The sequence below is a fragment of the Diuraphis noxia genome, unplaced genomic scaffold, assembly GCF_037042655.1.
Source record: "Diuraphis noxia isolate RWA-SAM2 unplaced genomic scaffold, SU_Dnox_SAM2 contig0004, whole genome shotgun sequence".
NCBI lineage: Eukaryota > Metazoa > Arthropoda > Insecta > Hemiptera > Aphididae > Diuraphis > Diuraphis noxia.
This window is the reverse complement of record NW_028301714.1, coordinates 64,816,574-64,960,752: the sequence shown is the minus strand read 5'-3', so window position 1 is coordinate 64,960,752 and position 144,179 is coordinate 64,816,574. Positions and strand designations below refer to the sequence as shown.

The 144,179-nt window shown below is 31.2% G+C and overlaps 3 protein-coding genes and 2 long non-coding RNA genes across 8 annotated transcripts; 3 read left to right on the top strand and 2 right to left on the bottom strand.

Moving 5' to 3' along the window:
• The first annotated feature begins 39,749 nt into the window (after positions 1 to 39,749).
• LOC149056359 (uncharacterized) lies at positions 39,750 to 45,037 on the top strand. The gene is made up of 5 exons (XM_089226447.1): positions 39,750 to 39,965; positions 40,044 to 40,222; positions 40,726 to 41,371; positions 43,195 to 43,351; positions 43,682 to 45,037. Exons 4-5 carry the CDS (start codon positions 43,198 to 43,200, stop codon positions 43,882 to 43,884), a joined length of 357 nt encoding a protein of 118 aa, XP_089082573.1. The 5' UTR covers positions 39,750 to 39,965; positions 40,044 to 40,222; positions 40,726 to 41,371; positions 43,195 to 43,197; the 3' UTR covers positions 43,885 to 45,037.
• Positions 45,038 to 65,807: 20,770 nt separating this feature from the next.
• On the bottom strand, positions 65,808 to 74,238 carry LOC149056358 (uncharacterized). Of its 2 annotated transcripts, XR_016191327.1 has the most exons (4): positions 73,984 to 74,238; positions 72,737 to 73,908; positions 67,276 to 67,384; positions 65,808 to 67,191 (listed from the first exon to the last, which is right to left on the bottom strand). It is a non-coding gene; the product is annotated as an uncharacterized LOC149056358 (long non-coding RNA). The 2 variants fall into 2 exon arrangements; XR_016191328.1 differs by having other exon boundaries at positions 65,998 to 66,675; positions 67,059 to 73,908; positions 73,984 to 74,194.
• Mf (myofilin) lies at positions 69,185 to 76,105 on the top strand. Its single transcript, XM_015521456.2, has 5 exons — positions 69,185 to 69,335; positions 70,985 to 71,236; positions 73,634 to 73,816; positions 75,186 to 75,431; positions 75,668 to 76,105. The coding sequence occupies exons 1-5, from the start codon at positions 69,245 to 69,247 to the stop codon at positions 75,685 to 75,687; spliced, it is 792 nt and encodes a 263-aa protein (XP_015376942.1). The 5' UTR covers positions 69,185 to 69,244; the 3' UTR covers positions 75,688 to 76,105.
• Positions 76,106 to 84,658: 8,553 nt separating this feature from the next.
• Positions 84,659 to 139,489, bottom strand: LOC107163126 ((11Z)-hexadec-11-enoyl-CoA conjugase-like). 2 transcript variants are annotated; one of them, XM_015510382.2, is made up of 6 exons: positions 139,211 to 139,489; positions 95,975 to 96,067; positions 95,581 to 95,777; positions 95,238 to 95,432; positions 91,897 to 92,419; positions 84,659 to 88,628 (listed from the first exon to the last, which is right to left on the bottom strand). In XM_015510382.2, exons 3-6 carry the CDS (start codon positions 95,774 to 95,776, stop codon positions 88,244 to 88,246), a joined length of 1,299 nt encoding a protein of 432 aa, XP_015365868.1. In that variant the 5' UTR covers position 95,777; positions 95,975 to 96,067; positions 139,211 to 139,489; the 3' UTR covers positions 84,659 to 88,243. The 2 variants fall into 2 exon arrangements, with proteins under 2 accessions (XP_015365868.1, XP_089082098.1); XM_089225972.1 differs by lacking the exons at positions 95,975 to 96,067; positions 139,211 to 139,489 and having other exon boundaries at positions 95,581 to 95,788.
• Positions 100,954 to 121,020, top strand: LOC149056357 (uncharacterized). Of its 2 annotated transcripts, none has more exons than XR_016191554.1 (3): positions 100,954 to 101,084; positions 101,145 to 101,379; positions 119,650 to 121,020. It is a non-coding gene; the product is annotated as an uncharacterized LOC149056357 (long non-coding RNA). The 2 variants fall into 2 exon arrangements; XR_016191553.1 differs by having other exon boundaries at positions 101,008 to 101,093.
• Positions 139,490 to 144,179: the final 4,690 nt, after the last annotated feature.

Sequence of the window (144,179 nt, the reverse complement as noted above, 5' to 3'; positions counted from 1 at the left end):
CTCGGCCGCCAATAAAATTAATATTATACAAACCAGATTCGCGAGTATATACATTATACATATACCTATATAGTTATGAAATATAAATATTATATAATGTATATTCGTACGTTTGTATATATAAGAAGGGTTTTGCTCCCCTGCAGCCCACTTCGCCGACCACGGTTTTCGTACTCCACACCTCACCCCCTCTCAGCACTGCGCTAGTGGAGGGCCCAAACCCTTTAGCCGGTCCAGGAAATTGTCGATTATTCAGCGAGTCCGGGCCAATAAATATATCACAAGTTGTTAGACTCCCCTCCAATGCCGTCGCCGCCGCCACCGCCACTGCAGGTCTTTTGTTTCCGGAACGTATTTCCCGTCTGAAGAAATATAATAATAACTGCAATAATAATAATAATATCTCTTTTCTCGTTTCGAGTCTTCATCATCGTATCGTATACTTATATTATATATATATACCTAATACGAGTTATATACTCTAACCGAAATTAAGTCATCGACCGGCACTCGCAATAAAAACGGTTTCGCGGGTGCACTATGTAGCCGCCATCATAATATCGTGACAAAGTGCATGCGAACGTATACAATATATATATATTATATGTACGGCGACGATGGCGGTTAGTTTCTTATAACTATTTTTCTCTTTCTTTTTCGGATTACGCCGTAGTTATGCGCACCGTATATTATTATATCGTAGGTATTTCGTAGATGTGTCGTTTTTTTTCCCCGCTACCATTTTCTGCAGTAATTTATTACGATAACGCGTCTAATACATTTTTAATATTAAAACGCCCTCCGTTTTTATTTCAATAATATTATCATAAAACATCAAAAAGTATAAAACGTGTCGCGCCGATAATTCGCAGAGACGAGTGTTCAGGATCGGCGCCAACTGTCTGCTACTTATACGAATCAAATCATATAAATATTAATATATTATAAAGTCGCTCGTTCGCTCCTGTAGCAGTTACAATAACAATATTATGTCTAAAAATAAAAGTATTAATAAAACCGTGTAAGGCCGTATCGTTCGTATTTAAATTCATGAAATACAATTATATTAAAGATATGAAAAAAAAAAACTGAAGTTACCAGATCCGTGTGAATCATGAACGATAATAATTATGCTTAATTGATTTGAATTAAATCATTCGTGCATGTTCAATTTGAGAAAATTAATATTACTTTTACGCTTATCTTTCTTGAAGGTTTTATTGATTCAAAATAAAAAAACAAAACAAAATTCAAGAACAGGCCCCCAGGGAGGCGTATACGTATACAGATTTATCAACATAAAACTGTATGTAACCTGTTTGCAATAATATATTTATTTTTACTTATAAATTTATATACAAATCACAAATAATTCGAACGCAAATTTTGGCTCCAAAAATCATTACGGAACAGCGAATAATAGAGGCCCGATTGATAAGTGATAACTAATAAGTTATTTTAGTTAAAATGTATCGTTTAATATTCACTATTTCATATTTTGAAATACTCCAATATTGAAAAATTTCAAGTGAAACATATTTTTAATCCAGAACCCTTTTTAGGTGCTTAACAGTGTTATATTATAATACATTATGACGAGTTTCGAATACTATATATTATACAGACTTCATTCGTTTTTATCAAATTACTGCAGTGGACGAGTACCGAGTGCAGGCTATTTGCATGCGTATCGTCGTATACAATCACATAATTGAATAATACCGTATCGCGGCACACGGACGCCGCATCGTATAGTAGATTCGGACGTCCGTTTTCCGGACAACTTGCTCGTCACGGGCCGTTTACTTCGAGGCGTATCGGTCCGCAGATTTCCCGTTCGCTCCGGCGAGCAAACGGCTTCGCGAACCGGCCGCATACACAGTCATATTATTATTCTGTTAGATGATAATATGAACTCACGCACGAGTCTGAAATCACAGCATAGTGCAATCGTAATATTATATTATTTGATAATAATGTGACAACACAATATGTGAACAAATAATGTTACGATTGGTGTCTTATTATATCAGATAGTTTGCAATCAAAATTACGAATAAAGCCGTTGTCTCTAAAAATTAGGCAACATTATTTCAATATCTTCAGAATACAATATAATATAATATAAGATTCATATGGACTCCAGAACATCGCAACATAAACAGAAACGAGGAGGCATATAATAAGCAGCTAGAAATACAATAATTATCAACCACAACATTATTCATAAGATATCCAAAATATAGTAATAGTAGTATAGATCGAGTATTGAGTGAATAGCCGGGGGTCTATGAATATTGTACCCTTCATTAACTTTTTTAGTGTTCTATGCTGTAACAATATTCATAATATTATCATGTTATCATGGCTTATTTAAGTAACCCTCACCCCGCATGTATAACCGGAATACATCACTGAGTCGACTATACTATACTATATACAGGTATTAAAAATGAAATAGCTTGGTTTTTGCTTTTTAATAACATGATTGTTGACAATTTTTAAACTATGTAAGCATAAATAAAAACAAAGCTACTTACAAATTTGTAGTATTGAATATAAATCATATTTACCGTATTCTCAACCATTTAAAACATATATGTATATTTAATGACTTGAAATTTATTGAATTAAGTATTCATAACCTAATAAAATAAATATTTAACTTTAATTTCAGGTGAATTGAAAAGTATTGTAAATACACAAAAATTCGACTATTAGAGTATTGAAATTGACAGTGGAAACTCAAAAACGCAACATCAAACAAAGTTTCTAATAGTTAAAATCGTAAAATTCCAAATCGTATTCACAAAAAAAAAAAAAATGTGTCACAAAGTTGTTGGAAATAACAATTTTAAATACCTACGTCATATCAACTTGATATCTCGTATGTTCGATATTCTCGCAGATAGTGTGTTAATTAATTTATCGGCATAGACGTCGTGATTGGTTATAATTTATTCTTTTGCAAGTTATCTACCAGATAAAAATTCCACGACTATAGCTGAGAAACGACTCGTAATAAAAATTTTTTTTATCGAGAAAAACTAAACACAATGCGCTTATATTAAAAAAAGGGTGTACATAAAAAAAAATATCGGTTTTCAATAAAAAAAAAACGGCGCGAAGCTTATAGGCCTTATAGGCAGCAAAACCTTAGTCTTTCAACCCCCCCCCCCCACTACTACCACCAACTACTACATCCTTCCACCTACGCCCTATACGCGCGGGGTCTTACAGTGACGGGAAAACACATTGCACAGAGCACAATGATCGGTGGCCGGGGTAAATCTTGTCTTTTTATGTATCTAATCTTTTCGTGTTCATAATACGTTTATGTATCTGCGATAAATAAATCGAAATCGATGATGCACGTTTAACACGCCTTTGCCGACGCATCGTAAATTCAACACAGTTCATTCGACACGTTAAAACATATTATTATATTGTAATAAGCAAGAGTCTGCCTCGTACGACAAAGAGAAGTCTGTTGCAATGGTTTTTTCCACACGCCGTCACAATTGAAAACTAATATTTATTTTGTACACTGCAAATAATATAATATGTGTGCATTATAATAACGTACAATATACGTATTATAGTGGTATAGGTGTACCTACTACATAATATGACGTACAGTCACTGTATTGTATTGCGTTTGGTTTGGTTTTTTTTTTTTCGGAAAATACTTACAGTTACATAGTAATAATATTATATAATATTATATTGGATATTTATTGCTACTGCAGCACAGCTGTAATATTATAATATTAAGATTTATATTTACGATCATTAATGAATAATATCGTACATTGATACATTACTGTAACAGTGGCGTAGTTATAATTTTGTTCTGGGAGGGGATATATAATTTATTGGATGTGTATGATAATATGATAGGCGATAGATATAATTTGAGAGCCTATAGATAAGAACGTGCTGGCGGATTAATCCTTGATTATAATTTATAGCATCATATGGGTAATTTAATGATTTTATAATTTTATAATTTTATAATCTTATATCAAGTATATTTCAATGCATTAAACATTTAAAAAAAAAAGGCTCTGGGAGATCTATCTCCATTATCCCCCCCCCCCCAGCAATAACTATGCCACTGACATTAGTACATTACGTAGTGGTGTCGCAGGAAATGAACTCTACGAATTCATTAAATTAGTCGTGAAGAATAATAGAATATATAACATATAAATTTCATCGCTTTAACCTCACTCAAAATTCATAAATTGTAATCATACATCATATTTGTATACAAGGAACAGCAGTTGACCAGGTCACAAATTAGCTCAATAATAATCAGAAATTAGTATTCACAAGGAAATTCACAGCACACGTGCTGAATCAAGGTGTTAGAAATCACTTAGAATCAAAGGATTCGACATGATTTATATAAGGAAGCTCAGAGTATAGCAAAGGCTGCAGAGTGAACCATTGCTACTAACACCTGAACACCTTGACACCACTCATATCAACACTTATTTTACTCTTTATAATTTCGATTAATATAATTAAACTATAAATTGTTTGCTATTGAAAACTGTTTGTCAACTATTATTAAAAAAAAAAAAAAAAACCACTAACATCTGGATCACTAACAGCTCGCATAGTCGCATACAACAGTGGTATCTATTAATAACAGATCTGCTAGGATTGTAATTATAACGATTGTAGTATTAAACATATTTATATAAGGTATTAGTGTATTATTTGATTATGTTTTAACATCGCATATAAGTGCCACCAATTAAAATAACTTACGATAACTAAACTAAGAACATCATGTTATTATAGTTATAATAGTTAACAATATCAGAGCAGCCGTTTTGGGCTATGAGGAGGCACTCGCGCAAACATAGCTTATATTAGGGAGCATTTACAAGCGAAAGCGTCAAAATGTACGTTTATCCAATGACTTTATTATTTTTAAATTCAAATGCACACACGTATATTGAAAAAAAAATATGGCTGGTTAACGATAATAGGTAGATTTTTTAATACGATTCACATTTTTCCACAATAGGTAAATAGAGACACAAATAAATACTAAATTAAACTTACCACCATGTAATATATTTCTTACAAGATTAATGATTTGCAAAATCGTAATTTTATCACTAAAGTTTAATTTTTGAAAAATATATATCACTTTTAATGGACTTCAGCATGATGAATTTGTAAGTCGTTCGTAATTAATTTTTAATCTATTTAAGCTGTGAAAATTAATGTCCTCCGCTGAAATCGATTACCATTATATAATAAGGCACAAGAACATTCTGAAAAGTTTCTCCTAATTATTTGTCTGTCTTTAATAATTGAGTATGTAAGGCTGAGATACTCAAGACAATATTACTATTATATTATAATAAATATAATTATTCAAATATAATTTATATTTCGGGGTGGTCGACAGTCGTAAACGTATAGCGCGCGTAGGTTTAACAATATTTTAATCATAACACGAGTTTCTTCAGTAAAAATGCGACTGTTTGTTGGACCGATAATATCAAATATTATTATTATATTATGACAAAACAACGTTTAAACGGCGCACAAATGGGGCAACAGTTATTTTCCGTTATTCTTTTTTTTTTTTTACGATTTGTTTACCCGGCAGCAAAACGCCTTCCGTACGTACACACATATTATGTAGGTTTACCATGAAAAAATTCATCACTTTTAACCCTAAAACGCGACCAATCGAGGGGGAGTGGATAGAAAAAAAAAACATGTAACTCAATTTCATTTGTATATAATAATATGACCCCGTCCATTTCGCTTATTTTTTTCGCGAAAAAAACTACACATCCCTTTGCCGTAAATCTGCGTTCATTCAGCACAATGAACGTCGTAGGCATGAGTTTTTTATTTTTATTTTTTTAGTCACATGCTCCGATTGGCCTTTTGTTGACGATTTTTTTGTCAGGACAGTTTTTTTCCAGTATTACGGAAACAATGTCGCTACTTTACCCCAGTTTTCCCTAAATTATGTTTGGATTTTATTATTACCATTATTATTATACTCATTGCACGCCGACCCGCTGCAGTCGAATTACTTCCATTCGAAGTGGTATGTCGTCTAGTCGTCGTCTCTAGTATTATCCGAGCTCAATTATTTTTATGTTCGCTTATTGTAGTGCGCTGCGCCAAAAAAATTCACAGATTTCAGTGTTTTATTGTTAATAGTGTTTTATTTGTTTTATTATTCGTAAAATCTGTCCACAAAAACGAAAAACTTGATTATGCCGATAAATACCGAACACGTCCTATAAGAATAAAAAAAAAAAATAAATAAAAAAATATCGACTATATTTTGTAATATAATACAGTAGTACAAAAAAAATTCTTATTCCACATTGCTGAAGAGATCGTAGCGATCCTATTCCAACAAGTGACCTACGTTTAAAGTTTTAAGTCTCTGGGTGATTTTTCGCACACATGCAGTTTTGAACAAAGGAATTACAGTTAAATATATTAATGTATATTATATATTATTATATTATTTATTTCATGTATAGGTATAAAAATAAAGTACATAATAATATTATTTTATTTAAAAAAAAAAAAAAAAAAAATGTTTGATGAAAGAAATGTCTGGCATTTGTTTTTCCCAAGTTTTGAGAAGACGATACTAATAGTTTTTAAAAAACAGCTGTTTTTAAACTTGAATCCTAATTGTTTGTTATTTTTGACAGATATTTGATCTTCAAGTTTTTCAAGCTCGTGTACATTTTGAATATCCATTGCCAGGTTATACCAACAATTAATATGAAGAGATATGGTAAGAGTGATGCAGGTGCATTTTGGTATTTTTGAATACAATATGTTTGCATTGAAAATTCAGAAGTAATCTCATGTGATACTGCAGCAGAATCATTCAGTAATGTTACTATTTTCAGTTCTAAAATAGTTTTATCCAGGTAAAACAAACTTCCACGATCGATTGATATATACCATGATATTATGATTAATTAATTTATCATACGATTGCCATTGACTTTTGCTGTTTTAAAAACGAATTATGTCATTGTAACCTGTTTACTACCTATGTTTGATATAATTTTTTATCGTTAAACGCTTAGCGAACTTAATAATTTAACAATCGCGTGAAAATCTTATAATCACACACGCACAAGAGTATATTATATTAGTTATTTGACCGTTTCTTGAACCGCCTATCATGTTTTCGGATAAACTTATTAAATCGAAATAATTGTTCGCAGTCGGTCAATTTACAAAATGTACGCACACTCACACACACACATAGTGGAACCACAGAGGAGTATTTATATAGGAGTGTGTGTATGTGTGTTATTATTATATATGCTGAAAACGTTTAATCGACTGTCATAAATCGTTTTCACGAATAATCCCCATGGTCGTGTTGGTGTGTTCCTTAGTCCTTACCTCTATACCCACCTTCATATATAATAATAATATAATATAATATATAATATAATGTATTAATGTGATGGTATATATCTGCGTGTTTTTTTTTACCGACTGCTTGCACAATGGTCCAAATCGATTTCGTGTGTATTGAATTTCGGTTTTCAATCGTTCCCGTTTAGCGGATTCTTTTCGCTCCCTGGCACACACCTGGCAGTATCCGGCAGAATATATCAACAGAACACAAGCGTAAACGTAGAAGTAGAAAACGGAGACGAAGGAAGAAGAAGAGAAAAAATAAATAATAGCCACTATAATGCTATAATGCTGCACGGAAAATACGTTCCACGGGCCAACGCTTCGGGCTCATTGTGCGTCCGTCAAAAGGGTTAATTTTCACACCCCGAGACCGAGTTTAGGTAAACACACGTGATGTCGCCACGGGACCCTGACGAAATGCCTCCTCTGACCTACACTCGCTCACTCACTCAATCACTATACGTTTAATGTATTATATATGTGTGTGTGTGTGTGTGTGTTGTGTATACCATTTTGCGTTGTCATTATAATATTGTATTATATATAGGTATCTGCAGTATAGTAATATAATAATATGTATTGTAACGACCGCGTGTGTGGACTGATCGTCGTGCCAAAACAGACGCGCTGAACCTATATAACGTTATAAATTATTATTATTATTATTAAATGGGACACCCGCGGGCACAGCCGTAAACAGTGCCATTCAATTTTTGCCACGGATCACAATGAGTGCGAGATCCATGTGCGGAAAACTAACCTACGGCGCGCGAAGTTATTATTATTATTATTATTATACCCGAGTACCATAATATTATACACAAATATATAATAAAATCGTATATGAAGTGTATAGTTGTAGGTGGTATGACGACGTATGGCCCTGCAACAGAGAGGTCGTACCTACTTTATAGCCATATATATATATATATATATTGGTTATACGTTTATTATAGGTAGGTCGCGGGCCTGATGACGATATAATATAAAATAATATAATGTGTATGAACTGGTTCTATATAGAATATATATATATATACCTATATATATTTATTATGTGCGGGTGTGAGAGGTGTCCGTCTGCCTCGTCACGTGGCTAACGAGCCATGCGAGGGGGTGAAAGCGCGATTTTACCCCACATATTATTGTAATAATAAGAATTACAAAATATTTAATATTATATATAGTGTATTAGGTAGCCATCCGACGTCTGCACCACCCAAACGGAATGATAATAATACATTAATATAATATGTGGTAGCGTATATTTGAGACTCACTGACATATTTGTGTGTATGTACCTAAATATATAGTATCTATCAGTTTCTGATGAATGCAATGATCAATACTTGTTTCGGTTTTTTTATGTCTTATTCTAACTGAAATAGTTATTACATCATTCAACTGTTAAAGCACTAGTTAAAATAAAAAAACAAAAAATGACATTAGAGAAGTAAAAATGTTAAGTGCCAAATAATGATCGAAAACGAAATATAATTCAAATTTTGTATTAAAGAATTATGTCAGGTATTTTTTTTTGCACTAATTATAGCACATATAATACTACTAAATATATAGTTTTACCTACAAATAATATTAAATAGATATTAAAAGTATACCTAATATACAAACTCACAACACTGTTTGTTATACCTACCATCAGTGGCGTGGGGAACGACGTTTACCTAATGCAATTGCTTAGCCCTAGAACAAACATTCAAAATTTGTATACAGAAAATTATACCTTTATGGTGGAGGGGGGAGGGTCATTGTATAAATAATTTGCTTAGGGTTTGAAAGATGTTCGCCATGCCACTGCCTACCATTGATCGTGGCTAGTACACTATAATCTCTATACATTTATAGATTGTACAATAAGTTTTACATGTATTATTTAATACATTTTTTAATCGTTACTGGTTTATTATTAAATATAATATCCAATCTACATGATTTTATTCAGTCTCACGCATCCAATCGCCCAGGTCACTTATCCACCGGTGTTTCAGTTTGAGGCATAACCCTAAAAATAAAAAAACCACCACTGAATATATTCTTTAAATTGATAGCAACATTTACATATTACATTACAGCAAAACATCGAGGTAAATACGTTGATTATTTTTACAGTTATATATAATATATATATATAATTTGACATTTTGTTACTTTGCTACTTTTCTCGAGTTAAAAGCAAATAAAAACGGTTTTATAGTTTGATGGGGCTTATACCTACAGTTTGCTATATTTGAATTTAAATGTAATCAAACATTCAACAGACAACGAGCATAAGACGCTCGTGATAAATGATCAAACAAAAGTGTATAGGTACTTCTACAGTAAGTGAATCGCATCGACATGTGAATCCGTAGCACACGTACGAATATGTCCGTCGGTACTTTTTTTTATATAATAATATCTTGTAAGATGTACAAGTGAAAAAAAAAATTAAAATAAATATTTTTAAATTGGATTTTCGATTGTGTTATTTGCTATGCACTTAAACACATGCATAGGTATATAACGCGCGCCTAGTAGGAGGTATGATACTATAATAACACATAATGGTTTGGGTTTGGGTTTGCATTATTTATTATTTTTATATCAATATATGATATGATACGGTCAGTCAAAAATATATGATTTTATATCATATTATCATACAGCGATGGAAAATTACACGGGGCTCGAGGGGTGGTCGTCACTTGTCGGAGTACGTCGATATATATTGTCTAAAATATACACAGCCAGCGACGAAAATACCTGTACATTATGTACGTACAATGTACCCCCGCCTATATACATGTATAATAATATTTATTTATAATATATTGTGACATGTAGACGGTATCGCTGATGCGGTCGTGTGTGTTCGCATCATACGAATATAGGACGGACGAGAAAAGGACCGCGTGATGTGTGTTGCTCGCGGCGTGAGTATTATTGTGAAAACTCGAAAATGATTTGTTGAGACTCGGGACAAATTGTTGTTGCGATATGGCACACAGAACAGCGCGTCTCGCACCTGTGATATATATTATTATTATTATTATTATTATAGCAAACCCTCTGTGCAGTAGTATAATATGACGATGGGGTAGGTATGTATATATATATAGGTATGTGTAGTATGTCTATACAAAAATACTCGTCGCATATTATAAATGTCTTGTCGAGAGATCGGACCACCGGGATTGTCGAGTATGTGTTGTGTGTGTGTGTGGTGGAGAGGGTGGGGGGGGGTGGTCGAAAGACGAAAATAATTCCAAGTGCCCCCTATATATTACGCGGGGCGGGGGTGACCGAGAGCGATTTTTCGCGGACTCGCAACGGTGCGCCGTGGCGAGTCATAAATCGTTCTACACAATGATATGCGCACGTGAAAACGGAAACGGAATATTTATTATACTTATTATACGATTGTTTAGCCGCAGAAGAAAAACCGTACACATTAGGCATTTATACCTATTATTATAATGGCCATTGCAAGCACACACACACACAAATTGTACAATGAGGCTGTGTTATTTATGGCGGGCACAATAAAACGGTAGCTGTCGAGTTTTGCGGTGATGCGTTTCGTCGAGCTCGCGCGGGGCTTTTGTCCGCCGAAATCGTTTTGTAAAAACAATCGCGGAGGGCACGCGGCGCGACGACGGTGGCGGGGGCGAGCGATATTCGTGTGCGTTTAATAAAGTATAATATTGCAGTGTTATTGTAGTCGTAGGTATATATGTATATATATTACGTGCCTATAAACTGTTTTATATATATATATAGAACGAGAGCAGCGCAGAGACGAGTCTCGTCAGGCGACCGACCGAGCGTCGATGAATGGGAGCCGCGTATATATTATAATCTATATAATACTAACCAACGACGACGACGACGATAATGAAAACACCGGGATGGCGCGAGAGTTAAATGAAAAAAAAAGTCATATATATATATATATATATATAGATTAGGCCACAATATAAAATATAATATATATGGCCTTTTCATTATTTATATAATACAACTACGTTATTCGGCCACCCGGACTATGCTGAATGAACCGTACTCTTATTATATTTATATACAGCTGCAATTAACCGTATTACACACCACACACAATAATATATTATATAGTCGGCGCCCGTATACGTGTGTGTGAGTGGGTGGGCGGGTGTGTGGGTACGACACACTATATACGTGGCGCATCAATCAAAACGGCAGTCTCTGATGACGCCGCCGCCGTTGTGGGCTGTCATCGTTTGTTTCATTGAAAAAGAGAAACAGACTGACGGACCGGGACGCGACGTTTTAAATATTATTCGGGGAAATTAAAAAATAATTGAATACGATTATTATTATTAAATCGTATTTCTCTTTCATACACACATTTCCTGTTACTGCGGCTAATGCCGATTTAAACGGTTCCTTCCGTTCCGCTTTCGGGTTGTTTACCTCCGTTTACCGGCGTTCAATCGGGACCATATAATATACCTGCTACCTAACTACCTTATATATTCGTGTGAAAACGCTAATGAAACGTCGACGCGACGACGGCTCACGGAGGACTGTGTGTGCGAGACGGCATAATAATACAATGATGATCGCGTCATGACAACAGGAGACGGCGATGAGAAATGGTCTCGACCGGACTCTGCAGCGGAGGTTAGCGAGGCTGACGGCGAAATCGTAAAGTCTATGTGTAGATTATAATTATTATTATGACGTGTCGATCGCAGAATGGTGCGAAACCTCAATACTCCCCTCCCCCTCCCCCCTTAGTGGTTATAGGCTTATAGATAATAAATAAATACTGCTCGGTGGTCAGAGATGATGGATATATTTTGATTCGTTCGTAAAATCCAATCGCACAAAATTCAACACGAAAACACGTCACTTATGATTATAATATTATATTTATTTAGTTTTCGACAGACGGTGGCGATGACTATCGTTTGATTTGTCATACCGCGTGCAAATTTCGAACATCAGACTTTTCTCTCTCCCAAGTCGTTTTCCTCGTTCGTTTTGGATTACATATATTTTGCAGGTTTAAAATCACGTCGTCTAAACCGCACCGCCGGCAGAGAGATGCGTACGGCCTAATAGTTGCATGCGCACGCGTGTAAAGAACATATTTAGCTTTTTCTTTTTAAACATTATATCTTGACAAACTTGTGAACGATATGGGCGTACGAGCATTTTCAATATTAGTTTACTTGGTCGTTGTAAACCTGCCGCGAGTTGTCCGCATTCAAATTCGATATTCTACGTATACACATATAAGTCCATAATCATTATTCAGTTGCTGTTTGACAAGACTTCAAAGGGCGTTGTAACAGGGCGAATTAAGTACTGCAATGATTAAAGAAAAAAATACGCACAAAACATTATTTTCGTATTTTTACTAAAGGCTGCCGTGACGTATGGGACATGCTCAATCACGTTTCACTTTTGTTATATTTAAAACTTTTCTATAATGTTTACTTTTAATATATCCAACCATAAATAAAATTGTTCGTATATATACATATTAAGAGGACCAAAGAATTAACCAAGTACCAATGAACCCTTCCCGCCCAGTGCTTCCCCCTCAAAACCGTCATGCTTATTATTTAGTCGTTACTTAAACCTCCATAGTATTATACATTTTTACGGTTGTATTTTTCATGGTGGGGATGTTTAAATTTTATACACAAATATCACTTGTTTGAGGGGGAGGGTTCACACCCTCGCCATTGTAGTAATTAATCTCCATAATGATAAAATTAAATATAAAATAAAACCATTTGACAACATTTTATAATGTATTTGAAGCATATAATATAATATATCAATTATATATTGTTTGCATATAAACGGCTATCCGCAGACCGCGGGGTTGTTACGAATCCCAACACATAACATATATTATATTTATATTTATAAAATCAATGAAATAAAATGTTATTTAATATATTGAAAGCTATAATTGCAATAGTAAACTATATATGTAGTTACTATAAAATAAAGTAGAGTGTAAAATCATAATAACATAATATTGTAGAATAATTTTTTTCTTTTGAAGCAGAAACTATATTTACTAGAACGTGAAAATTCGGAAATATTTGTTTCAGAATTGTATTTATCTGGAACTGTATTGACTTGGGAATATATTTTGACGGAAATGTGTTTGTTGGGAAACTTATTTTGTTTGAAAGATATTTATTCGAAAACGTATGCGTCTGGAATTTAAGTCGATGGCAAATATTTATGATCAGTAATATATTTTGTTCGGAACCTTAAATCATGAGTGAATAATACATTTATACCAAAATATTGCCCAAAAAATAATTTTCTGAGCAAATACGATTATGTCAACAAAATTAAACACAATTTCGAAAAAACGGTTCTCAATAAATAATTTTCCAACTTTTCATGCGGTCTTAGCACGTAATAAACCACATAATATTACATTCTAATTCGTCCCGCAGATCATTGCCTATATATATGTATATTATTATTCCATATCATTATTGTAAAATAATTAATAATCGTAAACGAGATATTTAGGTGATAGTGTTGTTGTACATATAATATATGGTATTATGATATCGACATCAAGTCAAACGGAATAACGACGAAGGGGTGAAACGTTGCCAAAATAGAGAATAAGATAAAAGACAGAGAGAGAGAGAGAGGGAGGTTATGTGTGCGACTTAACGTATGATAATAAATTGTTATTAATAATGAAAAACATATTTTATACACAAGCGGTATAATCCGTTTAAATGTACGCAATCGAATGGGGTCGGTAACAGCGTAATAATATTCATACACATGTATATTATTATTATTATACGCCCCAGTCAAAGTTCTGCAATCGCACGTGATGGTGTGCCACCGCCGCGGAATATCACGCCGCGACAAAGGGGTTTAAAGTCCCACGCCCGATTTGTTTTCATTACTCGCGGCGGCATCGCGAATACGCATTCGGTCCTCCACCCCGCGGAAGGCGGATGACGGGAGGGGGGTAGATCAGTGGCGACGACGCCGATACGCCCATTTACAGACACGAGGCTGCCCGGAGTGCGCGTCGTCAAACCACCCCGTTTTGTTTTTATATTAAAATATTCACACACACACGATCGTAAATATATAAATATATATATGTGTGTGTGTGTGTGTGTGCGTGCGTGTGTGTGTAATCATCAAACTGCTACTTTACTACACCACTCCCTGTGGTCTGCACATTATACGCAGCTTTGTTTCAATAACGATTTTCGCCGACGACGTATATATTATATTACATCACCCGCCGAGGGGATACGCGTGTTACATCTCAATATGTGTGTGTGTATGTATATATTATTATTGACCGAGTGAACACGCCTATTCGCACCACTGTTACGTATATATATAGTGCATAATATACATACATACACGATTGTATATTATGTTATGCGTACCATAAAAGTCGTTTAAATCCGCGAAACGATATCCGTCGGATAAACCGCCCTTGTACGCGCATATTATTGTATATATTACACGAGGTACACTGTTAAGTCGTTTAAATCTCTATGTCTGTCTCTCCCTCGTTCGTTTCTCTCACTCTCCCCCGCCCCGTGTGTTAATATAATATATTATTAACTGAAATCACGTTATAAGCCTACGAGACTATTGCTTCTCTGCAGTTTAAATCACTCGGACACGGGACGGCGGCTAATCGAGCTTATTCGAAAAATTATTAAACGCCAAATCGGTTATTAGGACCCGACGCGATACTACGCGACAGAATAATAATACTTCGGTTCCAAACGATTTGTTTGTATAAGGTGTACCATGCATTTACCTATATATATTCTGATGGCATAATACTGCGAATGAAAATAATTATTATGATGTCTGAAGTTATTGTGATTATCGTAAACATAATATTTTATCAGCGTCTATTAGTCACTGTCATCATTTTTTTTGTATATAATATCTACATTCTATAAGAAATATTATATTTTTAGTTAAACGTAATTAGCGGTATATTATCAACATAATTCGCACCGTCGTCGATTTGAATCCCGGCCACGGACGACACCTTTTTATTGGCAGGCGACTGTCTGGAGAGAATGACCGTCATGCCCAAACCGGACATGGCAGAAACCTACGGGTGCCTAATAAAAGTTCTGCCAAAACCCTTTATTACCACACACACGTGTACAAAACCTATCCAATCTAAAAACCTACAGTACCCTCCCCGCACACAATGGACTATATGTTGCCGTGAGTTAATCAATAATAATAATAATAATAATAAAATTAACATTATATTACCATGGTAGGTATATATATATATATATATATATATATATATATATATATATATGCATATCTATACATATAATAATAATTATTATTATGGTTAGGTTACCTATATAATATAACAATATTGTTGAAAATTGAAAATTATTTTCATTTAATTTTAATATTGTCGGTTCTAAAAAAAAGTCATTCAGTTGTTGATTTCGTCGTGTCGAGAGTTATACGCATAATAGTTATATATTTTCGTTTGATGTTAATCACGAAAATTTTAAATACTTATATGGCCTTGTTAATATTATATAGCTACCGCCTACTGGTTCGACATTTTTTTGTACTACTTCAAAAGTGAGCTGTTAGTCCGAAGATCTGCTATTACGTTTCGTCAGTAAACACGTCGATAATTGCCACCGAAGTCAATATCGCGAAACGCCACCAACCCGTCTCGTTGCAGCCTCTGCATTTTTAGCCGGAAAACGGGGAAGTGCATCAATCGAGCCGCGATCCGCCGAGACTCCGTTCTACAGTTCGAAGCCAACCATCGCACTATCTGCTGCACAGCGCAGTTAACTTCGGATGACATCGCGAGTACGTTGCAGCAAACTCGCGTGCAATACTGTTGTCACAACGAGTTTGAAAACGGCCAAACTAAACCTTGCGCGCAAACAGAAGTGTATCACGCGAGTTTTCTGCGGAATGAGCCTGTAAACCACTATAGTGTGATGGAACAAACCAGGTAACCGTTCCGGTTAAAACCAAGCTCCGCTCAATGCATGGAAACGAACGTATATATAGCGTTTCGTTCCGTTCGCTTATCTTGTTGCGCTTGATGTTAGGTATGTTGGTTTGTTTGGTATGTGTTGCGGTATGTTAGGTTGATAGGCGTATCAATACAAAAAGTCAGAGACCTTACCCAATTGGGCATCACCGAATCGAATCGCAGCTGTCGCGTCTAAAAGCTGCTTGAAATAAAAAAAAATATGCCTGGATCGTAAGATATTGGTTTACTGCAAATCCTATTACGATTTACACAAAACAAACCTTTAATTTAATTGATTTTTATTTGTAATTATTGTAAAATTATAGATTATTATTAATGAACGCGTCAACATACGCGTTATAAGAAAAATTAATTTGTGCAGCTCGTAAAAATCTTGATCCGTGGACTATATTGTACTGGTATACATTTTTTTTAACCGGTGTAAAGATCTCATTTTTTTTATCGACAGTAAAAGAAAGAAATTCGAAGAAATAGTCAAATGTCTAAAAATAACTCAAAGAGATTTTAAAATTTTTATCGTTTAATTCCCTGACATAAATATTCGTTGAAAATTCCAAGTATCCATATGGTCATTAGTTTTTGAGATACACGATGAGCATGGTCGGTACACGTCATTATCCTGTATAATATATTACGTAATATAGAGGATCGCGTTCCGGTCACTGTTGGTCTTTTTATCCGACACACATACACACAGCCATGCGTGAGCCGAAATTCCGAGATGAAAATAAAAAAGAAATAAAACTTCAGTCACATCCGAACGGGCCGGAAACCGAATGCGAGCCGCGCGTTTCCGGGCGTCCGATATTCGGACGCTTTGTTGCGTATGCTTAAACATAATATAATATAAATTTATCGCGTGTGTGTGTGCGTATACAACTTTAGGAGCAATAAAATCACATACGGTGACTGCAAGACTTGTATCATGGATAGTGTTTGTGTGTGTGTGTATGCATACGCCGACAGTCGAGTTGATTCGCTTCCGGCCGCGCGTTCTTGTCCATTGTCCGCTGCCCGAAGCTGCGGCACCACTCCCCTCCACCGCCACACTCCGTTGTTGTCGAATTAACGTTGTAGTATTTTTACAATCGAAGGATACGTCTATTTTTTTTCTGCTGCACTTCCCTCGGCAAGTTAATCTCGAACAAAAAGCTTCCGCAGTAAACTGGAAAAAAAACTGCTACCCAATCGATGCATGTACATACAACATTGCTATTATATTATTATTATCATTATCTGAAAATACTTTCAACTTTGATCGGCAAAAGTTCAGTCTCGGTGACGACTCAGCTCGATCCCATCAACGCCGAAGACCACCAGTATAAATGATATAGTATATGATATAATTATTATACAAAATGGTTCATTTCATAAGTATCACTCACATAATTTTAAAGTTATAACATGTGTTTACCTAAAATTAATTCATTAATACAGAAACATTATTGATATATATTTTTACAATTGTTACAGTTAAAATTAAGTTCTTTATATTTTTAATGACAATATTCATTTTTAATTTCATAAAACGTGTAAGAATGATTATCGGAGTATTTTAATATACAAAAAAGTATTGAACATAATTTTTAAGTTCAGGGCACAGAGAATGCTTAGCCAAATCTTGGCCCATTACTCTGATCATCTAAGCTTTGAATAGATATTGTTATTATATTTTTCACTCGTAATTTGGTAGTCGTTTGAAATCAAACGTTTTGCTTAGGTACTCCGAAGTATATTCTGTTCCAGAACATTAAAAAAAAATGTCACCAATATTTATCATTCAAAAAAGTCAGAAATTTAATTAATGATAAGGATGGACAAATTGTGGTACCTATACCTATTTTGCAATGAATTACATTTATGTTGAATATAAATTTTCAAAAGAGTTAAAACTTTTCGAAATAATGAAATGGAACACATTTTATGTAATACAACGTAATGCGGTTGTTCAAATTGTAGACGTCTCGATCAATACTTTTTTAAATTAAGCTATTGAAACTTGAATGTTATTAATGTTTCTTCGCAAGTATCGTAGTATATACATAATAATTTATTATTTTCATACTCAAAAGGCGATGATAAACAAATTCCCCGGATAAAATGTATACTCACCACTTGTTACTATTATATTCGAACAATTTATACTTAAAATAAACTTTGGTTTATAACGATAGTTGTATCGATTTATCACAACATAATAGCGGTCTACTTAAAAACACTGCAGATATACTCATTCGTTATAAATTTTACGCGATGCCAGTTTAATTTCACTGATATTATTTTATCATAGTATCACAGTAAATCTCGACAATATTTTCGTATAAGTACTAGTTTTTTATCTGAAAAAATGTGTTTTTAATTGAACAGTTACACTGTTTGTAGAAAATACGAAGAATTGTAACATCTCATCGATTCCCTATAATATATTTGGGTATAATTTAGATAATTTTCAAGGATATTTTTGGATATTTTAAGCCCGTATTTGAATTGTAAGTTAAATAATGTATACTGATCTTACCTACTAATTAAGAAAAAAAAATATTATCATTATAATTAAAAAATATTATTAAGAAGTGATCTAAGCAAATGCTTTTACTATATAGTTAACTCACAAGTATATTATAATGGGCCTTGAGGTTTCTTATAAGGCGTTTTTAATTACTCCGGATAATTTCAGCCTTATGAAGATGCTTCCGTTTTCACTAAATTATAATATTTGTTTAAAGAGCCTCTTTGAATTTTTTCCGGTGGACTCTTTGAAAAGTTCAGAAAAAATAATATTACGTATAAGGTCGAGCAACTAATATATTACAAAATACAATTAATATTATTATACTATATTATATGCGGTTGTGTGTCGGTATTTTAAGGTTTTTTTTTACATCAGAGATAATAATTACCATGTACACTAGGCAGCATATACGTATAGGCTTGTAAAAATACTAAAATAATTGCTAAACGACCGGAGTTTTACAATAGGTATATGTCTTGTGCTTAAGTATTGGAAATCGTTAATCGATTAGCGGTTATAAATTTATGATATAATCTTAAATTGTATTATAATAATTTATGACGTACCTACACTTATTACTATCTATTTACTATTTGCTCTCCTATACCAAGTTGTTTACATTACGATTCTACGACCATTCCTATAAGTGTAAAATATCATAAACTGCAATGTATAAGTCGAGGTATACGTAGGTACACGGTAACCTCTCTCTCACGCACGCGCGCCCACACACACACACACACACACACACACACACACACACACACACACACACACACACACTTATGATAAAAAGTAAAAATATATTCAAACACAAAAACAATAATCGTACCGCTTGGCGCCTAATATAGTATACAGTTTTCAACAATCACCTGCAATAGATGAACATATTACGATATAAAAATATGTAAAATGAAATTCATACAATGCTAAAAGGCAAGTTGCTTATACATAACTTTTGTAAAGTGTGCGGGGAAGTTTAAAGGTCAGATGTGTTGATAAACACCTCTAGGTAACCTATATAATTTATGAAAGAAACAAAGGTGATTTTACCACATTTCCTTTTGTATACGACTCTGCAGGTTAAGCTGTCGCAATGTACGTCTCTGCGCCCTTCGCAGAGATGAACTAGATACTTGAAAAACGGTTTACACAATGTATGCGATGGCATTTACAAAAATACGGTAATGCCTACTCTATAGGTATAGGTACTTATTGAAAGTTATGTCTTCAGCAGGTATCTCTGGTCAAACCGCTAGCAATATCTGTTGACATCACATCTACAATGCTTAATATTGTTAATTATATTATTTCCTCGGCGTGCCACTCGGGTTAACGACTATAACTCGTCGTCTGAATTATTGAACAAGCGACTATTCGACAGCACAACAATATACAACTTTCACGACGCCGACGCCAAAGTTTCCGCGATGAATCGCCAAATTCTATATAATATTGTAATCATTAATCCTTCGCTCCCCTGAAGAGACGATATGAAAATTTTGGAGGAAGTCGGGTGGCGTAAACCACACAGAAATATAATATAATATTCATGATCCGTCTGTACAATATCGTATTATTATTATTATTATTTGAATATTCTCTCAAAATTTTTAATTTTTTTTTTTTTTTCGAAAATTTGTCCGCGCCGGTCCGGAACAGGCTAATGTAAAATCGGTGTCTCGATGATGGGACGATATAACAATGACGGGGTTGTTCCGAAGCGCATTTCGCGCCCGGTCGAGTCGGCCCACGGTCGTGTGGCGTGCGGTGTTGGCGCGGTGTATTTAGGTACACGCCGCACGCAAACCGGAACCGGAAGTGAGAAGGCAACCCATCAGCCCGCTCTGCACTGCAGTTTACGCGTATACCATCATCACCACCTGACTAAAAAGTATTGTTATTACTATCATTATTATTGTTATTATAACGGCGGCGGCGTCGACGACGACTATGGTGATGATGATGACGACGACGATAATCGCAGAGCTTCAGTAAAGTGGTGTGTATATATAATACTGTATCGACTCTAATGGATAACCCCTTCGTCGCCCACGCGACACCTCGACGATAACAATATATAATATATACATATTCTGTACAATATACTCTGAGCGGCGGTGTTCGATGACTGCCACGATATAATATATAACATATACTTACCGACGGCGGGCGGTCACGTGCCTCCTGAAAAAAAAAATAATAACAATAATGAAATAAAAAAAAAAGCTATCCCGCGTCCATTAACAACGAATCCGGAGTTGTTATACCGTATGATATGTATATATTGTATATTATTTATGAAAAATAAAAAATAGACAATTGACTTATATATTAGTCGGCACACGCGATTCAATTATATAGGAAGGTACCTACCGCACATTGTTCGGTCGCCGATGTATAATAATATTGTTATTATCCGAACGTACTTACACTAATACATTATAATAGTCCACTATAGTTGTTAAATATTTTTTTTGCAAAAATACTAATTTCTATATTTTAATTTTATATTAAAAAATACTAAATATGTATACGAAGTACATTTGACTAGTATTTAAATGGTTTGTGGTATTTTGGTTCAGCGACCTTTTTTAACGTCAAGGACCAAAAAATAAATACAAATTTTTACCGGGTAAAATTTATCTCAATTTATTTTAAACAGAAATGTAATATCAAATTTAGTTTATTTAAGTTCATAACCGCTATGTAGATAAATTGACTAAACAAAGAATTAAAAAAAAAAAATTTAACAGTCGTTTCTTGTCCATACTATTTTAGTTCATGCTTAATTATAAATTTACTCGCGGACCACAAAAATTGTCATGAGGCTGTGGGTAGACTTTATATAAGTACATAGTGTATTGTGCATAATAATTGTGTATGAGACAAAGAGAGAGGAAAATCATTTATTTATTTTCAGTTACGTGATTAAGAAGCCACCCTAGTGACATTGTGTATGGAATTTACATTACTATGCCTAAAAAGTTTTATTACAGATTGTATTCATTGTTGCTTACTCTAATAAAAAAGAGGTCGAAAAAAATTATCTTATTATAATATGCTGTATTAAATAACATGCAAATTATAAGTGTGACTAAAATAACACAGTAACTAAGTATATAATATATGAACTATCAAGTATAATTTTAATGAAATATTATTTTTTATGAGTTAGAAGAATTATTTATTTGACAGGTTTTACTTTATCATTTTAAGAATAATATATGTTACAATATGAAAAAACTAGAAGTACATAACTATAAGTTAAAAAAATAAATTATTAATTTGATAAATAATATATAGGGTAAAACTATGATACGCACTGATGCACTGATCACAGAAACAATAAAGCGGAATGTCCTGACTCCGAAAATTCTTCGTTATACCAAACACATTAAAATATAACTTAACGAGTTTAATATGTGTGAGATTAATATTTTTTTATATAGATGATAATATGTTTATTTCTACGTATTCATATTGCAATATTGTGCATAAAATAACTATTATTATAGGACTACAGGTATTTTATGGGGAACAGAATTTTTCAAGCCGAATGAAATGAGATCGTGTTCTATGCGTATATAACATGTGAAAATAAACATTCTTTTTTTATTATTATTATTATAAATTAGATGCGTAACGTTAACAAATGTTTTTTTTTTAACACAAAGCTCATCGCTGGTTTAGGTTATATAAACATGAATGATTATGGGAAATACTCTTAAACCTCGCAAAAAATAATGTCGACGTATAAAATAAATGGTATGACATGAAAGCGTTGAAACTGTTGACCCAAATTTATTTTCTTTAAACGAAGGAAAACGTAAAAAAGGTAGGCTACGGCCTTACGGTTTATGTTTTTAAAATTAAAATTAATTGTTTAACATAATTAAGAGGTTTTTCTTATTAAAACTGAAATTAAAAAAAAAAAACACTTAACAATGGATTTCTTTAATAAAAATTTACTTCCCCTAAGTTTCACTTTTGTTTGACTGCAGTTCCTCTTTGTAAGGGACCTAATTAAAAATGTCGGTGGGAACACTTAATTTGTAACAATAAACGTAGATTGTGTTTTATAAAATTTTTCATTTAAGTGTTAAAGTTATTACTTATTATGATAATAAAATCCAATCCAAACGTATAAAACGCGTATGGTATAAATCATAAACAAAATTCTCACAAACTCATTTTATTGATACAAATGATACAATATAACAATTATTATGCATGTTTTGAATTTTATTTTCATCAAATTCAATTATTGTTCACACTCATCGTTTATATAATATTAATTGACATTTTCTACTGACGTCCGAAGTGCTCACAATAAAAATATGTGTTTGTTACAATGCAAAAACTGTATAGTTTCTATTTTAACAAATTATACGTAAAATGTGAAAATCATGTCCACAGTAAATATCAGCGCAGTATAAATTTTATAGATTTTTGTTGAAATATTTGATATGATTTATTCGTTGCGGTACCTACTCCCATATATGATAATAAATGTACCTACCTACGATACTGACGGTAATCTATATATACGATTATTAAAAAAAAATCAGCTGTCGGCTATAGGTTTCCATAATATTATAATAAAATACACAAATATATTATAATGCACGGACATCGTACACTCGTATAAATATAATATGTGTATGTTTAATTTTTTCGCCGAGTTGAAGAAAAAAGGCATATACGACGAACAATAACGCCGACACCAAGATTTATTGTTGTATTGTATAGCTGCGATCTGAGCTAATAACATTAATAACATAATAGTTGTACATTTTCAGTCAATATCGAAAACGTTATTAGAAATAAAGCCGATGAATTGAATAACCCCGTACGGAGTCACATTTAGCGTCTAAGGGTGATTGGTGTGTGTGTGTGTGTGTGTCAACCTACCTCTTCCACCCCTCCATCAAGACAGATGTACATATATACTATTACGAGTACGTAGATCCGTTTACGCACCCCATGTCCCTATTACATGTATATACATAGGTAACTATAAAAACATTTATTATATTATTGTGTAGGTACCATGTGATATGCGCGGTGCGCAGTTAAATCATTAATTGACACTGACGACTGCTGCACGAGCACTTTTGACCTTATGCGATTAACCTTCCTCTAAGGCCCATCTACTCCGTGTCCGTACACGTTACTTAAACTCATGTTTATACGACGTACACGAATATAAAATGTGAATTACGGTCATTGGTGCAAATAGGGTTGCTTGAAAAATGGGAGACTTGGACACATCACCACGAAAGTACCTATAGACCACAATCAATGACTTAGTAGTAATTGATAGTATGTAATATTTTTTCTTTAAAAATTATTGAAAATTTCGTATTTCTTGTGGTGCAGTATTTCAGACACCTATTGGTGATATAAACAAAGATTATGATTACCTACGCTTATACAACACAATAAGTTTCTCAGCGACTCCGTTTCCATAATATACACACATTTTATATATATATATATATATATATAAAATTATGCGCTTCATTGACGCAAATAATAATGCACTTATATTTATCGAGAACTACATCGAGTGCACATTGCATTTGATATTTGATGATCGGTAAAGTAGAACAAAAATAAGCCATGGGACCAGATAAATATCTACTTTTAGAAACTTACATATTACTCTGCTACACAAAACAAGCCCCATGTTCAACACAGAAAGTTTGACGAACACCTGTATACTATACTAGGTACCTATATTTATTATATTTAAAAAAATAATAATTCAAAGATAACCAGATCTATATACATTGTTGAACAATGATTGTTCAGACTCCGGATACTTCATAATTCATAATAATATGTAGTGTTGAAATGGGCATCAAGATTTGTGATGTTGAGATTTGATGTTAATTAAGTTTATAATCTGAGTTACACCAAAATATAGTATGTTATAACAATAATAATAACAATCGTATATTGGCTTTCCTATTTATGCTAATCGGTTCACTTAGTAATGATCACGCCACGCCACATAATTGAGTATTGACATATGGGGTATATTCTGTTATATCTAAAATATAGTAGCTATGTTATCATTATGTTGATTACGTCAATAAAATTTGTTTTGATAATTAACGTCGATACAGTAGTTAATAAAACCCACAATCAAAATACGCTATCTGGGTGAATACTTATATTAATAATTAGCTATTTGTATCTTACTCATAAGTCAATGTTTCACAAATAATTGTACTTGGATCCATAAGTAACATTTAATGCCTAAACTAGTTTAGTTATCCATTCTAGAAAATATCTGACAACCTGCCGCTTAAGAAGATATATTGACATAAAACCAAAAATGTTATGCTACTAAGTACAGTAAAAAATGTCTTAAGATTGAATCATTGAAATATACTAATGCCGTCAGCCAGATTACTCGTATTCCTATGACATTTTCACGGTATCACCTATTTAATAATAAAATAACACAAATATATAATAATACTATCTAAATAATATTCACAAATGAATTATAACTGGGTAGGTATACAATACGCGTTTCTATAAGGAGGAAGCGTCGTCAAAGTATAGGTACCATATTTATTAAGTAGCCGGTATTGTACATAATAATATACATTATTATCACAGCTCTAACGGTGACGTCGTGCTGCAGGATGATGAGACGACGACGATCAATCTCAATCTACAAAATAGGAGACGCAGCGCGGGGAAATTAATAACGACGTGAAATATATTGAAATACGTATATACACATTTATATATTATGTGTATTTACGAGGAGACTGCGATTCGCGTTTCCAAGCTCCCGACAACAAGACCATCGTTCGGCGGCTGTATTATAATGTAACAATGCTCCTCGCCATGTGTGTGTGTGTGTGTGTGTGTGTGTGTGCGTTCGCAATAAAGTCTACGCACAAGACTATTATGCGGAAGGTGGCGGGTGGGTCGGTAAGGGTGGTGGAAGGTTCAGGTCCTATTATGTATACCCGCGGGTCTAATAAAACGTGTAATGATCCTGTCGCCGACGACGTCGTTTCAAAAGTCATAAAATACGCGAACACTCCCCGCCGGCTCGTCGCCCCCGACGACGAAACGCCTCCGTCGCGCGTCCGACGTGCAGTGCGTTATTAGCATGGCGCTCCTGTTTCGTGCCATCAAGCCACCGTCCGTATAGTTCCGAAACAGCTTCTCTATTTGTTCTTCGGCGTTGGCAGCGCTGGTACACAGATATTAGATATATTAAGACGTATACCGCGGTGTAATATATTATGTTAAACTCGAAAAGAATTATTTCCGAATTCGAGAACTCCAAGACCACGTAAAAAACACTATCCAAAAACGTTCGTGGATCACTGATGGGCAACCAAATAACTTTTTTTCGGAAAAAGATTCGACATGACTTAATACTAATGTCTATAATCACTTATGGATTTGGCCTTTAAGCTGGCCAGAAAAATGTCTAACAATGGAATTTAATATTTCAATAGCAATGATATCATAGAATATACTTAGTTAGTAAGTACTTAATATACTGGTCTGTCAGAAAACGTCTCCGTTTAGAATCATTTTTCGTACCTATATATAACAATTTTATATCATTTAACTCAAATGTAACACGCATCCATACCCGTTTGTCCACCACTCTTTTGTACCGTAAGTACTTTTAGTAGCCCTATATATTCAAATTTACTTTAACAAATTTGGACAACAAGTAACCACGATGGGACGAGATACGGGTATGCTATGTGCAAATCTTAAAACGAAAAATGTATTCAAGTGCCGTAGCTAACCTAACCTAACCTAACTATATAAGCTGAAAATTATGGAACCGTTCATCGCTCAACTACCTACGAAATGACGACAAGTATGATATAAATTTATTCGTGATAATATTGTAGCCATTTGGCTTTTGAGTTTTTCGATTCCTGCTACAAAATCATGTACACTTCAAAACACAATAACTATTTCACATTTTTATTTTAACATTGCCATTTTTTGAATGACAACTTAATACGTTTTTAATTCTTAACTCCGAAACAAGATATTTTTTTTTAAATTTCATTTTATAAAAACGAACCCATTTACATCAATCTATATGGTACGATGTTATTGACTTATAGGTTAAAACTGCTATTATAACAACTACTAAAGACGATTGTATCAAATTTTCAAGAGCTTTTACCCAAAACCCAAAATTTTTAATAACATTTGTAGAAAAAACAAAAAAAAATTAATTTAAAATGTCTATAAATAACTCAAAACGAGTCGAAAAATTTTGAAAATGGTTGAACATTTTATCAAGTAGTTATAAAGAATTATGAAATAAACATTTAGTGAAAAGTGAAATACTTAGTGTTTTTCGATTTTAAAATGTAACAAAAGAAAAAAATGGTTAGATATGAATTTGATAATTTATAGGTAAATATACGAGTATATAATGTCGAAAAATTTGATCTACTAAGAATCTTAAAAAAAAAATAATTTAACTATCCGGTAAACTTTTTCCTGAAGTTAACAACATTTATGGGAAATCTTGTACTTGTATTACAATTTTAAATCTTTTTTTTTTTTATTTTAAGTCGTAATATACAATCTATATCAGATGACATAATAAGCATATATGATAACGATAGGTACAGATAACATGAGTATACAAATACAAAAGTGAGTAAAGAAGCCACCCAATGATGACACTTTAATTTTGATGTTATATATGAAAAAGTAAATGAATTATTGTATATTTAATTTTAATTTTTTTTTTCTTTTCTATATTGGAATTTGTAACAGGTCTCTGCACTATTTACGTTTTAGTCGTCTAGGAGGACTGCCAGGGATTGAGAGGGAGGAAAGGTTTTTAATTAAAGGATTTGAGTGGGAGGAAAGACGGTTGTGGAATCTTTTGTAAGAGTGTTTGGCTTCCTCGTAGATAGTTTTTAATTTTAGGTCTGTATGGAGAGTATGGTTAGATATGTATGGAGGAGCATTTATTAATTTTCTAATCGCAATGTTTTGAAAACATTGAATTTTATTTAAATTTGTCTTTTTTGCACTTTCCCATACCTGTATCCCGTACGTCCAGATTGGTTTCAGTAGTGTTTTGTAGATGAGGAGTTTGACATGAAGGGAGCTGTGTTTATTAGAGACTAGAGGTTTGAGGATACGAAAGCGATTGTTCAGTGAAAGTCTTTTTTCTCTAATATGATGTGCCCAAGTTAGTCTTTTATTTAATGTAAGACCAAGGTATTTAACTGAAGGAGAGGGTGGGATTGGAGCACCGTAAAGAGTTACCTCAGGGGTAAGAGCTGGTCTAAGTGTAAAGGTGGTGTGTATAGACTTGCTATGGTTTAATTTAAATCTCCATTTGGTATACCAATTATCCATAAGGTCTAGGTGAGTTTGAAGGTTTGCGGAGGCTATGAATGGATTGTCATTCATAGATATAACAATTTTAAATCTTAGATATAAATAGACGATTTTTTTTTGAATTTTTAACTCAAATTAAAGTTGGCAATCTTGTGAAAATTCCAACATCCAACGGTCCTTTTACCTTTATGTATATATTTTACTATGATGGATTGACGATTAATTTTTTTTTAATTTCTAACAATAAAAACTTATGAGGAACCTTGTGTTATTTACCTATTACTTTTCCAAGTTTTCTGACAGAGTGGAAATTTTTCGTCGACAATAGTTAAAAAAAAAGTAATAAAAATGTTCTTAAATGTACTAGCAAATAGCTCAGAAAAAATAAAATCATTTCGAAAATTGAATGGTGTATAAAAAAAAGAAGTTAATTCGGACATTCAATGAAAAGATCATGTTTATCTATGGTTATAGGTTATACTAGATTATACTTACCAGAAAAGATGCTGAAATTGAAATTCAAAGCATTTTCACTATTTCAAAAGGCGATATCAGACAAAATTGATGTTTAAAAAAAAAAGTTCACCGCAGAATCTAAAATTTGTTTGTTTACTATGACAAGTGCAGGACATTCCTTTAATTTGGTATAAAAATTCTAAAAATGTTAAAATATTATGGTCTTTTTAATAACTATATTTTATTATACTATTTCAAAAATCAAAATTTGAATAATTCATTATTTAAGTGAAATTAGGGCAGAATCACTCTGTATAATGTATTATGTTAGAAACATGTCTGGTCGATTGTTTTTAGATTTTACAACCGAACAAGAGACGGGTAAATTTTTATTTTTACTACCTACACGTGCGGTTATTCGACTGTAAACATGTGCTCGTAATCGGACAAATTTAAAGGAATCTACGTAATAATACATTCTTTAAATCAATAGAACATTTAATTTATCGGATTCATATTCCAAATAACATCATTTCACTTTAGATGTTTTTTTCTCATATTTTTATATAATATATTATTATCTTACCGTAGCTCACTAACTCGTAGTAGGTAACATGCAATTCAATATAAATCGTAAGCTACAATAGTTACATGATATTTAATATAGGACGTCATCTCAGAATGAAGAGGTTCTAACGTAATTTTTGCAATTGTTCAGGAGAACGTTTTTAAGTCAGAATTGGAATAATTTTTTTCGCCGTAAATACTGAGTTACCAAAATTTGATGCGGTATCAAGAAAGTTCCAAGGAACACAACTTTACTTGAATTTTGTTTTTATCGCAATTTTTAATCAAGTTAATAATAAAACACTAAAATATTGTTTTTAGAATTAAAATGTTTTACGTGCAGAACTTTTTCATTCTGAAAATAAAAATTATTAGTTTAATTAGAACCTTTTTATTCTGAATAAATATATTATTGATTGAGTTAGAACTTTTTGATACCTACTGATTTAAATAATATATTTTATTCAGTGATACCAACTTTCAAGACGTGTAAATTACCTATGTTAGCTTTTACATCACGTATATTATAAACTTTTTAGTATTTAATATAATATTACATTTTTAAGTTGAGTACCTATATTAGGTATTATATGACTTAATTATATCAGCATATCACATATCTACTACAAGAGATGAGGAAAAATATTAGTTTAGCAACTTATTGATTTTTTTTTCAAAATTAACCACATTATGTCAATAAAATATTTATACCGCATATTACCTTATCACACCAAAAAACAAAAATAGGCGGTAAATACTCGTACGCGCCAGAATTTTATTATGGCACATTAATAATTTGTATTGTATCAGTGGTATAATCTTATTTTAATAGTACCTTTTCATCCTAAGTTATTACATCTTAGATCGTTTGGAACTATTTCATTCTTAATTATTGTTTAGAATGAAAAGGCTGTAACTGATATTTCTCAGTTTCGCTCTTATCATTCATATTTGTTTGAGTTAGAACCTTTTCATTTTCTATATCTCATTGAATAATCAACAGATCGATACGATTTTAATATTCATTTATACAAGGATAAAATATTAAATAATATATGCAAAAAAACCATTTTTCAAAAAAATTGATTTAGAACCTTTTCGTTCTGAGACGACGAGGATATATTTTGAACAGTGCATACCTATTGTCTCTATTTCTCTAAGTAAATTACAGTTTTTGAACACGTTCCGTTCAAGTGTGCTGGTACATTTAAATTCATATATAAACGATTAATAATCGTCATATCATTAGGATGCATAGTTTGACTTTGTACCTAATCGAATAAATCGTAATTGACTGTGGCAATTGTTTTTTTAAATACAATACTACACAACACTGTAGTTGCGTTCAGATATTGACCACTTAGTATTGTATTATTATTATTATTATTATTATTATTCAACCCTTCCAAAACAAATTAGCCAGTTTTCTCGATTAACACAACACACACATACACACCTTTAACAGCTGCCCTAAATCAAATGACTCATTGATTAAACGGTTGTATCGCAGGTGGCTTTTAACAAATTATCATAGTCGGCTTATACGCATAACACTGTTACATTATAATAGGTATCTGGTATATACGTGTTAAGTTTAATCGCATGATTTGTTTTTACATTGATTAAATCGTTCCCGACCGACCATCACGTCGAACCCCATCACCTATATCATAATGAAATAAAAGCCTTTGTAACAGTATAATACAATATGTTGTTATAATTTATATGGATACGTACTACATATAGATATTATATAGTCGAAAATGCATTGGGTGATTAATGATACAGACCAACTCGGTCACCGGACATCAATAATTAACTATAAATACCATTCATGCAAAATATTAATCCACACCGATTGTTATATAATATTATGAACTCAACAAAGTTGTGATTATATTGTATTGGTACCAAAATCGTCAAACCAACGAAGTTTTTATTAAACAAAATTAATGAATTGATTTTATATTTTTAAGTATAAAAACTAGTCATCACTCGATATTATTTTCTATAAATAATTAAAAGTATATTAGGCATACTTCTTATTCACACTTAGTACTGACACTCGAAGTCGTGGAATATAATTATATAATCATAGAAACGTGGAAAAATATTTTAAAAAGATTAATTACTATTATTTTTGTCACAATCAGCAACCTAGATAATATAATACGTATTATTATACGAGTACCGATTTTATACTCCGAAATATTAATCGTAAATCGTTGAATTTTTTATTAATTAGGCGAGATTAATAATTTTTGTTCTCTTAAAACTGTAAGACAATCATTTGTTCTTCTTTCGTATGACACTAAAATTCAATTTATGTTTATTTACCAAATATAAATTATAAATTGCAGAAATAAATCAGAATAATATAATACATTATACTCGGTACCTATACTATTATTATAGTGTCTTTAAATTTATAAATTTAAATTTAAAAAATAAAAAAGTTTCATAAAATGTTAATCAATTTTTTAAATGATATCATATAAAATTATGAACTAAGCAGATATATTTATGTTAAGCAATAATAATTATATTATTCTATCCGATGCAGGATTAACAGCAGTATAATAAATTAATAACACGACGCATACACGTACATATACGTAGAGGCATTGCTAAGGTAATGAACGTGATTGGTACTTTTTTACTCTAAAATTTAAAATTAGCATAAGCTTAATTTTGGCTCATTTTTTTGAACACACATGTGCACACCCTTTTTAGCTCAAAATTACTGATAATTTGAGTACGATTTGTATATAGTCTACCTACTTGAGGATGGATTTTTATTATTAAATTTCACACTCTAACTAAAATTATTTTATTATTAAGAACCCCAAAAAAAAAATTAAAATCCGTTTTTAACGAAATAGATGAAATTGTTATCGATTTAACGAAACTGATTGGGACGTTTAATGGACGCAAAATGTAACACAAGCCACTTTGTAAATAAAAAACTAATTACGGCGCGTGTGACGTGTACGGTACATCCGATCGTTAGCCGTATGGCCCCCTTGAAAACTCCCAAGAGGTGATCGTGGGTGAGCATTGAAAAAAACGATTCCGGAACCTTGGGATCTCGTTGTATTTTTTCTTCTCTCTTTCTCTTTCCGTATTGCATACACTCAGCTTCCGGTACGCTCGTTTATATTTGTATATACAATATACATTTTATATATACCTACGTAACGTATAAAAACATATTATTTTATGTGAACGAGCGACTCCGTGAAAGGGAAAAACACCGCTTAATAACGAAGGTCTTACACACGAAACGAGGGTTTAATTCTACGATCAACGTCTACGTCGTCGTCGACCTCCTGAATTGAATCTTGCCTAGAACGCAATATATAAACGCAACGGTGACGTTTCCCCCACTTTTCCTCGTCTTTCACATGTATAATATATACCTACAGTAGTTGGATACCTTCCTATCTTTATATATATAAATATATATATATATATAATACGAGTTAAAGACTTTGTTCCTGCGGAGTTTACGTGGAGAACAAACGCACCTATATATATACCGACAAGGGTCGCCAGAAGGCCGTCTCTGACGTCGTCGTCTTGATCTCCGGTATCTCGCTCTCTCTCTCTCTCTCTCTCTCTTTTCACTCACTCTCTCAACCTCTGTCTCACTCTTTCTTAATGTTTCCTCAATCCGCGACTTTGGGGGCTCAGATCCCGAAGACGTGCTTTTCGGTAAATTGTGGAGCGCGGAGGACGAGAGGACGTCTGACTATTTATCACGTAAAGATTGCAGCGCTGTGGCAGAGTAGTCGTATTACGAAGGTGGTGGAGATTGGAGTGGTGGGGAGGGGGCGGTGGAGAGGATCGAATAGAGAGGTGGTAGAGAAAAGTGAACAGAGTGAGAGGAAATGTGCTCTGCGAGCTACCTACTACTATAATACCACTGCAGTATATATACATTTAATATATATGTATATAATTTATCTCCTGGTGCCCGATTGGCGGATATGGTGACGCCGGAAACGCCCCCTACCCGAACGAAAGCTCTAATGATGGCGGCAATAAGGTTTCTACCACCCGCCGCGGCCTTTTCGCAGTGCGCTACACACGCTACACGTGCACACACACGCGTATAAATACACGAGAAAAGCTCGATAAAAGCTCCTTGTCTGATTCCTCGCGGATTACTGCCAACAATATATATATGTGTGTGTGTGTGTGTGTGCACGAGCGTCACATATATAAACTGCTGCTTATACCCGGAATTTCGGAAAAGAGCCGTATACAGTGTGCTCATCTCACGTCACGGAGAACGGGGATGAGACACTAAATAGATTTTTCCTCTTCCTCGGCGCCCATTTCGTAAGCGTACAACAGCTTTCCGCCAATATATATTAATATATATACCGTATACAGACTCAATATAATGTATGCAAAGACATTTTAAACGAAATCCTATTTACCTGTATTATACTATTTATACTGTATACAAGCCGAATTTAAAAGGAATATATGTTATAAAGTTTAACTCACATATAAAACGAAAAAAAAGTTTATCTTTTATTAGGAAAACTATTATTCCTGTACTGATAAATCCACTATAAAGTGTATATAAACTATGCAAATAAAGTACTTAAAATATTTTTAGCATACTAGTATGCTAGAAATTTTTTCTACAATTTGGTATTGTTTCTTTTTTTTTTAAAGTACAATATATGTTATTCTATATAGTTTTCGCAAGGGATGTTATAAAGTATAATGTAGCTACAATGTTAAAAAAATTATTAAAAACACAACGCACATAAATGTTGAAACTAAATCACTGGAATTACCAACAATAATATATATACCTACCTATAATAAAAAACTTACAACGAGGTTTTGTACAATAAGGTGTTGGCACAAACTTTAAGTTTAAACATTTTACCGTGTTATATTTGCTTTGAAATTATAATACAATCTTTTCAGACAACAAAAGCAACTGTAGAAAAAAATAAAACAATGTTAAATAATAAAAACTTGGCTATACAATAAATTTATTGTCTTCATTTTACTTTTTTCCGGTACATAACAATACTGCTGTTATAATCCATTACGCTACAATAGAAATGTGTATAAAAATTGAAGTATCCGAAAAAATGATATCATTCGAACGTTCTTATATACGTTTTAATAGACAGTAGTATTTTCTCATTCTCATTGCATACATTTTACCAAGTACAAGTATAAATAAAAATTAAGTTACTTCATGTTTTCGGACGTTTCAAATTAAAATATAAAGCATTATCTAAAAATGTACAAATTATTCATGTCAATTATTATATTGACACACCCAAAAATAATAATCCAATTAATTTATTATGAAATATATCACTATCGATTGCGCGTACTATATACCTAATAAAATAATATTCATTATTGACTCGCATTTGTGTGCACTTATCGACCGTCACGTATTATTTTGTAATATTGTAAATGAAAATCGTAACTTCAAACGTCTGTCATTGTTTTTTTCATGTATTCGCATTAAACTGACCGTCTGCAGATTTCCTCGCAATTGTACGTGTCTTATGCACACAGAGAACTATTCTCGTCCTGACGACTTGCAAACGATGAATCAGTAGTTATAATATGCACTTGTGAAATAGTTTTACACTTTTACCTATAGGACGCCCTGTAGGCCATAGTAACGACGGGCGTGCGTTTAGTGTGTGTGCGATGAGATTACGTGGAATTAAGTTAATAAGTCAACTGCACAGCTTCACCAAGCGCTCCTATTATTAATATTAAGTATATACCATATTATAAGACTATCATTTGATTTTTATGTTTATCGTCGGGAATATGACGAGCAACAGGTTTCCTAGTCGTTTCCGTTCTTGTATTATTTTTATAACATAAGGTACGCAGTAGAAGAACGTGGCATTAAGCCCCATCCCCGCTACAACCCTACGTTTTTATTCATTTTTTTAATCATATAAATCCAGAAACAATTTTTTTATTTTTAAGTGTCGGAAAAAAACATTAATTCGCTTAACTCGTGTGGATTAATGCTGATTGTATTATATACGTATATAATATAAATTATTTATAAACGTAACTGGCCTACTCGAGCCGGAAAAATATATCAAACTTAGTGTACTTAAATGCATATACAATACATACTTATGGGATTTAAGGGTAGGTCCAACAGTGCAGGGGAGTCATTGTATACATAATAATGTATTATTGTACATATTTATGACGATGACGACGATGACGATAATGATGATGATAATAAAAATAATAAAAATAACAACAATAACACCACGAAATATACATAATACCTATATGACATTATCGTTTGATATTATTTTCTATAAAAGACTTCTATAGAGCCCCCGTGGATTTATGCGGTTCATCTCTTCAAGTGTATACCTATTACAATATGGTAGTAGGTATACGTAGAATGTTTATAATAAAAAAAATATTAAGATTTAACATGACGTAATTTTGTGATCAAACCATCCAACTATCACGCCATGTGGTTGACGAGTGATTTTCAATTCAGTTGTTATTAGATCTGCGCTGAACGAGTGTCTATTGAGGATAATAAATTATAATATTTCTAATACATTTTGTTACCTATTATGCATATATTACGAAACGTAGTTTATCTAAAAAAAATAAAACACCGAAATAATTAATCGTAAAAAATAAATGCATAATACACAATAATATGGAAGTATTTTTCGGGAAGTGTATTTATTATATTATTTTATCGAAATGTATAGAACAAGCGTGAAAAAAAGTTATTATCACAATAGAATTGAATTTAAACGTATAGACCTTTTCCGACTATTTAAACAAACCGTATTTACGTATCTTATCTATTAATTAACAGTTTTATTCGAGATTATAATTTTCAAGAACGCCAAATGGGTAATAATAACAATTAGTCATTACGCAATTGTTTAATATTTCGCATGTGGTTATATCTTGAATTATAAGTCTAAATACTTGAAAATGTACTCGAACTAGAACGAAACGAATTCGATAAGTTGTACATTGATAATGATTCATAAATAATAATTAGTACCTACGGCATTCGGAATCATTGTCGGAGCAATATTTACACGCCATATTTTTCTTGAAAATGTTAATATAATATATAATATGTACCGTATACCACATTATAAGAACTATTCTTATAATACATTATAATATACGCAATAAGTATCGGTATTATTTTCCTATTTACCTCAGTAATATAATAAAAAAAAATCGTTTTATAATAATAATTTTACAAACAAACGACGTTTAATTGTGACAATTTTCCGATTCACATACTATATTTAGGGTAAAAATATCTGGCGGCTGTAACACAATTGCGCCCGTCTTACCTTTTTACATGCAAAAAACGTAACACGATTGCACCCGTTTTACCTTTTTACCCGCAAAAAACGCAACATGATTGCGCACCGTGCAATATAATATGTCTTGCCCTTATAAATATAGGCCTTTGCCCAATACACTTTTTAAAAATACAGTCGAAGTAGTAAACTCAAAGTTGAAGTTAAAATTTTGAGTTATCCAAGTTTGACAGGTTTAACAATTTTTCTTTCTAATTTTATAGGCTTAGGACTAACAACAAAATTACATTTTTGGTTTGGTTAAAATTGTTTCTTATACATTATTTTTATAATTTGTCCAAAATAACTCAATACAATTACGAAAAATACTAATTACATTTTTTTTTTTTTTTTTTTTTTTTTAATAGGTTCTAATATTAAATGATATTATATGTCCAGTATTAGTATACACTAATAATATATATATTATTTTTAAATTATAATATGTCCAAATATGTATAAAAAAAAACATAATAGAATTACAAATTATAATTTTATTGCACAAAATTGTGGTCCCATTGCTTTCAAATATTCCGTGTAGCAAAATTTTCCTGTGTATTAGTTTTTTTACTTGAATAGATATTGAGAAAATATGTTTATGAAAAATAATAATGTCATAACAATGTTTATAATGTCATTTATTAATACAGTCGAACTTGGTTAACTAAATTAAAATTAAACTTTTAACTTCAACTTTGAGTTTACTACTTTTACTGTATTTTTAAAAATTGTATTGGGCAAAGACCAATAATTTATAAGGGCGAGACATATTTTTCATGGACCGTAATTGTGTTGCGTTTTTTGTAGGTAAAACGGGCGCAATCGTGCTAATTTAATTTGCTGGATCGTGTTTCACCGGTATCTGGCAATATCGGATAGGTAATTAAATTAATATTATCAATGTTGTAACAAAATAAGTAGCGAAATCGCATAAGGTATACGTATTGTCATCAACGGAGGTTACACATTGGTCACAGTATACCGACATTCGCAAAATTAATAGAATACAGGGTCATGACCTATATACTCGTCGAATTCAAAAATCGTAATGCTTATCAGATGCGAGCATCGACTAAATTATAGTGCTTGCTCGCAGGTATGTTATCACAGCTGATCACCAATAATAAGGCAATAACCATCCTCTCGAGCATCAAATCTTTCAAAATTTTCTCAGCACATACATTGACGTATTACCGTGGAAATGTCGTACGAAATATATTTTTAATTTTAATTTCAGAGACCCAACAAGATTGTGTCTCTAATAACATTGAGTCTATAGTTGAACGATTATATTATGGATTTTGAACGTGCTATCGTACTCTTTTACTGGAACGCTCGTGGACGGTAATTTTTATATTTATTACCAGTAACCTACTTCTATATACCTAAAGTGCATAATGTAAGTAAAAAATCTATTGGAAACACGTTCGTGATTTCGTGCACGATGAATGATCGTCGTCGTGAATATTATAATGTAATGAATTTTTCCAAAAATATAACATTACTTATTATATTGTGTATAATTCCGTCGCTCTATACGTTATATCCACACATAGGAACGTACAATACAATATATATTATTTATATGCATAGGTATTATATACGCCAAGATCGCATTCGCCCCTACGCTGCAGTTTCCGAGGAGCGCGCGCGCGTGCAAAAGGGAGAGGTCCACGAGAAATCCGCTTGAGAGTCGAAAATAATAATAATATAATATAATAGTAATACACGTGTATCACTCCATTGTCGGGAGGCTCGAAGATTTGTCTCGTTGTAGTCGTCGCCGTAGACGACGTGGTCGATACATCATTGACGGCGAAATTCCGAAATAAAAGCCACGGATAAAGGCACGCCACCGTGGGCAGCGGGCAAGGGAAAAGCGGTTTGGAGGGCTATTACAATAATGTGTACAACTGTAAATGTATTATATAAATTATTATACATATACGGGTAGGTGCCTAATATATATCGTCGCCGTTGTTCGATTACAATGCCGATTATTCACGCGGACACAAAAAATACGACTTGACCACAACACATCCGTTTCGTTTGGTTTTGTATTACACATACATTATTATTGTTGCCGATCGAAGGAGGAGGAAAAAATTGTTTAATCTTCCGGCCTTGCAGTGCGCATAGTTCGGCGATCAAATCACCTGCAGTGGAATTTCGATATAAATCCGCCACTCCTCCTCGCCAATACCTGCAACCAAAGTGCGAATAAATCCGCGGGTTTTCTTCGTTCGATGTTTAAAATATTTATTCGAAAAAAAAAAAAGAAAGAAAGAAAGAAAAAGTACAAAAGAATGACAAATTTGATAAATACTAAGGAATTCAAAAACATAACATCTACTCACGAAAATCGGTGGTGTGTGTGTGAGTGTAGAACATATTTTGAAGAAAAAAAAACGATTTTTTTGTTTAACACCGACTATACAAAAGTCACAATAGTGTAAATTAAAGTTTTCCAAACAAATTACGCATTATATAATATATTGTAAAGTAGCTATGCTGTATAAGGTATACCTATATAATGTTATTTTACTATAAAGTGTATTCAACTTAAAACGCGAGAACTATATCTATAATTGCCCTAATTCCCATAATGCACTGATATTACAATAATAATTACATTACCATGTAAGTAACTCATATGCATACAATTAAATGACATAACAGAGTACAGTGACACATATTATGTATATAGGTACACCAATTGATGAAGGTATTTGTGTGTGTATATTAATAATAATGATATAATATTATTGTGGTTTAGAGAATTATGTACAATTGTATATGTTAACAACTTAACAAAGTTTATTATATTTATTTTTTTCACAAAAACCACTTTGCGATATCATATAATTTCGCCAAGTACATGCTTGTAGGTCCATCGTGACAATGTATAAGAACTGACAACAATAGTGAAGTTACTTTCAGAGTATGTCGTTGAAGTTTTATTGCGTTCGTTGCGCGCCATACCATCAAGGGCCATTCTAATTTCCATAATAAAATCTGTCCTTTTGGAGTAGATATTATAATATAATAATATTAGATATATTCGTGTAGTGTTGTTATTATTATTGCGGTAGTACACTTGATTTTATCTCACGTAGTGGATTACAATTTCAACAGTCACCAAATTTCGATGTTCAACGAACAACTACTTCGAGTACGTATTGTAGTATTACTTTTGTTTTTATTATTCTTGTTCTTATTATTATTACTATTATAATATTGTTCCATACAGGCTACGTAATACGGAAATACGTCTTAGAAAAGTTTGAGTAATTACGTACTCCACTAGGACAAAATTTTATAAATATATATATAATTATGTCATAGCTCATTTGATTTAGACGGAATTTGTTGCGAAAATGTCTGCTATTAATAATGTATCGCCCACAAACGATGACACAGTTAACACTTGTAAGTACACGACGATGAGTTCGCGTCATAATATTATACTTTCCTATAGTGTTCCTATTAATACCCAACATTTAAGCCAGGCACAGTTGTAGACGTCGCGCGTGGCAAAATATAATACAGTGTGATTCATCATCCATGCTCAACCACGTTTGTTTTTCTCGAATGATGAATTAATTCAGATTTCGATCTTTGGAATTTTTAAGTAGATCAAATTGTCGATTGCTTAGACTTTTTTATTTAAGATGAGTCGAATAAGCGATAAAAACCTCTATTTGTTGCTCCTATACCAGCTGTTTACCTATATTCTGTAAATTATTAAAAACAAGATGATTGCTGTGCCTTACTTGTATACACGACGGCAACCGAGAACACCCCAAAATTATATTAAAAACGTATTCTTATTATAAATAAAATTTGTTTAGTTCTTATTCAATTTTATTTTGAGTATTATACGATATATTATGATTAACACAGATACGACACAGACCTTTTTTTTTTCACAGACATTACAATCGGATCTTCGACCGTTTTGGAGATAGTCGAGGGGTGAAATGCAAGAGTGCATCTATGCAGTGAAACTCGGGTAGGGTACTTGTACAATTATTAAAGAATTTAAATTCATGTTAAAAACAAATGACGAAGACGTCCAAAGAATGGTTCCAAGCGGAATTACATCGGCTTACCAAAAACGGTTATATTTGCCGACGTTGTGCGCGTTGCCGTTGTGCCGTGCGGTCTGCAACAATCGACCATGGAGGCTGTTATACCGTGGTACAGGTATACGTGTTGTGCAGGTTTTGGATGATAAATCTACCGTTTTTGTGCTACAGAATATTATAATAACACCGGCCAGGACGACGACGATTATAATACGTTTATAAATAGGCGTGTATTTAGTGCGGCGGCGTTTTCATTCGATTACACGGCATTATACGACCAGATTCTTCTCTCTCCCGTCCGCGACCGATGCAACTTCGAAGTCGGTCGGACGCGTTTCGCACAACACTCGCGTGTCTCCGCTGATTTGGTTCACCACGAAGAAAAGTCCATTTCAACAGCTTTTGTATGTGTAACGACGTTTACCGTCGTGATTTGTGAGCACCACGCAGTAACGACACCGCCTCAGTGCTGTGGTGTTTTGCCCATAAGGTTTTTATAAAATTATTTGCAGTCTTGATGTCTTGACTATGAATATTATAATTATAGTAATAACTGTTTAATATTTAAGTAATTGTTATAAAATAAGAAATCGGATGAGCTAAATAATTGTTATGTCTTTATTATATAGGATTGTATTTCTTATCGACAAGTCGTAACTCTATAATTTTGTCAAATGAAATATGTGTTTTTTTTAACCATTTATTTTGATACAATAGTGATTTTACACGCAGTTTTTAAGTTATGCCTCCTATTTTTAGTGTTTCATATTTAATTTAGAATATTAAAATAATATAAAATAAATGATTTTTTAATGTATTAGTTTTAAAAATTGGTACCTATCACTGCTGAGTGCTGGGTCGTGTAAACACTGATAAGTTTAACGGTTCATTAAAATTTTATAGACCACTTACAACAGATCACTATATTTTGTGTTTAAAGGACCGTTAATTATTTAAGAGGATATTAAACGTTTAATGGACTTTTGAGCAATCCGATATTATTTTATTATTACATCAATCAAAACTTGAATTGCAGTCAATTTAATGACAGTAGTATAATAAATTAAGTTATTAGGCAGAACTTCAAAATCAAATATGAACACTGCAAAATAATATAGTTTTCGATGTAAATACAACCCAATATAATTTAAATTTTGTCACCCAATGGCCTATGTCACCGAGGATATATTTCGTGCAAAAAAAAATAAAAATTATAAAAATGTAAAAATTACTCAACAAGGCGACACCAGTAAATTTCTTTCGACATCAAAATCCATTATTAGGTATTCAAAAAAACAATTAAGGGCCACCCGACGAAGGATTAATAATGACCTATACTTTAAGTTGAACAAAAGCTACCACATTAAACATAAAATCTTATTAAAATCGGTTGAATAGTTTCATTAGCATTGATATTTTTTTATTCTATCATATAAATACATCACTATAGGTAGTAGGTACCCAAAAATATATTATCTGCGTAACAATTAAAATATTCATTTGACAATTTAACGCCTGCAAAGTCCGTTACGTTATTTATATAGTACCTATATTGTTATACACAAAATATAGTAAACGAGTTAATTATTATTGCTTATTGAAAACTACAATTGTCTGGGTTTCAAGATGAAGACAAAATCATTTATAGCACTAGGAGCAATAGCCGGTATATGATTGGTATGGATGAGCAAGCAATTTTTGTACAAAAAAGCAAGAGGACTTTTAAAGGTACACATAATTATGCCGAATATGTCAGCATAATCGAAAAGATAAATTAATTTTTTATAAACGTAGAAGTTAAATACATTTATACACGAAATTAGGTTTTATAAAATATTGTGACTTAGACCTTTAGAACGATCAATATCTAGTAAATGTACAGAGTACTTCAACTGCTCAGCCTGCAATTATAGACGACGGCATATCAACAAATGATAATTATGTAAGATGATTAATTAATATGTCTTTTAAATATTATATACGCAATTAGGTTTTATAAAATATTGTGACTTAAACCTTTAGAACGATCAAGATCTTAATAATTTATTACTGGATAATATGTTAAGACATTTTATTAAAAAAAATTGATAATCTTAAGCATTCATGTGTTAAGAGGACGCCTCATGGACAATTGTTGCCTTCGTCTTACACACATACAAATTTTCAATTACTTAGATATTTTTTATTTTTTAATATATTTTGTTTGAGTTTGATTTTATATTACGAAATATGCTTGTATTGGCAACATAATTAATGTTCATTATTAGACTAGATATAATAGTAAATATTATAACTTATACCCTTTTACTTTAGGTGATGAACCACTTTGAATACAAATTGAAGTACCGACCAGTTCTCTTATTAAATGCAATTTATCCATATATCAACTGCACAGTCAGCGTCATAGCAATTTCTCCGCCAGTGATAATGGTGGGGTGTGTCATCAATGGTCAATCTATTGATGCACAAAGTAATATTTTTGTATTGTAGATATTGACAATTTTAATATAAACTATAACTTAATTTCAATATTATATTTAATTTAAGTTTCACTTAGATGTGACGTATGATTTTTATATGATCACTTTAATATGTACAATAATAATATAAACGATTTTCTGTCGAAAAATTAAATGTCGAGATTATCTTAATCTAAAAAAAAAAAATGTCTAGTTAAGATTAAAAAAAAAGATTATTTACGACAAATATTGGTTGGATTAATAATAGTGTTAAAGTATTGATATTTAAAATTGTTACAACAATAATCACTAATCACTTTTATCGTTGCTTTTTTACGTAGGTTCTTCAAAAAAGGACGCCAAAAATATGCTTGCCATCTGGGTATTGAAACATTTTTGCGAGAACGAAAGTTATAACGGCGCACATACACACGAGCGCGTAAAAAGGTCTTTTTCAAGACCAACAGTGTGTACGAAACCACACGTTGGCAATTTAATTTCACACTTTTGTCAGGGAAACTTGACTGACGACGGTGGCTTGTAAAGAAATAAGTTACAAGAGGCTGATGAGGGAAAAACGCACGCACCAATCAAGTAACCCGCACCACTGCAAAAGTGTGACATTTTCTCGTCACTCTTAATAAACTCAACCAACCAGCACCGGAATTCCCCATAAATGCATTACATATAAGTAAACTAAACTTAAATCAGCCTTCATCCTAACCCTCAACTGCCAAAACATAATAGTACAATTGTACAATCAGGTGTCAGCAGCGGCATACCTGCAGCGTATTCCGATTGTTATATATTATTGTCACCAAGTGACATATATAACGGCCATTTTACATAGACATATAAAACAACTAGATAGCCGACTGTGAATTACATTCCCATAAGAACGCTGAAGTCGGGCCGCCATATGCCAACAGGGCAATGTTTACAATGTTTACATAAAAACTCAATAAATAAGATACCTATATTGATAAGTGATAATAAATAATAATTAAAATAATTAAAAAACGAATTTATTTTCATATTCTATAGTCAAAATGTCAACTACAAATTAAATTACACAAAGTAGTAATAAGTAATTATATACTACAGTACAAATATTTATATTAATCTTGTTATCATTAATAGATATTCTTATCAACCATGCGATTTTGTAAACCTTGCCCTGTTGGCATATGGCGGCTAACTTCAATAGTATCCCGTAGTCGGCTATCTAGTTGTTTTATATGTCTATGCCATTTTACGACCGATCCACTTAATTATTGCAGGCTTGCTGCACGTTATCGTTTCTGATGCCCAACCCCGACGACCGCCAGTTGTCAACCAGTTGCACACCAGCCACACACAACCCTGAAGTCGACTCAATGACCAACCGACAAATACCCCACGCCGATCAGGACTAGTCTCCGTGGAACCAAAATTGTCCTTTTCAGGACAACCTCTATATTGTTTAGGTCACACTTATCCGAATGAGACTCACGGTACGGATGCCACTTTCATAAGCGGTCCCGACGTGATCAGATCTCGTACCCCGCCCAATTTATGTACATACTACGAGCTAGTATTTATTATATATTGAACCACGTTGTTTTCCCATGTTTGTTCAAGGTTTCGAAGACCGCTACGCCATCGCCATCGGTCCCCGATTCCTCATTTTTGTATATAATATTATATTTACACAGAAATAAAAGGATTATTATTTACCAAATACCAACGAGTTCATTTTTACGAGACAGCAGCGCATTTAGCGTGCGTATATCATACTGCCATATCATAGTTTTAAATATATATTATTGATTATGATAAGGTATTAACATCATGTACAATTCAATTTAATTAGATAAAATAGATACTTTGGTGAATGATATAAATGCATGTAACCAGGCTGTGCCGTTAAGATTTGGCGCCCAGGGCAAAATTAAACCGTTAATACGGTAAGTACGGTACATAAAAAAGCTTTTGTTGCACGACGTAATTTTTTATATTGTAACATACTTCTAATAACAACTAATATTTTAATACTTTTTTTCATTCCTTTAAATATTTCATATAATGTAAACTCAGATAAAATGTTTATAAAATAATCAGTTATTATTGGTATTAATTTATACTTTACAGCACCAACAAAAAAAGAGGCAAAGGTAAAAATCAGCATTATGGCCCTAAATTATTTTTATGGGTATGATTATTTACGATATTTATTAATTTCTATCTTTTTCATCAATAAATACACAACATTATTTAATTTCAGCTATGACCATTTCCTTGGAGAACAAGAAGGATTGACATCGCCAAAATTATTAAAGAGAATTCGTTGAAGAACACAAACAATATTAAATTAACCAATTGTTTAATTTCTTTTTACACCTATTATCCGTCATACCTACACAGTGACTTGGGCACTCAGGTAAAAAGAAATGATCGAATTGTTTAGTTAAATGTTTTTATACTTAAATGCTTATTGTTACCGTTTGAAATAATATCAATGAAATATAAAATGTATTACATAAAAGTTATATGTATAGATCATACACATTTTTTTGTCGACAATCCGTAGCATCTATTGCTATTGGACGTAACAAACAATGGCACGACTAGGGGGGAGGGGGGTTATGAGTGTTATAAACCTATAACCGCTCCCAAATCTTGTCTTTTCACCTTGTACATAACAAATTGTCTATAATCATAATTCATATGATAATATTTTTTGAAATTATACATAAATTATTGAATATAAGAAAAAATTGAATATACATAATAATAAACTTTTTTTTATGTAGGTAGGTTTATACTTTATGAGTTAGGATTATATTAATTGTTTTATAAGCTTAATTGTTTCGATAATAATAAAATTAGATCGGTGATGATCATACATATTAGTTTATTGTATTATAATATGAAATAGGTAACTATATAGCTACCTGATAACGTCTATAAAATATGAGAAGATAATATTTTAAACGTAATGGCCTAGAGTAGGATTGAAATATTATTTGAACTGTAAACCGTATCGACAATGCATCTCTGCTGCAGCTGTATGCGTACCTACTAAAATATTATTCAATTCTATATTTTGTTCAGTTTTATATAACACGTGCGTCATCGCGTAGAAGTAACGGCGTGTTATACAGACTACGATATCATCATCGAATGCACGTGGAAACAGTTCAAACATTTTATAGATTTATATATATTAGGTACAGTATATATAGGTGCATGCATTTATGTATTCGCAATCATAATACAATAATTTAAAAAAATTAAAAACAAATACTAGACGCTCTTGGTACAATGTGTACCATAATTTTCCGCCACTTTTTATGACAATATTATATATTATACATGGGATGTTTTATCGAATAGCGCCATACATTCAAAATGTTTACTAATAATTCGATGAAAATCGTACGAAAGTTTCAAATTTGGGTTACAATTATCTAGAAGATATAATATTATGTCATATCTTCCGCCGACTAGAGTATTACTGGTCTAGCTGAGTCGACTAGGAACAGTATATAGGAACTACACAATTACTGCGGTATCATCATTCTATCGTCGACGATTGTAATCGGACATATGACGACGATGATGATTATGATAATAATTTCAATATATAAGGTGATTCACACCGACCATTTTTTTTTATGAGTTAATAAATTTTTGAAATTTTTTAGTGTACCTACCTACTTGAACCATATTTGCAAATGCATGGATTTGTATTATCATTAAAATATAGTTTCCTGTGACGATACAATCATAAAGTAGTTTTGACCCATCTTCGAGGATCCTTATTAGTACATAAAGGTCGAACTTAAATGGGTCAAAAACTACACGTTTGGACTTTAAATTGGAAACATCAAAACTTCAAAAAAAACTGATCAGCTTCACACTTAATAGGAAAAAAATAGTTGATTATCATTAGAAAATACGGTATCACCGTGCAAGACAATAATCCTTATTAAATTATGTAAAAAATTAAAAGTATTTGTATACGGTCCTTGGATATACCTATTTAAAAATAAAAAAAATAGTAAATTTATCTGCAGAATCTTAATAAACTAGGTAGATAATTGGACGATTAGTGCAGCATGTTTGGTGTTATAACCTATAGATATATCACAACATATAGCTTTGTCGGGCCAATTCGCACGCGAATTTCATATCAGTCCGACACTTTCGGCTATTATTACCTATTGTTATCATTGTATCCTGTCACACACACACACACACCCATCTCACTCATTGCCGTTGTCGTGGTCGTCTGCTAATCGTTTTGCCCTCGACCGAACACCACTAGCTCGCAGGCCCATCCCGGGCTCATTGTGTGCACGTAAAATTACACATATTACACGTTACACAATACGAACAACGACGACGTATATACCGTTTGCGCGCGTGTGTGTAAAAAGCAAATACGAGACGCATTATTACACGGGCGAATCCGAATTATTACGGTTCACACCCCCGTACAATGGACGAGCAGGGTCCGGGGGGGGGAGGTTACCCCATCGGCCGGGGCCGGTGCAGTTGTTTTGATGGGCAAATTGAGCGTACGCGAATCGGGTGCGCGGGGTAGGGGGTTAGGTAGGTACGCACACTCACATACGTATTATACATGTATGATGTATAGTTAGATGGGCTGCAGGCACCTATAAAATAATAATAATAATATACAATATTCGGTCGTCGGTGGCGGAAGGACGATGAGCGTGATATAATATGTACATGGAAAGAATATAACATATTATTGTGCATATATATAAAGGCTCGTATTATTATTATTATTATATATACGCATATAATAGCGTTCGTTATTGGGGTATAATATTATATATATATACGCGGACAGCGTTTAACACACCGCACCGAGGCGTTCGATCCGACCAGAATAATCCATTCCCAATCGTCGTCGTGGTTAGATATATATACACGACGCGTCAAATATATTATTATAATACGCACATGACAAATCCGTTTTGCCCATCGTACCGTAAAGTTGCGAGTTTATTATACTCTACTCTCGCGTATTGTACACCCCCAAATGCAAGAAAAAAAATAATAAAAACAGGAAAAATACGTATTTTTTTCCTTATAAGTATACATATTTTCTCCTGTAAGATTACATATTATATAATGTTTCCACGGAGCGGAGCACAACCACTACCAATATTCGTATATATTTCGTATTTTCAATGCCGTGACAATTGCATTATTATTGTGTGCTAGTAACTGGTCTGTTCGTCGTGTAAATCTTTAGAATTCGACAGACTATACATAAATCGCAATAGTTTCTCGGATTTTGTTTACCTACGAAAACGAATTCCTAATTCACGACCGCGATCCGTGTTAAGGTGGAGCGCAGCAGCTTATATATAGTGACACAAACTCTGTTAGCATCGAAGATACAAGAACGTATGTATATAAACCAAGAACGTAATAACTTGTGTACTTAAACTACTTAAACTATATAATATGTACAAAGAGACGTATCTTGCATTCTCACGTTTTTCATTTGTTAGTGAGTTTATTCGAATTCTGATCTTTGAATTTTTTTTTTATACCTATACAATAATTAATAGATAGAATTATTGAATAATTAATTAATAAATAATACGTCTGTGTCTGCCATCTTGTTTTGGGGCAGTAAAAGTGCTTCGATTTTCGACTTCAGTACTTCGTTTGATCAGAAAGTGAATCTAGTTGGTACTTTGGGGGTCGAAAGTAATACATTTTCAATATTTTTCTAAATAATTGGGATAAACAAACTAAAAATTAAGGGAAAAACGAGACATTTTACGCATAATCAATTTTTAACAAAATCGATTTTGGTTTTTGATGTAACTTTAAAACAAATTACCATATACACTTGAAATGTTCACAGAACGTTTATATAAATATAAATTATCCACCATACAATTATCAAAAAATTTCGACTTAAGTTGAACTATTTATAGGTATATGCAATTTTCGATCATAATTAGTCTTTTTTTAAATTAATATCGATAAAAATGTATTTGTTGGGTAGAAAAACTTGACTAAATATCTAAAAAATTACGACAATGTTCAAATTATCTTAGATAGAAATACATAAAAGTTTTTTTTTTAAATCTAAGATTTGAAACTTAACACAAGGCTCCTAACATATTTTTACAATAGCAGTAGAAAAAAAAAAAAAACATAGTCACAATTTTTTTTACAAGCATTCAAAGTTTGAATTTTGACAACATTCGTAAAAATAACGAAAATTCCCAAATTATTTTAAGCTAGAACTTCATAAAAAATGTTCTTTTTAAATCTAAGATTTGAAAATTTTTAATAATCTATAATATATCCTAGACAAATAAACCGTCTTCGCTCAAAATCGTTTTTCGTATACAATGATATAATTAATATCATTGGATCCAAATTAAATTCCATCCATTACAGCAACCCATTTGTAACCTATTGTACAGCAGAGCGACATCCGCGACTTACCCGCTTTTTTAATACTGAAAATTTAATAAAAAACTTACAAATTGATAAAAATGTTTTTGGATAAATTCAAAATAGCCTATTTGTGAATAAGATTATAAGAACAATTTTTACGGTAAAAATATTTATCTAAGTCAAGTAGTTTATTTTTTAGAATTTTTTTAAAATTTAATATTTTTTTTGGGTTAAATTAAATTGGAACGTAATAACTTTTAAAAAAAAAATATTATTTTTAAGAATTTACTAGAACGAGTTTATTTCTTAAATTATTTACTTATCATATAATATTAACAGTTTTTGTCATACGTTTAATTAGCATAATTTTTTTTTTTGTCAGATCTTTCTGAGATTCTCTGTATATTATATACCAGGCGATCCATTTACCAAGCATATTTACACACTATTTAAAAAACTATTTTTAACTAATTACGTTTTATTAAATTTTGACTGCTATTATGAGGTGTCCGCTATTTGGAGAGATACGAATTGAGGAAACATGTCGCTGTTCTCAACAAAACTTCTCCTATTTTTAGGTATATGTTAAGGGAGGTTTCAATTATATTTTTATTGTTTTTATCATATGGTTTTTTTTTTTTTTTAATTACAATATGCATTTTAATTTCTTATTCCAAAACAGAATATTGTTATGGAGTATTTTAATGTATAAAAATCAAATTTTAGGTAGTAATTTATGGGTTTAAAGAGTATAAATATATTAGATAACCGTGGTTATAACGTCTAAGTTTTTAATAATTTGATGAGCAGAGTGAAGTTACCTAACAGGGGTAACCCGCTAATGTTGGTCCACTCCTCTGCTGATCTTAAGTCTAAACTTAGATTCATCTATAAATTATGACTAGGTAGTAAACAACTTGACCGAAATTCAGTTTGTTGGTAGGTATAGACCGAAATACTATAAATATTTTTTTGGTTAGAAATCATAATTAAAAATGTATATTATATAGGTAATGTTCTAATTCAAAATTTGTTCTTGAAAAATAGATTTTTTCGTAACGACTTAAAATTATGTAAAAGAAATATTTTAAAAAAACATTGGTGTTTTCTGAAATTTGAGAGTATATTAAATGAATCACACCGTATATTATATACACTATATATTCTGATTTCATCCTAAGTTGTCAGTATATTATTTTTGTCCAAATAGACAATTATATCATCAAACTCCTAGAACAGTCTAGGCGTCTATAGCTATTATTTTCTATTTTAAATTACAATAATTTGAAGTTGAAATACACACTTCAATAATTAATAAATTCGTTGTATTTGTTTAGTTAGTTTACCTCTTCAACACAATAATCAATATTTTTAATTAATCTTTTTTTCATTTTCAACGAAATTCGTAATAATATTTTTAATGCGTGATTAATATACTCATATTAGATTTTGTAACATGATTTAATTTTGAATAATATTATATGCATTTATTCAAAATAATATCCACATAGAAATTATTTTGCTATGCGTATTAACTATTCTGCACTATTAGCAACCGAAACAATTATTGTTTATGTTTTACATAGCAGCTTTTTTAACGCAATAATAGCAATATTCTTGACTATATTGTAAAACATGTTTCGAACAAAACATTCGATATCGATATAGATATTAGAAAAGTACGTGCTAAACATAATAAATTATAGCCGACAGGCTGACGAAAGAATTTGGCAAAAACATTTTTTAGGTTGAGGTTAAATAATATTAGAGCAAAGACGATGAAAAACACCGTAAAGAAAGTATATATAAATATGAAATAAATATTATATAACATCATATTGTTATTATACAAATGAACAAATGCATTTTTATTGGAGAATCATAAGATAGATCTGTGTAAATCTTTAGAACTGGACCTTGACAACACTAATTATATTACACACTCATAGTTACAATTCTTAAAAATTCAAAATTGTAAAACCTTACACAGGACTATATAATATCAATATTTTTATGGATTTAACAATAAAAAAAAAAATAAAAAAATAAATAAATTGTGCAGATAGATCTCATCAACGATTATTGTACAAGTACCTACAAAAATATTATTCGGTGAATCCATTATCTCATATTCTTTTAAGTGGCCTCATATCATATAATGTTTTAGCTCCATTAGTTCTTGTTATCAGCACCTAAAAAGCTTATTAAATCATTAATTTGTTGCAACGCCATATTGGACTACCAACGGTTTGTCACCATATTATTTGAAACTCACCGTGTGTTCGTAAATAACTCATTTACTTAGGGTTTTTTAACCGAAAAAATAAATTTACTTCAATCTCTGCAGCGCTATGATGATATTATATGAGATATGACATTATGATTAAGTACGCTTTAAATTTATCCCCTCTATAATATTTTATTTCCACGAAAAACTGAACGCTATACTGTAATAAACTTAAAAATTGTCTTCGAATATTAAATAAACATATATATTGTCCAGTCAAAGAGAGAATACACTTTATTACCTATAAGGCTATAACACATGATTAACGGACCGGATGTGAACAAAATAATAATAATAATGCCTTACAACCTGCACACGTAAATAATAATATGAAACTGCGGTGTAGGTATAGCAGGAATGCTTAGGATTTATCCCTTAAAGTAGAATCGTTTCCAAAACCCTATGTGTAATAACTAATAACATTTATGCCACACAATAAATTATCAAAATATCTTTTGAATAAAGATATATGATTAGTATAGGTACACGAACAATGGCGTGAACGGAATATAATATTCTATAATATTATCTACACAAATGTTTGTATCAACTCAATTTGATGGCAAAAAAAAAAACAGTTTTAAAATGTATTTTTATCGATCAATTAAAAAATTATTGTTATATTACTATACATTCTGTAGCAATGAACTTTTTATGGCTACTTTTCAATTTTTCACCATTACCGTTATTCGTCAAATTTATTCACGTTATCCGCTGACGGCTCACTCGCAAAACTAATACTACAAACTCACGACAATTTGTGGTAATAATAATTATGCGGATACCCGTCAGTGGTGTATTGTTAAAAAGTAAGGGTTAACAATAAAAATATATTTTTTTATTTTATTCCGTTAATAATCAATCAACATAGTTACTATCAATAATAAAATCGATAGTTAATGTAAAACAATAGAAGTTAACCGTCAATATTTAAAATATGCCTAATTGGAAAACAATAATATTTTATTCCTCTATTTAATATGTTATAAATTTATAAGTTACATAAGTTAGTATATTTTAATACTGTATAATAAATACATTGCTGATCGTGGTTTTTATGACTAATTTATTTAATTTATTTGACTTCCTATAATATTATCTGTAAGAAACAGTGTCTATTCGGCATTTTGCCTTTTATTGGACTATTAAAATAGTATTGTATAATGGGCAACGCTCAACGTTTTTCGGAATCCATTTTACGGGTTTTAATTTTATTATCTTACATCATAACATAAAACATTCATAATTTTATAGTTTCAAATTTACACTTAAAGTATAAATAGTGTACAATTTTATAGTCAACTTGGAAATATATTGTTTTTATTTCATTTAATCTTTGAAATCAATTAGGTGTATTAATATATACACATTTTTTACACAATAACTATTATTTTTATTTATTTTTTAAGCCTCAACAACTAAGGTTATTGGCTAACATTAACATTAATAAAGATACATTGATACATTGGGATTCTACCTAAAAGTCCTGCGAAAGAAAGTCCGACGAACAAAAGTCCGGTTACAAAAGTCCCACGAAAAAAAGTCCGATGTCATAAAAGTCCCGTGAAAAAAAGTCCGGTTTATTTATTTACGAGGGGTAAACCACTATCGAAAATTATGTACACCAGATTATAAAGAATAAGTTTAAGGTACAACTGCTCTAGTACAGTTCTGCGCTTATATATGACCCGTAAATTGATAAATATGCACTAAAAATAAAAAAAGCACTTAAAAAGGTCATTAAAAAAAGGATTTATTCGTATAAATATAAAAAACATTGTAATTTATTTATAATTATTTGGTACTTAATTAGTAAAAAAGATAATAAAAATAATAATATAAAAATATAACTACATTGTTTTCGATTTATTGGGTATCTTTAAGCCGGACTTTTTTTCGCGGGACTTTTATGACATCGGACTTTTTTCCGTGGGACTTTTGTAACCGGACTTTTTTTCGCCGGACTTTTGTTCGGTATATCGATACATTATATATAACTATTATTATAAGTATTTATAACCATTGAATACTTATAATTTTTCTATATGCTCAATGAATCAAAACGTAGCGTTCTATTTTTATTGGTGTTTGTAAATTAAGAGTTTTTGAAAAATTAATCTTTAAATGCATGTTTTCCGGAACACTTTGCCTTTGCCACTTTTACATTCACGATATTTTTTAATATTTTTTTATTTAAAGAAAGAAACAGTCCAAAGCAGCTGTGGCCATTGGACGCAATATTACTTTTATATTATTATACATACATTACATTAACAGTTGACTAATCGTAAACAAAAAATAAAAAACAGAGACAAGGTTGAGTATTCTGACTAAATTAGCTTATCCAATCCAATTTGCGGGAGGAATGATATTATGCCGCGGGGGACTGGCAAGTTTGGTCCAATAAGGCTCTGAAATATATCTTTAGATAGTTGGTTGCGGTTTCTTGCTTCGCGGTATGTGTGCATTCACAATATTTATCCTTTTTCATAACTTTATGTAAAAAAAAAAAAGTTTTTAATATTATCCATAATAGTTCGTTATATGTCAGTCATTTAACATCTCAATACGATGTATTAACTGTTTTATAATTATCTTTTTACTCGGAGTATTTTACGCTTGACTGGTCGAGACTAATTATTATAAAATTCAATAACAATAAATTACTCAATGTAGTAATAATGGCAATATAGGCAAACGTGATTACGGTAGTGTTCGACATTAGATGGTTAAAAACAACTACTTAAACCGTATACATGCCATCAGTTGATAGAAAGTTAAATAAAACAATTTTGTTCGGTAAATACAGGGAAATAAAACTACGGACAAGTAAACAACCATTATCAGGCTATAATAATGATCAACGGTTATATTGAATGGACATTTTGAGTTTAACACCGGAAATAAAACATTCTAAAATGTACGAAAAATTAATTTTACTACTAGCAGTGTAATGTGTAATAGTTATAAATAAAAGAATGATAATGAATTTTGCCAACAACGATGAACCTTGTTTGTGAAAATGACTAGCGGCCACTTTAACCTCTAAATATAAAAATAAATAAACTGAAATAAATCGTTTTGACGATATTAATAACAAAAATCAGAAATTTAATATGTAACGGATAACCATAGTTAGGTAACTAACTAACTGTGCAAATATTAAACATTATTGCCATTTACGATTTCACATGAATTACGACGCACTCAAAATATAATATAAAATTGTGAAAGAGACTGCAACTTCTTTGCATCTGTTCAGAATCTTCAAAAATAGAAATAACTCAACTTGCTAGTAATACAGATTATTTCATGAATGATATTAAAAAAAAAAAAAAAATAATAAACAATAGCCAATTTTCCGTTACGACAAATTTGCATTGAAGTTTAGTTAAACTAACTTAATATAATACAAGTATTAACTACTAATAACACACATTTGAGTTATAACTTATACAATATTATCATTGATTTACTATCTTAAAAATTACCATAGTATCTTTCTGTATTTATTATTATAGTGTTGACCAACTTTAACGTAGACTTGTGATCGACCTTTGACGTTTTAATCAGTTACCTATCAAATAAAAAATTGATTCGTATTGATGTGCGAATATAATTTACCCGTGTTACACTTATATTTAATTACAAATTATTACTTTCAACATGAAACATGTTAAAAATTATTTAAAAAGTAAAAACATTAATAATAATATATAGGTATTTAATTCAATTATTGTTTTCTATGTTGAATGTTTAAACTATTATAGGCTTATGTTCTACAATTCACCATTGGAGCGTATTTAATTATTTAATGAGATGTTAGATTTGATAGTTTTATCAAATCTGGGGTGTGTGTAGTATGTTTACAAAGATAGTTTTGAGCTACCTTTTTATGCAATCAGTAACTGATTAACTGTTAATCGTGAACTGTGTTTACATTTGGTTTTAATGATTGGTTTAGCTGACCTATATCGATATATCGATCCATAAAGCAAGAATAAACTGAAACGCATTGTCTAAAATTGAGGTATTATTATTCCTTGCTTACCAGTTTCCAAGTTGCCAAGAGTTTTTTTTGGCGGTCTATAGATTCTTTTTATTTGTTTTTTGAAACAAAAATTAAGAAAAGATGAAAGGGTTCGCGATTGACTCAAATTCCTGTTAGCGAGCAACCCCTATCCTAGTATGCATTTATACCACACCCAGATTAAAATTTCTTTTCATCATCATAGATCTCAAACATTTTTTCATCTCATCTCATAAATCATAATTGTTATAGGGTCTAATGTTGCAATTAAGTAAAAACTCACTCCTATAGTCTTTCAATCCTAACTTTGAGTTTTATTCAACATTTCAATCCATTAAATATAATGACTAAGCGACATTTTAAGTTCTGATATTGTCTGTTATCTACTTCACTATGTCTTAAAATACCAACTATTATTACATTGTTGTTGGGTTCTCTTTAATTTTACATTACTATATATAATATATATATATGCAAAAGGTTTATATTTTTGTTTTATTTAACCGTTTATATGCTTTACCCATGTATAATTTAAGTATATTTATCTGTTATATTTGGCTTCTGCCTTTTTGTTCAAATCGATTAATATAATATCATTATTATTATTAAAATATATTATTATACTATATTAAACGCGAGACCGCAATTTGAATCCACATAGTATAATATAACAGTGTAATAAAGTATAATATATTATTAGATACCTATATTTTTCACTACGGTCAACCCTCATGGGAAAATTTTGTTTTTTTGCACATATTCATAAACGTGTAGTGTGTACTTTATCCACACCTATTTGACGGATGATAATAGGTACATACCTACAGCAGGCTCGTTGTTATAATAATAATAATAATATAGGCGGTTAAGCCCGTTATACGATAGCGTAATTTATAATATACGCGTCACAAACCACTGTATAATATAATGGTCGGCGGTGGCAATCGCTTGTACGCATAATAATAATATATACGTAATTTATTACGTCATTGATACGACGACGACGACTTACAATATGATATTATATTATAATGCTCGTCCGGAAACAAGTGCGCGACCGGTGCCCATTGACCGTGTTCATCGGGCCGAACATCCACCCGACGGAGACGACGACTAGCACTTCTACCCCCATACGCAGCGTCGGCGGCGGTATACAACCACACACACACACACACACAGATAGACAAACACACACACACACACATACACACACACCTACGCATATTAAGGTACAGGTACGTCATGTAATGTCTTTTGTGAATAACCCGCCGCGGGTCCACCTGTTTGACTCTGTGTGCATATCGCGCGTGCGTGCGTAATGGTTTTTATCATTCATTCATAAAAAATAAGAAGAAGAAGGAGAAGTAGTAGAAAAAAACGAAACGAAATACTCAAACGACGGCTACCAAATTACGAATATTACAGCGCGCACTTGTTGATGAGGCGGTCGCGGCGGAGGTGACACGTAAAAAAAAATGTCTAAAGAAAGAACGAGAGGAACATAATATATTATTATTATTGTAACCGATTACGCATATAATATTACAATAATATGTGAGCCGCCACCGAGGGCCGCGGTGTGATGCAACGGGGTGACGACTGCACTATCCGCGTCTTTCCGCGTGGGAACTCTTCGTGGTACTATTGTACCTACGCCGGTGCAAATCGTTTCTACATAATATTCCTCATCACACGCGAATTCACTCGTTTTTTATCCGAAATACGTAACGAATCGCACGCCAACGGGCTAAACGCTCGTCAATCGTTCGGCAACGATTCGAGACGGCCGTCTTAAGGTCGTCGTCGTCGTCGTCCAAGTGACAGATAGCCGAATTCCCAGACGGAGTTGACTGAGCGCAGATCGACCCCCCTCCACCCCGTCCCTGTATACGAAGCACGCCACCCCCGCACCATTCGCGCGGTTTTACACGTGCGACTTGCGGATTCACGACCTATTGAAAATTTTTTTAAACCGTCGCCGCGATATGGTCTAGGTCAGGGGTGGTCAATCTTTCAAAACGTTTTCCTAAGAAAAATCGAACGAGATTCGCGATCGACCCGTTGGCCACCCCTGGTCTAGTCGGCAATGACTGCGTGGTATTGTGTTATTAATTTATTAATTTAGTATCATCGCATCGTATTTACCTTCAATAATCGCGCTGATGATATATAGCAATCGCCAATCAGAATAGTTTACGAATTTCTCCCTTCCCAGAAGGAGCCACGCACTCGACTTGGCTTCAACCCATTTTCTCGTATATTTACACGCAGCTCTCACCATCTATATACACAATGATCTGTGCACGTTATCGCGTTACACGGACGCAGACAGAAACTAGAACTGTTTAGAAGGTATACCTACCTACCACGGTTCACGTTATTTGTTTACTTTCGTAAAAGAATTATAAAATTGCACTGTTCTATCGACCATTCGTGGGTGGAAAAATGTATAATTGCTGTGTACAAGGCGGCCAAATTAAATTGATATATTTCTGCATTATAATCATGATAATATATTATAATATACATATTATACAGCTTTAATATTAAATAATATGTTTCCATAAAATTCTATACCTATCTACTACACCTATAACCAACAACAGCCTGCCAATGATTTTAAGTATCTGTCGTGCTATATATTTATTGTTTTATTTACAACCTTGGGGGGGGGGGGAGTACAGTATATGATATTACACTTATCAATTTATGTATCTAATCCTTTTTACAATTAATTATTTTTATTGATGGTATATATAATTCACGATTATTTAATTATAAGGTTAGGTTATATTTAAGTCTTTTTTGTTTTAAAATTGGTAAAATTGGTTAATTAATTTGCAATCATAATTTGCACTTCATCACGCTGTTATAATGAATAACCTTTTAGAATTTAGACACACTTAGTGTGTACTGTGTAACAACACTGGGGTTAAAAGTTAATTTTATCTCTGCATATATTTATTGCACATATTATACTTACTGGTCTCCTCACCATTTTATATATAGCTCAAGCCACTAAATCACGAGCTAAAAAATGTATTTTAAGGTTAGATTTGCAAAACTAGTCGTGACCAAGTATAAATTAGATGCGAATTTCTAACTTTAAATAGCAGCTATCATATGGTGAACACAAACACCGAGTCCTACAAGTATCATTTATTAAATTAAAAATAATTTTAATTGGTGAAACATCGAAGTGTACTTTTCAAGCACAAATGCGCAACAATAATATATCTATTATATTAAAAACAAACATCGCTATTTCCATGTACAAATGTTGTAGGTCTTGTAAAATGTTATTGGATTATATTGATATTTTAAAAAACTAATAACGAATGTATTTAAAATTGAAATTTTGAATCATTCCGACTATTGAAAGAAATGATAAATTTAATGATATTAATAAGTACTACTTCTTTAAGGAAAATGTACACATTTGCATATATCTGCCACCAGTGGCTTATGGCTGTGATTTTGAAGGGGTGGGCGGGTAGCTGAGTGCCGGGTGTGTGAGTACTGCATTTAGTGAGAATTTTTAGCACTAGACTAATTTCATCTGAATATGATATTTAATAAGAACTGTAACTCCATTAATAAGTATCATAATAAGTAGTCAAAGATGTGGTAGGTCATTAAAAAAATGAATTGTCAGATAAAAAATTTCAATCGTCACGCCTCTGACTACTATATATGTATATATATATATATATATATATATCATCTACTCCGAGATGTAGGAATAAATTAAGTTACCTACTGCTTGCGATTCTCGTATAGTCCGATGCAGGTATATATCAAAATATACAATTACGAATAAAAAATATATTATAGCTCCAAACGCGGCCGTCACACAGATATGAGAAATCAATATTCAATAGATTCGTTCGATTCGTTTTAAAATTAATCTCTAACAAGAATTTAACGAAAAAAAGGTCAAATATAAAAGGAAGTATTTTAAATGTCTTGGGTAGATGCCAGAATACAAAATCGTTTTAAACTTGTAACGAGGCGCAAAGATGGGGTTATATTTACCGTCGTTCGAGTTTAAATTTGATATTATTTTAGTCACTTCGATGTTTTCAACTACAGTAATAAAATAAAGTAACGTAAAATGTAATATTTATCGATTTCATAAATAATTACTGATGAGTTATACCATAGTTTGCCTAAATTAGTACATTTAGTTTGACCAATTTACATTTTATAACATTTTCCAATTAGTGGTAGTGGCGGGAAAGTAACCCTCGTGTAATGTTCATACACAAAATTGTCGTTTTCAAAACCTAACGAACAGCCGGTAAACAATACAAATTATATACCAACGTACTATAGAGTTATTTTAAAATGTATTTTTATCAGCCTACGATGAGGCAACGTGTACAATATTTTGTTTGGCGACAAATTCGTATTTGGACGCCGTTATTTATGTTTCTGAAACATATATTATTGGCTCATCGTTTCGTACTCCCGGATCGGTCCCGACTGCTGCAGGTGTCCCAACTGTAAAGCCATAAATGGTAGTATATTTATAAACACGATAAACATTTTATGATAAACAATCGATCCAAAATGGGTAGAAACGAGACGAAAAATAATGTATATAGGTAAACCTAGCTCTGGAACGGTCAATTGTAAAACTGCGCCCAAGTACAGGTAAAAAACAAAATCTCACAATTGTAAACTGGCAACTGCGTCCGGGTTCTTGTCCAGAGTAAAAATATGATGTGTAATTAAGCAACCTGCGGCCCGTCTGTTAACGTCATGCGAAATTGGTACAATAAATGATAATATAAATAAATCATATTATAACGAATGAAAATGACACATATGTTGACTGTCGTGCATGAACACTTTTCATAAATAATGATATAATTAATAAATAAGATAACTTGCATTAAAATTTACAGTATACCTACACGTAATAAATAAATGCATATTAATAATACATTTCTTAACTTAACTTTACTTTCAAAGTAATAGTCTCTATTTTAATTTTAACTGTTCTATAAACACAAAAATATTTGGATGGACTATGAAATTAAATTGGGATTTTATTTAAGACAATTAAATTCACAAAAATCATTAGCTGTCGGATGCCATTATGGCATACCTATACTAATAAAGCAATAAAACTATATTAATTTAAAATGTACAAAATAATATATGTACTTAGGTATGACTTAAAAATAATGAACAAAATGACATAGGACATAAAGGTATATTGTACATAACTGATAATTGAACTTAACGAATATTGAACCTTAAATGTGGGACCAAAACCAATGTTTCTTTTCTTGGCAATATTGTTATTATTTAGGATAACATATGTTATGGAAATTATAGGCAAGTACCTATTACAATATTTATGAATGCTGCAATTTTTTTTTTTTTGTCGATTCGATTGACTACCTCGGTAGTATAGTAAGAACTAAGAACCTACAAAAATAGTAATTAAAAAAAACAATTAATGGTATTATTACTTATCAGCTATCACATATATTACTTGTCAGCGGGCATATTGGTATAGAACTTATATTTTATTACAGCTCTTAATAATGTGTGAATATGAAGTATTTAAATATTCCCTTAAATATTGTAAAAATATGCATTGGAAATTAATACACATTCAATGTGCAAAAAACATGGTTGACTGGTGACTGATCGATGAGTGTCAACTATTATCAGACTGTCTAAGTGTAAGAAAAATACTAAAAACTATAGTAACTTTGTGAATTATTAACAATATTTGTGAGATTTTATTTTCGAAAATAATGTAATTTCAATAAGTAGTGAAATGAAAAAAATCTAAAATGTATGCCAGTTATTCGATGAACTAATGTAATTTAGTCAATTAAAATTATGATAAAAACAAAATGTTTTTGCGTAACAGAAAAAAAATAATGGTCTTTTGTTTTTTTCAAATTTTTGCATAAATTAAATCATTTTTATTAACCAAATAGTGGCTATCAGATCAAATGCTACTCGATCACAGCGAGCTGGAATTTTTTTCAGGGTTACCTATTCGTGATAACGCATTAATAAAGTGAGAAATTAAATAACATTAAATGCATTTTGAAAATGTAATTGAAATGCCGAGAGGTCAAGAAATTGGTTCTCAAGTTATCAAGATTTCATTGTAGTAATATGATGAACATATTCATATTAAAGTCGGGTGATGAAAAAAGTGTAGGTACGCCTAAACGAGGGGAGTAGGTCATAAAGGATCCATGCAGTGCACAATATAATAATAATAATATTATCTCTGGACCAATATGACGGCACGCAAAAGTCCTTGCGACGTGTGAAATTTACGCCGACAGCAATGACCCACAAACCCCTAAAACGGTACGAGACGCCAACGCCATGCTATTTTCAAACGATGAACTGTATAATACTGCGGCGACATAATTATTATTATGATATAATATTATAAATCGTACAAGAATAATGTGTCTACTCATCCGTGCGTGGTCCGCCACTCCGCACCCGATACGCACGTGTCTGTACAAGCGATCCCACGGCTTTTATTTGTAATGCCGAAAAAGATAATTGTGGCGCAATAATCGACCGGTGATTCACTTTCCTAATTTTCACTGATGGTCATAGCACCGCCGACCGCCGTCGAAGGGGCAATAGGCGTTTTATTAGGTACTGAAAATTTCGTTTTTTATGTTTTGAAAGGTAAAAAAAAAATTATAGAGCGTAAACTACGTTTCTCCGACACCCGGTATGTCATTCAGTTTATGAGAGGGGGAGAAGCAACACATTGAATGACCAAGAATAATACTGAAAAAAAATATTTCACTAATAATTACATTACATTACAATATTTACAATACAATTACAATTCCGTTTTTATCTCACACTGCAAATAGCCTTCTTCTATTGTATAAAATTGAATCGTCAATCTATGGCTATAATCAAAAGAATATAATATATTATACTATATCTATAATTCATCTAATATTCAAAAAATTAATTTTACATTCATAAATTAGAAATACGTAACATAAACCCTATAATTATTTACGTATTAACAAGACTGCACGAGCCACGAATCATGGTTAGCTTGTATTTAGCAATGCCATGAATTATGTGCATAGGCGTGAGGCCCAAAACTAATCCAAAAACACCAGTCCATACCGTGGATGGTAGCCCGCCAATGACAAGAGGGAGGGGGCAAATTCCTACCATGCCAACCTCTAAATAAAGCCATTGTTTAACACATATTACACACAGTCGGCAGGTAATATTGATGTTCATCCAGTTCGATATCGACGTAAGTAAAGCCCAAGCTCTAAAATTATGCCTAAATGAATAAATTTAAATGTTCGATCATTACTTATTAGGTACTGAAAATCTGATATCTAGAGCAAAATCAGCTTAAAAGTTTCAAAAACTGGAGTTGTGTCGAACCTTTGAATCGAACAACTATGAATCCGAATTATATTTTGTTATACAAGATCTATTCCAGCCATTATAATATTATATAGGTACCGAGTTCGGAGAACTTAAATTATATTATATTATAAAACACTGCAAAAACAGTATGTAAATGATACATGTATAAAATATGAACACGCCTACGCACTACTGAAAAAGTAAGTATATTGAAGTATTTACACTACTCAATACTTACTCAATAAAATAAATAATATAATAAGAAAATTTCAACGAATAAAAAATGTTATTTCAAAAATCCAATAACAATAATTATATTAGATAGAAATAAAATTGTATAGCTGAATTTTACTTTTATTCCCAAGTGAGAATGTAGGATAGTAATAATCGATGACGTGTGCATACTTTATATTGTGATATATACTGTAATAAAATAATATTATAAATATATTTGTTTGTTTTTTGGTATTAAATATAATATTCCATGATATTCGTGGATTTCGCAACGATAGTAAGTTTTACTATTTCTTTATTTTGTTCAACAAAGAATACAAAAACACAATTCTATTAATATTAGTATTAAACTTCTATTTAATTAATCAAAAAAAAAAAAAAAATTGAACGAAATACTAATATACAATTAAAAATTATAATAGTAAAAATCCTTTACGTTAAAATATAATGCCATGTTAAAAGTACTAACTACTAAGCTACTTAGAAAATAATATAGGTATATATATATAGGTATATATATATAATTATATATATATATAAAGATATTAAACTTAGCTTTTTTTATTTTGCATAATATGACAATAATATTATAATTAGATGTGCCCTCAGGTAATATAATATTATTATTAAACTAATAATAATTAACAAATTATTACCCAATTAAAGACAAAATTAATGTTTCAGAATTATTGTGGTTTAAACATTTTAAAACTTATAATTCAACATTTTTAAATTTTATTTTAAATTTAAGATATTTTAGATATCTTTTTGCTATTATTTTATAATAATTTCCGTATTACTATAGCATTATTAATATTAATTTGTGAAATATTGCTGTATTTGAGTTCCAAAAACTAAAAAACAGAATACTAACAATATAATTACGTCCAAATCAATCAAACAACCTAACTACTAAATATTTTAAAAATATACGTAGTATAATACTTATAAAAATAAAATACATATATTAATTAGTCAGGTAACAAAATAAGAAATATTGTCAGTGGTTTTTTTTTTCTTCAATATTTACAAAGATACAATTATGTTTTCTTAACCGTCTCGATCTCCACATTTGGCTTGATCGACGTATGAACGTCTCGTCGGGGACACATTTATTTATTTTTTATACACTTATTTTTTTTTTTTTTTTTTTTGACGTCCGGATCTATGCTTTTGCAAGTGGCCGCATGTGTGTGCAATTTTAATGGTCAACCCAGGGTCATAGAGATACTTCATAAATGAACATCTTATAATATGAACGTCTTATATGATAAGCCAAAAAAAAAAAAAGTGACCATTTAGTTTTTTTTTAAACAATATTAATACATACACACGCGCTCGAGTATTGTTTGGGGGCCGAGTAGGAGGCGCGTTTCGTCAGATCCGAGCTTTATCTATTTCGAGCGGGACCCCATGACGGCGACCGAAAAACGTACCATCCGTTGTAATTCAGTGGCGCGAAGGGACCGGCTCAAGCAACAAGACGGTTATCAGGTAAATAATACAGTATTTATAATAAAAGTTTTATATATTTTATCCCCATCCTATCATAACGCTTTCCATACGTATTATTATTATTATTAATTAATTTTCGTAGTATTTTTTTTTTTTATTATTCATAACAGTTTTCAATGATTTTTTTTAATTATATTTATATTTAATTATTATTTTATAACACCATATGATACAGCCGATTCTCGATAGCTTGAACCTCAAGAGTTACTTTTTTCTTGCACTTTGAAGTGTTTTTGATTTATTTTAGAGGTTTATAACTCAAAAACCATACAAAACATAAGTAAAAATTATATTTATTCCCATTGTGATTTTAGTTACCTAGATTTAACTGTACAGCGGTCTAAGCTTAAATTTTATCTTTTAGTTAGCAGTTATTGTTTTCAATTAATTTTACTCAATCAGCATTTTTTTTATTTTTTTTTTTTTTTATTTAGTCATGGAAGGAATTAAACTGTTTAACATAAAATTATCAATATTAAATACCGTTATAATAAGATGATGTTAAATTTAATATAAACATACAAATGTAATAAAATAATGATATAACTTTAAAAGTTTAAAATAATAATTTAGAACAAGACGTTATAGTCATAGCCTAGTTAAAAATAATTACAACTTACAATAATTACTTGGAGTAAAAGAACAAATATATTGGTACGCTTATGATCCACATACCTATAATTAATAATTAAATCTCAATAAATAAATAAAACTTAAATACTTGAATATATTAAGCAATTTAATTAGTCGTCAATAAAACAAGAACACGATAAAAAATACAATAAAAATAATAACTTAAACAATGTTCTAAGAAACGTTACGAGTATGGTACAATATAATTCGATTATCGCTTTTATGATTGGTCTAGTCAAAAAATATTTTAAGTTTCGTTGCTTGAATTAGTCTCATAACAACTATTATACCTCTATAAGAGTCGTGGAATTTTTAATTTTTTTTTTTATTATTATTAATATTTTCTTTTAATTTACCATACGCATATACACGCGTAGCCTAGTTGGCGGTCTTACAGTAAAATACAATTCGGGTTTTCCCTTTTTCGGTCAGTGGGCTTTCGATCTGTCTGATTGTGTGTCCGAAATAAGCGAAGTGCAAACGAACGGCGGTTGGCCCGGATTCCTCTGGTTTATTATAAGTCTTGGCCACCATCCATAGTCGGTATACGACGGCGGCAGATTAGTGCTTTGCGGGATGTCTATCTTTAAAGTCTACTAGTTTGCACAATACTGAAGATCGCGAAATGTAAAATAACGAGAGTATTGTCGTGTGATAATTATATGATAATATTTCAATAATATTGATCGTTTTGAGTGCACAGTGCAGGGAGTGTTACTATATCATTAAATCTTGTGGTGAAAAAATCACTGTAATCTATTATCCGTTTTTGATAAGTTGATTTAACTAAATCCCTGAAACACAACATTAGCAAAATAAGATATAATGCAATAAACCGTAAGAAATCTTATCCGAAAAAACAACGTAACAATTAGTTTTATATAATTTTCTTTATTTTCAATAATAATAATACAATAATACAACGCCCAAAAGAGTAATAAATTGTAAAAATAATTGATCATCATTTATTTAAATGATAAAATAGTACCTAACAATATTTTTAAATATGAATATAATAGATTAAAACCTATTCGTGTGAACAATTTATTATTACAAATTCAAACATAACAATTAATGATTGATAGGACTCAATAGATTTCGTCAGGGTGAAATTTTCGGTACGTGTAACAATATTACTATTATAAATCAAATTTTAAATAAATAATATAGGTAATACCCAAACATATATTAGTTATATTGAAGGTTTTTCACTTATACAACGTGTGCGTCATGGAGGCGCACTCCTTAACATTCATGGTCAAACACGAAGAATTTCGCTTTCAGATTTTGTGAAAACATACTCGAGAACCCTAAAAAAAAAACTCATTAGTTAGCCGTCCTTAGACAAAATAATATAAATGGGTCTCGGCTGAACACGGGGCTGTTGGCCTAACCTTTCTCAAGGAAAATACTTGACCCGGTGCCAATGCCCGACGTCTATTTGTACACAAGTCCAAAAAACCATCATTTGGCTTCGAATATACGCATGCATCAGTCAATATCCTGTTGAGTAATTGCATAATCTTAAAAGATGTTCTAATAATAAAAATAAAATTGAATTGCTTTTCCAGACGGTAAAAGTCGTCATCGAAATATTATTATTAGATTTGCATTCTGTACGTTAACTGGTATAATAATCCTATAGCATTATTGGTAGTGATTTGATTATTTATTTTTCTGATACCAAAATTGCCGTCGATGAATTTATAATATTATATTTTAAAATATACGCGTTTGTAAATCATAGAACCTCGACTGATGACTTAAATAATAAAAATATTATTATTATACTAAAGCAACTACTTAAGTAAAAACAGCTTCTTATTATTATTATTGGTATATTTTTATATTCGGATAAAAAACACAAAGTCCTTCTTCCAGTCCGAAACATCTGACGATCTTGGGATTCGCGGGAAAGCGAATAACAACCAGAAAAGAAATCAAAATAATCATAATAATAATAATAATAATAATAATAGAGCAAAATACATCAAGGTCAAATGGCCAATAAACAGACGTCACTTTTAAAGATGCGTGCAAATTATGGTATAATAATAGAGCAGGTTGGGGCGGTGTATGCCAAAAAAAGCCCACGGGAAACTGTCGTGTAGTCCCCAACGGTTTCCAGATGCCAATTCTGCACTTGAGTTACGTGTCTCCCTCCAATCGCTCGCAATATTTATCATAACGAACACTAATTTATAAATACTGTTCGGCCAAAACAATAATACGTGCGTAGTTCGGGAAATGCCGATGATGGTATCGTTTGAATAGGAATCTTCAGTATACTTGAGACTTTCGTGCCGGACTGGTGTGGTACAAAGTGTCTGACTCACTCACAACAGGTAACCGACTTAACATTTGAAACGAAATTATTTTTCTTATCATTCATAATATTTTGCATCATCTCTCGATATCCAAACAAATTCGTATATTGCAGATTAATCATTACCGTTTTATTTTCAATCGACTTTTATGTAAAACGCCTCAATAGTTTACTCAACTAACAATAATAATGAATTAACACCCGACTAATTTAATTTACCGATAAAAAATAATAATTACAATAACATTTTTTTAATACGCTACTGGACCCCGATCGAATTGTTTCGACATTTATAAATAATCTGAAGGATTTTTGTTTTTTAATTAAAAAATTATTAATTTTTATTAATTTCAAATTAAACTTTATATCCTGTATTCGAAGTATTATAGTGACCGCTCTTTCATGACTAGAATGATAACTTCAAAGCGTTTTGTGATAAAACTGATTGATTCAACAGTACTTTTCCTCGTATTTTCATGATCATCGTCATTTATTATGTTCTATATTATTAAAAAATAATTACTATCAAATCTATAACGGTTTACTATTATGGAGCGCTAACAGTGAAAACTTGTTTCGATTTTATGTTAACATTTTATTATTATTTTTTTTAATACTTTGGATTTTATAAACTCCAATATAAACCCGGTATAAAATACGATAGCACTATATTGAACACTCAAACTGACTTCTTAATGCGTTTTCTAAATGTCATCCAAAGAAGTGTACAGTAGTTGTAGACAAAGTGTTTCCACAATTGACCGTTCAAACCCCGCTTAATTCGTTTTAAACTGTAAATCGACTGCTCGCCATACTCCTGTTTCAATGTAATTGTGTGTCGGTCACACGATGGCTAACCCTCGTCACATCCTCCAGATTGAAGAGGGTCACAAACTCACAACACTTACCTACATATGCGTGTGTCCACATGTATACATCTAAACGTAACGGCATGTCTTTTTTTCTTCTGTTTACAGGAAATCTCTCGTTGTTAATTCATTACACCACAGCCGTAAGTCAACCACAATAACGCGAAAATGTTGAAACAGCACCTTGACATGATCGGCAGGAACGAACCCATCCAAAGAAAAGCCAAATTCTGGCAATCTTACGTCAGAGCATTAAAAGGTATGTGTAATCTATAATACTATGGTTAGTAGTCCATCGTAGGTACATGTTATTATTTTCATTATTAAAATATGACTAGAAAAAAAAAACTTCTGCTTTCGAGAGTCTTTCATATCGTATACGCGTTTTATGCGATATGACGTGTAATACGCGAGTTATTTCTGTTGGTCGTTATGTTCTGACCGACAGTTAAAAACAAGCGACGACAGACAGTTAAATTTATTATCAGTAGAAACTTGGATGACTCGGCTAAACTAATACCTATATTGAGCACGTTGCAGTAAAGACAAAATCGTTTTCACGTTGTCACAACAACTCGTAGGCGTCTTTTTTAATTGGAACATTTTTTTTTTTAATTTTAAAATAGATTCTCGAGATCGTTAAAATATTTTACCACGTCCATTCGAATAAAACTAGGCTAATACATATTTCATGTCTTCTTGTTATTATTTTTAATTTATTTTATAATATTAATACAAACACGATTCGAACAAATTATAACTGTATGCAGGTAAAACGACTCGAGCCAAATGTTCGCTATGGTACATTAAGTAATAATTCAATTTTTATTACAATAATCGAATCGACTCCCTGAAACCGAAATGCTCAATAAAATCTATTTATATCTATTGTATAGTATAGTGTCGCTCGCCGGGAAATTATTTTATAAACAAAACATTCCGAGACGAATGATCAAATAACCACGTTTTTGATTCGAATAATTTTCCCCTAAACGTTCTTCTAATAGGCAACTTAACATACACTAATGGGTATTTATTGCACTATAAAAGATTTTCAATAATGTTTCGAATGTTTCGATAGTATAACAATAAATGCAAATCGCTAGCCCTTTGGATGTAAGCGCGTGTTATATTCAAATGGCAATCGTGTTTCAGCCTTAACTATATACGGTAAACATATGACACCTATTGCATCCGATTTCCCCAGTAAAGGTAGTTATAAAACGAACAAATGTAAAATTAACCCACGATTTCCTTTTTTTTATTGTGAACTCGGCCCGGAAATTTCAGATAATAAAAAAGGTCGATCGTAAATTTGATGAGATAATTTTCACTGATAAATTGTAGCAAACATAATTTCATCTGAAAATAATTATAAGTAACGTATATAACGTGTATGCTTTCATGTAATTTAATTCTGCTATAACGAATTTGTACACTTTATTTACACGAATTTAATCACCGCCCCGTAGAGTCCTTTCAGTAATGATGAATGCATCTCATAAATATTCTAAGATAATTATTAATTAGGTTCAAAAATATTTGAGAATATTATTTTTATTCGAGCCGAGTTAACAGGTCTATCAATTTTTACCTGATAAAAAACCGGATCGAATTTACAACCGCCATTTAAAACACCTTATCGATTTTACCACTTACTGATTTTTATCAGTGGGTATCCGGATCACTCCTGAACTCAATATTTACCAAACAAAAACGTACACGAATCATAGTTAAAACAATAGCATAATAACAGCCGACGAAATAAAAAAAAAATCTGGTACTATTGCCGATCATCTAAGTATAAAAAAAACAATAAACGATGGATGTAATACCTAATCAATATCGATAATCCTATTGCTGCGTTCTAACCATATCGTTTCCGTTTTTGTTCCCGTCCGCGAACAGGATCCGACGACATGAGGGCACCGGAAATCACACACTACCACACCCCCGGCAGGGGAGTGTTCAGGCCAATCTTGAGCGCCGACTACCCGACATGGCCCAGCTACAAGTCCATCTACGACGACCCAAAGCACCCGTCCGACAGAATCAACACACCCGGGTACCGTTACCTGCCAATCTCCAGAGACACATACGGCATATCGCCCAGGAACATTTACCCGCACAACTACCACTCCGACCGCTACCCTTCATACGGTACGTACTGATGACGACGTCGCCGAACACGCAAACCACCGCTATATAATATAATAATACTATAATAATATATGTACCGCTATAATAATAATAATAATAATACTATTTCTGCAGAAGCTATATAATATTATGTTATATAATCTCTGTACACAACCAACAATCTAATCAACAGCAATAATAATAATAATAGTAATAATAGTGATGACAATAAGTATGATAGAGGTAGGGTACTACACGTTGATCACAATTCATTTTTTTTTCTTCCTACAAACGATTTCGGAAAAAACATCATCGACTTCCCGAGCCATCACTCGTTGCCAAAGCAAGTATATACTAATATATTATAATATTATGTTTATATTTTGTTTATTGTTATTTTTGTTATCGCGAAATTTCTATATGTGTATACCCCTACTTTGGCACGTATCGCGTTCGGCTGTTGCGGTTTTTTTTTCACATTTTTTTCGTCCGTTTCACATCAATATCCGACCTATAGATCGGTATAACTATAATAGAACGATGACCGAGATCGCCATTCAATAATGACATAAAATTCCGTACACGTTACGAATTCTATTTCAAAACGTCCGTTGAATGCTCGGCACTGAGACAATCATTATTATATTATATTATCATATATTATACATCTTTATACGAAAAGGCAATTTTTGTTGTTTTTGTTGTTTTTTTTTTTTCATTACAATTACGGTAAATTTACCGTTTTTGTATAAATTTATTAATTATTATAATTATTTAGATATCGCTTAGACAGACGTATAGGTGTTATCAGAAATAAATATTGTAGCGTATATATATATAGATAAACTATATATTATTTTATACTCCAAAAGTATAATACTGTTACCGAACTCTGTTTTGTATTATGTATACAATATTGTTGTTGATGCCTTTATTATAATTTTTTGTTTATATGATTTAATTATTTTTTTGAAATATAATTACTTACTATTTAAATATTTTGTTTCGCTATATTTTTGAAAACCCGTCACGCATGGATAAGAAATAAAACGGCACCAAGTACCTGCCCAACGTGCAGTGGGGTGCTTACGTCTAATAAGACATGATTCGATGATGCAAATAAAAAATTCGTGCAGAAAAAATCATCATATTATGTGTCAATATAATAATAATTATTATTATGTTAATATTTTACTATTATATAATATTCAAACAATGATTTTACTAAAGCTTATTTAGGCCCGCTACCGCTTGGGTTCACCGAAAGTAATAACGAGATCTAACTTAATAATTGATTGAATGGTAATTTATTTTTGTCATCTAAACACGCAATCTAAACCCACAGAAGCTTTCACACCGTGTATTTATTAACTACGAACCATTTTAAGCTTAATCGATGCGAGTGAATATACACATATATTATAATTTAACAAATCAATATCGCTAACGGGAGGACGTCTAATAACGCGGTGATCGGTAAGTATATAAAATATTATATTATAAAAATAATTATATACTTACAACAATATCACCTTAGTAGGAGACACTCTCTTACTCTCCTCTCTAATGGACGAATAGTATTCTATAACATAACACTGCGTGTGACGTGTCCAGGATTTCGTTTTGGAGTGCCGCTGATAAAATCGTTGTTACCTATGGCTAGGAGAGAGGATAGCAATCGGGAGATGCTTGGCTCCATCGATACCTAAACCATTGATGTTATAAATAAAATAAAAAATCTTAATCCTAACGTACAGTGCTTCTCAACCCGGAGACCGTGACTATATAACTGGGGGGCCTCGAAATACTTATTTCATTTAAAATATTTTCGATTATTTAGTTATATTATAACCGACCATATGATTAATCATTGTCGATAAACTCTAATGTTAAATTACTGTTAGCCTTGACAGTTTTACATTAAATTTAGGGTGTCCTATAAAAAAAAAAGTTGAGAAGAAATGGTCTAGTAGAAATTTCAATAGATTTCCGCCTATGTGGAGATGCTCACTAAGGAACCCTCAAAACTTAGACACGTTCAACATTATTTAGGGTGCATACAATTTCACAGTTTTGTAGCAACCTTATTCATACAGATTACAATTTAAATGTACGTCTTACGTTTAATACTTTCACAAAACACCTACAAATAATTGTTGAGTTGTTCTGAAATTTCGGGATAGGTTGCAGTCCCCCCTCACCTCCCGGGTTACGTGACTGACGTAACAATTTTACTTCCCATCCAATATCCGTCGATAATACGCATTTTAATGATGTCTTTTGCGCACCGCTATCAGTGGCCAACAACCTATATACCATCTCCCTGCATATTATAACGCATTCTGAACAACCTTCCTATATACGTGCCAACCAGTGCGATAAATGATAATAAAGTGGGCTTATTATATGCGTGTTCAGATCACTATCACAGCGAACCGTACAAAGCGCTACAAGACTGGACGGATCATTTGGATCGCATGGCCGAACTGAACAAAATATTTCCCGGAGACCATCCGGCGTACTACGAACCAAAGAAACCCTTACCGCTTCCGGAGAGACGAGCAACATCCCTGCCGCCCGTCAGAGGTTACAACTTCTCAGGTAACGTTATCCAAAACAGTCATATATATATATAAATATATAATCTGTAGTCATACTACAAGTACTGAGCTTAATATTATATTGAGTGGTACCTGTAATATAATACAATATGTATTAAGTACACATTAATGATATCGCATCGGGTTCAAAAAAAAAGTCAGATTTACGGCTCAGAGGTGATATTAAAAATATTAAATCGTTGCGTTAGAAACACGTGTTTGAGCCAAAAAAATGGTAAAAATCACGATCGCTGAAATTTCTTCAAACACTTTTGACGGTGAAAAAATTTAAATTTTGAAAACACAAACGTACATTTTAAACCTGCAATAGATTACTAGCGGAACGTAAAAACTGAACATTTATTTTCACGTTGAATCTCTGTTCAAAATAATATTATCACGAAATTGTCCGGACACATCATAGGTACAAGTGAAATAAGATCATAGATATTTCGCTTTCTATAGTGTTGGTGAAAACATAATTTTATTTTAAACAGCAATAAAAGGACTTAATGAGATATTCATTACAATAAAACACGCAGTTTATTTAACTGACTTTAACGCATATTATATTGTTCGGCTATTAAAAGCGTATAGTCAATTATATATTAACGACGAGGAAACGCGTTTTGAACATAATGAGCGTTTTTGTATGAAAAAACATTGCTAATGCCTGTCAAAAAAAAAAAAAAAAAAAAAAAACTATACATCGTTACAATGTACAACCGTTTATTATGCATTTGTCGTCCGTTGTTCGAATAAATAAACCAGCTGAATCATTTAATGTAAGACACTCATTATTTAAAAAACTATTAACGTTTTAGAAAATGATTTTCTTTTATAATTCAAATTTTTTACAACAAATTAAATTTTCGACAATTTTCGTCGTTTATGAGTGGATCAACTATGTGATATGTGAATACCTTTCTATGTGACACAGTTCAACTTAAAATACTGATATCTTTATGTTATAACTCAAAAGGTACTCACTCAGTATTAAATTTTTCTACAAAAAATTGCTCTGAAAAATGTTCTTCTATGAAGTATAAGAAATTAAAAATAGATATTTTCATTAAGAAAGTAAAACAATTAAAAATGATTATGATGAACAATTTATTAGAAAAATGTAAAATATTATTTTTTCATAAATATTGGTTTGTAATGACTTGATACCATCTAAAAGTATTATATTTATTATATTTGAGGTACGTTCATGGCCACTTTCCATTGCTTTGTACGAGTGACTGTCGATTGCACGAAAAGTCCCAAGCACAAATTTAATTGTTACGTTTGACTCGTGAAACTGTGACCCTGTAATCTGTATTATATGACAATATGTATTTTTTAATGTTACTATTGTTGTACAACAGGTTTACCTATTTACTCGACCGGCGGCGTTAAGAGACGACCACTGTCCGAGTTGTTTGAGCCCAGCGTATACACACCCAGGTCCAGATACGTCCGGGATCCATGGTGGTGGGAATACCCACACCTGAAACCGTTCACTCCAGTAAGTTCATCGTACAGGCCACCCGCAAAATCTTATCTGAGAAACAGTTACTTGTCACCGGTGAAGAGGACTTACTTGTGGGGACATCATCCCATCAGGCCGTTCAGTGAGTATTATTGATAGCATAATATTATATAGTATAACCAACAGTTTATTGCCCACTTTATAGAGACTAACCCACTAACCAATATTTCACTTATTTTCCCCATGTTACTACTATCAAATATCAATTAAACACATTAATGCATCGAGCAGTGCATCTACACAGTTCCATATTATTAATTATAATTAAAAAAAGTGCAGAAATGTCTCTATAATTGTCTTTCTGTGTTTATTTTTCAGCTCCAAGCTACTATTATTAAAAACGAAAACATAATAAAACATACAAAAAGTCTCAAAAAATACAAACTCTATTACCATGAGTCATCATCGTCTCCATCTACAATTCAAGTTCGAACATAATACGCCAAGCAAATAACGCAATTATCGCAAGAAGCTCAACAGTCCGGAAATGTAATAATTTATTTTTATATACATCACTTCGAAACACTTCGATCCATCAATTGCATCATTTACATTATTTATTAAATGTATTGACACACAAACTGCGCTTTAATAAACAGAATCCGGAAGTCTGTTTTTAGCGTTTTAATCATTACTCAATAATATACATACCACGCATATTATATAATTATAAAATCATGTTAACATTGTACAAATTATTGACATGTTAATTACCTCATATGCGTTTAAAAATAAACCATTTTACATTGATTTAAACTATCAATCACATATTATTTTAATGCAATTGTACAATTGTGGCTCCAAAATGTAATCATTATTCAAGTCGTATACATTCTCATATAGTCTATAATTAATTTGTTGGCTAAAATTTCACAAAGCGTATAAATGTTTCATCTTTCTCTACAACAACTGTGCAGTACAAACACTCGTTTATTTAAAATATAACATTATATACGAGATAAAACGAAATAATACAATACTATACTATACTTTCAAATATACAACTCAATGAGTACATATCGAGATCATATTATAGTAGTTGTGTGATTAATATTAGACCACGTCATTTTAATAATATTTTATTTCCAATTAATTATGAAGTATGCAGTGGATGAATACCACGACGGCAGAACCTAACACGGCGATATAGATTGGTATTGGTACTGAATTATCTCAGTGGTTGGTGGAATCCAGAGTAGTCAGAAACAGTCTCGATTTCTTTAAAAGTATCTATGGAGGTATTGTAGATTCGAGAGTGTTTCAACATATAAATACATTTAGGCACACATGTGTAGACTGTAGATGATTTGTAGAAGCTTTAAAACAAAACTGTTTTGACTTCCTTCTATTTTTCTCTTATTTAATCCATGAACTAGATTACAAATTACTTTTTGTTAATATTACAAATTGTAAAAATATTTTTATTTTTTAGTATTTTCTATTACTCATATTATGTGAATTAATATGTATCTGATTAAATACATTTTTAGTGAATGTAAAAATAATATCAATGATACAACTGTTACAACTTAACACGATAATAGAAAAAATATTTTAATAAATATATAACAATTTGATAGGTATATCGAGCATTTTTATAATTCAATAAAACATCAACTACCACAAAAAAAGTGTGCATGAATATTCTAAAATTAGACAACTTTCAAAATTACGGTCAGGTAAATAATACGGTAGATAGTACTATAGTAGGTACTTACTACTAAATTATCTTTTACGAATACATTATAAGATATTTTTTTCTATAATTAATCCTAAGATGTATGAAATATCACCAAAAAAATTTCAATTTCACTTAATAAAATCGTAAATTATTACATCATCACTTTATGGGTTCTTCACATACGACGCAGGACACCAGCGAATCTGCCATCCTTAAGTATCGATGATTGGTTATAAATGGGAGTATAAATCGAAATAATTGGCATTGGTAACCTGGTGTCAAAACTGCTTCGTTAGGAAATCGCTCATTATTAGTCTATTTAAAGATGGACTATATGATACAGGCTACTATATACTATAGATTACTCGGAACTACTAGTTGAGCATATACAGAAACCGGAATCAACTCAATTTACAAATGGAAAAGAATTTGATGGAATTGGTTTATAGAGATAATACTTTTGAATTGCTACCTAGTTGAAAAGATTAATTATCTTGATGAGCGTCATAAGCTGTTATCAATGGAAATATGGAATAATACTCAACATTACGTCAATAGAAACATTTCCATGTCCAAGAGGCTAGACCTTAAACAGAAAAAAATATTATAATTCAATTATTTACTTTACTAACTTTGCAATTTTTAAAATCAAGTACTATCAAATTATTTGGTATTTGAATTTGTACCACACCTGTTTTTGAAGTGATGTTTTGATACCAATATTGTGTCATGAACAATATCTTTTTTATAAGAGAATGTATGATACGCTGTTATTTTCCATTACTATAAAAAAAATAAACACATTTTTAAAATCAATATTATTTATGGTGTCTAAAATTATATTAAATAATTACTCTTTCCAGTCTGACTATAACATAATTGATATCCACATCGGTTGTAACCTGACCGGTATAGTTTTTTCGCGTACAAAGCTACAATAAGGGATAGAGGTTACCGATTTCATTGAGCCAGATAGAAAGTAACCGTAACTGTAATACTTTTCTTTTAACACCAATCAGGGCTCCTATAAATTTACAGGATATACATATTAATATACTCCATGTTTTTCTAATAGACTTACACACAATTTTATTTTATTAAGCCAAACATTTTAAATTCAGTCTACTCGCGAGTGCAGAAATGATATATTATTTATCGGTCTGATTTGAAAACATTTTCAAATATGCCCAATTTAATATAATGTAACATAGTACCTACTGCATATTTAATAGGTAAATAGAAAATGTCAAGGTTATTGAGCTCATATTTCGATGCTGTAGAAATATAGGAACATGTATTTATAGCCTGTTCTATATTTTGTAAATTTTAAAAATTTTAAATATTTTTAAATCATAAAATTAAAAAAAAATATATCAAATAAAGGTTTTTTTAGAAAAACAATTTTCTGACGTTAAATCGCCACCTAAGAACGTACAGTTTGTACAATGCTTACTGATCAACTTTGGGAGATCCTATAAGATGATTATATTAAATAACCAAGACCTATAGGTAATGCGTTAATCATTATTCGTAAAAATTGAGTCGTAGAAATTACAAAGACTAAATTTTGTTAAGGAATCAATTGTAATTATTTCAAAATCAAGATATTATACTTACGGATAATGATGGAATATTATTTAGATTTATAGGAGAGAGAAAGTACTACAAACATCAATTTCGGACGGTTGGTGAGCATTTTGTTCAAATAATCTCGCATTTGCCTCGGAATTTAATTGTTACCCCTATTCAGTACTATTCACCATGCATATGCGATATATTTAAATGAACAAATAAATAAAAAATTCTTCTGATAAACCACTTACTGCTAATTTCCATAGGGTTTCTAGTTAGAATTAAAACTCTATCGGCATTGGTTTGGCCAGGCATAAATGCTGCTGCTGATTCGTCAAAAATGATCCGTGAATTATCGCGCACTCTCATATTAATTTCTAACCGATAATATTATGTATTTTGACTAGGTATTCGATATAATCGGTAACAGTAAATTATCGGGTAGTTAAAAATAACTATTGTCTATATCGCAATATAAATAATGAGTTATTGTAAATTAGAAATGGTAAATATATCATAAGCCGTAAATGTATCATATTATTATTTACTATTAAATTACTTAAGTCGATTAATTTTATGGTAGATGAGTAATATTATATTATGTATAATAATCTCCATGGAAGATTTTTGTAAACATTTGAAAAATCTCGTAAAAAATTATATTTGAACTATTTTTCTTTTTCTTTTTTTTGTTAAAGGTAGAAAAACTTACGCTTCGGATTTTAGCTTAAACACCTACTCGTCTATGTTAGGTTAGGTACTATCGCTACTGCATTGATTAGCACGCTACCTAACGGAAAGTCAAAAAATATGACATGTAACATACGTGTCACATTCTCACAAAATGTATATAATTTTTTTCATCTTACTGAGAAAAAATATTAATTATGGGGGATACGAATAAACCGAGTCCGCTTTAATTTTTCATAGCATTTTTCTTCATTTAACAAGCGCAGAATGCTAGGAACGCATTCCCCTCTCACCATGGGTCGTCAACCTTTTAATATTGTATTTGGATTTTGTTTTCATGGTTATTTTTTCACATCCAACGATTATCTTCAACGAAAGTCAATATGGTACCTGCAATAATACTATAGCTATACATATTTAAGTTATTCAATGGTGTGGCAGTTGGAAGGTCTAAGTAAAACATGTTTAAACAGGAATACCTCAATGACGAGAATGTCTCTTGCAATTGTGGAGCGACACAGATGATGATATCACACCCATCGATATGATCGATGGACCTTGCATGCTAGAAGACTTGATGAATTAAACTAAAAAAATGATGTTTTATGCATTTGTAAATTTACTCCACAGAAGCATTGCAAAATAATTGTTCTTGGATTGTTGATGGGTTGAATATGTTTAGTTTTGCATTTATAAAACAGAAATGTTCATGACAAATTCACATTATTTAAGTAGCTATTAGTGTATAATAAATGAGTATATACTACATTATTTTTTTACGAAAACACTGCTATTTATTGTAGTACAAGGTTCATGTGATGTGGTATCAAATATTATTTACTTAACTGTTACCATAATTTTTGGTGCAAACGCAACGCCTGGACAAATACCGCATTAAACGTTCGCTGTTTAAGCCGACAGAGTGCGTAATAAATATATTCTACAGTAAAAAAAAAATGGTGTCAAATAAATTTCTAAAAAATTCCAATATATCAAAATAAAAAATACCTAGCTATTCATAGCTAATACTGTGTTGAATTTGGGTTTCAATTAATTCAATTTGAGCCTTGAGGTCTATAATACATTTTAACCTTACACCAAAAAAACATATCAAAAATTGGCTTTTGTATAAAATTATAGCTTTTCTTAAATTTTGTTTTTTCTCTGATTATTAAGAAATTATATAGCTACTATACATTTTCATTTTAGATTTCTCAAAGTACCAAATCCGATTTGTCATCAGAAACTATTATCGAAGTTAAAAAACAATTTTCCTGTTATTTTTCGTATAAGCAGATAACACAATAAAACACATAATTGTAAAATTCAATACATTCAACACTACGCTCGAAATTTAAAATAATATCTTGCCATTTAAGAGTGAAAAGATTTTTTAATTATTTAAATAAGAACTTAGAGTTTTGTATATTGTGCATGTAACCAAGTGATAAACTTAGTAGTTATTTATATCGCAATAACATCAATTAAGTAGTAATGACATTTACTCCAGTTGAACCATAATTTTTCTTCATAAAGTCTCCACTTGAATTAGCCCAATCACCTATATTTAAAACCATGTTGAGTTTTAAATAATTTAGCCAACCAGAGAGGTTTTGTTATTGCTAAAGGAATGTTGATCATTTATGTGGAATCTATGATTGGGGAATTATATTGATAAATCCTTCACTAGGTAGTAAATATTATTTTTAATTTTAGAACGGGTTTTCGTCGTATTAACAATTTTATCCTTATTTTTTTAATACCTTAGATAATATAACTCTAACAATTTCAATCAAAAATTAATTTTCAATTTTATGTATCAGTTATTTCAATATTATTAGCTATTGATTAAAACTATAAACTCTATATCATATAATAAAACATAAAATTAATATTATATTGTGTTGGCTAGTACCGAAATAAACAAAGTATATTATTAGTAAGTATATTAAGGCCATGAATATTGTGCTGGCCATAAATATTATTATTATTCTTAGTAGTAGTATATTATTATTTATATTATATTATATTATATTATAATATTATATTATTATATTATTATATTATTATTATAGTTGGTTAATATATTGTTAATTGTTGACGAAGAGTACATACTGTACACTGTGTACATGTTAAAACAAATAGAATTAGTTTATTTATATTTTAATATTACGGCAGTGAATTGTTTTATTAAAAGTATCTAATGAGTTTTTAACTTTTTTAACTTTTATTTTTACATTGTGTTTAAATTGAAGTAAAGTAAAGTAATGTTTTCGATTAATTATATAATTTCTTCGACTTGAAATAATAGCTGCAAGCATAAGACTTATCGCGATACAGATATCGCGTGGAGTGATATTTTGGCACCAATATTGAAATGTGACAGAAGGTCGAAGTTATATTAAATGTGTAGTTGTTCAGTGAAACTTCCTTCTAATGAAGCCGCATGTGAAACAAAAAAAATTCGTTACATAGAGATATATGTTAAATATAAATCCTGCATTATTCTCAAAAAAGGTCATGGTTCTCAAAAATAATTCGTTAAATAGAAAATTGCGTTTAGTGGAAGTTTGTTGAATGGAAGTTTCACTGTAGTTAGATTCTGTTTTACTTGAGTTAATATTGAATAACGCAGTTAAAATAATTCTATACATACATATATTATGAAGTTCTACGTATATGTCAAGTAATTCTAATTTTAATAAAAACTAAACGTATCAGTGTAGCACAGTAGGTACGTCATGTACAACCAACCGCTTTACGACAGTTATATCAACAACTGTGCGAGTCGCTCGGTACCGTCACCGATTGGTGATAATTCGGATGATAATCAACAGACTCCTGACACGTGCTGATGCTTAGACGTCAGAATAACAGTTTCCGACGTGATGGTGGGTATAGTCGTCTGACCCGTGGCTGTTATACCAATTATAGTCCGCTTCGTGTTAGGTCCACCGAAAATATGAGATTTTCATTTAAAACCAATGATTATAGACCACATAACTTGCGAAGTAGTAGACGAAACCAACTTTAGATATGAAATATTCATTGATACACTACGCCTTACTATATCTAAGTAACTATATAATAATATGACCATTGATTTGTATAAAATTACTCCACTCAGAATCTTATGGAAAACTTAAAATAATATGAGTACTATCGCCTGGAGTATTTTTAAATCAAGTATTTGGTGTAATTTTTATGATTTTAAAGAATCAATTTTTATTATAATATAATATATATTATATAGAATGTAAGTGTTACAATAACTATAATCCAATATTCATTAAATTATGATTTAACATTAATGTTATTCGATTGATGAAAGTTGGGAAATAGATAGCAAAGTTGTAGCTCTCAGACAACTAGAGGTAGTAAAATTGTTTGAAGCATTATTAAAATACATAATATATTATTAGCAATATATTGATCTTATAATTATTCTTTAAACGAAATAAAACTATAATAATACCATTATGTAGACCACAATAACACGGCATTGGCATAGGCATTTCGGCTACACTCCGGTTGTGGTTCATACTCCTGATTTCTCATAATGAGAATCTAAAAACAATATTATTATTATTATTATGTATTCTCATCATGCTTTAAGAATTTGTGAAAACATTTTTATTTTCAAAAACTTTTACATCTTTTTAAGGAAATTAGTGTAAAATAATAACCGTGTAAATCATTACATATACCAATATGATATGTTTTGTCTGTAATCAAATCTTGTTAATAACAAATTGTAAAATTATATTTAGAATTTTATTTTTGAACAACCTATGTGACAATGAGTTTAAAAAAATAATGAATGATAGTAGATCTATTATTTTATTTTTTACCTACTTATGGAATAAATCCATCTACAAGTATAACTACACAAAGTGTTGCAGTAAAAAAAAACACAATATTCAATTTAAGTTAATTTCAACGGCAGAACTTCAAAAAAAAAAAAAAAACTATGAAAACTATAAATATATACACTTTTTTTTATTGGAATAAGCCCCGGCAGCGAAGGCCACTGGCTGAAATATATACATTAATTTATTCAACCAATAAAAATAAGAAATATTTATACAATTGTACATTGTTAGTTGTTATACCTATATAGCACACACTAGAACTACTGCGAATTTACTTAGAAATGATGATCGATATTTTTCGAAAGATATCTTATTAGTTTTATACTATGATAATAATAAATGTAATTAATGATCAGAAAATAATAATATTATAGACGTAAGAAAAAACATCATTAATTAATTAATTAACACTGAATTCACGAATATGCAACGTCTTTACTATTCTTGACAGCAATGTAGTAAAATTGCCTATACTATACGCCGTCATATCTTATGCATCAAAACAATTTTATAATATTATAATTTTTATTTTTAGTTTATTAATTCTTGCTATGATATTAGTACTAGTATTGAAATATCTGTGAGATAGTTACCAAAAACAAAAATTAAAATTTGAAAAAAACATTGTTTTCTCAACGACACGATAATATTTTGATACTCGTAGCTTTTTTATTCCCGTATGTACATTGAAAGTATTATTAAATTTATTATATATTTTTCAAAAAAAGATTATATTATTTTTGTTTCACCCAAATTTGTAATTGTTCATAATGAAATACTGTTCAAATTTAAAATTCACAATATTCTAATCATGTTGTCCCATAATATTTATAAAAATTTAATAGCCAATAAGTAAAACAATAGAAATATATATACAGTTTTTTCAATACTACATTTATGATTACCCATCATAAATGCTACTGATGCAATAGTACTATTTTTTGGCTTCAAAAGTTTCGACGTGTAACAATTTGACACCACAGTTTTCATTTATTTCGATGGCTGAAGCTTAACTTATACAACAGTAGTCGTCTCTCGGTCTTCGAAATATCAGGAAGAGGTTTAAAAATTTTATAGTATACTCGTGTTATTGACCAGATCGGTAGTAACAACCTCTGCAGCATAACCGCGGCAAATTCGATAGTTTGTTATTAACGCCACCGATGAAGATAAAGTACTACAAATATGACAATATAGACGACAAAAAGCGACTTGGCTCGTCAGAGATAAAACTCTCTGTTATAAAAAAAAAAAAAACAACCACAATGATACATTGTCGAATTTGCCACATATCGAGCTGCATGTTATACGTAAAATTATGTGTGATATATCACACTTGAGACCGGTCGCCGAGTAAACCACCGGATATGAAGTGTCTTACATTAAATCATTTTAAACATCGATCACGACATATATCGGCTGATTATACTCGCAGTGTTGCGGCAGTGCGCGATAAATATTATAAACACTGGAAAATAAAATATGTAGTCTATATAATATATATATATATATATATTTCTTGATTTTTGATAAACATTTATCTACAATCCACTTGGTCCTGTTGCCCAAACTATATAAATCTTAAATTGTATATGTCTTTAGAGTATATGACATATATGTATATAATATTATAATATATATTGTATATTTTTTATAATTATTAATATTAACTTAAACGTAATCTAAAATACATATTAATTGTAATCAGTAATAATTTTTACCCTAGGATATTCGTTAATTTATTTCTAAAAATAACATGATAATTATAAGGTTAAACATATATGATCAAACGCTTTGCACCTGAATCGTCGACAAATAATATTAAAAATTACGATTTTAAGATATATTATATAAATATAATATAAGATGAGGGTATTTTTCCTACATTACAAAATTACATTACTATATCATTAAACTCGAATGTTATGTATTTTCTATATTTTCTTATGGTCGAATGAACTCAATAAATGGCAATTTTGTCGGCAAAATTATTAATTTTTAACTGGGAATTACGAGTAATTTAGGTGCAAAGCTTTGTATATTAAATGCTACCCTTGTCATCGGTTTTTATTAGACTAACAGTGATTTTTCTACATAGTACATCGATTGTGTGAATAAAAATAAACAATTATATTTAACATTAACTTAAACTAGTCGTAATATTAAGTCGAAAACAAATTATTGTACAGCTCAATTTGTTTAATAGTAAGTATATTATATCCGTAAATAAACATAAATAGGTACTAGTTAAACATGTGCATCGAATATTTTAAATTATTCCAAATTGCTATAATTATAATTTATAGGTTTCGTTACATGTAATAATATATTAAGTTATAAGGTAGGTACAAATTTTAATTATAATTATTATCTTGACAGTTCATAAAAAAATACAATTTAGTAATTGTTTTATGTGACCTAACAATTCAAGACATCTTTTAAATGTTTTTTTTTTTAATACAGGTTGAAAATAAATGATTTAGTATAAATTTTAAAATTATATTAATAATAAAACCGTTTCGTGCCATAGATTTATAAGAATTAATTTTATCGTAATATTTTGATAAATCGGTAATAGTCTATTTTTATGTGACACGTATTTGTGTATAATTATTATTATAAAAGGCGTACCTATTACAATAGTGCCTAAACGATGAAAGAAATAGTGTTATGTAAACGTGAAAAAATGTATAAATAATTTTGATGGTAATTTCAAAATGTATAGATATTTCTTTTTTATATAGTATATTAATCAAATGTCAACAAGATTAAAAATTAATCGTAAGGAAACACAACGATATTATAATGTTTAAATTGACGGTGTTGCATTTTATTAAGGACGCCAGAAAAAAAATGATAATAATACATTATAATATTTTTTTAAGGATAAAATAAATAGTAAACATACACTATATTATAATCATGAATTATATTTATCCAATAACAAAAATAAATAGTATTCTGCTACTTAAGGTAATAACCAAAGTATATCACCTAATAATTTAAAATTAAAAAAATAAAATAAAATAAATAATCATAAATTACAAATCATTTTTACTCGGTAAGTAGATTTACTATTGAGCACAGCCAGTAAAAGTTTTTGACAGACATAATCATAGTAATAATAATAATAATAATAATGATAAGTGTAATAAAGAATAATATTAATATTAACCGACATCTATATGTTTTTTATATTTTCTTTTGAAAATATTTTATAAACATTATTAATCGAAATAATTCTCGATGGTTGACAGAAGGCATACGCGTAGATAAATAAGATTACAAACTAACCTTAAAATTCTTTAGCACTAAAATTGGCTAAATAGTGGAATATTTATACTACGTCAAACGTGTGCTCGTGTATGTGTGTCGCGGTCGTTGTTATGTGTTTTTATTTTTTTATTTTTCTATAACGTCCCCAGTGCAGCGGCTACCATTTATATTATTATTAAGTTTTATTGCAGTAACAATTTATGTTAACGAGAGAAACGTCCGTTTTAGTCGGCCACTTGGGAGGCGTCGTTGTCGGTACGAAATGACTTAGACGCATTTTTTTTTTTTTTTAAGCCCAATAACGATAGCACGTCACGATGCAGAAGGCAAGTACAATACCTGATGCGATGCATTTAATAATAATGACGATACGGTGTATCTTAACTATCTATCTATACCTGCCAATGATGGTGAATTGACGACAGCGGACAAATGATAATATTTTGGACGTGTCACGACGTATATAGATTGATTAATAATCGATCTCGATGACATTACAACGGTCGGAACCGCCCAGGACGATTCCGTCTAGATATTTATATTTTTTTTTAATATTATACAGTGATATACAGTCAATCCTTGCCGCGGTCGACCGCCATGAGACATATAATAATAATAATAATAATAATATAAAATATATATTATTTTATTATTGCGTGACGCATTCGGGCAACGCGATGTAACGAATTAACAATGATCATATTATGCACAAGCCTCGTGGCATCTATACTATTATCGCGAACGTAAAGACAACAAAATAGCCGCCATGATAATGCTGTTATACGTATCCAATACCATATAACTGTACAAGTGATGCGCGTCTATGTTATGTAGCCGCTAAAATAAAAACTGTACGAGAGAAAAACGTTTAGGTTTTTCTAAATTCAAAGACCAAGTCCAGAGAGATTAACGATGTGTACAATGCATGTACGTGTAGTGTGCGCGCGCGAGCGTGTGTGTGTGTGTATGAGTGTGTGAGGAAAAGAAGTAGGTACTCGTTAAAATAGCAAATCGACCGGTCGATCAATCACACTCTATTTATTTTTTTTTCACTATATCAAACACACCGTCGTCATGTATATATGTGACGTATATGATATATATATATATATATCAGAAACTCTAACTAGACTATACTTATATCACTAGATATTACATAGGTATAATCTATTTATATATATGTGTGTATATACTTAAATAATAAGTGTGTGGGAGGATAATATTATATTATATTCGCAGTCACCATAAAAATATAATACACATTATAATAAAATAATATGATATTATATATTATTATTATTACTATTATTATCAAACGTTTATTGATCACTCGAATTTTCCTATAAGACCAGTCTTTTCGATACCAAAGCGCACGTGACACGTCATTGTGCCAAACAGCTCCGCCAGTCTGACATAAATATTGATAAAATATTATAATGTGATACAAAAACAAGACGACAATGATGAACATCATTCGCGATGGTTGCACACGTTCGTTTCAAAGTGTTCCCGGGACTCTCGTGGACGCGCTTATTACCGTCGTAAATATTGTACAGTCGACGTTATAATATACCTAGTCGAATTTACTTCTAGAGAGAAATGGTTAAAAGAAAAAGAGAAAAAAACGCCCGTCCCCCGCCCCGATAATAGAAGTCGATACGACGACAGACGGAAAATAAAAACAAAACTTGAGAAAAAGAAATTACTGGTAAAACTCCGACCCCCTGCCCTCCCCCCCCAAAAAAAAAAAAAAACTCCACCCCCTCTCGCACCCGCAGGACGACGAGGACGACCCAAACCGGACTAATCACTTTTCTTGTATATTTGAGCCATACGGCGGTCCTCGTCGGGCATGTCTGTGTCGGACCAGCCGTACACGTTCGTACACATCTCGTGCGCCGTCGGTGAGCCGTCACTGTTGCCCGTCGCCGTATCGGTGGCCGGCAGCTTGCGCGTACCGTCGCCGGTGCGCAGGGCCCGCTTGTTCACCAGTTCGGCGGGCACGGTCTTCAGGTCGTACGCCCAACCGATCAGCGAGAACGCGTCGATGAACAGCGTGGACAGGTTCAGCTTGTAGTCGAGCAGCTCGGCGTTCTTGTAGTCCCAGGGAAACGTGTGGTGGTAGTTGTGCCAGCCGTCGCCGCACGTGGCCACCGACACGAACATGTTCTCGGTGGGATTGATGTTCCTGCAGGCGGGCAAACAAGCGAAAACAAAATTTTAAAAACACGGCGACGTCATTATATAACGCAGGGATTCTCAAACTGTGGTACGCGTACCCCTTGGGGGTACTCGAAATTTTTTTTTTACGTGTAGGTACGAGTCTGCTCAAGAAAATTGTATATATTTATTTTAGTCTAGTCACTAAGAAGGAGAACCCCAAAAAAAATGTATTGGCAAAAAGGAGTACACTGTTCATAAAAGTTTGAGAATCCCTGATATAATATGGCAACCGATATGATCAAAATATATAAATGACAAATATTGTGATTATCTGATGATATTTTAAATTTTGTTTAGGTCAACGATTGAGCAAAACAATATGAACTGACATAATATTTATGGCTACTGAGACGTCACGAACAAGGATTGTCTCCGGACCGTATCGCTCTACAGGCAATTTTCATATTGCATAAATAATTGGTTTGGTGTTTTATATTAATAAACATTTTCGTGTATTATCAGCTGTTCTATCATAGTAGTTCTATTCTGACAGCTCCCGAAAACCAAACCGAAACCGTTTAATTAGTGGTTTCTTGGACATTTTAATGTAGATGCATAACGTATATTATCGCAAAAGGTGCTGTAGGTAGCATAATATATAAAATACTGATTTTTAATATTTTTTAGTATCTATTTTAAATAAACTTGCTGATTAAAAACTATTTACTTTTAAAAGTAAAGAAATAGTTTTTAAGAGAGGTCACGGAATCGGTCAGTATCTAATTTGGTGGAAACGAATATACAGTTGAAAACTTGTAACATTAAAAAAGTATGATTTTGATGAAGACGTGTTGCCTCTGTCTGGGTACTGATCGTACTGAGTAAAGCAACATAAGCGATTTTTCGGCTCCCCACCGTGAACCGACAGTTTTAAGGACAATGGTGGTATTGAATGGGATTGATGGGTGTGTTCAAGGCATGAGCCACAACATCGTCCCACCCATAGTATAAGTACTATGGTTCCATCCGATAAACCCGAATTTCGAAGGTCTTATATTGAAAGGAATTAGAGACAAAAAAATCTGTTACGGTTCGTCACCTCCGATACAGCCAACTATGGTTTATCCCACTGGATTTTCATAGGGATTATAATATATATGTGTGATAAGTGTTACTGCCATGACATATATAAACAAGACGAATGGCGTAGTGGCTTTTCGTTAGACGTTCAAAATATATAGGTATTATAGATATTATAGGAATTTCTGCACAAGCCAAACCAATGTATATTATATACCTATACATATACATATAATAAATCGTATGAATACAGAATATAGGGGACATTTTAAAAAACCATAGCAAAGAACGCAATCAAGCAAGCTAAACGAGACGAGCTCTTACCGTTGTGAGGTAAGATTTTTTTTGTCACCACGATAAATGGCTATTTATAAGCAAGGTAGCTACATAAATAACAATAATAATACTGGTCTTGAGTTCTAAGGGTGTGTCTTTAGTGGGGGGGAGGTCTCATCAATAGTTTTACTGTTTCTAGACTTCAAGAGACATGCAATACAAAAAACAACCGAATCACTTGTTTACAATAATAGTTGGTGAACGGTTCTTGTAAAATAAATCATTCGAAATTCTCCAAACCTTTTGTAAATCATAAAAGTAGGTATATAGGTGAATGACGTAATGATAATCGACGATTTTGTTGTGTTATACCATCAGTATCGTACCGCCCCGAGAACGAAAATCGTTTTTTTTTTACACGACGGTGGTTAATTTAGCTTCAAGATACAGAAAAACAGGGAAAAAATTCACTTTATATTATATGCGTGTAGTACATAAATAATGATTGATGTAGTGTATCGACTAGGGCGTTCTATAAAAAGGCACTAAGTGCGATTTTATTTTTCTGAACCATATAAGGGACGCCGTAAACATCTTATAGTAAATTTGAACCTATACAGAATAACACATTTCATCCGATCGATGTAAATCTATAAAAGCAGCTCCGCTTTACAGGCGACGATATTTTGGATACATGACCAAATATTATTATTATTATCATCATCATAGATAGACAACTTCAAATGGCTAATTGACTTGACTAACGAAAAATGTTGAGCCTATCACTTTTAAGCTTATCCTATCGGTTCAGCCATTTAGGAATGCATAAAGAACAAACAGGCAGAAATCCATTTATATATTTACTATGCATTTAATGATACTTCAAAATCATTTTTTGAGGTTTTTATGTTGCATTGAATTCAAAGTTCCTTAACTATTACGTATTATAACGACGATGGCGATAAACAGAGTGATTCATCAAGCAAGCTAACATCCATTTTTTTTATTCAAATTCTAATTTTTGGAATTTTAAAACATGCATAATGATTAATATCCCTACTTTCAGTTATTTTAGTTTTTCATACCATTTACGGAGTTTTATAAGATGAAATAGACTTCTTCTTTTTTTTAATGAGAACCAAACTTTTTTACTGTACATTATAATCAAGCAGATGATTCTTTTAAATTGTTAACTTATTAAAATGAATAATATACAAAGGATAATAGTCTTTAAGAATGGTTTTACAAAAATATAAAGTAGATGTAATATTGAATAATATAACATTTATAATATTTAATACACTCCATTAATTTTTACAAATTATTAAATGTTGATGGAATAATATGAATTACTAAAACATTCAAATCATCATAGCCTTCTCATAATAGCTTCCAAACTCATATCATCATATTATTACGAAACCACACTATAGTTAATATGCGAAGTCAATAACTCAACAATTCTTGAAAATGTTCGGAATATTACGATTTTTATACAATAAATGGGTCATCTATAATTTGGTGTTAGATGGGCATACGAACCTCGTTTGAATAAAAAAAAGTTGTCGTCACCACGGGAAAACAGTACTCTCTCCTTTTTATTAGTATAAACAATTTAAGCATTTGAGCACATTCGTTCCTTATTTAAAATCAGAATATTTCTATACAGGAGCACTATACTGTGCACTAAAATCGAATTATTCTTTAAAAAATGATTACTATGGAAAAATATTTTATTTTCTTTTAGCGACAGCTTGGAATAGTGTACAAGATAAAACATATGTATCTCAAAAACGTTAGGGTCATCTTCTGAAATAACGATAAGTGTGTGTGTGTGTGTGTGTGTGCGTGAATCAAACACACTAATTGGTAGGCACATAATGTAATATCGTCGTGTCGTTGTATAGGATATTAAAGCAACGGAGGCGAACACTCACTTGTCGTACGGCTTGAGTCCCCACATGTGCGCAGCGCTGTTGATGAGGAACGTGGAGTGCAACGTGAGCACTTGCCGGAGCTGGGCGGCCACCAGGTGCGCGACCAGCAGGTCCTCGCCCCACAGCCACCACGGCACGAATGTGGGCAGCGCGTACGACAGGATGGCGGCCAGCGGCGCGTACAGCCTGTACTGCCACATGACCACCCAGTCGGACTCCATGTCGGACATGTCCACCGACGACACCTTGGACTCGAACGCCGGGTGCGGCATGATGAGCGCCCAGCCGACGTGCGAGTAGAAGAACCCGCGGTTCGAGTTGTGCGGGTCCGCGTCCGTGTCCGTGTACTTGTGGTGCAGCCGGTGGTCGCGCACCCAGTTGTACACGCTGTACTGGACGCCCACCGTCTGGAACAGGGCCAGTATGATGCGCAGCGGCAGCTTGGCCTTGTACGCGTGGTGTGACCACAGCCTGTGCGAGCCGGCCGTCACGCCGATCGACGACATGGTGCCGACCGCGAGCGCTGCAATGGTAAACGAATCAAGGTTTTTTAAGTTGTTTTTTTATTTTAGATTTATTTATACGACTCATTATAGCACCGACTGCACTGCAGGTTGCAGTGACATACACCTGTGGGGTATACAGGGTGATTGGGTTTTAGCTCCCTCGCCCCGTTTTTATACTTGAATTGTACATAATATATACATATATATAATAAAAAACCCTCATTTTTAGAATTTTTAAGTTTGCTTATAAATACCACATTTTCAAATTCCTGATATTTTTTGGTAGTAATTAAGGAGTGTGGTGATTCAAATTTCTATTTTTCAAAATGACAATCCACCTTTTTATTCAAAATGATTTAGTGGGTGATTTTCCTAAAAATTTTGATAAAGGATTTTCATTAAAAGAATAATTAAAAATGAAAAACGGAGGTTCCTGTATGAAAAACAGAAGTTTGTACTGTCACGGGATCATCCTTAAATGGTGAAAAAATCTTAAGTATTTTAAAATAATGGTCTTCAAATGAATTTAAAAATTCCAAAATTTTGAATTTTAATATATGTATAATTCAAGCACAACAATTGGATGAGCATGCTTAAAAATAACCCTGTATAAAGGTATAAAAGAAAATATTTCGGTTAAACTTTAATAATATCTCAATTTTAATATCGGCTGTTATTAAGACCATAATATACGTGGGATGTTATGACGTTTATTTTGGTGAATTTAGACTAATGTAGTTTGCCATAGGTATCATATTATTATATCGACCGCCATATATGACGTGAATAATTTTCAGAATAAAGTAAAATATTAAACAATCATGAGTCAAATTAGCTGAATATTAATAATTCAAGTTTGTTCTAAAATAAACTTTAAAAACTAAGAAACGAACACACGAAATAATTTTTATTTAAAAAAAAAAAAAAACAGAAAATATTATCGATTCAAGACTCAAGTTCTTGCACAGTTTCAACAATTCCTCTGAGTATTACTTTTTAAATTTAAATAAGTAACAACAGATTACTCACTAATTTTTCAAATATATAATTTATAAAATTCAACAATAAATGTATATCATTATTCATAACTATGACATTAATATTTTTATGTTGGCGCCTACCGATTAAATTAACATTGGTGTTGGGTAGAAACGACACAAATTTAAAGCGTTACTGTAACGACGTAGCTTTTTTTTCAACGTCTACCTAAAATTAATTCAATTCTTTTCCTAGTATATCAGTATAACGAAAAAATATAATTCATAATTGTTTATTTTTGAATTTTAAAATATAACGTGTCTCGAGTTTTCGTGACGTGAGAGTAACGAAGTTTATTTTCGTATTGATAAGTAAAGTACAATTATTATTGGATCTCGAATAAAAAAACGAATAAAGAGACTTTTACTACTTTTCGACGATAACTTGTCTCCAGCACTGAATTATTTATTATCAGTATTATTGGGTTGGAACGAAAGAGGGATGATGCGATAAATGCGACATTGGGTGTATAAGCCGCTGCGCTGCATTTACCCGGTCCGCAATATGTGAGCGTTTAAAATGTTCACCGCGAGACGAATGGACGGAGGGCTTGGGGCTTAATGTTTTTTTACTGATTTTGAACTAAAAAAATAATGCTCTACAGTCTATATAATACGTTATTATAGTCGTAATATTTTTATAATACAGTAAAAACATCTCAAATATCTACAGTACACAGTACGTATTACACTTATGTATGGATGATAGTGAATTATTATTATTTTTACGGTTAAAATCGTATAATTTATGTACTTATTTGTTACCGTAAAATTTATGAAGGCGCCATAATTCTTGGCGACTCTTAAAAGGGGGCGTGTATCCAAAAATCCTGGGAATCACTGCGGTCATAAATTAATTTAATTGCGGAACAGACATAATTATTGTGTAAGTAACGGTCCAATAGTACGATATCGACAATCGATATTGACCTACGATAGCTCCTTTCAAATGCATTTAATAATTCAGAGTATTGCTTTATTATTTTAATTAAAAGAGGCTATTTTAAACATAATACATTTTGTATTAATCTAATATTAGAATTTTTGTATCTTATTTTCTACTCCCAATGTGCTTTTTTAAATCAAATAAATAAATATAATGTAATTCCATTCCTCCAAAATTAAAGAATTAAAAACAAAACTTTTAATTTTTTACGTTGTAAATGTACAACGTAGGCATTTAAGTATTAGACTTTTATCCTTATTCCTTAGTATTTCAAGTAGAATAACTCTGGAAGTTTTCGTTCGAATTTTGATTGCAATATGTCAAAATTTTCAGAAAAATTATCTGAATCACATTTTGCTTTAAAATATATAGGTTGTCATTTGAAAAACCAAAGTTGGTATCGCTACAGGATACTCCTTAAAAGTTGTGAAAAATCTAAGTACTCAAAAATATCGCCTTTAACTACACTTAAATATTCCAAAAATCAAAATTTGAACATATGCATAATTTAAGCACAAAAATGGGGCGAGCATGCTTAAAAAATCACCCTGTATATTATAACAAAACGATTTGCATTTTTATCTGCAATCTCGATCATTATTTTACATGTAAGAAAGTTTTATTGTTATGGACTCTCTGAACAACTTTGTCTTTGCAACTCTAATCGAATATAGTTCAAGTCTAAGAGAAAAAAAAAACCCAACTAGAACCTTGCATAGTACTCAACTGCACCGAATGAAAATAACCACACTTCCTGTGTCGAATTTCGCTGCGGCGTACGATGTGCAATAATAATATGTTTTAAAAATGCACGTCGTACATATATAATATCATTGGAATCTAAATACTTACCGAACAGTACGGTGTACAGCTTCACCTGACCGGTGACGCAGAAGTAGAGACCGGCCAGAGCCAGCAAGTGGATGCTTGTGAAAAATAAACGTCGGCGTCTCGTAGAGAATACATCGTCAGCCGACAAAATCAGTTCGTCGGCGGGCGGCGGGCTAAACGGACTGCTCCTCACCCTAGGGTTCATCGACAACTCGTCTACACAACAACAGAGTTTTCCCAATTGAAAGCAAACCGCCAAAATTACGGTTTTGCCATATATATGTATATAGTATAATATGTCAGTTATAGGTACGTGCGATATATTACTATATTTTTATATTATTATTATTATTACTATACTTACGCCAAAATATTATGTATGCCCGCAAACCGTAATATTTGACTAGGCCGACGATTTCGTTGATTTTGAGAAACGCTTGACCTTTCCAACACTGCTTCTCGTTCGAATCCGACATGCTCGACCATCCGTTTGCACAACCGTTGGGCATTTTTCTCTCCTCCCTGAGGATGGTACTCGAGTCTGTGGCGTTTGGACTCATTCTGAATATCATAAGTTTACACGTTGTACTTACATAAAAGAATGCATTGAAAACTTGTTCACAACAGTATATAAATCGTATTTCAACGAAATGATTATGGTTTTATAACAATATTTTATATTTGCGACAAATTATCTTACTTAATTATATACATATATAATTATATATATTATCAGGCGTATACGCGTATTATAATACCTTGTTGTTGATATTGATTTATATGTTGTTGATGTGCAAATAATGTTACTTATACATTCTCTTCACTCTCGACACAATATAAACGGTTATGATCTGAAAAAAAACCAAACAAAACACGTTTTATTTTATTTATTTAAAATAGTTTAATTACAATCTACACGAACAAGGTATAATGAGTAAGTGTGGTGACATAAAATAACATTAATTATAGAATAGGAAAGAGGCGCCTGATCAGAAATAAAAAAATACGTTTTTTTTAAACTATATACAAAATAATATTGTAATAATAGGGACTATAAACGCATAATATAATTGTAATAACAGATATTTTTTGGAAAACGTCCAATTTCAAACACAAAAACATTTCGTTTGTTTGCAATAATCCGTGATCTACATACTACCGCACATGGCCACACAACGAGAGTTATTATTATTATGAAAATATAAAATATATTATAATATAATATTTTATATGCACAATAAATATTATATGAGAGGTATCTGTTTAGTATTTATTTTATATTATTATTATACTATACTCCCCGTGAGGCGATGTATGAGGGAGATAGATATTAATTTGGTCCTATTAACGGATTTCTGCACTTAACAAGGCATGATGCAGTGTTGTTCTGGTGCTTGAAATCGGATTTTCACACAATCTGTTCTTTCGTATCGGTTTGGACTGCAATAAGCAATTATTATGTAAAATTACTCTACAGAAGTGTATAATAGGTATCCATAATATATAACATACATATCTAAAGCAATAGAGGTCAAGTATCGAGGTTGGTGTGTTGTCTATGTGTACAGTTTTCACGCAGTGTAGGCGTATCGATAATTTATTCGCCATTGTTTATTGCAAATGTTTTGACAATGCAAATGTGTGTTAGGTTATTTCCGTGGACGTTCTGTCGAGCATAATATAGCCGATATTATGTAAATTAAAGTTGAGCCAACAGTAATGTTATAATTCAAAGGAATTCGTGCATTGGAAAATAAACCACAGGTATACCGAGTATAAAATGTATTTATTTTTTTTTTTTAAAGCGATGACGAATATTGTCTGTTCTATTTTATATTCTACAGATTACTATAAAAATACCTATTATATTATACGCACTGCATTATATAATGTCGATAAATTATATATTATTATTTGGGTATTTAAAAACAAAAAAAAATCATTTTTTAGTTAGAAAATAATAACACAAGTACCTACAAACATATATATATACCTATTTTTGCTTTCCACGTTTTGTTACGTGCATTTTTTTCCTAACACCAAATGATCCATTTAACGCACACCATACTATAATTAACTTGGTGAACTTTTATGGTTGTACTTGTACCTATACCAACATATTATTATAACATACATATAGTAACATGTAGGCACGTTCATTCCAGGCATAGGTACCTATTTATGTTTGCTGCGGTGCAATAGATACGCACATTCCACATTACTATATATATTATTATTAAGTCGTGGTGACAAAAAACTTAATTTTTACTAATACCTCATCGACGTTTAACAGCAGGTTACTAAAATATAACAGGTAAGTAAACCGACGCCGGGGAAAAAAACCACCAATCGTATTCATAATTTAATGCTACACGCTGCCGAATATTTTTAAATAGGTACATCACGCCCTTGAGTTATATAGGTACTCTGTACGAGGTGGCGTAAATTCCCCGTCCTTGTGTGTTCGCTACAAACACCGAAAACCATATAATATTTTCTGTGTGCCATCGTTTGTTATACATATACCTATAGGTTATGTATATTATATACAATACACTCCCTTATTGGCTGACGTTTCGAAAAAAGCAAACACCTTTATCATTGATCACACTACTATACATAACAACATTATTATTATTATATAATACGACACGTAAATAGTATAATAATAGTATGTGTACTTATTATATATAATATACGCGTTGACTATTAATAATTGTTATGTAAGACACTATTTTAAACTAAAACGGCTATGCTAACAAGCATTATTTAAAATATTAAAACATTCCGAGAATAATAATATAGGTGTTGATATTATAGGTTAGGTTAGTCGTTATAAATATTAACGTCAACACAGAGGTAATACTTTGACGCTTATAGGTAAATAACAGCGCGCCACCGACACGATATACGAACTTTATGGTAATATTTTATGAAACGACCGAATAGACAAAATCTGTCTTACATGCGGTGCAGCTGGTATACTGTATCCGAAACTGCAGAGATAATTATAAATTTATAATATTTTCAACATAATGTGTTATTATTAAATCGCGATGCAGACGTCAACGTTATCATAAAATGTACAACAAATAGAAAGAGGAGTAGATGACGTATACAAAGGGATGTCAAAAATGTTGCGAATGAAATATATTTTTATATTTTTTCCGTTTCTCATATTTGTTGGATAATTAAATGCCGTGCGAAAAAATCAACTTCTTTGAAAGAAACTAAATTAATATAGCTGTAACGTCGCGTATATTCGGTTTTTGTATCATTTCATATTTCTGGAAAGATACAAAAATTATTACAAAATAATAAATATAATAGTAAAAAGATATATAAAGTTGTATTATATTGTGTATTATGATAAATTTCAAACGTCCGACTAGTCAAAAGCATATTCATTATTGAAAATGATCAAATACAAAAGCGAGTAAAAATAAATTGATAAATTATATTATTATAATATTGACTGACATGTATATAAAAACTTTTGGAGAAACGACTAACGAGAGGTTATTTTCACAATACCAGATAATTATATGCATATTGTATTGCTATGAATATAATATAAATGATGGGGAGGGTCATGGGGACACAGTTGACAGTTCATTATTGTAAGTTCTGATTTGTATGACAATACAAAATATACATATACAAGACATTACTTTTAGCCTTTAGCACAAGCACTAGGTAATGTTACCTAGAAAATTATTGATTTCTGATTTCATGTTATAAAATAAATTTTAAAAAAGTGGGCAAGGGGGTATCGCTTTGCTGAGAATTTTTGAAAATTTAATCGTAAATAGATAACACTAATATAAACATTTGATGAAAATTTCAAGTCTTTAAAACGATTCGTTTTTGAATTACAGCAAAATAAAAAATCGATTTTGTTGAAAACTGATTATGCGGAAAATTCCCGTTTTTAGTTACTTTTTTTGGGGTTTTTCCTTACACTTTTGAAAACTATCTTTTTCTTTTGACCCCTCCAAAGTACCAACTAGATGAATTTTGTTTTCAACGAAGGGCTGAAAAGTCAAAAATCAAAGCATTATTTCTACTCCAAAACGTGACGACAGACACAAAAATAAAAATAATAAAAACATACATCAATGTAAAATCAATACATTCCTAACTTCGTTCAGAATCTAAAATATATTATAGGCACAACATATATTTACTATTTTTTTTGTTTATCATTAAGTAGGTTTTTATTTTTTTGTAAATTACAACATACTATTATTTTTAGCTCGATAATTTGAGCGGAATGGATACTGAATACATTGGCTCTATAATCTATATATATAAAGACATAAAGTACTTTTCAAAATAATCGAGTAAATCACAAACAAAAACAGGAATATCAGCTGATACTTATCCTCCTCACAACTTTTTCTCGTAATCATTTTATGCTTACAATGACTTATCGTTCAATTTAAATTTAACACATTAATTACGATGATGAATTACACTCAAAAATGACTATACAACAGAGTGATTTCATTGATTTATTTTAATTTTGTATTCTGAAGCAGCATATTTTTCTGAAAATGTTTATAAATAAAAATAAAATATTGAACGAGTGTGTATAGTTAATTTTATGAAAGAAATAGTGGACCAACATTTTGAAGGGTCAGACTGGAGTGTTCATCGTATTCTTGATAAACTTATCGGTTGAAAGTTCAGTTTTTATACGCATCACAATCATCGGAAACATATTCTACTTTAAAACACGAAGATTTAATAACTTTAAAAAATATACAACGATAAAAATTAGTAATAAAAACAATTTCTTTTAGAAAACGTATTGTAATGACTTCGAATTATGTATATAAAAAAAAAGGTGTTTATTTTCAAATACGTTCATATTTTTCGATGCGATGCGCTGTTTACTGGATTTATAACGAATTACGATATACCTAAAGCGTAATCCTTTAGTGCAGCTGTCGTGCATGTTGTTGTACTATTGCATCGAACGCGACTTCGCTATAATACCTAAATATATGTATATACAACACGCACACATGAATATAAGTCGAGGGGAAAGAATAAAAATGTAGGAGGTTGCGAGGTTGCAGCGGGGGCGTGTGTTGTTTCGAACGAAAATCGATAAATCGCGGCGGGCGAGCATGGACAAATTTCTACGGGGAGGCGAATAATATTCTTAGCTATGATACATTTGTTTTTATTTTTCTGAACGACGTCGTATCATAATGACGATTTTGCACCGAACTGCATTTAAGAACTTGTCGACGGAGGAGCAAATACCGAATTCGTCTGTATATATTGCCGGATCAGCTGAGTTAAAGTCGAACTGGTTCCGATCGTTTCAACGGTAGGTCGATTGAACTATACTACGCTCGGTCGCCCACTGAAATATTGAATGAAGCCTAATACAATAGTTATTCTTTACGGTATGTCGGTATACCTATATATATATATATATATATGTGTGTGTGTGTGTGTGATATAAATTAAAATATTTTCTACACCCACAGCGAAAAATCGTACGCCACACTTGAAACTGCTGCATCTTTAATCTACTATTATTATGTTATAACGTGGTAATGATATAGTAATAATACCATCTCCTAACAACCATTTATTCATTAACGTTTTACTACTAATTGAATTCGACTGCACAGACCTGCAATCTCGGATTTCATTTCAAGCTCGTTTAACCAGCATGCACTAGTATAAATACTTCAAATGTTATTCCACTTGCATTCGTATGAATATATTATATAATATAATATACGCGTTAAATCTGTTGAAAAACGAAATGTTTATGTGTGTGTAATTTTGTCGATCATTTCAGCGTCACGCTTTGAAGTTTAACCACGCATATTGCAGGCTTATATTGTAACTTGTGTAATATAGTTTCTTTGAATATTATTTATATTATGTTATAATATTATACAGTTCACAGGTAGATTACTACGTAGTAAAACTATAGCTTCGGGCCTTTCAACAGTAAACAGATAGTATCCGACAGTGTGCAGCAACGAAAACTATTTGCTTATAAACTCTCTCGGTTTCGACGTCAGTACAGATGATAACCGTTTGTTATAATGATTTGGGGAATTCGGCGGATGAGCGTTTGAGTTTTAACCACGGTCTTGTTTTAACGTAAATGCTTAAGATGAACTCCTTTGAGGTAATTTACGAACAATAACAATTATATATTATCTGTCACGCTATACACATCATATTATCGAACAACAAAAAATAATACACGCACTTGTACAGTTGTACATACATTATAATAATTTGTATTACAAAATGTTCGGAGCCCAAACAATGCAGTTTTACATTAATTTGATTCTTTGATTCTAATCTTATTTATTATTTTTTTTTTTTTTTTAATAAGTTAATATATTATAATTTATAATAAATAAACGACAAGACTATCTAGATCACCTAACCTGCTACATAACACACGCGCAACCTTATTTCTTTACCAGGGTAAGTAAATTGTCACTAAAAACAATTAATAAAAAGGCGTGTTTTGATCGGCAGAATACAAAATCTATCATGTTTCGTTATGGATGTGTGTGTTTTTTTCTTTATTTATATAATATACACAATCGGCACAATAAGAGTTCATAATCTTATTGTGTCGATTGTGCTGAGAGAAGGAAGGATGAAATTTTGAATGAAGAAGCCACCCACTGATGACACTTACGTCTTTTATAATTATTTTGGTTAATCCTTATTCTTAACCTTTTAGGGATTCAGTAGGTCTCTGCACCATTTACGCTTAAGGCGACGAGGAGGGTTACCAGTGGTGTTTAATGAAGCTAGATTTTTTATAAGTTCGTTTGGATGAGAGTTAAGGCGCATGTGGAAACGTTTATAATAATTTTTTGCCTCTTCCTGAATTGTTTTCTTTATGCAGGTATAGTGATTTAATACATATGGTGGAGAATTGGTAATTTTTCTTAGTATTTTATTTTGGAACCGTTGAATTTTATTTAGATTCGAAATTTTTGCATTGCCCAATAACTGTAAGCCGTATGTCCGAATTGGCTTAAGGAGGAGTTGTAAAGGAGTAGTTTAATATTTAGTTTTGAGTGGTTGTTGTTGATGATTAGGGTTTTGAGCATTTGTAAACGGGAGTTTAATTGTGATGTTTTGGCTTTGATGTGGTGAACCCAGGTAAGACGGCGATCAAGAGTTAATCCGAGATATTTTACGAGTGTATGTGAGTAGAGTAGAATTCAGATACATCCGTATATTTACTGAGCACGAAAAATGCGTCATCGTCAGTATTTGTATACGGCTATATATATTATATTATCTAATATTCTATTTACTTAAGATCTATATTCTATGAGTTCGTTCTTTCTCTCAAAAATAAATCAAACGGAGAATTAAATTGCAATAAAGTTGCGAAAAATCGTAGGTTTATAAAATAATAATACATATAAAACTTTCATTCCGTCATATCCGATGGCTAATATATTATATAAATATATATATGCCAATAATAATACCTATTATGATATTATATTTTACGACTAGTATTATGTATTTACGTCATGTACGCAATGCATAATATAAACGTCAGTTCGAATTTGAGTGGCTTAACCCACAGCAATACGATAAAATATATAATGCTATGGCATGGAATACTCCACGTGAATCGATTCGACAAAGACGTCGTGTGTATATATTATATGCGCACAATAAAATACAATACCATCGTTCGGAATATTATTGACGATGAACAACCAATAGCATCATAAACCGGTGAAGGAAAAGAGACACAAACGTACACACATATTTTCACTATTATATTTAATGTTTTTCCTGTGCTGTTTCGTTTGCCTATAACGATATATTAAATATTTTACTTATTGCGTCAAACGTACTAATACTTATAGGTACATTAGTCGTACGTATATAATATGAATATAAAAAATAAAAGAATTTAACGCGGTCCCGTTTCGATCGAAGACATGAAAAGTAAACGAAAAAACACAATTATAAATAAACTGATATCTAATACTGTGCTCAGAGGCGTTTTATTATTTATCAACGGATATCATGGAGCCGTGAAGAACTGAGTGAGAATTGAGGTGAACGATATAAACGAAAATCTCAAGCAAAGAAAGACAGTAACAACTTCTATAGACAGCTAGGATGAGAGTGACGACTGGTCATTTGACCATATATAATATGTATATCAATTTTATTTAATGAAATTGGTGGTGGATATTTCATAATAATAATCAACACCCATGACTGCCCTGTAGTGTGCAATGTGTTGGTGATGATACCTCATAGACGTCGATCGCAAACCTAAGGGCTACGGTGTACATCATCTCTGATATTTCAATGAGATTAAAACTTATTTATTTTTGTATTGTATGGAAAAGTTTTAAATTCAATTTTTAACAATCAAAGAATATCTTACTGAATTCAACTTGATGAATTGTCTATACTACATAATATATTACGATGTTAAAACTTATTATGGTATATTATATCTGTAGTTTGTAGTGTTTGTACTGTATAGAAAGTTATAATTTTAAACTTTTAAAGTAAACGTAGAGTATTATCCTGTAGGAATTTATGAATTACACTGCCTCCATCAGACCCCTTTTTAATTAGAGTAAAACTGTAAAAGGTATTTCGACTCCATCAGTATAGATACCTAGTAAAACGCTATCGATTCTGTAAATTATAAATTGTGATATCGTCGAAACCAGAAAAGTACGAAGAAAATATAAACTTACCGAACAAAATTTAACAAAAGTTTTTAATATTTTTTAATTGACATGTAGACACTGCGCAGTTGAATTATATAAACAGTTTTATTGGCTAACTCGATGTAAAAAAAAAAAAAACAATTTATAGAAAATATACTAACTTACATATGGTGAATAATTAATAATTGTAATTTATATTTTATAATATTATATTGATACATTTTGATTTTAATTTCTAGTTTGCAATGATAGATTTATTATTATTAGATATTAGATATCATTTTTCTACCATTATAAATGTGAATGTTGGTTATATACCATGTCCATTTTTTATGTAACCTATATAGGTGTGAAAATTATTTCCGAAACTTCAAGCTTGCGTTTGATATCCCACAATGATTAGTTGCATGCTATGTGAGATTGTAAGTGCTCTATAGATCCTATCATTATAGTTTATATGAAAAAAATAAATATTTTTCGTGTGTACATTAATTTTTATTTAATTAATATAAAGTCAACTAGGATGACATGGCCACATGATAAAAGTTGATTAGTTGCGCGATCGATAGGGTGCTTAAAAACTACCCGTGCTAGCGGAATCGATGGGTCCTCGAATTTACATATATCATGTGACCTGCCACATGTTTTATGCAGAAACATATATGTACAGTTTATTATACGACATAACTAACCACCGCCGTTGTTGTCTGTAAAACGGTGGTCATCGTCTAGACCTAATATTATAATTATGATGCGTAAATCATAATATGAGTTCGACTAACAAGCGGCGGCGGTCGAAAAACAATAATGATTTAATAAACCACGTATACAATATTATATAGCCAGATACATAAAAAAAAGCAAAATCTTTTTATGTCAGGGTTACGTTAATTTTTTGATCAATCTGAAATGGACGAAAAAACATGCGATACAATTTTCAATGCTATCAGTAAGTTAGATAACGCTATATGGAACAGATTGGGGCAACAATTTTCTACCAAAAAAAAAAATAACAGATTTTTTAATAATATGTACAATAAATAAATATCAATTAGGTAATAATTTTAAAATATAATAATATTTATAATAAGTAAATGTCAAAATAAACGTAATATATATATGACGTTTGTATATACAATTCTCCACCTTTCTTTAATTCGAATTAATTTTTTCTCTCCCGATAATTCGAACACCCGCGGGCAAATCGAAAACCTCTATAAATCGAATTTTTGACTCAGTTCGCCTGAATTTCGAATTATCGAGTGACTACTGTATATCGCGACGAATTCAATACACACGGTGTGTGACGGTGTGGGCAGTGTGGCGCGTGTGTGTGCGCAAGTATACGTCACACGTCTCGCGTAGAGACTGCGTATACAATGTACATATATATACGGCACACGGGACGGCATAGATTTTTTGTTCGGTTTTTGCTTTTTCGTTCTGCCGTCGTCGCAGTATATTTATATAATTATATATACCTACCACTGCACACGCGTGCATTATAATACGCGTCGTAGAGTTTTATTTTTCACATTTTAAAACGGTGACCTGCACGCGCGTACCTGGCCTAATAATTGTCCGGCGGCGGTCGGCAACCTTGTGCCGTACACACACCGCGCGCCGCTTTTAAAATTAGACTCGGATTTGGCATGGCCGTGCGCGGTCTTCTTCCCGTCCGTCCGGCGTGCGCGCGCCGCGAATTCTTCTCCGCCGCACAGAGGCGGCCGCCAACAATTCGTCGTGTTCGGTGACAGGTGCGCGGTAACACGGCGGTACACGCGATCGCGTCAATGATGATGCAATATACACCAATACGACACCGGATCGGCGGCGGTCCGAAGGAAATCCGAGATAAATACGACTGCCCGGGGCCCGATTGGGCCGGCGAGTCACCGAGCAAAACTCGGCGGGCCGCGGCAGTTTTGGGACGTTTGAGGCTGCCGAGTGAAACTGTGTTACGTGTTTATAAAGTTATTGGAAAAACGGAGTCTAAGTGTTGGACTATAATACTGCAGCGCAGACCATATAATACGGTGTACAGGTGTTATTGATGTTAAGTTTGTAAGTAGGCCGATACAGTGCGAAATACTCCAATCCGACCTTGCACGGAGGGATCGAGCGGCGGAACTGTAGGAGGTTGCTGCAGTTGTATACAGTTTATTTTAAAGGGCAGTCGCGGCGGAGCTGGATCACGTCCGCGCGGCCCGGGTTACATAAAACGGAAAATCGCCAGATAGAGCTCAGCTCACGTTCAGCATAGGGCCCTATAGGCATATAAGTACTGCCCAACAGAGGTCGCTTGTAAATATTTAGATCGATAAATATCATAATATAATATTTCAATGCGGGGCGAAAATCCACTTTATATAGATGAGCGTAAATCTACACTATATCACACCTTACTCGTAACTATTATCATGGGTATACGCGATTTTTGTAATTTAAAGTAGGTATACACGATGCCAGGCGTATTCAACTATATGTATATAATGGCACCGAAAAGCACTCTTTTTGGGTGGGGTCCTCCAGAGGGGGGGGGGGAATTCGGTTGAATCGTTCTTGTTACGTCCTGCGGCGAGAGACCTACAAATTTAAAAGGCCACGGGACATACGCCACATGTCTATACCCTACACTGAAGGGCCTACAGTGTATATAATGATATGATAATATTGAGTACCTGTGCAAAAACGTCCTGGAAAATGCATTTATATAATAATAATATTTCGAACGAATAGACCGGAAATAAGTCGCAAACGTTAAACCGGAATCCCATCACCCGCGTCTCTGTACGACGGAGTATTGAATTATAACGTTATATTATTATTACATAATATATATATATATATATATATATAGTAAACGTCTATGACGATCAGAATATAATATATTAGATTTAACGATTGGATTCGTTCCAAATATAAGCGATCACTCTGTACTCTGTATAATGTATATCACAAGATATTATGTTAAACAACGAAGTCGGGTCACTTTTTTGAACCACTACAGCGGAATATTCCTCGCAAACTACGAAAATACTATTATATTTAAACGTTGATCAGCTGGTTTTTAGGTGGGTAGGCATTATGGTATTATAATATTTTTGTTGATTACAAATCGATGAAATATTGGAACACTTTATCGAGAGAGAAAAATGACACTCAATATATTGACAAGATAAAGCAAAACAGCGTTAGTTAACTTTTGTGGTTTTCGCTTGAGAATTGCACAATAATAACTAACAAATTTATACGAAGACAAAAGAAAAACAACAAATCGATCATATCGAACACTATATATATACATAAATATTATATATATAGATAGGTAATAGTAACTTATTATTAAATTATAAATTTATAACTCGATTCATATAATATTTAGAAAGGTTTTTCAACTTTTCGCGAAAACCAAATACCATTATCATAACAAATTTATCTTCGTAAATAAATAAACTAAAAAAGCCACTTGGAGTTACAAGTTACAACAGAACAACTAAAACCGATTCATTTAAAATCGTTATCTCAAGGTTGTAAATCCAATTTAGAAATTTTAAACTTGAAACGCTTACAAATGAAATTGTGCAAATATATTTCCGATATCGTTAATAGCTTAATGTCTATTAGAATAACATATAAGTAAAAATGTTTATTACAAGAAATTGTACCCTCGATTTTAAAGTTTGAAGTAAAATTTGTAGGTACTCTAAAACTTCATTGCAGACACGAAATAATATACACCTTCATTACTCTACTCATAACCTAAAATAATGTATAATTTAAATGTCGCATCATAATTATTGTAAATGTTAACATGCGTTCTAATAAATACATCAATACGGCTATACAAACACAATAATATTGTATAATATTAAGTAAGCAAATATCGATATTAGTGTCGTAATATGTCTTATAAGAATTGCCTGTTTTGATTTATATAATACTAGCTGAATTGCCCGTCGTTGCAGGGTTTATTAATATTGTTGTTACCTGATAAGATTAAAATATTGTCTAGTTAAATTAAATTTAAATAAGATTGTTTAAAAAAATATGCCATATTATATTAATTGTTTATTAAGCTAATTTTTATCGTTAATATAATATTTCTCTATAAACTACTTTAGCTGTAATTCCTGTTGGTGTCAAAATAAGTAACTCGTAACTCGTGGGCCTACTGACTCTGGAGCATGCCACATATACAATTGGCCATGTGAAAAACAATCTTCTCTTATATCGATCCCTACAAATTTCAAGGTTTGCCCTTGTGATTTGTTTATTGTCATGGCAAAACATACTTTTACAAGAAATTTCATTCTCTTGAATTGGAAAGGATAATCTGATGGTATCATTGGTATGCGAGGAATAAGAACTGATTCAACTTTTGCAGATCCAGTCACAATAATAGCTTCAATCAAATTCTTTTGAAAACCAAGACGTAGACGTGTCCCATTGCACAATTTTAGTGGACTTAGATTTCTGAGAAGCATTATAGGACAACCAATTTTTAATATTAATAATCGTGGTGGAAATCCAGGTGGGCTGAGTGAATTGAAAAATCCAACTGAATAATTAACTGCATCATCTACTTCCAGTACTGAATTCACTGATCTGTATTCCATATTTTTTGCTTTGAAAGAGTCCAATAATATTTTGTTTGTGTCTCCTGCTGTATAATTTTTTGATGTCAATGATATGGACCTCTCACATAATAACCAGTCTATTTGATGTTTTCGATGCCTGGATGTATTTTATCTGTGAATTCCTTTATAGTTTTTACAACAGTACCTAATCCTTTCGGCAAAGTAATGTTTATATTAAAATATCCAGTATTTCTATTTATTTGTTAATAATAATTAAGACTTTAAAACTAGCATTAATCTTGTGATTTGAACAATGAAGGTACATTTCGCAATTTGTACAGTGATTATTGTACACATCGCGAATTGTATAATGAAACTTGTACAATCTAGTTACTTTGTACAGCAACATTGTACAATTCCGGACATTGTATGTAACATATATAAATAATAGATCTTTATGCTTGTACATTTTTAGCATAATTGAAATACTTAAATTGTAATTCAATTAAATATTTCATTAACAACAAGAATGTTTACATTTTGTTTAAAGAGAAAAATATTGTTTGTCATGTCAAGCTATAATAATTTTTATTTTTTAATCGCACTATTAATTAAAACACATTTAGTCAAAGCACAAATTAACAAGGTAGTATAACTTAAACATGTTTTAAAATACGTTTGTATAATTTATTCAAATAACAAAAATGAAAAATACATGCAAATGAACAAATGAAGGCGAAACTAAAAACGACATTACAAGAGTAGGTAACATGTTTAATATTATGTTTTCATTTATATTATTTGAAAAAGAGAAGTATTAATTTAAATTTAAATAAAGCGCACACAATTTCGCTCTTGAATATGAGCTTCAGATTTTTACGATCATATTTATTTATTTAAATGACTGATTTAAATTATAAAGCAAAATTAATCGATGTTTGACAAATTACTATATTATTTTTAATTTATGTTAACTGGTTTGAAATCAATTTAATGATATGTCGTTCCATTCGAAAACTGATTATATGTATTTACTAATTCTAATTTCTTTAAATGTCAATATCAGAAAATGTTAAAATGTTTTGATAAAAAAATCAAAATAAAATAAAATAATTTGATGTCCTCTACATTTTACATCGCTTTTTTTTATAGGTAATCAACAAATAACCTGAATTAAAATTAATTGAATTCATGGTGCTAATATTTGCTTAGATAAGTAAAAAAAAAAATAGTAGACAGCAACACAAGTGCCTAAATTATAAATGTCTAATAATATTATATTGCAAGTGTATTTTATTTTTAATACGATTCAAATGGGCACTTAAAAAAATTATAACTATTACTGGCATTATAATACAATATACACAATGAGATTTCAAATTTTCTTTACACATCCGCAAGTACATCCGGAAAGGGCCATGGGAAACGTTTTGAGTGACGTACAATAATAATTTGGGGACCAGTGCGGCACTGGATGTTAGAACGATCTATTATCCGCATGACACCAATAATGCGTTTTTGTAACATATATTAATTGTTTTGCTTCAGATCGGGAAATGGTTAGGAAATCAAATATATTGTTAATAATGTTGATTAATGTATGTAATGAATATCGCTGGTATAGAAAATAATTTGCAGAGTTCTCTAAATAATTAAACGGAGCAATAAATTTAAAAAGTTGTGTTTTAAAACAAGCATTGAGCTAATGGTTTATTTCATTTGATTGCACATAAACAGTTTGCCACTTCGAATGAAAATATTTACATAAACAAAACTTTTTTATTTTGTTTATATTACTTACTTCAGATGTTCCGTTATAATTTATAAGTACAATTCCGACATTGAAGTTTATACTTTTGTAGGTTAGTTGGTAAATCTATGCAGTATTAAATTATAAAACCAATGCAACGAAAAATGCAATCAATAATGCTGTCATGCATTTATTTATCTGCAGTCAAGGTCAATAAAACATTGTTACTATAAAATTCAATGTAACAGTCACCATGATTTGTTGATAATAGTAATAAAAATGTAATAAAAAAAAATCTTAAATATTATGAATTTGAATTCTTCGACTCTATTTCATCTCGTATCTATACTTATTACATGCATTAGGTTGTCCAAAACGATCAGGCGCGTATACATGGGGGGTAGGGTTCAAACCCCCCCCCCCCCCGAAATTTCAGGAAAAAGTTTTATTATTTATTAATTGTTAGTTTTAGTTTTATTTAATTGCTAAAAAAAGAAGGTGATATTAATATGCCTATTACATTGTCCAGAACAGTAGGTCGGCAAACTTGTCGAGAAAACACACCAGCTGATTCACCAGAACAATATTATAAACGTACTATTTTTTTGCCTTTATTGGATCATTTTATTCTTCAACTAGAAGAAAGGTTTTCCAAACATCATAGTGTAATGTCCACTTTACAGTTATTAATTCCTAAATACATAACTCAAAATACTACATATTTAAACGCATTAACGGAATGTGCACTGTTTTACAAACCATTATTACCTAATTTTGGTACGTTTCATGCTGAGATTAAAATCTGGCAAACACAGTGGCAAAATGTATCTGCTGATGATCGCCCAAAATGTTCATTAAATACCTTAAGTCAAATTTCTAGCGATTTATATCCAAATATAAAGTGCCTTTTAACAATATTAGCTACTTTACCTGTAACAACTGTTACTGCAGAGCGTTCATTTTCATTTTATGAGAAATAATAAAATAAATTGTACTATACCTAATTGAAATTGTGCAAACTTCTTGTTAGACTATAGGTTAGGTTAGATTATATAATTAAAAAAATGTACAACCAAACCCCCCCCCAAAAAAAAAATAAATAAATAAATAAATATATTTTTGTGTATGCGCCTGAAAACGATCGTCTTCCACAATAGCTATTATAATAATAATGATGAATATAGGTATAATATCATTAAATATAAAATACGCTTCATCAAAAAAGACTTAAATTTAAAAGCGCTGTGCGTCGTGTCGCGACGTAATACCCCAATATACCTACCAGAAATAATACCAAAAACTGATTGAATTCTACCAACGACGCCCACGACTATAAGGTAAATTTGGCTCAATTCGGAAACGGTATTTTCTGTCGGACGCGAAAGCTTAAAAAAAAATCAAATAATTGCCAACGATTTTTTGCGAACAAAACGCAAAACGTTTTTATCGGCATATCGATTTATCTAGGTATATGCAGAATGGTACTAGGTATGATGTAATAATATAGTATAAACATTATCCAAGTAGATTATTTTCAATTTTCCTCAATGTTTTACAGCGAGGGTCAGCCGAATTCTATTTTAAATATTGCATTTAGGTTCACCGCTAATATTTAAAAAAAAAGGACCGACCAAAAACGGTGTTTTCTCATTTTCTGAATTCGATATGTATATATCCAAATATCCAACTATTATATAATATTATACCATCGGGCCAAACGGATTAATCGATATTGATATTAAACATATGCAGGACGCAGGTTATATATATTTATGCAAGCAAATGACACCCACATATTGATTACAATTTACAGTGTTCCTAACTTAAATAATGATGCACCATGACCCATTTAAAGCACCAGATCTACATTAATATTATCCGGTTCATACTATTACGTAGGTACAGAGTTCATATCTCCAATTGGATTTCACGATTCTGAAATTAAATCAAACCTCAAGGAGAGATAATTATTCATGTTTACGCGTCCCTTTAGTCCTAAGCTTCTAAGAATAATTACGTCATTAACTATACGTCGTTTGCTTATAAGTCACTTAATAATATTCCGACTTTCTGATTACAAATGTATAGTATGAATATATTAAATTAATTGTAAATATTTGAAATTATTGCTTGTAAAATGTGTGTTAAGCTGCAACAACGTACAATGCATCGACTTATTACCACTTGCGGGTGTTGTACCATTAAATTGTTGAGGTTGGACACAACTCTTTAGCATAATATAATTGTAGGTTATGTACTTATTCCAATTATTATTATATAATTAGTCCTTTTCCGTATTGTAAATCCGACGTATTTGTGCAGTTCCGTGGTTTCTTTCTTGTTACGCGCGTATTAATTGTAAAATAACTGTTTAATGTATTATGAATTATACGAGTATAACAAACGTATTCCATTGTAGTTATTAAAGGCAAGTTTTTTTTTTTTTTTTAATTTAATAGGTAATGGACCCACTCATCCTGTTTTAGTTATATGAAAAAAACCACGCGTGAAGTTGTAGTTGAAATTTAACTTTTGCAACATAAAATTGAAAAACAAGAGAATTGATGATAGTCGTCTGAAATACGTGAAAGACAAAAAGTCAGCGAAAAAATCTCGGACACTAAAAGAAACGTTTAAACAGAAAGGTATTACGCTGTTGCTGTTCGACCTCATCATTTGACAAGAAAATTGTTAACAATGAAATGCGATGAAAAAGATTCATTGGAATTGCATTTTTCACTATTTGAAAAACGTGTTCGTGAGCTTCAAGGATCCGGACAGCAAAATTAGCAAATTTATAAATAATTTATAATAAATACGTTGTTGTAAACTTTACCTCATTACATAATAGTATATTTATAGCAAAGGAAACTGTGAATGATGGTAAATAATCTTAGAATTCTGTTTAAATTAAATTATTGGATATTTAACTTCAACACACAGATAATAAAAAAACCTTATCCTATGTATCAGTATATCATCTCATGATGATACAACATAAATCGTGTATCGTATTATGAGTATTATGACACTCAGTAAGGGACCAAGAAAAATAGTTAATAACCTATAGTGATAACATTTCTAGAGCCGATTGACTGGGGCAAGCAGGAAGACGTTTAACGGGATTTAAAAAAAAACTACAGTAATTATAACAGTTATAACTCATTAGCAGGAAATTAAGATAGGATTTTATGGCACATAAAAAACTTCGTTAAGTAAAGGGGTGTTTTCAATTACACATAAATAGTTACATATTAAAAAATATCAATAATAATAAAGGACCTAGTCGAATCGTGTAATCGTGCTGCACCTAAAACCATCGTTGTATATGCGCCATTGCAACTATTATGATGAGTTTAATTAATAAATTGATGATTATTAATTGATATTATTTTATCGGAACGAATTCGAACGACGACAACTACAATATTAACTGGAATCCTTTTATAGCTGCTGGCAAAATAATTTCTAATTATATTTTCTGTTACAGTTTAAAGACAAAAAATGTCCGTCTCCAGTGGGCTTCACACATTATTATTATGTATACGCAGTTGTCACTTGGAAACACGCGCGTGCCTCATTCATTTGTCATCCGTCGTCACCGCGATCGTTATTAAACGCATAATATTATACATATACATATAAAATCAAAACTAGTAGTTTATGCAGCGACGGTTCTGGCGGTACTTATAATGCGATGGCTCGAGTTTTCTTTATCTGCACGCGTCAATTATAAATCTAGTTGACGGCCGTAATATAATATTATTGCGATGCCGAATAAAATCCAGTTCGTCGTACAGTATATACTTGTTGTGTAACGACAATTGTTAAAATAACGAAGTAGATACATGTTTTCCCGTCAAAGATCAAACCGCATTCAGACCCGCCAAACAGTCAGCCATATTATAATAAACCGTCAACGCGCATTTTCCGAAAGACGTTTTAGTATATTTTACAATAAAAATAATATCTATTATTATTATTATTATTATTATTACCGTCACGTTAACGATTCGGCGGGCTTACATCCGTCAACAGCGATTTTGACGGTCGTTAAAGGCGCGGAAGGAAACGCGGCGCCTCATGCCATTATGTAATGCAAATATAATATAATATTGTTAAATGTATAATATGTACAGGGCGATTCATTTATCACTAATAGCGCAGTTATTTCCAAAGGTTTGGGGTGGGTATGTGGTTTTTTTTAAAACTTTTTTTTCATTACTTCAAGTCATAACAACACAAATACATTTCGACATCTAAACTTCACTGATTAATTATTTCTGGTTTGATATTCTATTTTCATGCTTAAACATCGTTTAGAGAATAATTTTGTTTCGGAATGTGACATGTGAATAGATATGTAGAAATGTATATTTTCATCGCATTAAAAAAAAAAAAATAAAAAAATTTATATAAAAACTAAAATCGTTAGCATTTTTGTTGATACGAAATTACAACTTTCGCGGTAAAAAAAAAAAAAATTAAAAGTTTTATAATTCATATTATTATATAGACACATATGAGTATAAAACTATAATATTATATATAGTTTGACTAAAAAACAACAATTCCCTTGCAGGGTATGCGCATCACATCTCGAGGTTAAACTTCTCTGATGACGATTTTGGTACGTGGAGAGGGAGTGGGAAAGTATATAATATAAATCCGCGAAACGTCAAAATCTATCGTACACCATGGCATGACGTACATAGGTGCACGTATACATCATATACCCACTATTATGTAGATAAGCGAATCATGTACGTGATGCTTACCAGGCGACTGAATATAAGTAGCCGAAATTAATAAAACATTATTGTTGTTCATAGATAATAATGTAATATTATACTAGCCCAGAACGGACGTTTTGAATACGAATCGAAAATGAATATAATATTATTATCGTTATACGTATTTATATGTATAATAAAACATACGGAAGTATTATATTAAACTTCTTATAGGTATGTAATACGCACGTCGCCGCGATAACAGGCACGGGAATGTTAAACAGACACGAATAATAATATATAATATGAATTATTGTACGAGAAATACGACGACGACAATAATATATAATAATTATTATTAAAATATATTGATTTTAGTGCACCGGAGAGGACACAAAAAACGTCACGGTATAGGTAACTGCGCGCATAAACCACCGTTGTTCATTGAGTTGCGGCCCGCGGCTCCCGACCACTGCAAAATGCAGTGTAAAATAATAATAATAATATGCAACCATCGTTCAGCAATTAATACAGTGGTGCGCAAGAGTGGGCTGAAATCTACCCATTGAAATAACAAGAAAATTCAGAACGCTTTCGGTGTTCTGTGAACGCGTAGGTATACACCTGCAGCATTACGCGGCGATAAGACGTAACCGTGTGCATTAAAATTGTAATTCGTTTACAAAGGTATATGGCTACTCAAAAGTCTACAAAATGTTAAAAGCCCACGGCATCAGCTGCATACCAAACTCGTGAGTCGTTAAGCCTCCCCTATAATATATATATGATATAACAAATTATCAGACACTCCTCCCTCCCTTCATACACCAAAGGGAAAATCCTGGTTACAACACTTTTCGACAAAGTCTGTGTACAATATACGTTTATATATAAATATGTTATATTCAGGTGTAGGATGGTTGTGAATAAATCAATAGTATAGGCTTGTTATTTCGAATAACCTCCGTGGGATTTTAGATTCGGCACAAACCGAGCATTGTAGTGGTTTTACAATGATATCTGTACACAAGATTTCGAAATATTATTTACTATAGTATCTGTTTTGGAATCTATATTATAAATTGAAGTTTCTAAAAACGAATAATAGCTAATAATACAAAAAAAATCGTCTAATTATGTATATCATTAAAAAGTTAAATGTATTTTCATCATATTTATTTTATACTTGCTATTTTTTATAAAAAAATCTTGTATTTTTATTTCTACTTTTTAAAACTTTGTTTTGCATTTTATACTATTAACAGCCATATAATTTAACACTGAATATTTAATATTTTACCTAATCCTGAAATTTAATCTAGTCGAAAGCCATCGGGTCGTTAATAAGTTTCGTATATGTTTATCTAAATTTACCAAAAGTAAACGTCATTTCATCATCCGTTTTATCATAACGTCATAACAATCTATTAAAATTATCATATAGAACTTAGAGTTTAGCTAGGACCTTTAATTTAAGGTCATTAAACCCGGTATGTCCTAACGACCAGTGTCGTTAAAACGGATTTCTACTTAAATATGTAATATTATAATAATCAACATATAGAGTTAAATCTAGCAGAATATTATGGCCCTTTAAAACCTAACGGATGTTAGATACAAATGTACAATGCCCCATATTTACCTTTCGAGTCTACCCTCTGTGACACCACAAAGTTCTGGAACTAATAGTCATATAATTTAAGAATAACTATATGATGATGTGATGATACTGCAGTTTAGAATGTAATTTATATCATTCGACGTAAAAGAATTATTTTTTTTAAATGATGACAAATTATTATGCATATCATATGAGCGATGTTATCACACAGCCACCAAGATTTAGTTATATAGGCCGACACTATAGCTACTTATCGCTCGCTCTGTCACACAAAACACGCGAGTAAGAATATTATGTGACATAATATGTAGTATAATATTATAGAATTATTGCATAAAAACAATGAATAAAATTATTTCATATTAGGTATAAATCTGTTGTATAATATTATGTGTGGGTATATGTTATCGAATTTGATTTAAAAACCGTCCAAGTCTTATGGTTTTCGTTGGAAGAATATATCGGTATCGGTATACCTATACCACATTATTTATAGGTCGAAAAACTGAAAAGACACATATAGTAGTGAACACTCAAAATTTTCTATACACACACATATTATACAAAATATGTACATTAACTCTGTAATACGATCCAAACTTTAAGTCCTACCAAAATGCGTTATTCACGCGAAACTGTCAATTTTTAAATGTCAAGTGTTTTATAAAAATATATGTTTTTAGTTTCGAAAAGTTTTAACAGACGACTAAAAAATATTTGAAGCATCACTTTCTACGGAAATCGTAACTAATACATTTTATGCTTTTTCAGTGGTTGACATATATTATGAATTAAGGCATACGGTATACTAATACAGTTCCTATATTTATTATTCACAGGAAATTAACTGACGAGTATACGTTTGCTCAATGAATATTAAGTATAAGTATACGTATACGTACCTATAAGATTGAATTGTATTTCATAACAAAATATCAATCCATATTGTTACACAATAGCCAATAGGTACATAACACACATATTAATTAATTTAGTTTTGAACGACCAAGATTGATTTTAGATTACTAGAATTCAATTATAGGAGCCAATTATAATACAAAACTACTATTAAGGGTATGCAATGTTATTAAAGCGATAGTTTTTATTCAAATATCATTAATATTCGTTCACATTAGTATACTACGGTAAAGATATAATTTTAAAAATAATAAAAATTCATAAATTTAAATTACATATTTTAATATAACATGAAAATATATTGAATTTTTAAGTATTTTAAAAATATTAAAAATTTTGCGGTTTTTTCCGTATTTAAAAGATGCGATTTTAAACCCGTAATGTATACATTTTGGAAGTATTCCAACTTAACGCTTAAACAGAACAAAAAATAATCAATTAAATAACTTTGTATGACAAAATACTTTTTCATGTACAAGTACATAAATAAAAGGCATAAAATGTGTTTTATTCTTATAATACCATTAAACCCATTGCATTTTTTTTATTGAGTTATTTTTTAATATGATACTTAAACTTCAAGATTTGAGGAATAAAATAATATACAATACGCATTACAGATACTGTACATACGATACACAGTACATCAATATTTATACAAACAATTCTTATCCAATTGAGCTGTGTGCAATAATAAAACATGTGTTAGCTATTTAAACAAAGTTAATTTATTTAAAAAAAAAAATTAAAAACCTTTCTTAGCAACCATTTATATGCGATAACGATGTGAAATAATCGCAAAGGTCAACAACAACAAAGGTCAAAAAAAACTTGTAATATAATATAATAGTAATATTATATTCGTCGATTCGGTGTAAGTGCGTCGGGAAAATAGAGAAATGCGCGGGAAAAATGATTAAATATATATAGCGAAAAGCGAAATAGCATTACATTCCCTAATCCCTAAACACTAATAAATAATTCTGTATTGTTACATCGTTTCATGTATAGTGCAGTAGTTGTTCTGTATCGTTCATGTATATTGCCTGTCATGATTTTGGCCGCTGAACATAGAATAATATCCAAACGACTGTGTATAGTGTCAAATTCCCAGTTTCGACGGTCAAAACTGACTGGGCATTGTTATATGTTCTGCAATACAACACTACTCAAGTTTGGCTGCTAACTACCCACTAACTGTTATTATTATTATGTCCCTGCGCGTTGACTATATTGTTATGGCAATTATTTAAAGCGCGCGATTTTATTTTTAAATTTACGACTTTTTCTTGACAATCTGCAGGTTTTAAAACCCTACGAAACCGTCAATAAAACAATAATGTTCGTTGAAATATTATTAAACTCGGAGGAAATGCCATACTTCATAGAAATTGTGGATTTTAAATGCATGTTATGTCATAATATTATACAGCTGTGCAGTGTATGCCCAATGGACATATGCCCATATATATATACCTATAGCGGGTGATCCGTTAATGTAAGTCACTCATTATTTCAAATACTGTCGACAGTTTTTGAAAAAACAAAAATTTTTGAATTTTTTTTAATCTTTAAATGCGTTTAAATATTATATCGTTTTAATATTCATTTTTTAATGATAACGCACACTTTTCGTTCTTTATTCAAAAGCAAAATATTTTAAATAGTACTTGACGATGTATAAAATCGAATTGTGGACGATTATTTACGAGTTATAAGCATTTAAAGTTTAAATGAGCAGAGTGAAGTGGTACAGGAATATTTCACTACCTAGGTGTTAATCCGTTCATCAGTCCGCTCATCAAAACCTTAAATACTTAGTAATAAGTCATAACTAATAAACTAGATACTTGTCAGAAATTTGATTTCTGCTTCAGAATATGAAATAAAAAAAGTATACAATCTTAAAAAAACAGTAAGAGCTGATTTTTTTCCGGCTTAAAATTATGTAAAAGAAATAATTTCAAAAGCATTAGTGTTTTTTGAAATAATGAATGTCAAACGTTAAATGGATCACCCTGTATCTATCGATGTTACCACCGGGTGCGTTGTCGTACAGTTAATTTATTGTTGACATGTACGTTACTATATATTGTTTTTTATATTTTCAGCTATGTGATCGAACCTAACCACAACTGTCACTGCAATGCGATACACAGGAGGTTTGCAGTCAAATTTGCTTGCAGTCGCAGTTTCGTCCAAAAATAAGTGTCCCCGGATCTAAACTCCTACAATTGGATTTAAACAGTATCGAGGTTAAATTAAATCCTGTTATAGCTCCTTATTATAGGGATTAGTAACGAGTAACGGCTGTATTAAATCATATTATATATGTATCATGATATTATATCATATCAGTATCCGACATCCATATAGGGTAGACATATAATAATAATAATATTATTATGTATTATAAGGCTGAATAATAATATTATATACCTACGACAAATTATTAAATATAATATACAGAGGATCTTATCCGATAATTCGGATAATTAACTCGACAATATTATTATATTATATATTAATAATTAATCGAGCGATTTATTTGCGACATAAACAAACTTCCCGATGGGTTTCTATGAATTCATTATTGCTACTGGTAAAAGTTAACATGGCCTATTAATGGCAAAACGATCGTCTAAAAGTTTCAAACAAAATGAACGAGTCAAAATTATGTGCAGTCTAGACATAAATGTTTGGCTGGTAACTGACAAAATGCATAAATTATTGTGAATTAATGTTTATGTTCTGCTTTCTGCGGTTTATCAAACAATCCGTTGTACAAATAAACATTAAATTTGCATACAACTTAATTGTGCATATTAGATACTAAAAATGTTTTATGAATACAAAAATAAATTTTTCAAATATAGTTCGTATTTATAACAATCGTTTAATGTTTATAAACAACACGATTTGAATACTTTTAATTTATTATAGGTACCACTATTATATAGTACAAAATTATAATATAGTATATTATTATACCAAGTTTATACAATTATTTTGTACCTTGAAATTTTAGACAGTTGACCATTTATATTTTGGCTAACAAAGGCTATTACACATTAAAAATAATATTGATATAATATTAATAATTATTGTATTATATAATGGTATAATATTATACATACCTATGTATATAATATGAATTGAGAAATCCAACAGCAATTTTATTTTATTTTTAACTATTTAAATTGATTTATATTTCATATTTAATATGTATTGAAATATTTCGATAACATCATGTCTGCAACTCGCTGTCATAACTGTTTTTTTCGATTCTTATTCTATGCACTAGTAAATAGAACAGCCAATACTTTTACTTAGTCAATACAAAATTGTTATTTAATATGAAATCCCAATCTCATCTAAACACTTATTGTATTAACTAAATATGAGATATGTTCATTGAAAATTAAATTTTAAAATATGATTATATGATGGTTAGTTATTATTTACGTGCATTATATATTACTCTACAGAAAATGAAGTAAAATATTATTATTAGTGATTTGTTTATAAAGTATTATATTAAAATATAAATACCCACTAAACTCAGTAGACATTCAGCAAGTATTAAGTTTAATATTACGAGCTGATGACAACGTCAAAACCACAAAATCAACATCCGTAAATGAAGCAAAGTTACTTAGCTTGCATGACTAAATGAAAATGTTATTTTTTTTCCATAACCAGTCATGATTTTTTTTAATAAAATATAAAACTCAAATAAAATAAAGTCTCAACATATGGTGTAATCAAAAACAACTATTCTGCAGGTTCATAGTCTACAAGGAAAAAATTTAGGATTTAATGACTTAAATTCCAAAAATTAAATTGCAGAGAATAGAGATCTAACTTGAAAAAAAATTTTTTTTTATAATTATCAAAGTAAAAACGACTAGAAGCTTTTTTTTTTACTAAGCTATTAAGTATAAAAAAGTCTTACCCAAGAGCTTGTCGCGTAAAGAGTCTTTTGTCGTATAAACTGTAAATGACTGAACGTAAGGTATAAACGGTAAACGGATATAACATAGAAGCGGTGTATACCTACACTATATATATAAAAATATTATTAAGAGAGAACGAAGACTGTCTAGCTATAGCGTATACGCTATTGTTATTACTACAGAGGCCTCAAATGAAGTGTAAAATATTTAGCACAGTTCGCATTTAACGTGTTAAAGTTTGTATAGAAATGAACGGTTAATGACTAATGAGTGTTCAAGAAGCCCGGGTGTATATTAATAAGCAAGCAGTCATCGTGCACGAATGTGAGTACAACAAATTCTCGTCCTATTATTTAAAAAATAATAGAATTACAGAATATTTTCTAATAATAAAATAAGGTATAATTAACAATAATAATGATACAAATATGCAAAATATTATAAAACCGTAGATTAGGTTAAGCTTTCAATCGGTGTTTTGGTATAAAACATTCCTAACTATTCGACATAAATATGTAATGCAGGTTATACGACTACACTCAGTCCAGCGATGATCAGTTCTTCTGTGCATCCTCGTGTCACACCTTTCCTTCGGTGGCAGGATGTAGATGCATGGAGATGCGCAGAATTGTATTCTCTCGCGTTGAACAGAGTAAAGTGTAACTATTTCGGTAAGCTTATGAGTTTTTGACTCTATGAAAAAAAAATTGTTGGGAATTTGGGTTAGGTTTGATTCAACCCGGGCAAAACTAATTACTCTCAGAAACAATGTTTAAGAAATACAGTGCGAGAAGCCAGACTGGCGGATCTCCCATGCCGGGCATATAAGAAGGCAGAAAATCGGTAAACATGATATTATATGTGTATATATATATATATATATATATATATATATATATATATATATACAGTAATCCCTCATTATCCACGGTTGGGTCCACGATAACATATTATTAATGCGATTGCGATTGCGATAACGTTTTACTGTTATCACACGAACACTGTAGAAATTTATTTTTGACAATTGTAGATAATTGTTGTTATATCGCTATAGGTATAATACATATTATATATTATACATATATATACTTATTGCAGATAAACCAAAAAAGGTTGCCTACACATGCACGATTAATAATCGTCAACTGCTCAGTTGTAAGGTGTTATTTGTGCATGACACGTGTACAGCAGTGTTTAATAAATTTAGAAGTGAAAATATTTTTTAATGGCTTCTCGATCAATGTAAAATATCAACAAATAGATAATAAATAAATTAGTTGTATGGATTAAAAAATTATTAATTCATTTTTAAAATTAAAAAAATTTAACATAACCTCCTTTTTTACATTGATTTATGGTCACATTATCTGCGGTTTCGTTATCTGCGCAGGTTTGCTGGAACGTAATCTTTGCGGATAACGAGGGATTACTGTACATACTATATATGTTAAAAATGTAGTTATGAATGAACACAATTCGTTTGATACACAAATCACGCTTAGATATTAATTTTCTACTTCACCTATATCGTAGTTTTCAATTTCAGAATTGGCTGTCTTTACATTCACATACATACATAATACATAAAGTACTAGAGTAAAATCAACCAATCAAAAGTGAAGAACAACGATATAGGCTGGGTGTGGAAAAGATACTCTAACTCTACGATTGTAGGTCTAACGTGACCATACATAGATCGGTTATATCTACTTAGTCGTTGGACAGTACTATAAATTCCAAGACGACTGGTTTTAAAACCTGACCACGCGAACATGGAATCTTTTTGATTAGTCTGGTCAAATGTGAACCACTTAGCAAGCCTTAGCCCATTTGGGTGTAAAATAATAATCGTGAACCAACTCCATCCACTAAGTCAGGATGATAACCAGCACGTTGTACCTACATATTTTTAGATAAAACAAACGATGGCACGCGACAAGTCCATAATAGAGTGATGGTTAAAATAAACAGGTTCTACCTATATCGTACCATATGCTGTATTTGATCTAAAGGTCCTGCATTGTCGTTGGCCTGATATGGATAAAAAAGGTTAGGTTAGGATGGGTTAGTTTTAAATTAAATTACACGTTAGCCACGTTTGTAATACAATATTAGCTGCATGATACATTGACCTAAGATAACTCACGCTCTGTCTAATGCACTACATATTGCAACACACGTCGTATGAAACGATAAAATAGTTTTTTGTTGTACTTATTTATCTTTTACAATCAATACTTTGTAGTTTCGACATGCACATAATCCTGTAAAAACTTGAAGGAACAATACAAATAACGTGATTATTGTTATAATATGCATAAAATCAAAGGAATATTATTTATTTTTTAACTATTACCTATGTCGTAAATTAATACGTACATTTTACTTTATTGAGTGTACTTACTACTACAATAAATCCATAAATTTTTTGAAATATCAGATTTTCAAGTTTATTATATTTTAGTTCTTACATTATCAGAATATACATATATAATATATATATATAGTCAAAGATAAGCGTAAACTTTATTGTTTTTTAATATAAGGAGTTATAAATATTATAGCTCTCACTACAGCGTACTCTGGTGACTATAAAATGTAAATGTATATTTATATTTATAGTATATAAATTATTATACGAATAAATATTTTCGCGGTCTCTTGATAACTTTTTTGACTTTTATTCTTGTCCATTCTCATGGGAATGATATAAAATGTATACTTACGTGTTAGTGATAGTCGTGCCACATAAATATATAATTAATCATTTTCTAAAGAAAAACAGCTACACGTGAGACTATATCAGATAATCGATCCTTGAACTAATTTGTTTTATGAATAATTTATTTGTACCCCTAAGTTAGATAAATAAGAAAATATATTATAAGATAGGTCATCGATTTACGTCATGGACGCATGCAAAATAATTTGTACTTCAGCAACACCACCCTCCTGTGGTGTCAAATGATGTGATTTTGCATTATTTTGTTTTTAGAACATTTTCCATAAGGTAGGTATACGTATAAAAAAGTAAATAATCTCTCGTGATTTGTAGATGTAATAAAAATATGATATAAAGCGTGTATCGCAGAAATCTATTTTGGATATGACCTCTAAGAGACGACGAAAATAATGGTTCTATATTGATTATTGACGAACGACATTTGATATTAAATGCATACAAAAGTTACCACATAGTTAAAAGAATAGTTTAAAGATAGAGGAAGACAGGATACAGATGTCCAATGTTTAGATATCACCCCGGACCTTGGTGCAAAATAATTGAGTGTTGACAGTGTTGACGTAAGTATTAAATTTTAAAGTAATGATAAATAAACATTAAGCACGTTATTGAAATGTTGTTCAAAAATGTTTGAGAAAATAGTTTAGAAAATACGTGCAGGACGTATATTATACCTTATACGCTGTTGCAGAATAAATTGAAGAATGATTTTTTTAAAGTACTACCCATATCAGAAATTCAGAACTCTAAAAAAAGGCGCCGTTAGACGAACATTTTTGACACCCTAAAAAAAAAAAGTTTACAGAAAAACACAACGTAAGACCAATTTTATTATGTTTTTATAATTTATTAATAACTAGAATAACAATAAAAAATATCATTTGACCGTTATTATATAAAAAAATAAATTGAATATTAAATAAATTAAATATTATAAAAAAATATTAATCATTGATATTATAGATACATGGAAGAATGAAGTATAATGAATCACTTAAATACAATATAAATTATACTTATCGTTATCAATTAAGAATATAGACGTTAGAAATTTGAGCGTAATACTGTGGCTCACTATTATAGTGAAAAATAAGTAAGAACTATCGATTGTATAATCTACCTCATGTGCTTATGATCATGTGCTATTTTATCTGAAATTTATTACTCGACATCGATATCCCTACATTATACTATTTACAAAAATGATAATGGCTCATAATATTATGTATATTATATTTAGTATGAATTAAAATCTTCAAGATTATACACGAAATTCCTGAATATATTAACACTTCCAATATTTATATTTTAAAGTGCAACTTAAATTATACATAGTAAGTAGTTACTATATACTAAATAATATTACTTACCTACCTACATTTTTAAACTATTAGTATTTTGATGATTTAGATTCTGAAGTGATTGTTAAAGTGACTATTATTATAGGTTCGGTTTTATAGGTAGGTATATCAAAGTATATTTTTTTCGAACAATTATCGGTAACTGTAAAAATCTTTTGAAAGTGTTATACAGCTCATTAGTCTAAAAGAGTTTAGAATACATATATCATATGTATATTATATATTATATAATACTATATTTTTCAGACTTGAAGAATTTCAGATTTGTGAAATTTCCCAAGGTTTGTAGATAATAAATTAAACATTTTTTTTTTAAATCTGTAGAATAAATATGACTGAAAATGTCAACCTAATAGTTCATAATGGTTGGAATAACGTTGAATAGTTTCAAACGAAAATCTTATAAAAGTAAACTATTTATTATTTTTGTTTTAGTAACTGTTGTATAACAGTAGTTCTAATTAATATTTTATTGATTTTCCACTCATCTATTTACGTTTGACAATGCTTACGTTTCATTTTTCTGTATGCAGAGTAAAACAAAAAACAATGCTTTAACTTATTCCAAAAACAATGCTTTAACTTATTCCAAAAACAAAGCATGATGGAGACGTACAATTAAAAACACATTTTGCATTATATAAATATACCTATGTATCACATCAACATTATGCATATTATATATATATAACGTTCTTCCAATTGTAGTACGAACATTACAAATTTTTAGCATAAATGCATGTTATTCGTAAATGAATAAAAAATACAAGTTTTTAGATATCAAGAGCCTCTAGAATGAAAAAAAAAAATTCCCCTTTTTACATCACTCATACTAATTCTCATTTTATATTGCCATAGCACACTCTCGCTGCAAGCATTAATCCATTCTCTAGAAGAGAAAATAAAAACAACGGTGATCTAAATTAATTTTTTTTAACACTATGCGTATATAAGTTAAAGATTTATATACCTCCAGCTAGGTATACAATATTTTAAGTTTAAATTCTTAAATTTACATATTTTATTCATAATTTCTTTAATTTTTACCTAACCTAACCTTATCTAGTTTCTAAAAATCTTAAGACGTCTGTAATCTTTATAAATATACTTCAATTTTTTTCACTCTTCCTACACAATTCAATCAACATTAGTATTATTACATTTTACAATTGACTTCAAAGATTTCTAGTTGTCATAGAAAGTAGTAAGTATCTACACCGTGTTGTAATTAGTGTAGTAATCATTTACATCATGTCAGTAATTAATAGGTTTGCTCAACTTAAAATTGAGAATTGAAATCAAATATTATTTATTTTTTTTATTCATTATAATAAGTTTGGTTTTCATATATAATATATTATACTAAAATATTAATTAATCATTATTCCAATTATTTTTTTTTTCGTTGCAAATAAACTAAAAATATACCAAGCATTTTACTCAAGTATAAATTATTAATATATTAGTGTAACTCAATAGGAAAATAATAATTAATCAGAGTTAATTTGATCGAAAACCAGATAAATCTATAGTACTAAAAAACATGATAAATTAGTTCAAATACTAGTGAATAATTAAATATTTTATAAACGTTGATTACTGTAGTTAAGACCAAATGCTTGGAATAAATAATTTAACAAGTTGCTAAGCTGAAACTAATAACAAGAAATCTGAATTGTAAATAAATAATTCTCGTTATTATAATTTCAGTTTAAATCGTAATATTTTCACTCGGAACTAATAAAATATTCTAATGTTGGCTCAAAAAAGTATAAATATAGACAGAATTAAAATGAACAGTTAAATTCGTCATTAAACTTTAAAAAAAACATAATCATTTTTAGATTAAGTTAAATCTTCTTATTTGTATGAGATATTAGGGGAACAAAAATTAATTTAAAATGTAAAAAAAATTTATTGTTATATAGGAAAAACACACACTCGGCACTTATATGTTTTAGATTCTGAACGAAGAGATGAATGTATTGATTTTACAATGATGTGTGTGTTTTTTTTTTTTTTATGTTTGTATTTGTGTCTGTGTACAGCATAACTAGTCGAAATAATGCTTCAATTTAAAACTTTGGGGGTGGTTTCCGATGTAAAAGTGAATATCCTTGGTGCATTACAGAGGTCAAAAGTAAACATTTTCCAACAGTTTTCAAAAAAATCAAGAAAAACAAAAAAAAAATGACAGAAAAACGGGAATTTTTACGCAAAATCAGTTTTCGACCAAATCGATTTTTTTATACGGTTGTAATTCCAAAACTAATCACTGTAAATACTTGAAATTTTCACCAAATGTTTATGTTAGTATTATCTATATACAGTTTAATTTTCAAAAATGTTTGACTTTTTTGAGTTATTTATAGACCACTGAAATTTTAAATTTTTTTGAGAATTTTTTTTTGAAGTGTCGGAAAAAAACGCGACCAAAAAAACTTGAAAATTTAATACACGGTTCCTTATGAGTTATTCTTACTGTAGCTAAAAAAAATTAAAAATCGTAAGTCACAATTTTTTTTAATAAGCGTTTACAGTTCAAAATTTTACAAAATCTGTCGAAAACGCGAAAATTTGCAAGTAATTTTGAAGTTGAAAAATCATTAAATTTTTTGCGTTCATAACTAAGGATTAAAAATACAACACTATTTATATCATTTATATAAATCAATACCTAAGATTTGAGAATTTAATACAAGGCTCATAATATAGTTTTGCAATAGCAGTTGAAAAATAAAAGAAATATATAGCCACATTTTTTTTACATGCATTCAAATTTTAGTTTTGACAACATACGTAAAAATCACTAAAATTCGCAAATTATTATAAGCTAGAAATTCATAAAAAAATTTTCTTTTTAAATCTAAGATTTGAAAATTTAATACAAGATTCCTTACAAATTTGTCAATCTTTATCACAAAAAAAATGTCAACCGGAAATTCAAATTAAATTTTTATTAGCATTATTTGAATTTCAAATATTGACAAAAATTCGTCAAAACCATGAATATTTGTAAATTATTTTGTAGTTCAAAATTCATAATATTGTTTGTATTTATATCTAAGGTTATAAAATTCAACATTAAGTTTTCCATAAGTTTTGCTTCAAATAGCTATAGAGAAAATTTGAAGCGTCATTATAGGAAAAATGTTTTGAGCGTTTGAGTTTTAAATTTTAAAGTGTGTAATGATAACGATTTATCCTCAAACCAGGTATTCGTATATATCTATGATAATATAAGGTATTATGAATTATGATAACTACATGATAACTACACTAATTGATTAACCATGCCTTATGCAAAATGCGTCTTAATTGACAAATCAAATATTTGTTTCAAAATAGAATATATGACAATATTTAAATATAATATATCCTAGACTGACAAATCATCTCCGTTCAGAATCGTTTTTCGTATACAATGATACCTATCATTGCATTCAAATTTAATCCCATCCATCACAGTAACCTACTGTACAGCAGAGCGACATCCACAACTTACCCGCTTATTGTTTTAAATAGTTTTTATAATTGCCATGTTAGGTTATTTCGTAAAAATAACATTATTTCTAAAACTAATTTCAATTTCAGAAAACGTTTACGTATAAAACCTACAATTTTATTAATACCTTAATAAATACGTATCAAATAAAAAAAGGTATAGTAGCAAACCAAGTGGTATGTCATTAAGTTATTAATCAACAAAAAAGGTCGTGCTTAATTAATCAATAATTATTACTCGAAAATACAACATGAGCATGTGAAGTGTTCTCATTATTTTCTGATGATTTATCTTTTACACAGATGATTCATCAAGATCAGAAGAATTTAAAATAAAATTTACTTACATTGATTCCTATTACATAATAAAAATCCTAAAAATCAGAATTTAAAAAAAAAAATTATTAAAGGGATAAAATAGAAGTGAGTATGTTAAATGTGAATCATTCTGTATACTGTATTAAATAAACTTAAACGCTATTATACTGCGGCAGTGGCGTACCCAGGGGGGGGGGGGGCTTAGGGGGCTTCAGCCCCTCCCATTGGCCATGTTTTGGAATACATTTTATATTAAAAAAGACAAAGTACAAACCATGATATTTCTAAAAAACGGTATTGAATACAACGTATTATCTTTAGTAACAATGACCTAGTATAAGCAAAGCATAAACGTTGTGTTTATTATGGTACCGAATACCGATATACTTAGATTTAGCCCCCCCCATTCGAAAATCCTGGGTACGCCACTGTACTGCGGTATAATAATAAACAACGAAAGATTGATAAGGACATGGCCATATTGCGTATACAAACTTGTATTTTGTACTTACGTAAAAATATATTTGTAATTTTTGTCATGAGAGTACGAGTTGACGAATGATAATGAGTACTAGAAAATGGTGGGATTGAAGATAAAGCATGAGCGTACATTTTTCATGGCGATCGATAATAATCAAGAAAAAAATCATCCTAAGCGGATCACTTAATTTTATTTATTATCCTCACGATCAATAACCATTTTTTACCAACGAACGCGTAAACAATATACATTTTAAAAATAAATCTCACTCGGTATCAAATACTTTTTTTTAATAAGCAAAATACAAGGCACCTCCACACGATCATACAGTTACTTTTCTTGATATATCTTATGGTATTAGTACAAAAAAGTTTAAACAGTTTTAGTTTATGTATTTTTTAACCTCTAGAGTTCTTTTAACAATGCTCTTTAGATATTGTCGCACTGCCTATCTTTACTATCTAAGCAAACACTTCATGAAATGAAGTAAAAAACTAAATCTTGTACATACGAACCATCTGGAAGTATCGTATTACGACGACGACGTTATCTTGAAAATGCGCAGGTAACATTTTATTAGGTATAATATATTATTATTTTCCACTATATAGCTAAACTCAGATATTTCTTTGCGATACATATACTTCATATTATACATCAGTTTTCAATTACCAGCGTCCTTATTTACGGTAAACGAAATATTTTTAACTCTCGTCCTAGAATCTATAGATACATATTATCCCCATTACACATAGTTGTCTTTTACTAAAACTTTAAACCGCTGGAAATTTGATAGGTACTTTAATGGCACTTACACAAAATATAAACTTAACAATATACATATTCTATATAAACTAATACCAAAAGTATAATATATGAGTGCCAGAATAATAATTCAATTTGCGGTCAATGTTATTATTATTTTTCACTGATAAACTTTACGAATTTGGACCATACTCAAATTAGTTAATGCTTATCTTACAACGCATATGTAATGCGAACAATAATTAAACATTTCTTTAATTCGAAAATTGGCTTGGCCGAATGTAAATAAAAAGTGTTATTTGGGTCATGTAGTTCAAATAGTCCAATCATCAATAATTAACTATATTTTTTCACGAAGTTATTGTATATACACAATAGTTACTAAAATGACTGGATATATCACATTGTTAAATTATTATATCTGAGTTAACAGGACATACTCGTTTTACTTCCAGCGATATTATTGTACCTTGTACGGAAATAAACAAACGTGTTAAGTAATCTAAGTGGATTGTTAGTAGAAAATTGAATCGGATGGATGTTATTGACAAAAAATATTATTGTTCAGTGATGAGACACAAATCACAATATCATATACGAATAACGAGTATAATACGCCATTATTGCCATACATTTTAAATCAAAATCTTATTGTAAACAGAAGGCGGGAAGATATGGAATCATTATTGTTTGCAATAAAATCATCATTTTTTTTTATATTTTGTACTTATAACAAATTATTGTGGTATTTTCATAGCGATTCATCAATTAATTAATATTTACGCCCGATAGCTTTTACAACGAAACGTATGACGATAGCTATAAGAATATAATTTAACGAGTTTTCAAACTTGAATGCTTTTCGAAAGTTTTGTTCGTTTATAACGCGATGTACGATGTAACTATTGTCAAGAATATAAAATATGTTCACTGCAAATTAGTTAGACATTACTTATTAGTCATTATTAAATTTAATGTAATAATATTAGGTTCTATTAAATTATCCAAATGATGGATGTTAGAACGCAAACGAGTGTCGTAAAAATTTTATTATAACCGAATCAAATACAGATTTAAAAACAATATATAATTTAATAATAATACATTACACTTAAACGCAATTATTGAATAGGTATCTTGTAATAATCAAGTGTCGTACATTTTTAGAATTTATCACGCCATACGTCAAATCATTAAAATATTAAAATTATTATGTGAGGTGGACGGCGGTGATAGATGATGATAATATAATACAAATAGAGTTTTAAAAAAAACAATTTCTACGATGGGCGGTGTGCGACAATAAAAAAAAAATATACCTATACAATATAATGTGTCGGTCGTCGAAAATCATACGGATAATTTTTTTTCATCTCTATAGAAATCTGACGGTAATACTCAGAACAACCGGAACAGAGAAGCGTTTATTGACCCTGCAGCCGTGATGAAATGACTAAAAGTTACTTCATTTTTTACGTGTGCCACCAAGTAGTGCAATCACAAATATCGAATGTTCCATTGTCTGGCGTCACGCCGAACCGCCTAAAATGAAATGTTTGCATAACCACATATAGGTACCTATTGTTTTTTTGGCTCACAGAGAAAAAAACGAATCTATTTGGACTATCTTAATGATTTTATTATATCATAATGTGAACTGTCTGCGATAACGAATAAAAATTATTTTAAAAAAAATATTATATTGTGTTACCGAAGAAGACTCGTCCGTCTCAAAGAAGTCTAACGGTCAAGTTATTAAAAAAAAAATTAAATTACTAGTAATATATTATGATATCATACAAATTAATAACACATTTCAGTTTAATAGTAAGTAGTTAGTACTATACATGCGCGATATAAGACTCGCAGTGCTTTCTTCAGTGAATGAGGAACTAAAAAACGTTATCCAAGTTTCTATACGTACGCCAAACACGAGAAGTTATGTAAAGTTTTACGCGAAAATTAAATGAGAATTGACGTACAATAAGTTCATTCACAAGTGTAAATATTAGATAATAATATTATGTACCTATAATATATGAGATTATAACTGCAAATAAGCTGTCGGCATAAGTTTCAACTTTTTAATAAATTATGACTTTACCTTTAAAAAAATGTCTGTATGTATACGTTCATGTGAAGTAGTTTTCGAAATTAACTATAACCATTTAAATTAATATTTTACTGTTCTTGTTTTTTTTTTTTTACAACATTTTTAAAATTATATTTTTTTGACGACTTACGTGTAATTATTATTTATTCAAAGTTAATACAAAACTACATATGAGTTGATTCTTTTTTTTAATTTTCTATAAAAATCAATGTTTAACCACACGTCACTTACGCACCAATTTCCAGGCCTAAGTATGAATTGATGCGGAAAAGAATTTGTGTTTTAACTAACTGATATATTTATTCTTATTTATACATTTTATAGGGATTCGTCCGTCATATTCATATACCTCGTGCAGTCGTGAAGTTATAATTATTCCCATTCCCCATATTATGTAGCATTAGGTATATAGCTAAATGTTATGCTAGTATTTACTATATTCTGTTCGGCGAGAGGACACACCTGCAGCAAGAGTAACATCCCGCCACAGGGGAAATTATTTCGATAGCAGCATGAAGTGGTGGGGGAGGTAGAAGGGGGGAGGGGAGGAGAAATGCGCAGAATCGGAGTGTTCTCTTATAACGACTATACACTTACTAAAAATTGTTTTATACATCAATATTAAAATATTATAATTTTTTTAAGTAAGATCGCTCCACGATACAATTGCCGGCTAAAATGTAATACGTTGTTGGTATATACATGCACAGATACATATATATCAGGTATTTGTATATTATAATACCTACCTAATATATATATATATATAAGACATATTCAAATTTAAAAGTATACACGGTGATGTTAGGTTAAATGCATTAATTAAATGTTCGATAATCAAGTATATATTATGAATCAAGTACTTGACATTGACAAACGCGCGTTTCAATGACTACGACGGTGAGACGAAACTCCACGTGCAAGTCCGATGGTATTGTATTGTAATATTATATATATTATATAATAATGTAGTCGTGGAGCGGAGACCTATATATAATACGATATTGAATGACTGCAAAAAAGCGTGGTGCCGATGCTGTCATATCGCCTACACTAACCCCCCCCCCACCCTACCCTGCCCGTGTAACCCAATGTATAGTCCTGGCGCGTTCGAGTTATTTTTTAATTGAAGCATCCTGCAGGACCCGACCGATCCATCACGGGATAAAACAATATAGTATGATGTGTACATGCGCGGCGAGAGACTGAAGAGAGAGACAGAAAGAGAAAGAAATATATGCACATTGTTTCGTGCAGTTATATAATATGTATCATACATTAGTATCGTGATGATTGAACTACTAGCGGAGAGGGAGCGACCATCGAACTATATGGAAGTGATGAGAAAAATATTATTGTACATCATAACGCATTACGGGCATGTGTGTGTGTGTGTGTGGCACTTTAATTATTTTGTGCATTACATCATATTCAATTTAAAATCCGCTGATCCGTATATTATATTTTTATACGGCGCGACAAACATAAATTATCATCGATCAGTTTCTTGGGTTAATTAGAAATGTATATCCAAAAGGGATGTGATATGTACAGATATAGCATTCGCAAAAAACTCAATCGGATATACATTATCATTAATATTGAGATGATGAAGAACGATAAAACTAGAATAGACATTTACCCGATCGTCGTTGCGTGCAAATAACGATGTTTGGAAATGGAAAAAAAATCGGATTTTGTTTTTTTAAGTCACTTCACTAAACGATTGCCCTTTTCACGGTGTAGGTAACGATTTCGTGCTCTGTCTCAATTTAGACAAAAATAAATTTCAATAACAGGTGTCCGAGGTTTTCGAAGTGAATATCGTTATACACACACCACGCATGTCGATAAAATTCCAATATTTGTGTATATTATACGTAGATACAAAATGTTTTTTGATGAGGAATCTCAAACCTAACGTCTCTACGGAATGTTTATCATCCGTAGAATATAATGATCACTAGCTCATTTGTTGGAAATATAAACTCGTTTGCAGCTTACATATTTAGTAACGAAATACCAAATACGGTTTAATGCAATTATCACATTTTTTTGTTAATTTAATGATGAAATTGTTTACACAAGTTAACTCGTACAAAAGCATTTAGCCAAAAATTTAATATCCTCATTGTATTCTGAGTTCAGGAAATAATGAAAAAGCAACAAAAACTTTTAACCTTTTTTATGTATTCATTATTATATTATAGTAAAAGGGTGTGTGAGATTAAAAAAGGTTATATTTTGTGGGAACGTGACAGCGTGAAAAATCTCTATTAAAACACGTACATAGATAATAAATGTTTTTTGCTTACGAATCTGTTTATTCAAAATTTAAGCTTTAAATAACATAATATAATCTCTTAAAATTATACCAAGTGCTTTATACGCACTTTTCTAAATTAAATTTCTGCAAACTTAAAAAAGAACCCTATGCATTGAATAAATTGAAAATACACCACTTAGAAGAAACTATTCATATTTTGTACCTACCTACCTAATTTTAATTTAATTTCAACTATTTCTCATGAAATATTTTATTTAGTCGATATTTCAGGGAACGAAAAATCGTGTGTTACAATTTTATTAATTTAAGAGTACGCAACGCACAGTAAGTGCGACCAGCAACCGACTAGCTGTTTTAAAAAATAATGTACATTATAGGATACAACGGAATAAACCCAGGTCCAGATGCCATACATAATGCAACAGTAATTCTACTGCTGCAGTCGAGTCCGTTTATTACGAATTTGTTAAAATATTTATCTCTTCATCCCTTCGAAACCAAGACAAAATTGTTATAGCCTTATAGGTACCTACACTACACCAGCGGATTAGATTTACGTTCTTTTACACGATAAGTGTATAGAGCGTAATTCCACAGTATTATCGTGGGCGTGTGCACAATAATACTATAAAAGCGTGTTGGTTATAAGCGCGGTGAGCACATTTTCTTGACACGGGAAATTTGTTACACTATCAATTTTACCGCCGACCAAAAGCCACTCACCAGTCACCAGCACTTTCAAAAGAAATTACTGTACATAATTCATAACTGAACGATAAAATACAATATAATTCAACATGTATTATATTTAGAACGCGCGATTTGTTATCTATACGCGTCTGTTGTGTCTTGTGTGTGCGCGCCACGCGATCAAATAACACTTAAAGCATCATGTCTTACACAATTATTATTATACACATATACACGTGTTATGCGAAACGTTACCGTAAAACGGGGTGATTAGAGTATTTGAGGTGAATCGGGTCAAAAACTTTTTTTTATAGTATTTATTGGTTACAGAAAATTATGAGTCGTAATCAATTTTAGTCTTAACTGTTTAATTAACCGGAACAATTTCTGTAAAATTTATATTCCATGAGATATTGTAAAACCGATTTTAATATTATAATTAATAACGCCAAAACCACAAAACTGTTACAACTCCAAAAAGAGCTGATCGTGGATCTACACGTAAAACGTTTGTATGAACATTATGATATATATTTTACTCTAACTCTACAGATTTCACTTTTTCAGTAATATTTTTCTTTATATAGGCTTAGAAATACGCCAGACATCGTAGTATCTGGAAATTCCCTCGCTGCAACTACAAATAATTGGTGTTTTAGTACTGTTTGAACGTATTATAAATTTATTATAAATATGCTTTATCGTTGCTGTATAAATAAAAGACGTTAAAACTAAATTCAATTTGAACCCAAAATGTATACGATATCGGTTATGCGTGTTCTTTTAATATTTAAACTATAACGAAAAATATTAAATCATGACTCCTCGTTCATTTTAGTTTGAAAGATGGAAATAACTTGACTGGGCTAATATTAATAAGCTCCTCGGCGATCGAAATTACTAGTCTTCATAATTATTTAAAACTCAAAAAGGTATAAGTATGGGTTGGTTGTAAGTAAATTATGTTCAAATGCCAAACTTAGATGGATCGATTTTAAACAATAAAAACATTAATACATAAATTAAAATGTTTCAGCATTCGATTAATAATTAAGTATTTATAATATTACAGTTAATTTTGTATAGTTTACAGATATATTGGGAAAATACATATATATAATATTGAATAACTTATTAAGCTTTGCCTTTGCGTGACAAACATCAGTATACTCACGCTTAATAAATCGTGATCAAAACGCCTCGAAACATATCTGGCGGCGATATAATATTATTATTTATCATATGTTATTATATTTGAAGAAAAAACATTTAAAGAACGCTGCAGCAGTCCGTTGAAACTCGAGGTAAAAAAATTTCATTCAATGGGTTTTAGGAGTATTACCAACGTTTGTAAATTTATAACACCGAGAAATCGTATAAAATATTATATGTTGTTTCGATATGGAATAATGTCACGTTAACTTCAATATACTTATGTACATAAATTATATACACTTTAATACACATGAGGCTAACTATAACAACCTCTAACCGTGGCCCTAGGTGGTGAAGCCAGAATTTCAGAAAAGGAAGGGTACATTCAAGAATAAATTTTTTTTTTACTGTTACATATTATATTTTATAACATATATTTAAAAATATGTATGCCAACATAAACAAGTCCATTAAAATTATATCTCATTGTCATGGTTTTAAACTTATAACCATCATATTCTCCACTATTTATTTCATATTCGTATGGCATATTCTCTTTTTAATCCACACATCAGCCAATTTGTGCCCTACGATTACTGTGCCTAGCTATAGGGTTTATTAAAAATTGACATTGAAACCACAGAATACTGATAACATTTTATTTTCGACAAAAATACAAAACCAATAAAGCCAAAAAAAAATATTAGTAGGTACTTAACTATATTATATATTTACCTATAATATTATAGCTAATATGTGGCATAACGCCCATGTCCACTTATTCTCCTCCCTTGGTTACGTTACTGACGGCTCTGTTTCTGTCGGTAATATTATTACGAGATGAATAATTATTTCACAGACGGGTGGAATAGTATTATGTTGGTGAAACTAAACCTTTACGTATAAAATATAGCGTAGGTACCTACTTAAGTTATTAATTTAATTTGAAACTACAGCAAAAAACTTATTTTGAAATAATTTTGAGTTTACTAAACCCTTTCCGTTTATAGGATAAAAATTTATGATACGTCACGAGACGGTGGGTACTTAAGCTTTAAAAAAAAACAATCACAACGTTTTAAGGGTTTCAAAAGACAGCGGCTCTTCTGCCCGAGACACCATAATAGAGTAGGGCACATCGAAGGGGAGGAAGGGGTGCGGTATTTCGACAACCCAACGCCGGATTCGAACACAATATTATGATACAGGTGAAGGGGGTATACACAACCACCGTGGCTTACCTGTTGGTGCACACACACATGGTTAGAGGTATAGAGACACTCGGTTTTATGGGACATTTTTACGCAACGACAAAGCGACGACCTATTGAGAACGATTATAATGTTACAGGCAGGTAGGTACCTATAGGGTACTGACCGTCCCGCGCGTCTCATTACGTGCGCCCGTTCGAACGTAGCAATCCAGCGCGCGCGCGCGCGCACACACACACACACACACCTATGACGTCGTGTAAGAGGTCTTACGAAAATTTTCGGCGACAAAAACGGTGGGGATCGCGTCGGGAACAACCGTCGCGCGTGATGAACCCCCCCCCCCCCACCACATTTTTCGCACAAAATCCGAAAGGCCCCGAAGATGGTACACCTCCTCAAATTCTGTGTTTAGTTATCGTACGTCCATGATTACAGTATTCAAGATTTGCAAAACGAGTGGCGCTCGTTACGGATCGTGATAGGATAGTATCTATACAAGACACATGTGCGATATATCAGCAACACGTACCGAGCCGGTACGTGAGTACGTGACCATAAGATTACCACTAGACTACGTTCAAGCACGCTTATAGAATCAGATTATCGCGCCGGTTCGACCCCGTCGGTCGTCTGAGAATCGCGCAAAAACGATATCTGCCCATCGCGCGGGAATTTTAGAGGAGGATCAACAATTATAATATCGTTTTGAATAATATTGCTATTAAGGTGCTGCTTATGGTGTGGGTCGGCATGCGGTATATAGGTACCGATGTGGGTATGATAAACGCGCGACTGTTCCACCGTCCGGTTGGCTTGCCGCGAACGCGTTTCCGTAAATCGTAAATCGTTTTCATTATTCCTGTTCCATTCGGACGTATGCAAAAAAAAAAACACCTACCTACTAAAATATTAGTTAAATGACCTTAGATTCGATTGATACAAACTGTGCGCGTAACATTTAAATGTTATGCTACGATAGAATATTTCAAGTCAGTATACCTAATTATATTATAACAACGATAACGAGGATAATAACATTAAAAATAATAATTATAATTATAATAATAAGGGTTGATGGTACTCACGGTCTAAGAACAAATTAATGTGCGTCAATGCGAAGATATCGTATCGAGCGGTTACGCACGTGGAGCCGGTGCGTGTGCCGAGAGTGTCGGTAACCGGTATAGTGGTAGAGAGCGGGCACACGGAAAACGAATGCGACTGCTCCTGCGATGAGTCTACGACCGTGTACGTGGTGGCCAACGGTGGTAGTGTGCCGGTGGTGACGATGGCAGCGGCGGCTGTGGCGGCGACGTTGGTGGTGGTAGTGGTAGTCGACGTGAACGCCGGCGGCGAGCTGCTGTAGTCCGCTCTTGCTGCCGTTGATTCTGTCACCGCTTCGTCGGTGTGCGTGCGTGCGTGTGCACGTGTACGTGAGCTCGTGTGTGGAATGTGTGTGTGTGTGTGTGTGTGTGTGTGTGTTGCGCGCGCACGCAACGTGAAAAGATAATAATCACAACGACTCGGACGGTCCCTCTGCCGCCGCCGCGTGTACGTACGTGTGACGGTAACGTTCGAGCTAGCGTGCGCGCGCGCGCGCGCTCGAGGTACACGCAGTTAGCGGCGCGGACGGGGTGAGAATCTGATCGGCCGCCGCCGCCACCGCCGCCACACACACATACACGCACACGCGGCATACGGCACACACAATCGATAGCGGCGGCGAGCGCGAGAACCCAAAGGACCGACGGACGGACGGAGATGACAGAGTGGCGGATTTTTGCGGCCGGTAAACGCGAAAGACCTACCTCAACGGTGGTCGTACCCAAGTTATGGTATACCTATGACGTATACCTAATACCTGTCCCAATACTTGTATGCGTTTTTCAAAAACGAGGCATGACAAAAACAGTATAATAATATTCACATACCGAGAATTATTATAAGCTATTCAAATTTTCTAAAATTCAAATAATATTATTATTTATTATGATATTATTTACGAACGTCCATAAATTATGCAATATAGCTGTAAAGTGTAAATAGTAAGCTCCTCTGACAAGAGACGAATCCGCGACGCGTTTGGTTTCCGGTCATAAGACTGTGTGTGTGTGTGTGTCGTGTACTCCTGTGTGACAGGGTGGGGAGGGGGTGAGTATAGACTAAGGGTTCATCGACCTCATCGGATAGATGCGATTGGCCCCCTGTTGATATTACATTCTATGTGTGGCGCAAATATACGTATTATTATTATTATTGTTATTATTATTATGTGCATTATTGGCAAAACCAACAACTACCTCACGATTTAATACGCTCGACGATACGCGTCTGCATTCATACGACAATTATTATTGCACCATCACGTCATCAACCGTCATCTGTCGTTGATCATTGAGCATTTGTGCGAGTAACCGGTTTATAACCGCATGTAATATAAACAGTGCTGTTTGGTGGGAGAGGGATAATCCATACATTCATTTTCTATTTCTTTTACGGATCGCAGCGGTGGCGGTAAAATTGAGTCCGGCTTCATTTTGCCGTAACCGCCACCGGTACCGCTGCAGTGTGTGGCGAACTTTAATAAATGTTCGGTTTTTCTGGTGTAAAAATATGTTATATAATATCCAAAATATTTTTACTTACCTAGTACCCGCAGAAAAAAATTAATCGTTCAAGTCCCATAAAATACAGCAATGAGAAATAGCAATATGCACCAATGGTTCATATTATCAACGTTTAAAGATTTTGTTTAATGTAAAATTTATTGATAATTTATCAATTTTATGTTTTTTTTAAAGTGTTTTTTATTTATTTATAATATTGTTATGGTGTGATTGATGCTGGAAGGCTAAACCACCACGATAATGTGTTAGTTTTGTGAGACCCCTTTAATTTTTTCTTCCTTATCAAGCACTGAATATACGATATATTATATTATATGACAGTAAAAGTACGACTATAATATGAGTATAATATATACCATCAGAAATATTCCATTATGCTAATGGAAAAGACCAAACCTCCTACATGCAATTCCTTCATTACAGTCAAACACATCATCATCCACTGCCAAAACTTCACGGAGAACTAGAAGAGAATGCGAAATACCAGACAATCTATACGAGGCTATAGAACCCTATGCTAACACAGAAAAACAATCACATTTAAAAAAAAAATTGAAATGTACAACTTACTTAAACTTAATTTACATTATTCTTTAACATCATTGTAAAAACCCCTTATGTACATAACTATTTAATCTAATTGTAAGCTAATAACCATAACGTTGATGCTGTAACAATAAAGAAAAAAAATAATAATATTATGCATGAAATATATTGATTTTTAAATATACAGTTGAACTTGGTTAATTCATACTTATTTCGCTCAAAATCGTCAAAATCTCGAACTTTTTTCTGGCTCATAGAATTTCCTATTATTTTAATATCCTTGGATAACTTGAATTGTTAGATAAGTTGAACTTTTTATCCGATCCATCCAACTTTGAGTTAACCAAGTCCGATTGTGTACTCGTCTTTGACTCTATAAAGAATGTAAAAATTAATGTATTTTGAATAATTTTCAATGTGCGGTAAGCATTCACGATATCTTTACGTATTTACTACAGTATAATGTTGAAAGGAAAGAAAAATAAATTGTATAATATCAAAAGAATAATTCATTAGTTTAATGATAACTGTTTTTAAATGCGGACATTTTACAGGTAGGTATATATTTGTAAAAAGTAAAAACTGAAAATGGTCGATGTCAAACCAGATTTAAATGTTTTAAAAAGAATAATGCCGATTAAGAGCTTTTTTTATGATATGAATATCAGTTAGTTATATATTATGTATATCATGTAGGTAAATAAATAAATTTGGAAATAAACTTACGTCCAAATTTTTTTCAATTTATCTCATCAACCAATTTAGGTAAATACGTCTTTTTAGAAGAATGTATTATTAATTTAATACTAAATATAAAAATAAAATTTAACAATAATAATTTTATGTCTATATTTAGGTTTCATCATTATTCGCAAGATTATACAAAAGAGCAGTAGAATAATATTTATAGAAATTTTTATGAAAACATATAAGTATACAGTGGTGTATCGGGTAAAAAATTCGTGGGTTTACCTAACCAATTTTAAAAACATATTAGGTTCCAAAAAAAACCTCCAGCAAACGATTCAGCGATATACAGTTATTTGATTACAAAATACATTTGTAATTTGTATAACAATTTACATTTCTTTTACTGATAATTTAAATATTTTGAATGATTATTATTATTATTTAATTATTTAAATTTAAAGTAATTTTCATAATAGATCCTTTTATTCTTCTAATTCTTGTAACATATATTTTTAAAATTTTAATATAAACCTATGTTTAACTAATCAAATATTCACATATTCTTCTGGTTTCCAATCTTTTAATTACGGGCCATTTATATTTATAAATTATAAGGCAAAAAAATAAATATAACATTTGTTTAAAGTCAGTTTTACACACAGTTTTGTAAAAATATCGTTCATCAAGCTAAATCTCTTTCGCATTCCGTGGTTGAGCATGGTAGAGTTTTTCAACAACTCATTAATTCTGGCATATATTTGCTCAATTATATATTTTAAACATCTACTGAAAGCCTAAACCTGTTTATAGCATTATCTTTATTTAACATAAACGATTACACTATCGTTTTATCTCGGTTTCTTCATATCTTAAATCCACATTTTTCTCCAACATTTTGAAACATCTAAATAATCTCTAATAACTTTTAAACCTTGTTCTAAAAGTCTTGGTTTTAAATTATTAGTTAACTTAGTATTAAATTGATTCTTATTCAGCTTAAAATTATTAACGAACTTAATGTTTTTAAAAGTCATTTCGTCGACTTCTTTCTTTGTTTCTATCATATTATATTTACCACATGTGTCTTTGAATAAAATTGTTTTTACTAATTAAACATTATTAGTCAAAAGAAAAAAAAATCGTAACACTTACACTTTACGCTTCGTCAAAAACATAATATGTTCTTATTTTAAAGTCATTGACGTCGACCAGGGAACTTCGTGTTTTTTTGGAAATAATTAATAATATAATATATATTATACCTTTATGATAATAATTAATGATATACGTAGTATATAAAAATATTATTGGAAAAGTATATAAAAAAACATAATTGTCACACTGAATATCCTCAGAAAACATAGTGTACGCTAGGGCTTCCCAACCTTTTTATGTTATAAGGCCCCCTAAATTTAATGTAAAACCTACAAGACCTCCCCTAACAATTTTTTTTATTATTATTATTAAAACGAAATATACCCTCTGTGACATAGGGCATTGGGTTACAAAATTTTAGTTACATTGGGTTGAGTTTACATTGACAGCTATATTATTTTACAGTGTTCATATTTTATTTTATAGTTCTGCCTCTGTGATGAACTTAATGGTAGCTGAAAGTGAAGAACTGTTTTGATCGAGAGACTTCGATAAATATTCTTGAAGGCATAACAATTTTATTATTATTTAATAACAGTAATCTAAAATTAGACTTTATCGACAATGATTAATCATAAGGTCGGTTATAATAATTAAATTACCAGAAATATTTTAAATTAGATAAATATTTCAAGGCCTCCCAGTCATATAGCCACGGCCCCAGGTTGAGGAGCACTGCTCCACAGGACACTCCTTAATAGTAGTACAAAATATCTCAACAATTCAAAATATGGTTAAATTTCAAAAAAACAGATTTTTAATAGCTGCGATATAGATGAAAAAAATACATTATAAATCCCTCTGTATACCAGATACTGAGATACTTATAATAGTAAGTTATTACGTATACTAAGAAGTTTGTAAAAGATAAATTCTTATACAATTATTGATTGTTTAAGTGGACATTTTTTTGAAATTAACAGTAAAAATTTTAAGAATATCCAGAAAATTGGAAAGCAAATTTTATTGTTGCGAATATTACTTTATCATACGCAGTAAAATTTTCATTAAGTTCATAGAAAATTTGATAATATAC

Excerpts from the sequence above, each read along its gene's own strand:
- LOC149056359 (XM_089226447.1), top strand. The coding sequence starts at position 43,198 with ATGAACCACTTTGAATACAAATTGAAGTACCGACCAGTTCTCTTATTA. Across the intron at positions 43,352-43,681 it reads TCAATCTATTGATGCACAAA|GTTCTTCAAAAAAGGACGCC; the intron begins GTAATATTTTTG and ends TTTTTTACGTAG.
- Mf (XM_015521456.2), top strand. The coding sequence starts at position 69,245 with ATGTTGAAACAGCACCTTGACATGATCGGCAGGAACGAACCCATCCAA. Across the intron at positions 69,336-70,984 it reads TTACGTCAGAGCATTAAAAG|GATCCGACGACATGAGGGCA; the intron begins GTATGTGTAATC and ends GTCCGCGAACAG. Across the intron at positions 75,432-75,667 it reads TCATCCCATCAGGCCGTTCA|CTCCAAGCTACTATTATTAA; the intron begins GTGAGTATTATT and ends TTTATTTTTCAG.
- LOC107163126 (XM_089225972.1), bottom strand. The coding sequence starts at position 95,788 with ATGATATTCAGAATGAGTCCAAACGCCACAGACTCGAGTACCATCCTC. Across the intron at positions 95,433-95,580 it reads GGCATACATAATATTTTGGC|ACGAGTTGTCGATGAACCCT; the intron begins GTAAGTATAGTA and ends GTTGTTGTGTAG. Across the intron at positions 88,629-91,896 it reads GGACTCAAGCCGTACGACAA|GAACATCAATCCCACCGAGA; the intron begins GTGAGTGTTCGC and ends GCCCGCCTGCAG.